At 39.6% G+C, this 130,203-nt stretch overlaps 3 protein-coding genes across 4 annotated transcripts; 2 read left to right on the forward strand and 1 right to left on the reverse strand.

Annotated features, from left to right (window-relative positions):
- Positions 1–56,809: 56,809 nt before the first annotated feature.
- On the reverse strand, positions 56,810–79,228 carry nol10 (nucleolar protein 10). 2 transcript variants are annotated; one of them, XM_048190317.1, is made up of 21 exons: positions 79,030–79,228; positions 77,473–77,518; positions 76,979–77,077; positions 76,822–76,899; positions 76,607–76,644; positions 75,140–75,276; positions 73,009–73,074; positions 72,598–72,658; positions 72,434–72,519; positions 71,071–71,149; positions 70,823–70,972; positions 70,663–70,729; positions 69,384–69,436; positions 68,326–68,452; positions 67,336–67,415; positions 67,139–67,237; positions 64,831–64,917; positions 64,561–64,728; positions 60,878–61,191; positions 59,023–59,125; positions 56,810–57,216 (listed from the first exon to the last, which is right to left on the reverse strand). In XM_048190317.1, the coding sequence occupies exons 1-21, from the start codon at positions 79,093–79,095 to the stop codon at positions 57,040–57,042; spliced, it is 2,181 nt and encodes a 726-aa protein (XP_048046274.1). In that variant the 5' UTR covers positions 79,096–79,228; the 3' UTR covers positions 56,810–57,039. The 2 variants fall into 2 exon arrangements, with proteins under 2 accessions (XP_048046274.1, XP_048046273.1); XM_048190316.1 differs by having other exon boundaries at positions 60,878–61,194.
- A 4,589-nt stretch (positions 79,229–83,817) lies between these two features.
- On the forward strand, positions 83,818–121,397 carry atp6v1c2 (ATPase H+ transporting V1 subunit C2). The gene is made up of 13 exons (XM_048190318.1): positions 83,818–83,963; positions 86,229–86,296; positions 103,560–103,645; positions 104,099–104,161; positions 109,771–109,865; positions 109,974–110,065; positions 110,827–110,925; positions 111,010–111,078; positions 111,332–111,424; positions 113,140–113,227; positions 119,260–119,357; positions 119,436–119,565; positions 121,178–121,397. Exons 1-13 carry the CDS (start codon positions 83,835–83,837, stop codon positions 121,271–121,273), a joined length of 1,206 nt encoding a protein of 401 aa, XP_048046275.1. The 5' UTR covers positions 83,818–83,834; the 3' UTR covers positions 121,274–121,397.
- Positions 121,398–124,162: 2,765 nt separating this feature from the next.
- Positions 124,163–129,106, forward strand: ccr6b (chemokine (C-C motif) receptor 6b). Its single transcript, XM_048190319.1, has 2 exons — positions 124,163–124,493; positions 125,843–129,106. The coding sequence occupies exons 1-2, from the start codon at positions 124,326–124,328 to the stop codon at positions 126,923–126,925; spliced, it is 1,251 nt and encodes a 416-aa protein (XP_048046276.1). The 5' UTR covers positions 124,163–124,325; the 3' UTR covers positions 126,926–129,106.
- Positions 129,107–130,203: the final 1,097 nt, after the last annotated feature.

Here is a 130,203-nt window from a genome sequence, read left to right on the forward strand (position 1 = left end):
CGAGGCTCGGGACTTTGCCTGCGGCAGGGTCCCCACGGGAGCCCCCGGGGACCCGAGTCTCGAGCCCCGAGTCGCCTCGGTTCCTGAGATACGGCCGGTTGAGTGCAAGGGTCTTTGAGAAAAAAGGGCCCGTATCTCGGGAACGGAAGGCCCCAGCGGCTCGTCCTTCGGGGTGTCAAGGGGTCCCTCGGGGGGCTCTCCCCAGCCGCGGTCCCGGGCCCCGGGGACGCTCGGTTCCGAAGCGCCCCCTTATCTGTGGAGGCCTCTAGCTCCGCCCCAGGGGGCGCTAGAGCCTCCGGCCCGGGCACGTTGGAAGGGGCCCCTCGAGATCTTACTCCGATCCGAATTTGGTGGGTCTAGGCCCCGGCGTCTCGGAGTTACGGCCGTTCTAAAATACCCGTGGGAGGCTGCGGAAAGGGGGACGGAAAAGCCGTACGTGGACAACCACTGGTCACCCTCCCACCTGTAACTTATTCTACAGGGCCCCCGTAGTCAGTCGGTGGACGCGCCCCCGATTACGCGCCCGGGCGGCGCGGCGCGGCCGTTCGGCGAGTCTTCCGTGGGTCCGTCCGCGGACTTACTACAGGGGTCGCGTCGGCTAAGTCACAGGTGGGAGGATGCGGAACAGGCCGAAAGGGGACGGATAGGATGTTCCTATCCAGTCCTCGTGGCAAATCTGATGTTAATTACATTCACGAGCTGTTTCTTTAATACCGCGTGGTTTATATGCATGTTGATGCTGACTTCGCGTTCGATGAAGCACATTGAAATGAAGCTTTCATGACGTTCTCGCGGGAGATTCGTGTGAAACTGAGAACTGCCGTCTCTGTTATTCTGTCTTGTTTGTTTCTCATTCTCATTATCTGTTATTCTGTGTATTTTGTTGTGAGCATTACTAAAAAAATAATAAAAAATAAAAAAAACTGACGGCATCCAACATCTGCGTGAGTTTCTCGGCATGCTTACGTCGCGCTTCAAGTTACGTCAAGCATGAACTCTCAACCCTCGCATGCACGCACAGGAGACAGCTGGTCGAAAGTTTTAAAAATATTCAAATATTTGGTATTTTTCTTACAAATACGTATCGTTTCACTTCAGAAGACATCGATTTATCCATTAGGGTCATATGGATTACTGTAGTTATTGCTGTTTGTGCTGTTTGATGCTTCGACTTTTAGGAACACGTGAGCTTGCATTATAAAGCGTTCCCAGATGATTTATTTTTTTCCTAAAATCCTTTTTGTGTTCATCTTAAGAAGGAAAGTCGTATACATCTCAGATGGCATGAGGGTAAAAGATGAGTAAACGGTGAGCACATTTCCCGGTGTTCTGTATTTTTTAAATACAGAATAGCAAATGGGATTCCCTCTTAAGTTTCATCAGTGGAAAGAAAGAAAAAGAGGAACAAGAGGAGGAAGCCAAGCAAGAGAAACAAATAAGAAGTGTTGCAACTTTAAATCTGTTTTGAAATAAGTTGTTTTTCAAATAAAGTTTTCCAAGTGATATGACTTTTTGCGTTTTTATTTATTTATTTATTTTTACTAATTACTTACCCTGTAACTACATGAAACAAGAGTGTAACAAGCTCCACTTTAATTTACGGCCCGTAATGTCATACTTACCCCTTAGTTATAAAATATTAAAAGTATGAATAATTTGTTATTTTTCCTGGTTGTTACCCCTTTATTCCCAATACTTTATATATTGTTCCCCTATACTTACACATACTTACTGTATAGTTACACTATAATTATTGAAAGTTATGCTGTAAATTTGTTGTAATTACGCAGTACTTTCCGGGCTGTAATCTAAAGTGTTACCAAACCTTCTTTATCCTTTTCTGCAAAACACACAATGCTCTCTGTATGAATAGAAACACGAGACAGTGATATTAGCTTCCCTGCAGCACTTTCACAAGGTTTTATTTTAATGCACTTTCCACAACAATTAAAATGTTAAAACTGAATCACAAGTGGTTAAATTGATCAGCTACAAAACTAAAAGTTACTAATGCAGGTTTTATTTAAAAATATTTATATGGAGAAGACAATTGGCAAAAGTATGAGGAATATTATTGTTATGTGGATAATCAGACATATATTCATACTACTGTGATTGTTCTGTCATTTCTTTAATTGCTTGCTCAGTTGGTAAATGATTTTAAGGAGACTTTATTAAATCCTAAAGTGAAGTGTTATTTTTTTCATACTATAAGGAAACATTCTCAATCTTTTTTCCCACAAAATGATGCATTTGTTACATACGCTCCCAGGAAGACGAAGACGAATAAAGAAATCCAACTGTCACGAATCCTGTCAGTTCCGGACTACATTTCCCATCATCCCCCCTGTCAATCACATGCACTCACTCCACCTATCACCTGTTGCCACATACACCCTAGCACACCACACTGATCACCACACCCAGCTGCAGCTCATTATCAGGACTATAAAGGACTCACACTCACACCACCAGTTTGCGAAGTCTTGATTACCCAGTGTGTCATTTCTGAGCGTTTCCTTGTTTCCTGTCTGCCTGTGTTTGATCTTGCCTGTTCCTGTTTATTGACCCGTTGCTGCCTGTCCTGACTCTTGCCTTGTATACTGTTCTGTGAATGATATCCGCCTGCTCGATCTACTGCTTGTACTCTGACTACGACTCTGCCTGTTCCTTGCTGTTCCTGTTTGCCCCTGATCGACCCAGCCTGTACGACCACGCTTACTTTTGTAATAAAAGCTTGCATATGGATCTTACCATGACTCCCGCCTCGTTACAGAAGACTTCGCCACCACTACGATCCAGCAGCTTCCCCGGAGAGCATCTGCATGGTATGGACATTATGCAATTGTTATTGTGGAGCTCGTAGGGCACACGCTCATTAGAGGAATATGTGAAGGAATACTTGGACATTGCTTACCTCTCTGATCTGCCTGACTGTGCACTGATTGACTTTTTTTGTGATGGCATCAACCAACCTCTCCAGACTAAATTAAGACGAGAGGGACCGCGTTCTTCACTTAGCAGCTTTATGGACTTTGCTTTGTTATCTGTTGGTTCTCTGTTTACTGTGGGGGTTGCGGAGGAATGCGACACCGTGGTAGAACACGTAATGGCCGCCGCGCCAAAGGACATACACAAAATGGTGGCTACCACCATAACAGCACCGAGCCATGTCACCGCTGATCGCCCAGAGTCAAGTCACGTCTTCGTTGATCGCCCAGAGTCAAGTTATGTCTCCGCTGATCACCCAGAGCATCGTCACGTCCCCGCTGAGCGCCCAGAATCACGGCACGCCTCTGGATCTGTCGGAGTATGGAGAGGATTGCTTTCCAGTGTGGCTGATTCACCGCTGATTTCAGCACGAGCGGCTGGCATTCCCAAGCATCCGCCGGCCGCTACGCTCTCAAGCCTGCCGGACGCTTCGCACGCAAGTTCGTCTGTTGCGACGCTCTCAAATTCCCTGTTTGCAACGCTCTCAAATTCTTCGGTTGCTACGCACTCAAAGTCGCCGATGGCGATGCACTCAAATGCACCAGTTGCAACGCACTCAAGCGCCCTGGACGCGATGGACAAGATGGCTGCTTTGCGAGTGCCTACGGGCAAGATGGCCGCCCCCTCGGTGCTCACGGAGGTAGGGGGCGTTCCTGCCATTGAGTCCGCTCCAGAACCTGCTTCAGCCAGAGAGTCTGCTCCTGAACCCGCTCCAACCGGTGAATCATCGCCTCACCCTCGGAAGAGGAGGAGGAGGAAGAAGGCGTCTTCCGTTCTTCTAGGCTCAGAAGCCTTTCAAGAGCCTGCTGTGGGTCCGGAAACCACTCCAGAGGTCTCTCCTACTCCACCCAAGCTTCCAGCCCTGCCAGCACCACCCAAGCTTCCAGCCCTGCCAGCGCCATCCAAGCTTCCAGCCCTGCCAGCGCCATCCAAGCTTCCAGCCCTGCCAGCGCCATCCAAGCTTCCAGCCCTGCCAGCGCCGCTCAAACTCCTTGCGCTGCCAGCGCCACTCAGGCGTCTTCACCTGCCGGCTTCACCCACACGCCAGGCCCTGCCGGCGCCACCCGAACTGCGAGTGGCTGCCTGAGCCACCTGACCTGCCGTGGTTGCCCAAGCCGCCTGACCTGCCGTGGCTGCCCAAGCCGCCTGACCCGCCGTGGCTGCCCGAGGCTCCTGACCCGCCGTGGCTGCCCGAGGCTCCTGACCCGCCATGGCTGCCCGTGGCACCTGACCCACCGTGGCTGCTTGAGTTCCTGGACCTGCCCTGGAGACCTCCATACCCGCCTGCACATCCAGTATCTCCTGCCTGTAGGTCTCCAGGGCACCCACCCCCCTCCCCAGTTGTGCCATCTACGGCGCAAGGACGCGCCTTCCGGGAGGGGGACATTCTGTCACGAATCCTGTCAGTTCCGGACTACATTTCCCATCATCCCCCCTGTCAATCACATGCACTCACTCCACCTATCACCTGTTGCCACATCCACCCTAGCACACCACACTGATCACCACACCCAGCTGCAGCTCGTTATCAGGACTATAATGGACTCACACTCACACCACCAGTTTGCGAAGTCTTGATTACCCAGTGTGTCATTTCTGAGCGTTTCCTTGTTTCCTGTCTGCCTGTGTTTGATCTTGCCTGTTCCTGTTTATTGACCCGTTGCTGCCTGTCCTGACTCTTGCCTTGTATACTGTTCTGTAAATGATATCCACCTGCCTCGATCTACTGCCTGTACTCTGACTACGACTCTGCCTGTTCCTTGCTGTTCCTGTTTGCCCCTGATCGACCCAGCCTGTACGACCACGCTTACTTTTGTAATAAAAGCCTGCATATGGATCTTACCATGACTCCCGCCTCGTTACACCAACAGGGTTTATTTACAGGACTTAAAGGTACTCCAAAAACGTAACAGTGTGCTTACAAAACAGGTTCACACAAACAATACCGGACAACCAAAGGGTGAAAAGGCAGGAACTTAAATACAAGGTTAATGAGGGAACTAATGATGAGCACCTGTGATGAATCAATGAATTACTATGACAACTAAAAGGTGGCGGGAAAACAGAACAAAGGAAGACGTGACATGAAAACAAAACTAGAAGTCCATGAAACTAAGCTAAACATAACAGAACTGTGACATTACGCCCCCTCTTGAAAAGGCGCGTCATCGCGCCGTAACAGAGGAGTAGAGGGAGTGATGGTGGGGGCTTGGCAGGGGGGCGAGGAGAAGGATCAGGGCTGGAGAGAGGAGCAGGCAGAGAGAAGGTTGAGGCAGATGGAATAAACCATGGAGGAGTAGATGGAGGCAACAGCCACAGAGGAGAAGTGTAGAGAGCCCAGATGGTGCAGACCCAGAGCCCGACCAGAATGACAGCCCACGGTGGAGTAGATGGAGGGTGAAGCCACTGTGTCAACATGGCCATAGAGATCCTGGTGGCGATCGACGGAACTTTCACCTTAGTTTGGCAAGCCCACGACGTAGCCGGAGAGCCGAGGGAGTGATGGGATGCTGAAACCCAGGGTGGCCATGACTGAGCCAAAGCGACGCCCCTCCAAGGAGAGGGTAGGGATCCGGAAGCAAGAGGTTGAACTGGGGTGACCGAGGGCGGAGATGATGCCTCAGGGAAGGTGGAGCTTGCCGGAGCCAAAGGGGTGGAGGGCCAGAGGGCAACTGATGGACCGTAAGTCCGACGTGGAGGTGTAGCGAGGTCTGACCTGGGTAGAGCCGACAATCCGAGGGAACCCCGTGAAGCCGAATGGCTGATGGTCACTGCCGGAAACGAGTGTGGAAGGAGCGTCGGCGTAGGAGTCAGGACAACCGGTTGAGGTGGACCAGCACGGTCAGAGGCTGTAGGCGGAGCCAAGGGTTCAACACACCCATGAGGAAGTGGTTCCTGGCAGGTCAGCTGAGTGTCCACGCCACTGAGAGGAGGTGATGGAGATGCAGTGGGACTGATAGGGAACACTGACGACTGGGTGGTAGGTGAGGCTGAAGACAGAGGGACAGACGGGAGAACAGAACAAAACCCAACAAAAAACAAAGCAGTTCTGATGGCTGTTTCAAGAGGTGGAGGGAGAGGGAGGCTGGGTGGGGTTAACAAAACTGATGATGATGAGATACATACAGGGTGAATCAAGGGAAACATAAACTGACTCTCACCACACTCGCCAAAATTGTCCAATAAGTCCAGCCGGTGCTCTCTCTCAGTGGCGGGAGAGTGCGTGGAACTCATATTCATGCCCTCATATTCCACGAGTACTCCCCAGGTACCGGAACATGACGTCGTCTCACACCCCTGATCAGACACTTTGATAAGCTTCGGCTCCGGGTTGATGGTGTGCGTTTTCCTCCTTTCCTGAGGTACTGGCTCACCTATCATGGCAGGCAGAAGCATACAGTCTGCGGGGGGCTCTGGCGTACAGTCCGTCGATTGGGGTGGGGACGGGTTGGGCTCTGGGTCGGGCTGCGAAACGTCTGCTGGGTAGGACTGGACGTTGATGTTACTGTCAACATCCGCTTCATCCACTGTGAATGTGGATCCATTCACCCACAGTGCTAAACGGATGTAGTCCTTTAGGGTCCAGCACGGATCTACATGGGGCATGACGAAGCGAATGTCGTCGTCCAGTCCACACCGGAAACCCTCCATCAAGCAGACGTCGTCGCAGCTGGCAAGGTGGCAAGTGTTGAGAAACTCCTCTATGTATTCCTCCAGGTTTCGGCCATTCTGAAAAATAAAAATCGTTGCTCCACTCAACATTATGTTGTCCCACATTGGGGCAACGTTTATAGACGCAATGTCCATAATCACTGTTTAGGTCCGGTATTCTGTTACATACGCTCCCAGGAAGACAAAGACGAATAAAGAAATCCAACAGGGTTTATTTACAGGACTTAAAGGTACTCCAAAAATGTAACAATGTGCTTACAAAACAGGTTCACACAAACAATACCGGACAACCAAAGGGTGAAAAGGCAGGAACTTAAATACAAGGTTAATGAGGGAACTAATGATGAGCACCTGTGATGAATCAATGAATTACTATGACAACTAAAAGGTGGCGGGAAAACAGAACAAAGGAAGACATGTGACATGAAAACAAAACGTCTCGGTTACGTATGTAACCCTCGTTCCCTGAAGGAGGGAACGGAGACGTATGTCAGTAGTGACCGACGAATTGGGATATCGCTTAGAGAGCCCTATCAGCTTCCTGTGAACTAAAACAAGCCAATGGAATTGGCGTGCGATATTTGCATAATGCGCACCGCCCCCGACAGGTGTATATAAATAGGAAGCGGATGCAATCGCACTCTGTTTTTCGCTGAGGAGACAACTGGAGTCCGCACTACAGCGAGGGTACAGAAACTGTGGCGACGGGACGTACGTCTCCGTTCCCTCCTTCAGGGAACGAGGGTTACATACGTAACCGAGACGTTCCCTTTCAGTCGGTCACGTTCGACGTACGTCAGTAGTGACCGACGAATTGGGATCCCAACTAAAGCGCCACAGTTACGAAACCCCTTCCAGTGCCCAGCGCAAGCTCGGCTGCCCATAGCACCAGCTGGAACGGTGAAGGGGCGAGCTTACGCCGAGAGAGTTTACTGCTGTCTTACCGAATACCCACTAAGTAAACTAGACTACACTGGGGAAGCGAACCCGTAAGGGACGCTGAGGAGGCCACTACCTACCCAATGGGGGAGGAGTTTACGTGGAGAATACACATATGGACTGGCCCGGGGGGCAGTACGCATATGGGGTCCCTGGGATGGCTTTACCTGGGTAGGGGGAGACTCATCTGACAGGTGACAGCAGAGCTGGCTCTGCTAAGGGAAAGACACGGGCTCGCCGTAGGGAGTTTAGACCCGTGGACAATTACACATATGGGACCGCTCACGTAGAGGAGTCACGACATATGGGCCCCAGCCAACAGACAGCGTCAGCGACGGATGTAGGCCTGGCATCAGACACTCCGCAATGTCCGAGCCGAAGGGGGAGGCGGAGGAACTCGACAGGGTTCACCAAGCGGGGAACACGACTGGAGTAATAAATATGCATGTATCTGGCCAGAGGGCGGGAATGGCATTGCAAGCCGACACTTAGAGTGGGTACAACACGTCTACCGAATAGTGGAAGCGAGTACACGTGAAGATACCGGCTCTACACGTAGGCTATAAAACCTAGCGAACGTGTTAGGTGTCGCCCAGCCCGCAGCTCTACAGATATCTGTCAGCGAGGCGCCATGAGCCAGCGCCCAGGAAGAGGCCACCCCTCTGGTGGAGTGGGCTCTCAACCCGAGCGGGCAAGGCACGCCCTGGGATTCGTACGCCAAGGCGATGGCATCCACTATCCAGTGGGCCATCCTCTGCTTGGAGACAGCCTTTCCCTTCTGCTGGCCTCCGTAACAGACAAAGAGCTGATCTGAGGTCCTGAAGCTTCGCGTTCTGTCCACGTACACACGCAGAGTGCGGACGGGACAGACCCAAGCTAGGGCTGGGTCTGCCTCCTCCGAGGGCAGCGCTTGCAGGTTCACTACCTGATCTCTGAAGGGAGTGGTAGGAACCTTGGGCACGTATCCAGGCCGGGGTCTCAGGATGACGTGAGAATCACCGGGCCCGAATTCTAGGCACGCTTCGTCGACCGAAAACGCATGCAGGTCCCCTTCCCTCTTCAGGGAAGCCAATGCGACCAGAAGGACAGTTTTTAGAGACATTACTTTCAGGTCGACTGATCGCAAGGGCTCAAAGGGATGACCCCGGAGAGCTGAGAGAACCAGGGTCAGATCCCAAGAGGGTACGGAGGAAGGGCGAGGAGGATTCAGTCTCCTCGCCCCCCTCAGGAACCTGACGGACCCTCAACTGCGTGGTGATGTGCAGCGATAGTGGCAACATACACCTTCAGGGTGGAGGGAGACAGCCTTCGCTCCAACCCTTCTTGCAGGAAGGAAAGCACAGATCTGACCGAGCATGATCGGGGGTCCTCTCGGCGAGAGGCGCACCATTCGACGAACAGGTTCCACTTCAGCGCGTAGAGGCTCCTAGTGGAAGGAGCTCTAGCGGAAGTGATGGTGTCTACGACCGCTTGCGGGAGATCACTCAGAACCTCCGCATCCCGTCCAGGGACCACACGTGGAGGTTCCACAGATCGGGACGCGGGTGCCACAGGGTGCCCCGTCTCTGAGTCAGGAGGTCCTTCCTCAGAGGGATCGGCCAGGGAGGGGCTGTCGCGAGGAAGATGAGGTCCGAGAACCAGGTCCGAGTGGGCCAGTACGGAGCCACTAACAGAACCTGCTCCCCGTCCTCCCTGACCTTGCACAGGAGTTGTGCGAGAAGGCTCACTGGGGGAAACGCATATTTGCACAGACCCTGGGGCCAGCTGTGTGCCAGGGCATCCGAGCCGAGCGTGCCGCCGGTCAGGGAATAGAACCACTGGCAGTGGGCAGTTTCCGGGGAGGCAAACAGGTCTACCTGGGCCTCGCCGAAATGCTGCCAAATCAGCTGAACCGCCTGGGGGTGGAGCCGCCACTCGCCTGCAAGTGGAGGCTGCCGTGACAGCTCGTCGGCTGCACGGTTGAGCACACCTGGGACATGAGTGGCCCGAAGGGACCTCAGATGCTTCTGACTCCACAACAAGAGATGGCGGGCGAGTTGCGACATGCGACGGGAGCGTAGACCACCTTGACGGTTGATGTACGCAACAGCCGCAGTGCTGTCCGAGCGGACCAGTACATGCTTGTCTGACAGCAGCTCCTTGAAGCGGGCCAGAGCAAGACGTACTGCTAGCAACTCAAGGCAATTGATATGCCAATGCAGCTGAGGCCCCGTCCAAAGGCCTGCCACTGCATGCCCGTTGTACGTGGCCCCCCCATCCCGTGGCAGAGGCATCTGTGGAGACCACAGCATGCCTGGACACTTGTTCGAGGGGTACTCCGGCCCGCAGGAACGAAGGGTCCGACCACCGGACAAGGGTGCGACGGCAGGTCGGTGTCACGGGGACACGGAGAGTGCCGCGCTGCCACGCCCATCTCGGGACCCGGCCGCGGAGCCAGTGTTGAAGCGGCCTCATATGGAGCAATCCGAGCGGCGTGACCGCGGCTGCAGATGCCATATGCCCCAGGAGCCTCTGAAAAACTTTCAGTGGGGCCGCTGTCCTGCGCTTGAGCGAGCTCAGGCAGTTCAACACCGACTGGACGCGCGCCTCGATGAGACGTGCAGTCCGTGCGACCGAGTCTAGCTTGAGACCGAGATAAGAGATCCTCTGCCCGGGGGCGAGTTTGCTCTTGTCCCAGTTGACCCGAAGACCCAACCGGCTGAGGTGAGCTAGAACCATGTCCCTGTGTTCGCACAACTGCTCTCGCGAGCTGGCCAGGATCAGCCAGTCGTCGAGATAGTTGAGAATACGAACGCCCTGTTCCTTGAGGGGAACAATGGCCGCCTCCGCAACCTTCGTAAAGACGCGGAGTGACAGGGCCAGCCCGAAGGGTAGGCCCTGTCAAAAAGGCCGACCGGGGACACGGGGGAATTCAGGAACCGCTGTTTGTCGGCTTCCCGCATGTCCGCCAGGGTCAGCCAGAGATGGCGTTGCTGGACTACGAGGGTAGACATCGCATGACCAAGAGCGCGTGCTGTCACCTTCGTCGCCCGGAGGGCAAGGTCAGTGGCAGCGCGCAACTCCCCAAGTAGTTCTTGGTCAGGCCCTTCCTGGGGCATCTCCGACAGCGCTTTTGCCTGATAGACCTGCAAAAGGGCCATCGCGTGCAGGGCGGAGGCAGCCTGCCCACAGGAACTGTAAGCTTTCTCAGTCAGACCGGCTGAGAACTTACAGGCCCGGGACGGGAGGCGCGGCTCACCACGCCAGCCAGTGGCCGTTGGACACAGCTGCATCGCAACGGACCGCTCGACTGGCGGGATCCTCGCGTACCCCCTGGCTTCCCCGCCGTCCAGGGAGGTGAAGGCGGACGAGGGACCGGGCCTCGCACGAACACTATACGGTGTTTGCCAAGACCTGGTCACCTCATCGTGCACTTCCGGGAAGAATGGCATTGGGGCGGGACGCTGGACCTGACCAGCGCGACCCCCCCCCCAAGTACCAATCATCCAACCGAGATGGGCCGGGACAGGGTGGAGGGTTCCACTCGAGCCCGACACACAAGGCGGCCCGGGAAAGCACAGCCGTCAACTCGGGATCTGACTCGGGCAACGCTACCGCCCCGGAGGGCGGGAGTGCGTCCGGATCTTCCTCCCCCGAGGACTCTGGCTCACCTTCCGATGCAGAGATCGACATCTGATCCGCCGCCGGCGCACCAAAGGTAACGGCTGGACAGTCCGTAGAGGGCCCAGCGGAAACCAACGGTGGCACGATGGGTTGCGGTGCTGATGAGGCGGCAGGGGCCCGCGGAGCGTTTCCGCTCGGCGGGGAAGCCCTGACCGTAATCCTCAGGTCGCCCATCCAATACACCGCCGAACCGTCATTCCGGCCCGGGCCGGAAAAAGCGGTCGAACGGGGCATAGGGGAGGGGACCCCCGCTTCCTGAGATTTCAGGAAGGAGAGTCTAGACCTCAGCACCGCGATAGTCATATTCCCGCAATGGGAACATGAACCATCCACAAAAGCTGCTTCAGCGTGCTGAACGCCCAAACACGAGATGCAGCGATTGTGCCCATCAGCAGGGACCAGGGAACGACCGCACCCAGTAACGCACAGACGAAATGACATACTGTCAGGGTTCGTCTGTAAAGCTCTTTTAGAAGGGGAATAGTCAGCTCACTCGTGCTGAAGCACACAGGGAGTGACGCGATGTGCTCAGGTACACCACTCCCTAAACACACCGAGGAACCGGCCCAAATCGCAACACACACAGACTTTAGGGTGTTGCTGTTAAAACAGCAGTTGAGAGCTTTATAGCTCGGCTCCTCGGAAGCTCGCGACCTCGCTGAAGTGCCTTAACTGCCAACACCAAACAGCTCGCTGTCAATCCTCTTCTGAGGCAGTTTTAGTTTTTTCTTTTGAAGAAAAGAGTCTTCTGAAGCAGGACACCAGTGTATGGCTCCGAAGCGAAAGACAGAGTGCGATTGCATCCGCTTCCTATTTATATACACCTGTCGGGGGCGGTGCGCATTATGCAAATATCGCACGCCAATTCCATTGGCTTGTTTTAGTTCACACGAAGCTGATAGGGCTCTCTAAGCGATATCCCAATTCGTCGGTCACTACTGACGTACGTCGAACGTGACCGACTGAAAGGGAACTAGAAGTCCATGAAACTAAGCTAAACATAACAGAACTGTGACAGCATTTCATTGACAAAACATTATAATGTGGAAAAAACATGAAAGACTGTGAATCAGGATTCAGTTTAACACAGTGTTGATATGAAACTATATATGAAACTAAATGATCAAACCTGCAGTATATTCACAATGAAATTTATTAGTTCTTGAATTAGCTGGTAAAATAATAGACCATGTAGTAATTTGATTATCTGTAATATCAAAGATGAAAGTAAATAATGAGAGTAGTTTCATTCTGAATAAAAAAGAGCAACTGATTCTGTGTTGAAATTTTATTCTCAAATGAGGAGAAGTCATGACATATTTAATTATCAAAAACACTTGTATTTAAACACACATTAACACACTTTACACAGGGTCTTGTGATCCCAGAAAGATGAAAGTTTGGTCTGATCATGTGATCCCAGTGATTCCAGCCTTTGCTACTGACACATTCAATCTGAAATATATCATAAAATGACATTAAAACAAACCGGTTTTATTAAAATTTTAATACACTTGTGTTCAAAACAAAGGGAAAAATAAAAGTGTCTGCTTTGTCTGGTGTACAGGGATATTTACTGGCAAAAGACTGAAAGAATATTGGCTATAGATATTTGGATAATAAATAAACTAAATTTAAAGTACATTAACATGTTTTCTTGCATGTGTGCAATTTTTGAAACACGACATAACACATTATAGCTTATATATAAAATCTTGTGCATCAATAACAGTTAGAATATAAGCTTGACTTCGTTTAACGCTGAAACATAGGCTAATTATCTTTAATGTAAGCCGAAAATCTCAGACACTGAATATTTCAGAACACCGGTGTTACAATATATTCAGTTTTTCTGAAATATTCTGTTCCACTGGGTGGCGCTTACGCGAATATTCATGAGATCCTCCTCTTGTGGGCGTGTCCTTGAGAGAACGCGCATGCGAATGGAACTGAAAATATTAGTAATAAAATATACGAAAAGGTAATAAAATATTCCTTTGGAATATAAACATTTGGAGCTTTGTTTTGATCACAGTCTTCATGCCAGCAGCTACTTAAAGAATGTTATTTTTGTTTAAAATATTATAATTATGATAGGAAATTATAATTCAGTTTCGTTTTATTTAAAGTTTGACAAGGCAGGATATTGCAGTACAAAACCCTGAAATGTGTCAAACATACTCAAACAACCTTATGTATCTGATTTAAAACAATTTCAAAAGCAGTCAAATAAAATAATTCTGGTAATAATATAATTTATTTCTGTGAGGTAATACAGCACTAATGCATTAAAAAAATAGACAGCTACTTTACAAGATGACGTTATATTTGTTTTTATCACCAATGTCATAATATGGTTCTGTTTTGCTCTTGTGATGTTTCCACATTATTCTCATCATCTTGTAAAGTCACTGTCTGTTTCAGACTGTATGTTAGAGCTGAAGTCTTGGATAGTTCTGGCAGTGTGTTATCGGGACATAATGAAGGCTGTTCCCGAGTGTCAAGACCCTGTTTTAATATTTACCTCACAACCTCACATTCAGGCATTGCTTCTTTTCACACATTGTTTTGAATTTTTATATGTCTTTTCAGTTTGAGATATATTTATAGATTAATTACGTCTGTACTTGTTATAACATTTAATCTAATTCATATTTACTTAGGCTACAAGTGGATTTGTTGTTTAAAAAAACACAAAAAAAAGAAAAGTCAATTTTCAGGATAATATTTTAAAGATAATTTTGTGCATTCCAAATAAGTTTTACAGGGTTTTAACAGTGTTTGTCATGTTTTTCAATTATTGCACATACAACTATATGTCAGTTACAATAACTTAGGACACTAAAGAGACCTTTCTACTGACTCAGAGAAACAGCAGAATAAAGATGCCCAGGGTCTCTGATCACCTGTGTGAATGTGCCTTAGTCCTGCTGCAGGAGACAAGAGGACTGCAGATGAGAACAGAGCAATAAACTGCAATGTCTGTAATGTAAGATGTCTGAGACAGTGCTACAGGGAGACAGAAGGACAGCTGATTGTCCTTCCAGTGCCAAACCACATGTAACCATAAGTCCCCCAGACATGTTTGAGAATGTGAAATGCCTTGATGGAAGAGTGGAGTAACATCTCACAGCAAGAGCTGCAAATCCGGTGCTGTCCATGAGGATGATAAGCTCTGTAAAGCTGCAGGTGCCACACCAGACTTTCAGATGTTCATCAAACGTCTGTGAAATTTGTTCAGTTTATGTCTCAGTTGTTGAATCTTTTTGTTTGTACAAATATTTACATGTTAAGAAATTTGCTGGAAAAACAGTTGAAAGTGAAAAACTCAATGTGCACCAATATTGATTGAATGATAATCAAGAAATTAAGGTTGACATCGAACATTCACACCAGTCTATAGCTTATTTTTATTAGGACACAGATACATTTGTAGAGGTTTATTTCCAGTTGTCAACACTATGCAGTAGCCTGTAGTCACAGAATGACAACGAAGGAAGCATGATCAAACTATTCAAAAACTTTCTAAATCCTCAAATAAAAATAAAAAAGCTAAACAAAAACACATCAGTGTAAAACAAGGTTATTGGCTCATGTTTGCTCTGCTGTATCCTTACGTTAACTGTTCATCTGAATGCCTGTACTCAATCAGGCAAAATAGCTCAGAAGATTTATCATATATTACACAAACTATGCATTGTTTTGAACATGTGAACTGTTGACTAACATTAAATATTTAATTACCTTTTCGAAATTTGAGGAGCGTGTACTAATATTTTCAGTTCCATTTGCTCGCCCGTTCTCTCAAGGACACGCCCACAAGAGAAGGATCTCATGAATATTCGCATAAACGCCACCCAGTGGAACAGAATATTTCAGAGAAACTGAATATATTGTAACACCGGTGTTCTGAAATATTCAGTGTCTGAGATTGATGGTGACATTGGGCGGAGCTTATATGTGTACAGATAACAGGAGAGCTTCAGTGAGCACGCGTTCATCTTCAAAGTGGATTTCTGAACCATATCCATCATAAAGATGCTTACTAAACGTTTATTTAACATCTGACAGGAACATCTTCAGTAATTTCATGAGCACATCACAACCTGAAACAGACATCAGAGTGATGTGTCTGTGCTGTTATGAAGAATTCAACACTGATTACATTACATGAATGTACAGTAATGTGAATAAATCTACAGTAACTACACACAAGTTATGTATCTTATTCGTCCATTAGTACTGTTGGTGAATGAAGGAGCATTTGTGTTGGATAAGAAGTGAGTTAACCCTCTGGTGGTCTTTGGGTCTTTTTTGACCCCAAATGACGTTTGCTTAAATAAAGAAAATGGCATGAAAAATTTGTACGGTGTTTAACACTACAAATAAATAAATAAACTGGAATGACATCTGTTTTTATGTTAGTGTGAAAAGAGAAGTAACACTCGTGACTTGAAATATAAACGCTCAAAGAATGCATTTAATATTGAACCGTCTATTAATATATTCATAATTCCTTACTAAAGGAGTCCAGAATTAGAAAAATGTACGTCTATACAATCGTTTTATATTTTAGATGAGGGAAATATGCATGCGTTACGGACGTGACAACATATTTTTTAAGAATTCTGTGAATTACACAGCGCAAACCAAACGTAATACTGCCCACCGAATGAAGAAGGGTTGGCTCTCCACAGACTAAACAAACAAAACAAATAAGCAAGTGTTAAAGTAACTAAGAAATGTTAACAGCAGCAGAAATGAACCAAAAAGATAAACTGCAAAGGTAAATGTTGGAGATACTCACAACAAACAAATCAAAAGTAGGATATTAAAGGGTGAGTTCACCCAAAAATGAATCTTCAGTCATTAATTACTCACCCTTGTGTTGTCCTGAACCCGTAAGACCTTCGTTTGTCCTCAGAACACAAATTAAGATATTTTTGATGAAATCCAAGGGTATCTGATCCACATGACACTGCATCTTTTGAGGTCACAGTGGTTCAACCTTAATGTTAGGAAGTGACAAGAATACTTTTTCAACAATATCGAGTGATGGCCAATTTCAAAACACTGCTTCATGAAGCTTTAGGAATCTCAAACCACTGAAATTTCAAAAGACTTATGACATAACGATGCCTCCTTCACTGAAATCATGTGACTTTGGCGCTCTGAAACACTATTGATGTGCGGATTGCATTCATACTCAACGAGATCAGTACCTACTCTTTTAGGCTCGTTAAGTAAGTACTTATTGAAATTAAAGGTGCGTTCATGCAGCCTCGTGATTCCTGTAGTTAAGAGATTCTAGCTCGTAAAAAGCGGGAGGCATCTGGCACATACAGATCAGAGGTCAAACACGAACACTATTCTTGACATAGCACATTGTGCGATGTTACTATTGCTCAATTGTAATTTCAGTGCTAAAATTATATATTGTGCAGCCCTAGATCCTATACTTGGATTTTCCTAATGCTTGTACTTAAAGCAAGAATAAAATATTTTGTGACTGTTTGGGCTCCATAATGCTCAAGTCTTAAATCTTTGTAATGTATAGTTTGTTAATAAAACTCATAACTTTGAACTGACATAAACAAAGAATGCTTCAGTGCAGCCTCCCTCCCAGGACAAACTTGTGTTGATCGTTTTGTACGTACAATAAGCATAATAATTGAAACAAGAAGGCAAAACCAAAAGTTTCAAAGCCTGAAGCTAGTGGTGTCAGAATGCCAGTCAAGCCTGAAGCAAGACATACCCTTAGCAATGATTTTTTTCAGTCCAAAACGGCAGATGAAAATAACCCACTTATAGGCAATCAGCTAGCTTTAATTACAGGGGTAATAATAAAACCAGCAGACAAACTTACTTGAAGTTGCAAAGCACACTTACTCCACAATGCATGGTAGCTGACATAAAGGATCAGGCTTATGAGAGCCAATACAGATCAGCTGAAAATATGCTTGATCGGCCTCAATACTGATCCTTCAGATTTGTTCAGGACATCCCTAGTTTGCCTATTTCCTTATTTATTGCCAAATATGTGGCTTATTTTCTAATATCTTAATGCTCATTTAGGATCTGGAGAGCGTTTGAGGTCATTCTCATATTCTGGACTGGGTGGGATGTGCGGTCATCAGACCTGGAAGTTGAATTTGTTGACTGTGCTTTGCCACATGTTTTTTCACTCTAAAGCTATCTAAAAACATGAAAACATATGAGGAATTTGAGCGTGACCTGATGGCAAGCATCACTTCATGCTACTCTGGTTTAGGCACATGCCAAAACAATTTTGATGTTTTGAGAGTTTACAGATAACATTTCATCTTGAGCCAATAGTTCTGATGGCTGAAGGCCATACTTAATACTTTATACTTCTTAAATACCATTGAATTATGGTCTTTGCTTATTTTATCAGTTTTATTTTGATAAACATGCCACAATATAACATCACGACTGCATGAAAACAGCTTTCACTGTCACAAAAATACATATATTTGTGAGCTTTGCCGGATCTGAAGCTGACAGACTGAACACAAAACACATGTTTTGAATCGGGCCAATGGTGAAATAGTTGTGTCGTCATCAGAGCTCTTGCAGTTCCTCTGAAGAAGCTGCGCTGGCTTCGCTCTCCGGCTGCTCTCGCGGTAGTACACAGTGATGTGGCGTCGGCGCCGTCTCATGTCAGACAAAATATCTAACTGGCATGCACTGCTTCAAGCCAGCCGCCACATTTTATATCATCTGGACTTGAGGCATATCCAAAAGAACTGAAATATTTAATATAGTTTGGATTTTATAAGTTTCGTCTCCTAGAATACATTGCCCTATTAAGGTATAAAGAAAAGGACAGATATTCTGAAAGGCAATATTTCCATTGATAGTATTTTTCTTACTATGGAAGTCATTGGTGGCCCAAAGAAGCCTGGTTACAAACCTTATGGTGTAGTTCCCAGTCGTTTACAGTGGAACAATTTTATGTAGCGCTCGACAGGGGTAGATGTGCGTGCCCTGAAGAGTATGGATGTCCCGACTAATGATAGTTTGGCATCACGGACCATGACTATGTAGCACACACCCCTCCCGGTAAATTCACACAATAGCATAAATATTTGGGTACTTCAGGAGTCAGAACCTGCACCTGGAAAACATTGTATAATATTCAGTGATCATTATGAACTTAAACTATTATGTGGATTTGTATGCTAACAAAGAATAAGACAAATAAAATACTTATTATATTACTTTTCAAATGCATTATATTATATACACTGTTGTTTTTTTAGAGTTGCTTTACAGCAGATTTAAAGTGTTTGCATCTGTGAATTCACTGTTTATTCTTGTAACGGTGCTTTGATCAGTATTGTATAAAGTGCTACATAATTAATCCACTTGAGTAGTTTCATGTTTTTTCTTTATTTAACCTTTAAATTTGTTTGTCATTTTGTAGGTGCACTGGATGAAGCCTTGGAACACACAGCAGAGCTGGAGGATCGGCTAAAGGGAATTTCACTGGAGACTCCAACGTCTTTTAGTAGGTTTAGTGTGTCTGATACACAATCCGCTACTACACCAGGCTTCCCTCACAAGAGGTTTTTCAGATCTTCTGGGAGTCTGTCATTCTGCCACAAACCTTCTGTACTGGACAAAAGCACAGAGGATGGGTCAAGAAGCTTCCCCAACACAGAAAATCCAGCTCCTGGATGAGCTCTTCATGCACTGCTGCCGTGGAGCTGCTGGCCTTAGGGAGAGAGGAATTGCTGACATCTTTAGTGTAAGCATGGCCACTGTAAGCAGGACAGTCATCAAAAAATGGACTGAAAACATGATGACTGCAGGGTTTTTTTAGTGCAATCAGCTTGATGAAATTAAAAATACATCTTTGTGTCTGTGACAGACGGTGTTTACGGAGCATGAAAAAGCAAAGTCACACCACTGCAGACCTGAACCTGCCAATAATATTTGTGTGTTTCTTTGAGTTTGGCTTGACCTTTAGGATTTTAATGAATGAAGCCTGACCTACACTTTCAGCAGAGGTGCTTTTCACTTCCTCCAGACTGAACACAAAACATTTATACTCATATACTCTCCCATCTGGACTGGCTCCCAGATGTGCCGCAAGGTAAAATGGAAACACTCTTTGTTTCAGAATATTTTTTCAAAATATCTGGCTCGAGTTCAAGTCCATGTTTCATAGCACTTGTCTGCCTTGTGCCTTTTAGTATGCGTGCTGCCAATGACTGGCTAGCAGATTCTCCAACCACATGACAAACTTCCCTGAACCTGCTTGCGGTGACTCTCTTACACAGAGAGAGAGAGAGAGAGAGACAGACACAGACACAGAGAGACACACAAACAAACAAACAAACAAACAAACAAACAAACAAACAAACACTCCAGGCCAATCACAGTATTTGTTTATAAAGCAATCACATTTCTCCTTGCCTGCTGCCACAGCTACTATAAGATCAAAGGATCAAATATTCTCCCCCAGTAACCACCAGGCCAATCAAAGAATTTGTTTTATAACACCAAAAACAGTGTTATAAAGTTCATTCTTCAGCAAAATAACAAGAAGATACACTGCTGGAGACCTTGGAGTACTTGCTTCAGTCAAGTGAAAATGAAGAAAGTAGAGAACCAGATGACACTTCTGATGCAGAGGAAGACTGTACAGAGGCTGGACCTTGTTTTGAAGTCACAGAGGAGCAGCATTCAGAGGAGGAAGATCCAGATTTACTCTCTAAAATTGGGGAGATACTTGTCTCCTCCACCACAAACACCAGGAAGAGCACGAGCAGAGGAGATCATCAGAAAGACACCTGCTCCCACAAGATATGCCTGTTCAAGAGCTGAAGGCATAAAATCAACATCTGAGTTGTATTTTCCAAGATAGATCCAGAACATTCTAGTTAGAATGACGTTCAGTGTTTGACTGACATTGACTGGATGACATTGAAGCTTTTATTGGTCTTCTCATCCTTGCCGGAGTTTTTAAATCCCATGATGAGGCAACACGAAGGCTTGGTGAAATGGGGAGAGCAATTTTTCGGGCTACCATGCCATTGAAAGATTGTCAGGTGTGGTCCGTTTTGATGACAAATCAACAAGAGCTGCAAGAAGAGAAACAGACAAGCTGGCACCCATCCGTGAACTGTGAGGAAAATGGGTAGAAAGTATGAATGTAACTGTAGATGAATGCTTGAATGGGTTGAGGGGCCGATGCCTGTTTAAACAGTATATGCCGAGCAAACTAGCCAAATACGGTCTCAAATCTGGGCAGCTGTGACGCCAAAAGCAGCTACCGCTACAATATGCAGGTGTACACTGGCAAACCCGCAGGAACACAACACGAGCGAAACCTGGGCAAACGCGTGGTGCTTGAAATGCTCCGTGATCTTGAGGCGCACAGTGTCACGTGTGACAGTTTTTCACAGGCACAGAGCTCTTACAGCGAAAACTAAGGACGATAGGAACTGTGCGAAAAAACAAGCCAAGTGCATTGGTGACGAGAACAAACAGGACTCGTTTTTCATCTTTGTTTACGTTCACCGAAACACACCATCGTGTCTTACTGCCCAAAAAGAGCAAGAACGTGATTCTTATGAGGCACTGTAATACTGTCTGTTGCATGTGCATCAATGTGTAAATAGTTATATTTATGTATGGTTATTTCAATTTGTATTCCTCTTTTTCTTAAATTTACAATTTGATAAATTTACAATTTGATACAATTATCAAGTGTTCCTGATATGTTGCATGTGCAGAAATGCATAAAATAATTATAGTTAGTATCTAGTTAAAATAGTTTATTATTAATGCATTTTTATTCCTCTTTTTTAAATCTACTGTTTGATAATGATTGTATTTGTTGTTGTTAGTTTATTATGTGTTTGCTGTTAAATCATATTTGCTGTTCCCTTCTGAAGTTTTATTAACATTTATTGAATTACATTGTGTTTTGAATTATTATTTTCCATTCCTTATTTTGTTAGATTTTTTAATTATAAAATACTGAATAACAAAAATGCTTTCAAAATGTGTGGAGTTACATCAGCTTCGGTCACTTTTGACCATAAAGAAGGCAAGTGCGACTCCTAAACGAAGAGGGCCAGGGGGTTAACCCTCTGGTGGTCTTCGGGTCTTTTTTGACCCCAAATGACGTTTGCTTAAATAAAAAAATGGCATGAAAAATTTGTCCTAATGGCATGCAACTTTGTGGTTAACAATTTCTAGATCTACAAATAAATAAATAAACTGGAATGATATCTGTTTTTATGTTAGTGTGAAAAAAGAAGTAACACTCGTGACTTGAAATATAAACGCTCAAAGAATGCATTTAATATTGAACCGTCTATTAATATATTCATAATCCCTTACTAAAGGAGTCCAGACATTAGAAAAATGTACGTCTATACAATCGTTTTATATTTTAGATGAGGGAAATATGCATACGTTACGGACGTGACAACATATTTTTTAAGAATTCTGTGAATTACACAGCGCAAACCAAACGTAATACTGCCCACCGAATGAAGAAGGGTTGGCTCTCCACAGACTAAACAAACAAAACAAATAAGCAAGTGTTAAAGTAACTAAGAAATGTTAACAGCTGCAGAAATGAACCAAAAAGATAAACTGCAAAGGTAAATGTTGGAGATAATCACAACAAACAAATCAAAATAATACAATACCAGCGTAGAATATTAAAGGGTGAGTTTCTTTCAAAAATGAATCTTCAGTCATTAATTACTCACCCTCGTGTTGTCCTGAACCCGTAAGACCTTCATTTGTCCTCAGAACACAAATTAAGATATTTTTTTGATGAAATCTGAGGGTATCTGATCCACATGACACTGCATCTTTTGAGGTCCAGAAGGGTATTAAAATACATTGTTAAAATAGTCGATGTGACTACAGTGGTTCAACCTTAATGTTAGGAAGTAGAAACGCAGATGTGTTCACGCAGCCTCGTGATTCCTGTAGTTACACTGCTTCATGAAGCATCGGAGCACAGATGAATCAGTGTGACGAATCATGATTCAGATCGTGTGTCAAACTGCCAACGGCTGAAAATCACGTGACTTTGGCGCTCCGAACAGCAGATTCGACACACTGATTCACTGTGCTCCAAAACTTCCTGAAGCAGTGTTTTGAAATCGGCCATCACTAAATAAGTCGTTATTTTGTTATTTTTGGCGAACCAAAAATATTCTCGTGGCTTTATAATATTAATATTGAACCACTGTACTCACATGAACTGATTTAAATATGTTTTTAGTACTTTTATGGATCTTGAGAGAGGAAGTGACATTGCTTCCTATGGAGGCCTCACTGAGCCATCGGATTTCAAGTAAAATATCTTAATTTGTGTTCTGAAGATGAACGAAGGTCTTAAGGGTGTGAAACGGCATGAGGGAGAGTAATAAATGACAGAATTTAAATTTTTGGGTGAACTAACCCTTTAACTGTAGTAAAATGTAGACTTTACTGTGTAAAATTGTCTTATTTAGTAGATTTCTGCTGAAGGAATGGATTTACTTTTATTGAAATTTGCAGGTGAAGCGTTCACGTAACCTGGATAACAGTAGAGGAAGATGGGACTGTTCTCAGTCACAAAAAGAACTGAATCAGTCAATTGCTGTTGAAATAACATGTGAATTAAAGTGCACCTAATTTTGGATTATTGAAAATGACCTTTCGTGTAGTGTGTAAAACAGCTCTGAATGAAAACATCCTGTAAAGTTTTAAATCTGAACAGTAGTGCACAGTATATGAAGTTATTGTCTTTCAAAGGTAAGAGTCATTCGTTTGTAAAACGAATCCCAAGCTGTTTCATTGTGACGTCAAAACAAAACATTAGCATACTGCCCATCCACTTATCATGTGCGCAGACACCAGGAAAAGTTGGACTCCCTCAAACACTGCAGCTGATTCCTGAGGATACTGGAGAGCATGTGAAGAATCAGAGGTTAAAGTTCATCTTTACACCGTGCTCCTGTCATTTTACTGACGACTGCTTCTTCAACCTAAATGCGTTCAAAGAGGGATTCACGAGCCGGTTGTTATTGAAGGATGGGTCAGTACCCAGTTTATAGACCTTTATCACAGCAGAATTGATTACAGGAAGTGTTCGTTGAAGCAGTGCATCGATTCTTCCTCTTATGTATATTTTCAATGTGATGTTAACGGCAAGTTGAATAAACGCCTCTTAAAATAAGTATCTGCTGGATAATTTCAAAATCCAGACAATTTCAGAGACAGGAGAAGAGATATTTTGATAAATAATGTGTACAGAATTTCTCTAAGAAAGCCGTGTGATTATTTCACCACAGTAACTAGTAACAGCAACACTGAAGTGTGTGAGACCTGATGAATGAGAAAACTGACACAAACACTTAAAGGAGTCATGGTGTTCATTTGTTTCTTTTAATGGCAGCAGTGAATATATTGCACACAGATACATCTGTGGTCTCATCAATCTCCAAGCCTATGGCTCGTGACTGAGAAATATCCCTCAATATTGGCTTTTCAATGACAGTTGCCAGAATTTCAAGCATTTCATCAATTATTCTATGTGATCTATAGTTGGTGCTTTTGCCAATCTAAAAAATTGAAAAGATGCTTGACAAGTAAATGCAGTATGAATTCTTTAACTAATTTTATGCAAGAAACTTCCAATTACTTGTCAATATAGGGATCACATAAGACAAATAAGAAATATGGTAAACATTTACAAGCCCAAAAGATTAGCTAGTTGCAGCAAGGCTGGGTAGTTGGTGTGTTGGGCTATTTCATGCTTTATTAGCCGGTACAAGCACTTGAACGCCCCCACCACAGGACAACTGTGGGCTCAAATGATGCAAGGACAGTGTTGCCTGAAATTACATGCATCTTTTGTAATAAAGAATCAAACATATTATTGGTCGAATCATAATAAAATAAAATGACCTGCTATCAAACTTGACTGGCGCTGACAGGCTGTTCTGTGATGCTCAGATGTCATATGTTTGTCAAGTTTGTCCTTTCTGTAGGACTAATAAAATAACAAATTCTAATCTGGCGCTATAAAGAAAATCAAATCAAATTTACTTGACCTTCAAAGGGGGCGGGGCAAGCCGTTAGGAGGGCGGGGCAAACCCCTTATATAATGGTAGGGGAAACCCTGGTCTTCTAAAATTGACATTTACAACTTTTTTTAAACAATTTTAAACCTTGAAATAAAAACAAGCTTCAAAAAAAAAAAAAAAAGCCTTTTTCTCTGCCACAACAGTGACTAGGTTGAACCTAAATATGAAATATCAAGCCATCAGAACACAGACTGGCTGATAATCTAAATATGTATTGCAATGTTTGGTCGATTTTACATGGATTAAAAATGGGTCAGATTAAACTGTGTGAGGGTTTGGAGTGTTTAAAAGATGAGACAACAACAGAAATAAAGTGAATAAATAATATGCATTTACATTATTCACAAGGAACTTAAAACAACACAATAAAACTAGAATAACTTAGGCTGCTGAAAGCATAGAGTACCTTTTTACCATAAAACAGTCCATAAGAATCCTAGTGCATTGAAAGTCCCAATATGAAAGTGTCCACCGGTGTATATACAAAGTCCTGAAAGTGACAAACCAACAGAAAAGTGATGTGGTTTGTTGGAAAAGTAAGTCTATAAAATGAAACTCCACAATCCAGCTTGTGGTCGTCTTGCTTAATGTACCTGTTTGTTTGCCATGAAAAAGCCTTTAATGTCACTCTTGATCAATTTAATGCATCCTTGCTGAATGAAAGTATTAATTTCCCTTAAAAAAAAAAAAAAAAAATCAACATTTTGAACAGTTGTGTATTTCAGTTTGTTTATTGTGAAATAACTTCCGATTGTTTTTCTGTGCTGATGATGCGCAGCCCTATTTGAACAAACACTGAGCGAACCGTCAGCCACGACGCTCTCTGTGATTAGTTCTGTCTTGTGTGTTCAGATGAGCAGAAGTACTTCTTTCCTACACAATTATTTGCTAAAATTAGTTTATTTTCCATTTAGAAGCTTACGCACTGAATTTCGTGCTAAATAAATAAAATTACTGGTTTAAAAACACCTTAGGATCGGGATTTGTTTTTTATGAGGATCGATCCTTTCGATAGAACATACGTATCGAAATTTCACCATCGATCTATATATATCATCATCAACGAGCAGAGGGGTTTATCTAACGTTACTTCACATCTACTAGAACTAGGGGTGCTCAGACTGACCACCGGGGGCGTGCGAGAGAATGTTTGTAATGGCGGAAAAATGGTCTCTTTGTTATTTTTACATATTTAACTTATGTAAAAGTTTAATTAAACATATATTTGCATTTCATTTTACAAGCGCATCTGCGTCAGATTAGCCCCGCCCTTTTCATGTTTGGTGCTAAATCATTCATTAATGTATTTTTACTATCTTACTACATTCATCAAATTGGACACCTGGTTAAAAACTGGCACTTTAAAGAAATCAAGGGACAGAGAGCCATCTACATTGATTCGGCATCATCTGTGAAGGTGTATATATACCTCCGGTGGTGAATATATGGAGAAACCTGATCGAACGGACTCAGAGGATAATGAAGATGCGGGAACAGAGAAACGTAACAGAGATGTACCTGTCAAGAGAAATAGGCCTACATTAGAGAGTGAGTAAGAAACGCAAATACTGTGACAGCTACATTGGTTTCGTGTTTACATGGATTGATGATGCAGAAAGTCCGAACCTGCAAAGTGTAGTCTGTGGAGAAGTTTTAGCTAATACAGGTTTCAAGCCCTCATATATGGTCCGGCACTTGCAAACAAGACATAGTCACTTACAAGACATGCCTGCAAGTTTTTTCCAAGGAAAATTGGAGGAACTGCAGAAGAAGAAGAAAACGATCCGCTCCCGTTCAGGCTTAGGTGCTTCCAAAAATGCACAGAAAGCTTCATATCTGGCGAGCCACCCCGTAGCTAAAAGAGGTATGAATGCCCCACACAATGGGAGAAAATCTGTGCTTACCTGTTGCCAAACACATGGTAAACTGTATGCTCGGAGAGAAAGCTGGACAAAATCCCTCTCTCCGACAATACTGTGGTCCGTCGCATTGATTCAATATCTACTGACATCCTCAGCCAGCTTATAAGCAGAATAAAAAAGTGAATTCTTCTCACAGCAAATCAATGAGTCTACTGACGTAGTGAATCTCTCTCATCTCCTCTCATTTCAAGAGCAAGAACAGCTTCTGGAGTTATCGTCTGATGGGAGACACAACATGCTTTTTAAAAATAAGTCACTGCTGGATTTCTGGAGGAATATCCAGATTGTCAAAACAAGCACTTAAAGTGTTGATGCCCTTTGCAATATGTGAGGCAGGATTTCTGCACTGACAATGTTGAAAACCAAACATCGACACAGGCTAGATGCCGAGAATGATTTTAGAGTAAAACTGTCATCCGTTACCCCACATTTTGATGATTTGTGCAAACATGCAGGCCCATCCATCTCACTAAAAAGGGTATGAACACTCAAAAAAATTAACTTTCACTGTTGTTAGATTCACTCAAACCACCCTTGTACTTAAAAGACTTGAACATGAACGTAATTTAACTGCTTTGTTTCTACTAAAAATGAGTATTGTCAGCTTTACGTGAGTGTTTGTTCAGTCAAATCAACATTGCTGAGTGAAACACACAAATGAATGTTGACATAGGTTTCAACATCTTCATCCTCACAAAGACACCCTTGAACAGGCCATGATCTTCAGCCCTTGAACATACAGATATTAATGTTTTAACGGTTTATAAAAGATGAATCACTGTCTGGCCATCTGGGATTTTGGTATGGAAGGTTATGATTATAATTTTTTGGTAGTATTACACCACATCGTGTGTGTATATTAGCACCATTTGTTGTTTTCTTGTGGTATGAGATAGAGCGTTTGGACCCAGAAGCGCTGCTGCGTGACGTCAGACTTAACAATCGAATAGTGTTTCTTAGGTTTTTCTTTTGCCTTAAAAAAAAAAAAAATGTTTTTGTGAATTTGTTTTAGATTGTTTTGTCAAATCTAGAGGGTTTCAATTTGCATTTGAGTTGATTGTAACTAGGTAATTAAGAGATTTTTAAAGAAAAATTATATACTAAATTATACTTATAAATGCTTCACTGAGGTGACCTGGATGAGATCTGTCTTCTTCAAGAAGCCTGCAAGAAAAAGAAGATGGGTGAGCTTCCTGATTATGAAGGAGATCCCCCAGAAGCAGGTGGAAGAGCTGGTTTGAGGCAGTGAAATACCATGCAGAGCATGTTCATCTCTACAAAGACCTCTTGTTGGCAGAGAATTCATCATCCCAGGCTGTCGCTAACATTCTCAACTTGCTGGAAACTGTAAAAAAGGCAACTGCTGGACATCAGTACTAACAGCACGTTTCACTGTTGATCCCACACCATCCACTGCACCTTTGCCGTAGCTTGTGGAAAAGAAGTGCTGCTGTACCCTTAAAGATGGAAACAGCTCCTTGAATGTGGTTGACAGGAAACACCAGAGGAACTTGATTTTAAACTGAGAGGCATCACTAAATATGTGCCTCACTCTCATTGCAGGATGTTTCTCTTGAATGTCCTCCACAATCTTATGAGGAACGCTGCCACAGACCTCTTGTGGTGTTCCAGGCTGTCACTCACTACGGCATACGACTCTGGATCTCCATCAGACACAGAACACAGGGAAACACTGTGACCTGTCTTTGTGCTGACTGGATCTGATCTTGGTAAGCAGCGGTGTCGTTTTCAGCAAAATCTACCTGCAGCACCACAGTTTCCTTGTCTGGTTTTGCTTGCAATATTTTGGCCTGGAAAAATGTGTTTTGTTTTCTCTTAACAAAACAGTGATGCAGAAATGTTGTAGCAGCTGCTGTTAGGAAGAGGTAGGAATGACTATGTTAACTGGTTGTAAGTTGCATTCACTACAGGACGTCAGTCACGACTCAAGGAGACAGAATCTGGTTGATGTAGATTTACTGGAGTAATTAGGATTAGCAATCAGCACGGTATGGCATACAGGGATTCCAAACTACACAATATGTGTTATCTCTATACAGGTGTGAAGGTGTGGTTCTAAATAAACAGAAAGAAGGAATAATTACTAACTGCAATATTATAACAAATAGTACAGCATTATGCTCACATGCTAGGGCATTAAACAATATTAAGATAATATAAAGATAATATAAATTAAAAGTAGGTCAACAATTCTCTGTATAAAGTAACCAGTTGTATTAATTAAATGATTACAGCATGAATAGTGCCTTAATAATCACATAGCGATCGACAAAATGTCATACAAATGACGTCTTTCACTAACAGTCATCATTAGCTTAGCTTAAGGATGAGTCATCACTTATTACGATACTATACGGTGAATAAAACGATCACAAAGTAACAATAATCACACTTATATGTCGTCATTGACGCACACCAACTAGAAACAGATGATAACAGTTCAAATCTGATCAAAGATACTAGCTATTTTCTCCTAACGTCACCGGAGTTCTGGCTGATGCAATACTTGCACTGAACTTGAGTTAAGGGTAGGCTGCCACCTATTGGACGTAATAGGTAATACTTTCCATTTAACTATATACATGCTTGACTGATTGAGGGCCTTTTGTACAGCTGCCTAGAGAAGACCAAGTACATCACCTAGTGTGCCACTCCTCTGGACCTTATTCGGCAGCCCTCCTGTTGCTTGCCATGTGTACCAGGTCACATTCATTTGTTTTTCTTCCTCTGGGATGTTACTGAGGACATGCGTTTCCAACAGCTTGCCGATTCCTGCATTCAGCACACTGACCTAACATACAGTGGGCACTGTCTGGATCAAACAAATACACACGCCTGTTCATCTCTCTCTCTCATTTGATAATCTTTCAGGTAATCATGCTAACATTATGGTGATATGTAAATTTTCATGATGTTTTCATTATTAATTTTATTTCTAAAATGTTATTAGAATAAATTGTAAATCATAATTAGCATATATTGACATATTTTGTTTCCAATGCTAACTTGACTGACAACAAATCCTAACATGTCAATCTGTCACCAGACTGTGGTGCGACAACAGAGACAGAGAAATGACTATTCTTCTGGTAGATTTTACCGTTAAACAGCTTAACATTTGCATTCATGATGATATCAACAAGTTAAATAAAAACTTACCCGTTGGTTCACCAATCAAGGTTCCGCCACCGCCAATGACATGGAAAATGGTGACTCCCGCGATTCCCGCCTGGATGTTGACGCATGCGCACTTTGCGGTGCCAAAGCTAATATTTAGGGGTAAATTTTACTTCATTTTTTAGTCTTGCAGTTAATAAAAAATAGATAGTGTAGGTAGAATGTACCCATTATTTTTTACTTGCTAATTTATATACTTAAGTAAATTATAACTGATTTTCATGGGTTGTATCCCTCGAGTAAATTTTTACAGTGTAGGTTCTGATCCACTATGAACAGGCATAGTCCTGCACTTTTTTCACTCCTCCCCTCACTGCAGCCGCTGCTCTCGGCTGAACTTCAGGCGATGCACATCTCAAACAAGCCTAAAAGCGCGCGGTCAAAGACTTTGGACGTGCGAAATTTATTCGGATGCTGTAACGGTCGTGATATGACGTCACGGTCTACAGCGTCTCTTTTATAAACATGAATTCAACACAACTTCAAGTAATACATTCAAAATGTAAAAAAGTGTGGTCGCACGTCTTCACGTAATGTGAACTCGCAGGTCAGAATTCACCAAACTTGAACATTGGAATGCAGCGAAATGCGAAATTTTTCGCACGAGCTTGCGTTTCTGGTCTTACGCATTCGCATTCATTTGAATGGAAGTCAATGGAACGAAAAGTGCAGTGTGAGCACACCTTAAGTGCTGAAGCGTAAATCACGTGAGCCGGCTCATTACACATGACGTCTGACAATGACACGCAATATATTTTTTAAAACAGAAACCATTATTTTTATATATTTCATCGTTAGACAGGTCATGTGAACACAATCTAGCTAACATTTATCATTTATTACTCCTTTTGGCTAAAATGTTGCACGTATGTAACAAGCAAAGTTTTATCATAATGTAATCATGTTCTTGCAAGTAATTGACCGTTCTCAAAGACCCGCCCCCCTTAGTTACTGTAGCTTTGTTCGACAAGCCCCGGTGCTGTCACGCCACACACAGTGAAAAATACAAAAAAGGACACTGAAAACACTTCGACAGACAAGACAGCAGGTTACTTATGATATTAAACAAAGTCCCAGCTTTCAAACTGTGTAGTTTTTTAAGAAATTCAAACAATAAAAGCGTTTTGTGGCTCTTTAATGTGTCGTGACGGATCGCTGTAGCTCCTCAGCTCAAACAGCTCGTGAACCGATCATCTCTTCCTACTAGTTCATTTGTAGCATCAAATAAACATGAATGAGCATCAGAAGGAATGTTGTTTCAAACGCGGAAGGACGTCATTTTTCAACTTCAAGTCCACCGAGGTTAATCTTCTAACTCCTGACTGCTTTGTCGGACAAAATGGCAGATTCGGCGTTATGATTGGTTAGATCGCTTGTCAATCAAACTCCAGGCGAAGAGTCAATACCAAGTAATGTCATAAAGATATCAGCTCTGCTGTGGTTCATAAATTCCAGTAGTGATGTTGTACAATGAGGACATTGTCATGTCGCCGGAAATGTGTCATGAGCCAGGACCCCTGCTGTCCTTACCAGTGCCTGAATTTGTACACGATGATTGACGAGTTTGGGAGCTGATTGAGACACACCCATTGACTTAGAGGGTATGCATTAAAAGAGAGTTAGTTACTTTGCTTCACAACTATGTGGTCCTTTGCAAGTGTCTGAAAGATGTTGCATCCTGTCACATGATATTTACCGCATGACTTCCCTTTATATAGAGGGTATGCATCGACATCACTTTCCCGCCGGAACATGCTCCCTCAGCTGGACTGAGTGGCAAAAGAACCTGCTGCGTGACTGGATTTAACAGGGGAAACTGCGAAAACGTGAGTAAAATTAACGAATTACACTAAAGGTTGGACTCGAAAGTGTTTCTTACAGCTTGTCTAATAAACCTAATCCATGGATATTGACATGCAGTCTGGAGTCGTGTTTCCTGACATTTATATGTGCCTGATTTGACGCCGGGGAAATATAAAGCAAATCTGCCTGTGAATATTTTACATAACTACAATATAGGTAGGTTTAAATCCGCGTAATCACTTACATCAATGTTATATATATCGTCATATCGTCCAGCCCTAAAACTTGTATATTTTTTGTCATTTTTTTATTTTAAAACACCCAATTGTGCAGAATTTAAATATTTAATTGATGAGTTGTCAACACAATGTATAACAATACAATATATACAGTATGATTTTACCTCAAAATCCAACAATTTGACACAAAATGATAACTGCAAATCCACGTTTCTCTGCCTGGAGTCGTTGCTTTCTGCAGTTTTTAAATATAAACCTCAGGTTTTGTGTCAAAGCTATTTGTACAGTCAATCTCAAAGCTCTTTCCCGTTTTGGATGTGTTTTGTGTGTTTTTCGCGACATTCACGCTGAAAACCAATGCTGCCGCTCAGTCTTTGTGCCACTCAGTGGGCGTGACCGCAGGCGTAATGGTCGATGGTGACGTCACGTGCATACCCTCTACTGGGGAGATGAGAGGGTCTGTATCTCTTACCAGAGCCGTTAAATATGAGAGTTGCGACACTCTTTGATCTCGCCGCCACGCTGTCACGTGGTTCATGTAGCTCTCAATAGTTACAAAGAAATCCACGCTGTCAACCAGTTTGAATGGTTTTAAGCGGGACAGACAGCTGTAGCTATATTTGCAGCAATTATCGGTAAATATTGACGCATAATATACATTGATTATTACGTTGACACTTTGCATTAGGCTAAATACATATAAAAGCATTTTTTTTTCCTGGGGAGTGGCGGAAACACGGCATTAATCAGTTTGTTTAATTTTGGAGGGAAGAGGGGCTGCTCCTATAAAATACATTTACAGCAACTACAGCATTCTTCGGCAAATATTAACGCACATTAACGTTGACTACTCTATGTTATATATATATATGAGTAGTCAAAAAAGTCAAATGGATCAAAAAAGTGAATCAAAGTTATCTTAAAACCTACTTCTTAGGAATTGGCCAGCCACTTCTGACCAGACTTCTCCAGACGGTAGATGGATGTACCAGGGTCCCACAGTTTTCTGCAGCTCTGAGCTGATGGTACTGCTGGACATCTTCCGATTGCAAGGCAAGTAAGCATGATGTGTCTTTCATCTGCTGCAGTAAGATTCTTTGGCTGACACTGCTGACCAGTCCTCAATTTCTTTGTGCTTCTTCAACAGAGCTTGGGCATCACATCTGAAGCAGCACATCTGCCTTGTGCGTCTTGCCGTGGTATATGTTTTTTCACAGTAAACTGTCTTCAGCAACCTTGTAAGCTGAGCTTGGCTGTTCCTCACCCAATTGTGTTAATGTTAATATTACTGTATATATATTGTGTAATGAAAATTGTATTTTGATGCTTTGGAAACGTTCTTATAACGTTTATGCCAATATAGCCCCTTGAATTGAATTAATTTTTGTGTGTGTTTAATTTTGGAGGGAAAAGGGGACTGCTCTGATATACCTTATAATACATTTACAGTATGTGCTGTATATATGTTTTTTCTTGTGCTTCTATGGTCATAATTACTAACATCCTAAAGTTATGTTTAGACTTATTCACATAAATATATACATGCACAACAAGTGAATATCAATGAATGCCAGAAGCTGCTCAGTTTTAAGTCAAGAAAGAATTTGTCAACAGTGAAAAATATACAAGGCAACCAATTGCATTCAACAAAACATTAAATTATACATTACATCCTGGGAGAGGGTAGGTAAATTTTCCTTGTATGTTCGGTCTTCAAAGAAACTTGCTTGACTTCCTACAGGGAAGCTGTCAGTAATGCTATAGTTACTTTAATTTTTGGGTGAGAGCAAACCATTGCCAGAAGCAAACCATGTTACAGGCCCCAGAAGAGACTGAGTCTGGAGTCAATCAAGCCCATTGCAGCTGGACAGAACTGGGAGTGGTAAAGAAAGAGGAAACAGTGTTAAGGTTAATATATTGAAGGACAGATTAAATAAACATTGAAAGCCTATGTTTCTCAAACATTTTCATGAGATTACTGTAATGACTGAGGCAAATCAGACACAATTATTGGTTAGTTAACCAATAGTTTTAAGCTCACTCTGGAGTCTGTCCCCATCCCCCGGGAAGTTTTCAGTTACAAGTTTATTGCGCTGAGGAATGTGGTTGCCGCATGGAGAACAGAGTAGAGACACAGAAAATCTGCATCTTCCCTGCATTTTCCACACAGAACACAGACTCTATGGCATTAATGTATAGACAGACTGTGCTATAAATGATTCCTTCTCAGGAAATGGTATCCATTATTACTGATGTTGTATTGTACTCATTGTATTTACATGTTTGATGATTGTTAAATGTTATGACCTGCACGGTAACTTCAATCATGCCATGTTTAGTGTCTATACGTTCGTAGCGGGAAGATTTAAATGCTTGTGTATGCGGTACATCCATACCTGTGCAACACATCAGTATTAAAAGAATATTTAATAGTTCTGATTCAAGAACTCAGCTTGTTAATCTTTCTGGGTTGTAAAAGCCCTGACAGGAGGGGTGTTGCCACCCGGAATTACAACATCTTCATTGGTCCGGTCAACAACTGAGAGGTGTGACTTTGACCAGAGGTTAAAAACCAGCGAACAGTGCCACTCCCTCTCTTTTTTCTCCTTGCTTCTGAACGACCGAATCGATCTCCTTGCGGCCGGCCTAGGCCAGGCCTGCAAGGCCTGTAGGCCTCGGCCTACAAACGAGCCATGTGCTCCTCATCCAACATGGAAAAACTGGCAATAACTTCGGACTGAATCACCCAAGATCTCTCCTCAGATGGCAGAGCCGATGCTCCTCAGCCTAAGGGCATCTTGCAAGTATCGTACATATTAACACTAAACAGCGAGTTAGTATTAATTTGTAAGACTTACCTTGCTATGGCTGAAGAAACTGATGATTCCTTTCCAAAATGCCTTTGACATTTCATGTAGCTCTAGTAACAGCATCTCTTCCGGTTCAACACTATCATTACTCATTCTGACTTGCGTGTGTGTGTGTGTGTGTGTGTGACCCTTTATGTATGTTATGTTATGTGTTTGTTAGTTTAGTTATGTGTTTGTGAGTTAGTTAATAAAGATTGTGCACAATACACGTTTGGTTCTGACTCCGTCTGCTAATGAATTGCCTCTTAAGTGATAGATCCGGACTACGTGGTCTGAGTAGTACAGTACAATAAGAAATATTATTTTTCCATAACTTGGAAATTGACATTTCTTAGAATTAATAAACAATCAACGCTGAGCGTTCACTGGACGAACAGGTTAACTGATTGTAATGTTAATTTTAATGTAGCTACGTCCAGTTAATCTGATTAACGGATTTGCATATTCATAATTAATCATAATTAATAATCATAATGAGTTATGAATAATTATTAATATTTCCCTTTGAGTTAATTTTCGCTACATATTTGGTGGAGAATGCGGGCATCATTTTAAGCAATTGTTTGCAGACGGACCAGTAATCAATCATGTGTTTTGGCATAATTTTTGTTAACATCTTATACATGCACAAACTGGGGCTTCAATGCACATTCTCTTGAATGGCAGAACGTTCCTCGATGCTATAATGCATGTTTAAATTGTATGAAGAAGCTAACCTGAAATTATCGAAGAAATCATAATTTCAGTTGCTAAATGAGCGTAAAACTTTTCTGACGACGGAATCACAGATTAGTAGCGCGTACAAAAGGGTATCGAAAGTAATTAACCTGAATTTGGGCGTAGAAACCCCCACTTTCAGCTTTAAATGCATAAGTCTTTCTGACGATGGAATCTCAGATTAGCAGCACGAACAAATAAACTAACCTGAATCTGGGCGAAGAAATCCCCACTTTCAGCTGTAAATGCATAAGCCTTTTTCTGATGACGGAATTCCAGATTAAGCAGCATAAATTTACCTGTGTGACGAAGAAATCTCACTACAGCGTTTGTAATGGTGTTCTGGGCGAGACTCCCCAGTCACCGATTAAAGGCCTTTTTACTGTTCGTTCTGTCACTGTATTCATATTCATGCGCGGGACCGCACATATGAAACACACGCAACGAACCTGTAGTGTAAATTCTAGCGTAGCTAACTAGCAATCACCACTGTCTGTGAAGTGATGTGCTGTTGTGATTTGTGAGTGATGCGTGACCACACTGGAGTTCTTAATGCGGGCTTGCAACGCGGTTAGAATTCTGCTCCATTCTGATCGTGTTGCGGGCTGGCATTGGTCTCCTGGCAACGCATGACAACAGAGCGTGTAGAGCAGACACCTCTAAAAGTCTGATAGCAGCACACCCACATCACAGACTGTTGTGCAAACAACGAATCACGCGTAGCCGAATCTAGCTCTATAGAAACCCTACGCGTACACCCTACGAGTTAAAACCCTTTACCTCGACTAAAAGCTGCTAGCACCCTGCTAGCACCTAGACATGTGCAAGCGTGAAGCATTCAAGCCAAAGACTTTATAGACTTTGGGATTCCCTTTAGGAGGTATTTTGATTTGAACCGCTGATGGGAACACAATGCGTTGTGAAGCTCCGAATCAAATGAATCAATTGCTTCACAAACGATTCACTGTTCGAACCGCTCAAAGCGCCCCTTTGCGAGCCAGAACAGTAAGCGTAGTGAATACTAGAGATATATGAATACGAGACATCTTTAATAAGCCATTCACAAATGGTTATTATTAAGTTGTTATCAATTAAATGTGATCAATGAATCATCTAATATCCTTAAACCTGAGGTTTCTGTCAAGACATGATATTTCAGTAAACTGTAGCGCTTATTGAAACACTCTGAAACTGCTAGGACGCATCACAAAGCCTCGTTTACTGAAATCACGTGACTGTGGCAGTTTGACACACGCTCCGAATCACTGATGCAACACAAACGATTCATTTGAGTTCCAAAGCTTCACAAGGCACGCCTCAAAAGGCACCCATCTCTGGTTTAAACCGTTTGTATGTGTGTGCGTGTGTGTGCGTATGTGGCGTCACTTACGTTGTCAAGTCTGAGTACCTCTATTCAGTCAAGTTGAATTTAAATTAAATTTAAAATTTAATTAAATCAATTTGTTTAGTTTCCTATCTCTACTTCATGCTAATACTTTGTTCACCTGACTATTCCTATGCAGCCAAGTTGAATTTGGTTAAATTTGAAAATTTAATTAAATCAATTTTGTCTGTTTAACTTTCCTTTTAGATTTCTAAATCTACTAGGAAATTCTAATTTTATTTTGTTCAACTTCATTCCTCCTCTACGTGTCATTTTATTTCCTTCACTTTCTTTCTATATCTCTGTTCGGTCAAGTTGGATTTAATCAAACTTAGCATTTAATTAAATCAACCTGGGTATTCACATTCCCTAGGTCTAAAGGGACCTTCTGTTTTTATTTTTATTTATTTTTTTATTTTTTTTTTGTGTTATTCTACTATCACCCTCTTCCCTTTTTCTATAGGATTACAGTAGTTCTAGAAACTGTTGTTTCCTTAATGAGGCATAATGAGTTATAGGTTATTACTACGCTAACACCTATCTCTCAGCTCCCCCTCCTCACTCCTTAGTGCTGAGTACATGAAGTACGGCCACCGTCCAGTAAACTTGGGGCTCCGGAAAGGACTAGAAACTCTTCCCGTTGTTTTTCTCCTTTCGACCTCAAGGCATCTGGTCTTTCTCTGTTAGTCTAGAGATTAGGTCATCACTTGAACCAGTGACACCTGCTTAACCATATCTCCTAGCAAGACTAAATGGGTAAAAAAACTCTTTCCTTCCTTTCCCTTTTCTTATTTCATTTTTTTCTCTCTCTCTCTCTACCAGTTTGTTCTATTCATTTACCTTATGGTGATAATTTCTGGAAAGGAATCATCTGTACTCTGAGTAATAGTTTAATGACGTGTACCAGCCCCGTCATCAGTCAACACAGCTTACAGCTGTCATCCAAGATAGTTAAACACCTTAGTCTCATGCTGGCTTCCCCCACTTCAGCTAGCCACTTCCTATATGGCCCACATAGCTGTACGAACTTGCATTTGCCTGTGCTATCCCTTTCTCTCATGTCCCCATAAGTGTGCCTGTCTGCCCAGTACATCCAGCCCTGCCATCCAGGACCCCCTGGAGACCCAGCGGAACAATGTGATGGTTGCCCTTCAGCTAAAGCAGTCAACAACCTGCAACAGCAGAGTAAGGGACAGCGAGATCGGCAGCACCAGCAGACACTTGACACCTGACCTGAGCCAAAAGGAGCTTCAATTTCTCCTTAGCCCATGCTCATACGGGCTTCCAACAGGAGGTAATTGAACGAACGCTGCAAGTCACTGAGTTCCACAGAGAACCAACCCACTCAGCATGAGAAGGCACAGGACAGATGCAAGAACCATGACAGAGCAGAGCAATTGAGGGAGGTCACCAGTCTTCAGGAGGCTCTGACAGCTGTTGAACTTCGCCAGTCAAAGAACGTAAAGAACTGTTTGTATTTAAAGAGACACTAAAGCGCATGCAGAGCTGAAACCCAAACACTGACTCGGCAATGCACCAGTGTGGGAGACAAACTTGTGGTGGTCCAAAAAGAACTGAAACAGTCCTACCAACTGCAAATGGACCACACCAAGCACCAGCTCCCCCAGCCTTATACAAAGGGGGGAGGGGCCAGAGCCTGCAGCTTAGGAGACCACAGCACCAATGCCAACACAATAGACATTCCCTTTTGTTCCAAAGTCCCTGACTGGTGTGATCCACTAAGACAGGCTTTCTGTTCCAGATCACACCCCACCAGATTCACTATGAGTTTTGACTTAACAGCCAGAAAAACTCCAATTAGACTATCAGCAGCTGAAGCCAGTCTGCATAAAGGATTTCTCAGACCCAGAAGCCTGAATGCAGATTGAGTGCTGCCCCCGACACCAAGCAGGGCAGATCTGAAAGTCCCAAGGTTACTGCCACCGACTCAGACAAACCTGGAATGAATGGAGGACACCAACAGGACCTTTGCCTCCTACAACAGCTAGTCAACCCTTTGGACAGCACCACCTGCCCTCACACAGTGCCACTCATGTGACCTGACACAGAAGGCCTGTAACACACAAGGCCCCTCAGCAGGGGGTTCTCAAGACCCCAATGACTTTGAACTGCCAACGCAGTGCTTTACCCATAGCTTCTACAAAGGTTCCTAGGCAGCATAGGGCATAAAGCTTTTAAAGTAGATGAAAATGTGTGTTCGCAGAAATGCAGGAGTCTGCAGTAGGAGTGGAAGGAAACCTTGTGTGAATGTGTAAATCTCAAATGCTCATGACTATCCACGACGAGCTATTTTGAAATATGACACTAGATTGAGCCGGTTAAGCCAGCATGGCCTAACGCCACTCGCTTAAACCATCGTCCAACTAAAAGTGTGTTTAATAATTGATAATTCCGACATGACGTTTGACAACGTTTGATTCACATGTAGATCGATGGTGCTGGCTTGTTAGATGCAGATAAAACTATAGCTTGAAGTGACACCTCTGCCGTAACAGAAAGAGTCTTAAGACATTTTAGCATATGTTCAAATGGTATCAGTGTAAAGTTAATCTGATTTTAGCGAAGAAATCCTAATCTCAGTATTAGAGCGTAAGCCTGTGTTGACGAAGGAATCTCAACTCAGCGGCATGTAAACTGTACCAGAATTGATTATTCTGCTTTGGTTGGAGAAATACCAATTGCAGTATTGCTTAACCTGTTTCTGATGAATGAATCTCAGTACAGCGTTATATAAATGTAGATTTGGGTAATGCTCCCCTTTTATAGTTAAGATTGATGTCATTCATCTAAACTTTGGCTGCATCTACAAGCATAGCTACCTCTTGACCAAAACTGTGTTTCACTCGCTGAAAGGAATATCAGTATACCTGCACAAGACGGACTTAACTATATATGCTTAAACAAGCTTGGACTTACAGCAAACTGTGTAATTACCCTTTAAACAAGTACAAGACGTTGTTTAAAGTAGAGAGAAGAGTTTACATGAGTAAATTTGCAAATGCCAAAACATATTTGCATTTTACTAAATGTAATATCAAGTTTTTGAAAAAATGAAAGTATAAGCGTCACATTTTAACTCTGTACGTAACTAGTTTGAAATGAGCAGACCGTCTTCATGAACTGTTTGAATTGCTGTGGTGTGCATTGGTTCCCATGACAACGACTTGTCACAGGAAGTGCTAACTCATCACCTTGTGATGCCATGGTGTAAACAAACCAGGCTAGGTGGCTAAGCTAACCCCACCTAGCAACCCTTCCGCTCAGGCTAAGCTAACTAATAGCTTCTACAGTTAGCGGTTAGCATCATTTATGTGAAGCCTTTAACTACAGCTTGTGTGTGTGCAGTGTGAACTGATCTAAACCCATTCTGCTGTTTTAGTCACTTCTTTAAATCTTTTTATTGATTTTAATTATAATAGCAGTCAGCTATTAATTTTTACTAGTATTATTTCTTTCATCTTTGTGATTTACTTACATCTTCCTTTTTTCTTGTGTGGTTTAATTTCCCAATATAACCACAAGCAACTAGACATACTCTCCTTCTTGATTTTGTTTATTTACAACAGTTGCTTCAATTTTATGAGCCAGCTACAAAGTAATCTGAACAATTACTAGGGCATAATTTTGAGCACCACTAATAAGCAGAATCTAATAGGAAAGCTCTCCTCTTCCTCTCCCTTTTTCTTTCCTATTTGTTCAGAGGTCAAGCCTGTCGTGAGCCATCAGTAAGAAATACTAAGAAATAATTTGACCACAAGAACCATCTTAAGTCATCTGTTAAACCTAGCTGTATTTTATACACCTGGCTGCTCACTGTGCCTTTAGCCCTAAATTCTGTTTGATCTTGCAGTAGTCTCTTACCCTTACTCTCACCACAAGCGTGCCTAAATGTTGCAGATGCTCAGCCTAACTGCCCAGATGGCAGACCGAAAGGACTGGCTAGGTGTGGTGAGGAACACCCTCCTAACCAGGGCTGCTGATCCCTTACAGCATCAGAGCCAAAAGCAACTGGACAAAGATGGAAGAGAAGTAAAGGCAGATGACTCAAACCAGGGGTATGATCACGATGATCTGACTGAAGTCAACTTCTTCCTGGCCCACAACCTCACTGGTTTGAAACAGGAGGTGAACACCCTCCAACTCCAGATCACAGAGACTCACAAGGAGCTAATGCATGCTAAAAGCCACATAGACCAGCTAGAGATGGAGGCTCAGGACAGACCCTGACAGAATAGAGGCACAGAAGAAAATCCACAAAACCTCAAAGGCTCTGACAACTGCTCAGCAACGAGAGCAAAGCCTTCTGCTTGACACCTTATCAGCTAATTTCCTGAAATCCTCTAAAGCTACAGAAGGAGAAGGATTAATTCAGACAGACCCAGGCACCAGACCTACCACAGGGAGAAGCCATGGATGGAAACATCCTCTTCCTGCAGACACCGCATGATCTCCAACAGCAGGTAGCACAAGGGCGACCGGACATGCCTGCATCGAACCTGAAGGAGCTTCTAACGCTAGTAAGGAGCCCCTTGAACAGTACTTACTTGAGAAGTACTCAGAAGCACAAGCTTCTGGCCACTCACACAAGACCACTCAGACCTGCTCAAGTCGGCGCTGCCACAAGAGCAGAGGGACACAGCAAACTTCAGACTCCTTCGGACTGAGAGCAGAGGTAACAAACGCTTCTGTCATCAACCCTGGGTCAGTCTGAAACACTCTTCACACTACAACTCCCATAACCTCTTCCTGCAACCACCTGCTTCACGGGTGTCCGAATGACAGATGACACTGTCATGGCACCTGCTACCTCGACACCTGCTGAGCAAGCTCAAAGAGCTGATCCTCGCCACCAGCAAACCTCTTGCCCCCACTAACTGACTTTAGAATGACAGGTGACACACTGTCAAGGCACTGGATGCTTTGATTCCTGCAGCACCAGCTCAGAGACCTGAGCTTACAGACTGTCTGCATCAACCGCCATCAACGACCACCACTCCAGGAGACACATACAACCAGGGCCCATCACAGCCTTCCAACCTTGTGTGTCAGTGATGTGTCTGATCTTTCTGCACCTTCAATGTCGCTCACTGTTGCCATAAGAGAGACAGCAACGAGCGAAAGGGGGGATTATGTAATGACTGAGGCAAATCAGACACAATTATTGGTTAGTTAACCAATAGTTTTAAGCTCACTCTGGAGTCTGTCCCCATCCCCCGGGAAGTTTTCAGTTACAAGTTTATTGCGCTGAGGAATGTGGTTGCCGCATGGAGAACAGAGTAGAGACACAGAAAATCTGCATCTTCCCTGCATTTTCCACACAGAACACAGACTCTATGGCATTAATGTATAGACAGACTGTGCTATAAATGATTCCTTCTCAGGAAATGGTATCCATTATTACTGATGTTGTATTGTACTCATTGTATTTACATGTTTGATGATTGTTAAATGTTATGACCTGCACGGTAACTTCAATCATGCCATGTTTAGTGTCTATACGTTCGTAGCGGGAAGATTTAAATGCTTGTGTATGCGGTATGTCCATACCTGTGCAACACATCAGTATTACAAGAATGTTTAATAGATCTGATTCAAGAACTCAGCTTGTTAATCTTTCTGGGTTGTAAAAGCCCTGACAGGAGGGGTGTTGCCACCCGGAATTACAACATCTTCATTGGTCCGGTCAACAACTGAGAGGTGTGACTTTGACCAGAGGTTAAAAACCAGCGAACAGTGCCACTCCCCCTCTTTTTTCTCCTTGCTTCTGAACGACCGAATCGATCTCCTTGCGGCCGGCCTAGGCCAGGCCTGCAAGGCCTGTAGGCCTCGGCCTACAAACGAGCCATGTGCTCCTCATCCAACATGGAAAAACTGGCAATAACTTCGGACTGAATCACCCAAGATCTCTCCTCAGATGGCAGAGCCGATGCTCCTCAGCCTAAGGGCATCTTGCAAGTATCGTACATATTAACACTAAACAGCGAGTTAGTATTAATTTGTAAGACTTACCTTGCTATGGCTGAAGAAACTGATGATTCCTTTCCAGATTGCCTTTGACATTTCATGTAGCTCTAGTAACAGCATCTCTTCCGGTTCAACACTATCATTACTCATTCTGACTTGCGTGTGTGTGTGTGTGTGTGTGTGTGTGTGTGACCCTTTATGTATGTTATGTTATGTGTTTGTTAGTTTAGTTATGTGTTTGTGAGTTAGTTAATAAAGATTGTGCACAATACACGTTTGGTTCTGACTCCGTCTGCTAATGAATTGCCTCTTAAGTGATAGATCCGGACTATGTGGTCTGAGTAGTACAGTACAATAAGAAATATTATTTTTCCATAACTTGGAAATTGACATTTCTTAGAATTAATAAACAATCAACGCTGAGCGTTCACTGGACGAACAGGTTAACTGATTGTAATGTTAATTTTAATGTAGCTACGTCCAGTTAATCTGATTAACGGATTTGCATATTCATAATTAATCATAATTAATAATCATAATGAGTTATGAATAATTATTAATATTTCCCCTTTTAGTTAATTTTCGCTACATTACAGAAGTGAGAGCACACACCTATAGTTATGTCCATACTCATTTGGATGTTTGTCCGAATTTCTGTACCCCAGTAAAGAATTTGAAATTAAATGAGAAAAAAAAAAAAAAAAAAAAAAAAAAAAAAATATATATATATATATATATATCTATATACAAACCACTATTGTTATTTACATTTGTATTCTTATACAATAACACAATGGAACAAGCATTTGCTCATCCAACAAATTATGCAAATAATGGAAAATATTTTTTGTAGCATTATGATACCATATATACAAAGCTCAGCCATAAATTCTGCTTTTATGTTTCTGTAATGTTTTTTTATGCTGTCATAGAGGTGTAAACTCAATTACATGTTTTAGCATTGAGGTCATAGTTTGGGGTGGACAAAAAAAAAAAAAAAAAAAAAACTCTGAATGTAGCGCAACATTACCATTAACTATGACATCAGTACAGGAGTCACAGGAGTCCAGAAAGAGACAACAGGGGAAAATGGAGGTGTAGGAACTACAGTATTGGAAGTGCAATAATTTGGGAGGAGAGAGGAGGTGGAGTTGGTTAGGAAGAGGTGGGAGGGTTTGATGGCACACCTTCCCTGGAAACTGATCACAACATCTAACTTTTATAGATTGATTTTCTTACCATGGTTGGCTGCACGGCATTTGGATGCACCATTCGGTCTGAGAAAGGGATCTGGATGTATGGTTTCCCAAAGGATGCTGATAGGAGAAAGAAATGGTTAGCCCAAGTCAGCAGAAGCAACCTGACCATAACGAAAGATTACAACAACCGAAAACTGTGCGCAGTAAGTTATGTTTGTAATGCACATTTGGACATTTCACTTGTGGATCAAGGTTCAGTGTGTCATATGTACAAGACTGCAGTGAAATTGTGATTTGACAATTATGATCTAATGTCTGGAAAGTGTGTGGAAAATAACCCCATAAGCAACTCATTTTCATGGCACATTTTGAGGGAGAGCAATTCTCAAGGACAAAAAAGGCCATCTGATATTGAAAACTGATGCTGTTCCAACCATATTTGTGCATCGCCCTGAGCCCAAGAGGCGGAAGGGTCCTGCTGTGAGAAGTACCACAGAACCTCCAGTTCATGCAGTGGCCAGTGACCACACGTATTGTCCTAAAATGAACTTCGGTATGAATAATGTGAAGTCAAACTTTAAATAATATTTCTTACTACAATGACTAGCCTATACACTCTCCATGTAACACTAACAATGCTATATCATCATTTCAGACTTTGAGGGAGGAAGTGAGGAAAGTGAATGTGGACATACCAGGAGCTAGTGAGCCAGTGAGCCAGTGAGCCAGGTGCCAGTGAGCCAGGAGCCAGTGAGCCAGTGAGCCAGGAGCCAGTGAGCCAGTGAGCCAGTGAGCCAGGAGCCAGTGAGCCAGGAGCCACTGTGCAGGGGTCAAGTGAACCAGGAGTCAGTGTGAAAGACTTGAGGGAGGAGTTGGAAAGACAAAGATAAGACAAGGAGGGCAGAGGGAGCTCTAAAACGACAGAGAAAAAAAAAAAAATTCTGTCCTATGGAAAAAATATGTAGTCATGGAAAAGAAATTTGCTACATTTTTTTCTAAAGATCAGATAAAAGCGATCTGTATGAAGAGTAAGAGGGGCATGAGATGGGGAAACACTACAGTCAAAAAGGCCATAAAACGGCATTTTGCCACCGGCTCAACAGGCTACAGACTGCTTCAAGACATGGAGATTCCTCTCCCTGATATCAGAACACTGCAAAGAAGACTGCAGCATATAAAGATTGAGCCAGGAGTGTTAGAGGATGTATTTGACATGCTAAAGCTGAAGGTTGACAGCCTGTCAGAGATGGAGAGGGAGTGTGTGCTGACACTTGATGAAATGGCAATTACACCGAGTGTGGAGCTGCACTTGGGAAGTGGGAAGCTTTATGGAGACGTGACATTACCTGGCCACACAGTGGTAACTCCACTAATGGGGCAACCTATAAGCCTATCGTCCTCAACATTGTTGACAAGGCAGCTTCCATAGGGCTTCACGTGGTTAACATCACCACTGACATGGGCAGCCCTAATCGAGCAATGTGGAAGGCATTTGGCGTGGATCACAACAAAACATCTGTCCCACATCCTGCAAGACCAGACAGGAGGCTATCCTTTATGCCAGACATCTTGTTAAGAACTTGAAGAGTGCCCTGGTTTGTGGGCAGACATTCACAATTCCTCCGGATACGGTAGAGACAGAGAAACTCTTCTTCAATGAAGTTTGTCCACTGAAAGATCTGGTGGATTTTCAAGAGAGGATGACATTGAAAATTGCTCCAAATCTATCAAGTAAAACTCTTCAACCCAGTCATTTTGAGAAGATGAAGGTGGGCCCTGTGTTACGTCAGAAGACGTATTGTTGTTTCTCCTTCTCCTTTTCCTTGTGTGTGGAGACGGGCGTGCGCGTTTTTTGTACCTCAAAGTACCCCATTGGTAGCAGCAACGTCAGTCACCGATCCACTAATTACGTTAAAACTAAAAGAATTGGAGCTAAAAGTAAAGATGGAAGAGAAAGAGACTAAGAAGCTCCGGCTGAGAGAACTAGAGTTGGAAATGGAAAAGGATGCGCGACTTCGTGGGGTTCGCGGTCGGCCTCAACCGACTGTAAGCTCACCGGGGGGTTCACCTGCTTTTCCCTCGTTCGCTCAGCTGCCTTCCGGCCCTGCGCCAGGTTCTCTTGGTCCCGCTCCAATTCCAGATGTGAGTAGTTCTCCCTTATTTGATGTGAGTAAGCATATTAATTTGGTACCCCCTTTTCGAGAAGCTGAGGTCGATTCGTACTTCACGGCTTTCATTTCATTTCATTTCATTTGTATAGCGCTTTTCACGATACATATCATTTCAAAGCAGCTTTACAGAGAATGTCAACGTTACAATTTAAAGAATGCAGTTATCAAATAATGTAATAATTTAGGCAATTAATTTACAATCACTGTTAGCAGTTTAACTGAACGTAGAAGCAATGAGCTCCTGGAAAAATGAATTACATTAACAATAATTAGGATATAGAAATTGTGCAATGTGCATGTTGATCCAGATGATTGCATCTTCTGAAGTCCTCTGTAGGAACTGTGGACGAACCAGACAAATGATTCATTCAGATGATTCTTTCAAAACATATTTCTAATTTAGAATCAAGGTTTCGGCTCCGGCTCGTCTACAGAGAGAACCAATGCTGATGGCTTTTATGACCCTATGCTTCCTGATAGCAGGAGAAGTGACATACCAAAGGGTCACCCGAGAAGATAGATCCTTTGATCTCTCAGCAAAGAAACAGAGAGACAATGCAGACCCCTTTTGTTTCCTTACTTCACAGGAAAGCCAAAGAGACTGTTCTACAAATAAAACTGCTTCAAAATTGTTCCAACAATTTTAATGGACTTATCAAACATCTTTTATCTACATACATTTTGCATTATGTGTCCACAAGTACTACCTGTAACCAGTTAGGCTTTAGAACACTCACAATTCATGTAAATATGTTAACTCTTGACTGAATGACTGGAAGTATGCCTTATTTGGACTCGATTTATTTCTTTTCATCTTTCTTAAATCATGGCTTGAATGAAATCTGTTTAAAATGTATCATATTCCAGTTAATAGAAATTATGTTAAAATGGCACTCTCTGCTGAAGCAGAAACAGGATGTAACACTTATGTTTTATTGGGGGCAGAGGAAGGCCCTCTTGAAACAGGACAATGTCTGATTGGCCAAGACTCCTCAGAGGTGTGACAAACAACTAAGTTTAAATGATCATATTGCAAGATAGTGAACTGGGAGTTGGTTAGTTCTGGGAAAAGAAGCGAAGACAAGTACCAAGAACAATGAAGTAACAAGAAGAACAGACAAGCCGCTCATTCAGGCCATCCAAGCTTCACTCACTTTTCTTTTCTTTTACTTAATTCTCGTTTACCGCTGAAAGTCTTGTGTCCTAAGTTTCGCCGCAAAGTTCAACCAACGACTTTTGCCGCTTCAACTCCAGCGACAAAGAGACTTCCTTTCATTGTTCCACACGGACCTGATCTGGACCAATCATCGACTTGGGAAACCCTTCTCTGCACGACGAGGGAAAGTCAATGCAAGCAAGTACCTCCAGATGAAAACTGAACTGGTGCATTTAAATTAACGATTCATGGTTCGTTCGGGTCTTTGAAATGCATTGATAGGAATTCTGTTAATCAGATCACTCTCTCTCTCTCCCTCTCTCTCAAAACTCTTTCTCTCTCATTTCCTTCTTACTGCAACGCGTATGAATGTATGTGTGTGTGTGTGTATGTGCGTGCCTTTGTGTTAGATTAGTTTGTGTTAGAATAAATAAAATCTCTTGTAGATTTTAAAAGAAAGTGTCTTGTATTATGTGCTTTATGATTTACTGTCTTAAACTGTGATCAAGCTACCTGCTTTAATCAGGGTTTTCACGATTGTTGGATATTTATATCCGTTACAAGAGCTTATTACGGCTCGAGCAAATGAACGCTGGACGAATCAATTGCTCGGTCGTAATCTAAACAACTCTTTATAATTCCCTATAAATATTTCATTTGAGCTAATTTTACTTCCTAGGGTGTTTTCCCTACACCTCGCAGGAGTTGGTGCCGTCTCTTCACAGGTGTTGGTCATCTGAGGTCTTAAGAGGCTGGATCCAAACTGACGGGCGTCCCGAGGCAAAACAGAAAAGCAAATGGAGAATAATTAGCGTAGCTGCTGTTCATAACATTAAGCAAAGATAGGCATGTGCAATTGATCTGATATGAGATGCATTATGTGAATGCTTGGCTAAAGAGATGCGTCTTTAATCTAGATTTAAACTGGGTGAGCGAGTCTGAGCCCCAGACATTATCAGGAAGGCTATTCCAGAGTTTCGGAGCCAAATGTGAAAACGCTCTCCCTCCTTTGGTGGACTTAGATATCCTAGGTACAACCAGAAGTCCAGAGTTTTGTGATTTTAAAGAGCGTGAAGGATTGTAGGGCGACAGAAGATTGGTTAAGTACACAGGAGCTAAACCATTTAGAGCCTTATAGGTCATTAGCAATACTTTATGGGTAACCAGTGTAGAGATGATAAGATTGGTGTTATATGATCATATTTTCTGACCTGGTAAGAACTCTAGCAGCTGCATTTTGTACTAATTGTAGCTTGTTTATTGAGGAAGCAGGACAACCAGCTAATAATGCATTACAGTAATCTAGTCGAGACGTCATGAAAGCATGAACTAACTTTTCTGCATCAGAAATAGATAACATATTCCGTATCTTAGCAATGTTTCTGAGGTGGAAGAAGGCTGTTTTTGTAACATATGAAATATGATTGTCAAAGGACAAGTTGCTGTCTAATATAACACCCAGGTCTTTAACTGTCGAGGATGGAGTAATAGTACATCCTTCTTTCGAGCGTGTCGCCGCTACATTGCAATGGCCTAAAGAGATGTGGGCTCTGCTATTGCAATGCAAGCTGGCTGGGAAAGCCCAAGAGGTATGTTCAGCATTACCGATAGAGAAAAGTCTGGACTATGATGTGATCAAGGCAACTGTTCTGCGTGCTTACGAGTTAGTGCCAGAAGCCTATAGACAAAGATTTAGGGCCTTAAAGAAAACTGACAGACAAACATTTATGGAGTTTGCAAGGGAAAAACAAACGCTTTTTGACAAATGGTCAGAGACAAATGTCTCTCTCAGCCGCCGCCGTACTTGCTGATGAGTTTGTTTTGACCCACCGAACTGTTTTTTCTTCAGTGGGGAGGTTTGACAAAGTGTCTGTCCATGGTGCTGAAATGCAGGGGAGGGGAGGACGAGATGTTAATGCCAGGTATAGCCGAGGTGGTGGGGCATATGGAGGGGGCAGATTTGCAAAAAGTCGACCTAGTGATGGGCGAGTCTGTTTCTACTGCCTGGATGGGGGTCATCTGATCGCTGATTGCGAAGCTTGGAAAAAGAAAAATCTGTCAAGCAAGCCTAAAACTGTAGGTTTTGTAAACTCTGTTGCACCCATTTCTCCCTCGTCTGGTTATGAACCATTTATGTTACATGGATGTGTAGCATCAAATAGTGAGGACGATGCTATACACATCTCTATGTCACGAGACACCGGAGCAGCCCAATCGCTCATTGTCAGCGATGTGCTAAAGCTGGCCCCAGAGACTTATACTGGTACTGACATTTTACTCCGCGGCGTGGGTGCTGAATGAATAAAAGTTCCTCTACACAGACTTTTTCTGAGGTCAGACTTGGTAACTGGGTATGTGAATGTTGCTGTGTGTACACAACTACCAGTGGATGGAGTTGAGTTTATTTTAGGGAATGACCTGGCTGGCGGTCAAGTGTTTTCCCAGCCGATTGTAGTGGAAAACCCAGGGGAAGTTAGTGATGTGCCTCATGAATTTAAGGATGTCTTTCCTGCGTGTGTGATAACGCGAGCACAAGCTTGTAAGTTTAATGATGTGGTGAACTTGTCAGATTCATTTATGGTTGCACCTGATGTGAGTGAATCGGTGTCTGAACCAGGAAAGTGTGCCTTTCTTCTTGAAATCCCTTTGCAGATTGGTCGCAAGCAGCTAGCAGCCGCGCAGAACGCTGATCCGATGCTATCTAGTTGTATTGCTGCTGCAACGGATAAACAAAGCTGTGACTCTAAGGTAACATACTTCTGGGACAAAGAAATTCTAATGCGTAAATGGGAAGCTGAGGATAGTGTGTGTCAAATCGTAGTTCCGAAGGGTTACTGTAGTCAGATAATGGAGCTGGCGCATGATAATGTTCTTTCAGGACATTTAGGAATCAGGAAAACGTATGAGCGAGTGTTACGACATTTTTTCTGGCCAGGTCTAAAATCTGACGTGTCTGACTTCTGCTGTTCTTGCCATGTTTGTCAGATGGTAGGGAAACCTAACCAGAAGATACCTCCTGCGCCACTGCATCCGATACCTGTAATAGGAGAACCGTTCAAACGTATCATTATCGACTGTGTAGGCCCATTGCCGAAATCCAAGTCTGGGCATCAATACATCCTAACCCTTATGTGTGCAGCTACGCGTTTTCCAGAGGCCATTCCTATGCGCAACATTAAAGCTAAAGCTGTGGTAAAGGAGTTGATAAAATTCTGCTCAGTTTTTGGTTTGCCAAAAATTATCCAAACAGACCAAGGTTCCAATTTTACGTCAACACTGTTCTCACAGGTTCTTAGGGAACTTGCAGTTAAGCATCAGTTGTCCAGTGCCTATCATCCTGAGACCCAGGGCGCTCTCGAGCGTTTCCACCAGACACTCAAAACCATGCTGTGCGCGTTTTGTGTGGAGACGGGTCGAGACTGGGATGAGGGTTTACCGATGCTTATGTTCGCCATTCGTGAGACTGTGCAGGAGTCGCTAGGTTTTTGTCCCGCTGACTTGGTGTTCGGTCATACTGTGCGTGGACCGCTAAAATTGTTAAAAGAGAAAATACTGGAAGAGAATTCATCTCCAGTACCCGTGCTCGAATATGTGAGTCAGGTTCGTGAGCGATTACATCGCGTGGGTGAAATCATTAAGAAAAATCTGACTGTAGCTCAAAGAAAAATGAAAAGTACTTATGACGCACGGAGTGCGTATAGAAGTTTTCAGCCTGGTGACTCTGTTCTTGTTCTGCTCCCAATCCCTGGTTCTCCGCTGCAGGCAAGATTTTCAGGACCATATGTAGTCGATGCTAAATTGAGTGAGACGAATTATGTTATTCGTACCCCAGAACGTAAGTGCAAGACTTGTGTCTGTCACGTAAATATGCTCAAGCCATATGTGAAAAGAGCAGAGATAAACACGGAGTCTGTACTTGTGGCTGCTGTGACAAAATTGCCTTCCATCACTTGTGAAGATGATAATTTAGGTGTTTGCGTCGAAATCATGTTATGTGCACGATTGTCAAATTCAGAACTTTTGCTGAACATTGAAAATCACTTGGATTATCTTTCTGAAGGACACCGCAAAAACATTGTATCACTGATTCATGAGTTTCCTTCATTATTCTCAGATAATCTCTCGCAAACCAATGTTCTCTTTCACGATATTGATGTTATGAATGCTACACCTATCAAGCAAAATCCATATCGCGCAAACCCATTGAAAAAAGAAATTATGAGAAAAGAGGTAAGTTACTTATTAGAACAGGGACTTGCGACACCCAGTTTAAGCCCTTGGAGTTCGCCTTGTCTCTTAGTGCCAAAATCGGACGGTACCTTCAGATTCTGCACTGACTACAGAAAGGTAAACAGTGTAACCAAACCCGACTCATTTTCTTTACCCCAGATAGAGGATTGTATAGGCCGCGTTGGTTCTGCATGTTTTGTTACCAAATTAGACCTGTTAAAAGGCTACTGGCAGGTGCCACTGACAGCTTGTGCATCAGAAATTTCTGCATTCGTCATGCCGGATAACTTTCTCCAATATTCCGTTATGGCTTTCGGAATGCGTAACGCTCCAGCCACCTTCCAGCGCCTGATGCAACGGGTATTGTCCAGTGTGAAAAATTGTGAAGCGTATTTAGACGATGTGGTGGTTTATTCCAGTTCTTGGGAGTCCCATTTACGATCGTTAAGGGAAGTGTTCCTTCGTCTGTCAAATGCTTCATTAACTATTAACTTGGCTAAATGTGAGTTTGGGAAAGCGACGGTCATATATCTGGGTAAACAAGTGGGCCAAGGTCACGTACGTCCCATCGATGCCAAGGTGACAGCAATTTTGGAGTTCCCTGTCCCTAAAACAAAGAGAGAACTGCATCGTTTTTTGGGAATGGTTGGCTATTATAGGGGATTCTGTAGGAATTTTGCTATGGTTGTTTCTTCACTTACAGACTTGCTGAGTTCATCCAGAGTTTTTCGCTGGAATGCAGATTGTGAGATAGCATTTAAGGCTGCCAAGGATCTTCTATGCAATGCCCCAGTCCTCTCCGCCCCTAATTTCACCCGTTCATTCAAATTGGAAGTGGACGCAAGTGCTTTAGGAGCAGGTGCTGTGTTGATTCAGGAGGGTGAAACAGGAATTGATCATCCAATCAGTTATTTCTCGAGAAAATTTTCTGGAGCACAACGCAACTACAGTACAATCGAGAAAGAAGCCCTCACATTACTCCTAGCCCTTCAACATTTTGAAGTTTATATTGGTGGAAGTTCTGTACCAGTGGTAGTATATACTGACCATAACCCCCTAGTCTTCCTTTTGCGAATGTCTAATTCAAATCAAAGGCTAATGAGGTGGGCACTAATGGTCCAAAATTTCAACCTTGAAATACGCCACAAGAAGGGTAGTGAGAATGTGTTGGCGGATGGTCTTTCCCTGGGTATAATCAAAGTTAATTTACTTGTATAAAATGTGTCAAAACCAAATAAATAATTCCTGTTTTGACTTTTGATGGGTGGGAGTGTTACGTCAGAAGACGTATTGTTGTTTCTCCTCCTCCTTTTCCTTGTGTGTGGAGACGGGCGTGTGCGTCTCTCGCTCTCGCTCTCGCTCTCAGGTAGCTCCGCCTTGATTGAACGTAGTTCGAGACGGATTGGTGGACTTGAGGGGAACGTTCCTTTGAAAAAGCGCCGGGATGTGGACGTGGCAGAGGGGAGATTGGTGATGGCGTTGGCTACTGGTGTCATTGACATAGTTGACTTGTGGGATCTAGATCTGTACATTGTTTTAAGTTGTCACCAATTCTGTTAATCTCTGTAAAGCTTTTTCATTTTGATTCTTGGCTACATTGTTTTTATTTGACTATAATTCTTTTCGTTTTTTTCTGTTTCTTTATTGTGGCAGTGTGTTGCCATTCTTTGTAAATATTGTACATATAACATTTTCTTTGATACTGAAGCGGTAGGGGTTGGGTGCCTTTTTCTTTTGATACATTCTTTTTCTCCTGTGTTGAATTAGCTAGGGAGCTAGGTAAGGACCACTGTATTTTTCTTTTCCTTTTTTTCAGGATTTAGTTAGGAATAATACGGGTTTAGTTAGTGGCCGTTTTTGTTTATTGTTTTGGCCTGGCCCAGCCCTGAATAAATGCTTCGTTTATTTTCTTAACTCTGTGAAACTTAAAAACAGAAACAGAAAAAAAAAAAAAAAGAAAAGAAAAGAAATTGTTTAAACTGATTTTTGCAGGACATTTTTATTTATGCTGCTTCCCTGACCTAGACCAGGGTCGTAACACCTGCGATGAATATCTTTAGCAAGGCAACCAGTTCAGGCTTGAAATACATGGTGGAGCAGGAACAAAGACAAAGACCACCCTCTTACCAGACCACAGCATGGTGTCTGGAGCAGGTGGACCACTGGTTTGACATCATGTACTCTCGCCAACCAGTAATGGCACTCAGCACACACAAGATCGAGGAGTACCAAAATCCCATCAAATTCCTTCAGGACACCATCCAACTCTTCCGTGGGTTGAAGATTGGACGAACGGGTAGCTGGAAGCCTGTGCAAACAGGAATTGTGATGGCAACATCTTCAATTCTATCAATACAGCAAGACATGCTGGCCCAGGGACACATGTTGACCAGCAGGTTTACCCAAGACTGTCTTGAAAACCAATTCAGCTGCATAAGACAGAGGAATCCAGTCCTAACTCCAGTAGAGTTTCAACAGGCACTGAAATCAGTATCAGTTGGGCAGTTTCTTGTGACTGTGAAAACACGAAGTTATCAGGATGACAACAGCCTTTTGGCCGACTTCCTGGACACAAAGCAGTCACTTCCCAGTCCTGGCCTCAGAAAGGAGCTGATGGTGCGCAGAGCTGCTCTCACGAATACTGAGATCAGTGCTCTCTACCACCTTACAGGCTACATCGTGCATAAAGTGATTAAATATTCCAAGATTTGTGAGGGTTGCCAAAGTGCAATTAAGCACAATGATGACAGTCCTGAAGGAAAGCACAGTGTTTTACTGAAGCTGAAAGAGTTCAAGCCAGGTGTACTTTGTCGGCCGTCACAAGAGGCCTTCGATTTAGTCTGGCAAATTGAGGAGCTGTTCCGAACTAGGACCAGTGGCTCCTTTATGGATCCAAATGCCATGGATATGCTGGAGAGAGAGGGTAGGCTCTTGGACAGCAGGCTTCCTTCATGCCATGATCTGCAAAAAAAAAAACAACAACCAACAGATACATCAGGCTGAGGTTAAGAATTTCAGCAAAGCAGATCTGTGCTAATAGAAAAAAAAAAAAGCTGTCTGATGATGGTCATCTTGGAAGCAAAAGCCAGACAAAAAGGGCAAAAAGGAACCAACAAGGCCAAGAAACATCCAAGCCTACAACAAGCAGGCCCCCACCAAACACCTTACTTGTTGCCATGGAGGAGTTTGGTCTGACCTTTGCTCCTACAAATGTCCCACCACCTAGCACGTCTTCAGCATCAATTGGTATGGAGGGTCTGTTTTGCCCGTTTTCTGGTCTCTTATGTTTATACAAGTTTCATTGATTATATATGTGTTATTCATATATTAGTCTAATATATCTGCTTAAGGAAATTTTGAGAAAGATATGACTTGTTTGTGGTAACTCTGGCACTTGACAATTTTCTGACACGCATTACTTCTGCATTCCAAAGTTCCAATGGCAGTCTATGGGAGTGTCGCAACTCTGTTTTTCAATGGCTCTGTCTCTTACCATTGGAGAAAGCATAACAGCTGACTTGGATCATGTGAGGGACTTCAGCCTATGGTGTAGTGGAAGTGACATCAGTGCCCACTGTTCAGTCGGAGTTTACATGAATCAGTTTCTCGTGGATTAGCGCGCTAGTCTTGTGAATAAATCTTCTGTATTTGGTGTTGTCACAGTAAATGTACAGTAGGACTGCATTGTTTGTGGAGTGTGCTTTACTATAAGAGCATGAATATCTATTAGCTGCAAATAAGGCACTGCAGGAAGCATAAAACATTTAAGATTACACTAACTTAATTGTGATTTAACACATATTTAATTCATTAATCATTTATGAAGTTAAATATATACATATAATTTTATGTCTAACCTAGCAGCGCCAAAGCGGTATGCATTTAAATGTAACGTGGGACGGCCCCGTACGGAGATGACAGTTTGTGGGATCTGACACACAGCCCCAAAGCGTGAAAGTCTAGGACCTTCCCAAAAAACGTGCCCCTCCCCCAGTCTGACATCATTCAAAGGCCTCTGTCTGTGTGTGAGTGAAAGAGCCATGAGGGAGAGAGCTGGTTTGGTGGCTGAAAATGTTTTCCTTCACACTAGAGCCCGGCGGTTTCAGTATGTCACTTGGGGCCCCCACAGGAGCCACGGTGTTACCATGCGTTTCGAGTCCATCTGAGTGTCTTTTCTGAAATCAAGTTTGACTTCAATGGCAGACATAGAGAGACGGATCAAAAATACTTTTTTAGGCCCTAGGCCCGCACCCTTTCAGCCTTTCCAGAAAAATCCCACTCGCCCATTATTTAAATGGTGTGCTATAGCGGTTTCATGGACAGTGCTTCGAAAGAGCCGATCGACTAGGGGGCGCCATTTTTCAACTCGTCACGGTCCCCCAGAGTGAGGGTCGAACTACGACCTAGTTCGGGGGTCAAAAGGTCAAAGGGACGAGCACATGTTTTTAATTTTCAGTGAACTGCCTTTTCTTTGCAAAGTCATTTCATTCAAATGACTTGAAAATTAGTGGAATGCATCCCGCTGAGTGCGCTGAGTATGGTAGAGGTGTTTTAATCCATAAAAATTTGTTATAAATGATATTTCACATTTAATATAGTGTCCTCTGACCCGTTATTTGGCGGCCACTAAATAAATGGTAAGTGGGATGAAATTCTCAGTCCCAATTCCCCATCCCTTTGAACTGAATTTGGACCCAAATGGCTATAAATGACTTCTGCCCTGACAACCTTTGTCATTCATTTACATTTTCTATACCATTTTGTTCATCTGCCCCCACACATCACCTAACCCATTCATTTGCATCCCGGTTCCTGACACGTTCCGCACTTTTGTTTTGCTCTCTTTTGTCAGACTTTCTGATTTTGCAAAATGGGATTGGTCGATTGCCCGCTGTGCCTCAGCCAGCGCCTGATGGTCACCCACGGAGTAAAGAACAAGGACGAAAGAAAGTTGCTTCTCGCCATTCGGTCCGCGAGGGCACCTGCCCTGTGCCCGCCTGCGGCAAGTTCACCTCCCGGATGGACCGCCTCCTGAGGGGAGCTGACGGCCGCAGCCCGGCGACAGACCGCAGCAAAAACCTGCTGTCTTTGATTTACATGTAGGATAGGCCAAAAAAACAAACACATATTACATTGTTCATTTTTCTCCATGAACAATGATGCGGGTTACTATGGCATTTCTCGATGCACCATGAAGGAACTTCATTGGCAGAATTTTTCACAATCATGACAGAAAATCAAAACGCTGCCCTAAACTCACTAGCAGAAAGGCAGCACGATCCTCCCACTACACAAAGCACTTACCCAGAACTCAAGGTGTGACGTCAGCTTCACATTCTCTATAAAAACACCACATCCCATCATGAAGTGCATATATTTAGTACACAGCAGAAGTACGTCTATCGGCACAGAGCCATGTTCAGTTTTGGTCTGTCGCTCTGTGATGAACTAGAGTATCAAAAGCTTTCCAGAAGTGTTCAGCAGTAAAAGTGAATTGACATAAATGTGTATAAATATAAGAGAAAAGAACAGGAAAGAGCAGATGTTGATAAAAATGTTTTATGGTTCTTCACAAAACAAGGTTCTGTTTAGACAGATGTTGTGGAAAATGAGAGGTGTGACACACAAACACAGACCGTATCCTAATGCGAGTCAGTGACGGCATCTGTCTCTCGATCACAACAGTAATTCCTGCAGATGTCTGATCAGACACATTAAGGCAGTATTAGAAGTCCTGTATGTCAACATCTAGTGACCACAATCAGTCCTGAGTTTAAAAGGGTCTCCTTCCTCTTCCTCTCCCACCTCCTCTTCCTCTCCCACCGCCTCTTCCTCCGCCTCTTCCTCTTCCTCCCCTGTGAGAATGCAAGTGTCCAGCCGCCCGTCTGATCTTCCTCCTCTCCTCGTGATGGTCCCGTTCAGCCTGCTGTTGGAATCGCTGCTTTTCCGTCTGTGCGAGAGTAAGACAGAGTTAGAGGCGAAGCCAAAATGGTCCACAAAAGGGATTTATTATAATTTGTTCCAAAAGGTTAAACTCTGATGAATCTGAGCAGCATTGGGTTGTGATGAACTAAAGCAACGACACAATAGACTTGGCTGCAATCAGATGCGTTTCTTTCTTAAGAGGCAATGGGTCGCTTATTAATTTTAGTGATTCATCAGCTTTCTTTAATCGTTCATTGTTTTCTTCAGACAGTTCATGGAAAGAAACAGTTCAAAGAAAGGTTCCTGTGTGGCATTTTACATTATAGTGAAATACAGTCTTTAAATAAGGGCTGCTGTCAATCAGTATATTTTTACTCTTTTCTAGTCTTCTAAGTTCAAGTTTAATGTGGTAAACCTAACTAAAACTGACAGAAAAACAACTACTGTTTAAACTCGTCAGAGGTGGAACTGGAGTCTAAACAAATCTGCCATCACAAGTGTTTTAACTCTCTTTTACTGTCATTTGGTTGAGATGGTCAAGAACAGATTATGTTTTAAACACTACCGTTCAAAAGTTTGTAAGATTTTTTTTAGTTTCTGAAAGAAGCTTCTTCTGCTCACCAGAGCTGCATTTATTTGATCAAAAATACAGTAAAACAGAGAAATATTATTCCAGTGTAAATCAGCTGTTTTCTATGTGAATATATAGTAAAGTGTAATTTATTCCTGTGATCAAAGCTGAATTTTCAGCATTATTACTCCAGTCTTCAGTGTCACATGATCCTTCAGAAATCATTCTGATATGATGATTTGTTGATCAAGAAACATTAATGATTATTATCAATGTTGAAAACAGTTGTACTGCATAATATTTGTGCAGAAACCATGATATATTTTTCTAAATATTCTTTGAAGAACAGGAAGTACAAAAGAAATCTTTTCTAAATACAGTGTTTCTCAACTGGTGGCGCTGCTTCAGGTCCATTTCGAGACAGAGATGGCAGAAAGGGCATCCTGACTGTTCTCATTTTTTTTTACAAAAGCATGTTTTACTTTTATTGTGATTTCACAGAAATAAAAGTGGACCCTTTACAGTTTTCATTACTCTTATCCTTAACCTGGTGAGTTAATCGCTGCAAATGTGTCTGTTTACAGAGTGATTTTGAAGCATGAGTATTGTAGCCAAGCACAGACATTGTTATTAATAATGGCCAATCAGACTCAATATCCCTCAAAACACTGAATAAGTTTAATTTTAGTGGCAGTGTAATAAGTCCTATGTTCACAAATCCTCTCGTAAAAAGCGTAGTAGAATCATTGTATTTTAAAGACTTATTTGAAAGACTTTCTGACTTTTCCTACTTTAGTTCATGAAGTGCTGAACTTGGAGAGTGGAAATGGCTAATATAAGCCACAAGTGCTTATCAATTAACAAGTGCTGCCATCTACTGGTTATAGTGGTATTTTTTGTGTTTTTTTTAATAATAAAAGTGTTTGTTTTCCATCAAATGTTGGATTTCCTACACCTTAAATCTTTCAGTTTTACAAATGGGGAGCATCCCTGAAGGATGAATAAATAATGATTTTTGTCATCATATTCAGAATAACATTTGAAGCGCTGGAATGTCCAATTACATTGTGTTTCTTTTTCAAATGTTCCCAATATCTTCAAGTCTGAATTGTAATCAATAAAACTGGTTCATTGGTAAATTAGGTAATTGTGACGACTGCATTCTAATATAAATGCTGCATTTACTTTGGTTTAGTGTCGATAAAGGGGCACTTGAGGCTAAAAAGGTTGGGAACCACTGGTTGCCATCATCATGCGTACCTTCTTGAGAGTGAAAGTGAGCTGTTTGCTTCCCACTGCCGTGTCACTGAGGTTCAGCATCCCTGACCTCTCCTCCCGCTGGAGCCGCTCCTCCAGAGACGTCCTGTGTGACGACAAACATGATGTTCAGTTTTCATCTAACGTGTCTAAATGCACAGTGATTGAGCAAAACACATGAAGATGACCAACAGATAAAGAATGACTCGCATAATAGGGCACAACAGGGCTAAAGGCACTCTGGGTAAGAGGCACATTTCATTTTGCTCTCCTCTAAACCACTAGATTGCACAAAAACTAACCACAGCACAACAACGCCAAGTTGATTCTGCACTAATAATGTTTTTTAATTTTATAGATGTAGCAGATATATTCTGAGCTCTTGTTAATGATTCAGTCGAGTTCAAGGTAATTAAATTGACAGTTTTTCAATAACTGAAGAATATGTGAAAGTAGGGCTGGGCGATATATCGCATGAGATTCTCACGCGCATTTCGTCAGTAAAGCCGGTTCCCTGATTACCGCTAAATCGCCATCACCTGCTTTCAAATGGAGCGGCATTTAATAGACAGAGCCGTAGATCACTGACAAGCCACGCAATATCACGTTCATATCGCAGATGAATCGCCTTCGATAATGAACGTGATATTGCGTAGCTTGTCAGTGAACTACGGTTCTGTCTATTAAATGCCGCTCCATTTATTAAACTAAAAACAACTGCATAACATCTTTGTTGGGATTGTGATAAAAATGCAGCACTTGCCACAAATATCAGAGAGCTACACATTTTTTTGTTTTTTGTGAAAAAATAAACAACAAATTCATTTGCTTAAAAAAAAATAAATAAAAATCTGCAACCAGTATCAGAATCAGCCAATTTGCTTCTAAAAAAAGTGGAATTGTCCATGATAAATTTAAATGGGTGCTAAAAATAAATAAATAAATAAAATATTATTTTAAAAATCGAATAGTCTTTTCACTTTAAAAACAAATGCAGTGTACTATACTATTTCTCTTGCAAATTTATTTGTTGTTTATATGGTTAATATTAATACAACTATTAGCGCACTAAGGTTTATATAAAAAAAAAAAATAATAATAATAATAAAAAAGCAATTGGTTCACTTTTTTTCCTGATACGGCCCTCAACCTAAAATGAGTTTTACACCTGTTTTAAAGTATTGTGACAGTATCGTATTGTGAGATGAAACATGACATTAGCGTACTGTTACACCTCTAATAAATAAAAGCGTTTCAAAATATTCAGAATCAATATTGCATCGAACAATTTTTGACATTTTTGTAGTCCCTTCAATATGAGCAATCCATCTTTAAAAGGGACATATTATATTATGCCCTTTCTCAAAGTCTTGATGTTGTTTTTGTGCTCTACTAGATTGAATGTTGATTATTTTCCTCATATTCTCCATTTTTCAGCTCCTCTCTTCCCAGTCTGTCAGTAACGCTCTGTTTACTTCCTGTCTCTGTCCTTCTGAAAAGCACAGTGTGCTCTGATTGGTTGGCTGGAGCAGTGTGTTGTGATTGGTGTTCGGGAAATGTCCCGCCCCTTACCATAACCGCCAGTTTCAACACACTACTAACTAACTCAACCAGGCCCCGCCCCTTTATTCTGTGCATGAATTATTTAAATGAGGAATATTGTGAAGAAACTCAAGATGGAGTTCAGAAACACTGACACTGATGTAGAGAAGAACTGGAACTTTGCAGAGATTTTTCAGGCTCAAACATCAACATGAACAAGGACAAAATCATACTAGGTCCACTTTAAGCACAAGGTGTACTTCATTTTCTGGTGCTATAAATGGTTTTAATGTACCCATGAACACGGGTAACTTACTTCTGCATCTTTTTCTTGTGGGAAACGTCGCTGAAGCTGCGGAACTCCTCTCCTGCTTTGATCTGGTAGAATTGGGGCTGGTTCTGATGCTCCTGCTGGAGGTTTCTGACGGGATCAGAACTCTGTAAGCTGGTGTCGCGGTCCTGTCGCCTCCTCTCTTTCCTCTGGTTAAAGCTGCGCTCTCGCTCCTCCATCCGTAAGAGACGACGCTGCTCCCTCACTTCCTCCACCCAACTCTTATCGTCATCATCAGAGCTCTCCTCTTCCTCTGAGCTGCCACGGCCTTCCACCTCCTCCTCCTCCTCCTCCCCATCCTGCTAGTGAGACAAAGTGAGTTTCAGAGAAATCTCAATGTGCAAATTAGATGTTGCACTACTCGTTATATTATTATTCATAACAAATCAGAATACTTCAGCTCTGTTCCTTGTGACCCAGTGACCTTTTCACGTACACCAGTGTTATTTCAGTGTCACGGAGATACTACTGTAGATTTTTATTATTTTTTGAATGTTTTATTTCATATTTTTGTTTTTCCTTTTTAATTTTAGTTTACATTTTTAGAACAACTTTTGTGTGTTTCTGGGTAATTATTGTTAACTAAATCAAAACTTTTGTAAATATTAAAAACATTTCTGTTAAATTAATTAAATTAATTACTGTTAATTTCGTTAAAAAAAAAAAAAACTGACGAAAAAAGTTTGTTGACAGGCGTTCTCATCAACCAAACAGTTGATGGCCCCATTGACTTCCATAGTATGGAGAAAAAAAATACCAGGAAGTCAATGGAGTCCATCATCTGTTTGGTTACTGACATTCTTCAAAATATCTTCTTTATGTTCAGCAGAAGAAAGAAATTCATACAGGTCTGGAACAACTTGAGGGTGAGTATGGCCCCGTTTACATCTGGGGTTTTAATCTGTCTCTTCTGTCCTGATTTCTCGAGGGGAGGGTTCATTATGGGTGGGTAAATGTATGGGTTTTCCAGGTTCCTACACATTTCCAATTTCAAAATCCTATACTTTTCCAGACTCAAATTTCAAAACCTCTCTGTAGATTTCTCTATTTAACATAAACGGTCCATTATACAGCATTGTATCTGGTATATAGTACAATCAACTAAATATTTTCTCAGGAATTGGTTTTCTCAAAGTGATAACGTTCTTACATGATGAGAAGAAACCTAAAACGCTTTATAACTTGGGCTGAAATGATAAGTTGACATTATTGACAATAAAAAGCTGTGGACAAATATTTTTGTTGACAAAAAGTCGTTTGAACTCATATGACCTATTTTTAGAGCCTGCAATAACGCAGTTTGACCTGATGTAACAATCGATCAAACAGACTGATTAATCAGTGAAATAATCGCAGATTATCGCCGATTTATCAAATTAATTTTTTTTTAAATAAAAGCTGTTCTTTTGAATCTATTTTTATTCAAAGAATCATAAAAAAAACATTAAGCAGTAAAAATAGTTTATTAGAAATCATCATATTATAATGATTTCTGAGGGATCATGTGACACTGAAGACTGGAGTGATCAAAGCTGAATTTTAGCATCATTACAGGAATAAATAAATTACACTTTAAGAGGAGAGAAGACTTCTTTGAAAAAACATTAATAATCACATTATATTATATGGAAAATAATCGTGCAGATCTACATCACTATGTACTAAATACTCATTTTGTGTGATTTATGAGGCGTCTGCAGATACTCGGCTCTATCAGTTTGCTTTTCGTCAAAGATTAAGCAAAATCAAGTGAACAAAAAAAGGTGAGAGAAGGTAAGTGTGTTATATTTGAGTGAATTTAACTTTTCATGAAAGCAACCATACTTTTCACCAGTAATTAACCCTCTGGAGTCTGAGGCTGATTTGGGGCTTGGAGAAGTTTTGACATGCCCTGACATTTGTGCTTTTTTCAGTTCTTCATAAACACATTAATGACAAAAGTGTCATTACACTGTATTCAGCACAAACTAGGCTATAATATATGAGGGACATGTATGTACATGTTTGTATTTTTGAAGGAATAATGTTTATGCGTGGTTATTGAAAAAACAAAAACTTAAGTCACTGAAATAAGGCCAAAAAAAGTATATTAAATCTGTGTTCACAAGACTTCTGGGTATTGGAGGTTGTAGACTAGAGTTTTTGCTTCAGAATTATGTAAAAATTATGCTGCCTGCTTGTTCATATAAAACAATATATTGATTTAGTTTTTGTAAGACACTTTTTGTCAAGAAACACAGTATGCGTGGAGGCGTGAATCACCACTGAATAATGCTGTGATTCACACCTGAGAAGACAAAAGAATTGAATAATAATGACCTGAAATGACTTGCATATTAATGAGGCCTTTCAGTCAGGTAGGCTGTGAAAAAAAACCCTCTGTAATAATGTCTCAGCTCATCATAAACAGTAATACTGTGAAATATTATTACAATTTAAAATAATGGTATTCTATTATATTCTTTAAAATATAATGTATTTCTGTGATGCAAAGTGTCTGAACAATTATGTTACCTCTATGGCATTTCATATAGGCTTTTAGCTTAAAAGAATGCACATTTGGAGAAATATTGATGGATTCTTATATATTTATGTCAGTTTTCTATACTGAGAAGTAATATTTATTGTCATCACTATGAGTGCTGGATACTGTGTTTTCAATTCATACTTGCAGCCGGAGGGCGCTCTCTGTACACCTTTAGTCCACAAATTCATAATATAAACAATAAAAGGAACTAGGAACTAACGGCATGTCTTCTAGAGATCGCTAACCATTGCTGTAACATCCAAATAAACACTTTTCAGGACAATAAACACACGATTGAGACGATGAATGCATGTATTGACTGAATTTGCGTCTGAATAGCGCTGGCTCCGTGGGTGTGGCCGCATTAGCGGATAATGAGCTGAATCTCGGACTTCTGACATGGCTCTCTTTTCATACAGATTACATAAACACAGAATGTTTGTTTTCGATTTGACTTGCACGATTTAAAACCTGACATTTCAACGTTTCTTTAGACGTAAGTGTCATTTTTTTGTCATTAGTATTCACTAAGTTACAGTTCATTTTCTGAGAACTATCAGATTGGACTTCGTTCAGAGGGAGACGAGAGATCACGCATCATGTTAGTTTTCTTTATTTTACAAAAAGCACAACATTGTGTTTTTACTCTGAGTGTACACAAATAAAAGAAGACATTCTATAGTTTCAATTGATATATTACTTATGTCTCGAAGACAAGAAATGACGGAGTATTTTAAGTCTGTTTTGCTGCAATGTGAAAAAAAAACCTGCAAAACGCGCCGGCGCGTTTTCAGACCTCAGGGAGTTAAGGGAAGGTCATTAAAGCATTTCAAAAGATGGATAATTGTTCATGGTTAGTTAGTATGTGCCTAATTCTCTGTTGATTAATATTTCAGATAATAACAATCAAAATAATAGTTAACTGCAGACTTTTCAGTATATAATTATGTTTGCCATCTTTTATTAAAATATTATTCATGTATTTTTCCCCACTGTGACGGTCTCCTCTATGCTGGATTCATGCGATACTGCCTGAGAATCTGGTGAACGTGATCTTGTATCAGGCAGCATTATGAGGACAGACACATTAAAGGGTCGTCAGGTTTGAGCAGCGCAGAGTTAAAGTGATGTTGTGGTGTACCTGTTCCTCTTTCTGAACAAGCTGGCTGAGTTTCTTCCTCCTCTGTTCGCCCACTTTAGACACGATGGGGTTCAGCAGCCGGAACTCCTCGCTCCGCTCATCCACCTGGTAATCTGGGTTCTCGAACATCACCTTGAAACGGTTGTCCATCAGGAGATTTTCTACGGCCTTGGAGAGACACAAAGAGTGTAGTGTGACAGAGAGAAAAGATTTAAAAGACTAGTCTGGAATATTTATATTGTGGAAATGGGTGAAAGAAACATTGCCCACATTGCCCTTTTTCTTCTTCTTCTTGTTTGGCAGCTCACTTTCCTCCATGAGTTTCATGGCCAGTTCCTTATTGACCTTGGGCAGCTTCTGTTTGGAGAAAACAAGACAGAGAAAGACAGTCAAAGCACTGACGATAACACGTTACATTCACTCAGAGGTGGACAGCTAACCAAGTGCTTTTACTTTGGGAAACTTTTACCATTTACTCCACTATATTTCAGAAAATCATGTTGTTCCTGGTTATTTTGAACTGCGGAAATCGTCACCAGCCCCGAGACGGATAGCAGAGTCTGATTCGTGAACGAACTGATTCTTTTCACTTAACCTGTTAAATTGGTTCACAAAATCGCACTGAACGATTCATTCGTGAACTGGAGCGGTCCGATTGGATCTGGCTCACTGATTCGGCTCACTGATTCAGCTGATCCGGTCAGAGCGAGTCTCCAGTTAACGATTCACTGAATTCAGTCTGACCGACTCAAAATGAGCCGAGAACGGGAGATCCTTAGTGCGACTGATGCCGTGAAAAGTAAGTTAGTAATGCTGAATTATAGGATTAACATTGTAAATGAAAATCATATTTAGGTCACAACTGTCAGTCGTTTGTAAACTAAATCTGCTGTAGAGAGCTAGATGAATGCTTGAATGTGGACATGTCCATATTTATGTATTATTGTCTGAACGGGGAAGGTTTTAGGTAAAAACTAAACATTTAGAGTTAAAATGACTCAAATTAATGCCCATTAATCTTCCACGCTGCCGTACAGATTTCAAATGATATAAATCCAGAATCTTTGCATAGTGTTCTTCTTAAAATCTTATATTGTATAAGTCGTCAACACATTTATACACATCTCGCTTTTCCTCATTTCTATATACTACATATGGTATATTTTGTTATTTTCACTTGTTTGCACACTTGATTTATCAGTAATTATCAGTAGGGTAGCTACCAGTGTATGACAAGTTTCGGTAATAAAATAAAAAATAAAAATGAATAATCTTATTGACTAGAGCTGGCTAATTAAATATTCATAATGATGTCATACTGGGCTGTATTTTCAGCTCTGTGTGTGTGTCTAATACAATAACACACACAAACACTCTGAGCAGCAGGATGGAGTATATGAAATTGCAAAATAAATCAACTTTCATCAATTAGTACTTTTTACTTTTAATACTTGAGTAAAAATACAAAAGTACTTAAGTAAAACTGAAAAGGAATACTCAATACTTTTACTTGAGTGCTTTCTGTTTTGGATGAATTAATATGAATTCTGCACGTCTCCATCTGAACGAGCAGTGCAGTTTCCTCTACTACATACTCAAGAACGTTAAAGGTATATCACACAAATTTAAAAAAACTATTTAAAAATCACTGAACCACATAAAAAGAAACGACAAGACGTTTCAGTGTTCATCCAAACACCATCTTTACTTGTACACAGGAAGCAACTCTGGCAAATATACACAAATAACATGATCCGCACACATGTAGAAGTCACATGACTACCAAGTTGTCCACATAGTATGCTGAAGATGGATGAACACCGAAACGTCATGTCGTTTCTTTTTATGTAGTTCAGTGAATTTTAAATAAAGAATTTGTTTGAAAATTTTATAACCTGAATGTTTTAGAAAGTCGTGAACCTTCAATTTAAAAGGAATCATAGCATTTTCATTAGAATAAAAAATTATTAAATCGATAGTTTTATGCCTCTGTTTGATTACCAGCTACTCAAACGCCTCAGCTAATAAATTTGTACTAAATCATAAATCCAGAAAAACAGACAATTCTGAAAACATAAATCATTTCATAGAGCCCGATTAATGTATAAAAACACATAAATAGATTGTATACGTTTCATGATTTCAATTAACCAGGCAAGCAAGAATTATGATTACTACAATTATTTTTAAACATTAAAATAGAATCCAGAAAAAAAAAAAACTACAGAAAAAAATAAAAAATAAAATGAAGTTTATAACTCCAGCTAACTAAACATTTTTAAAATCTGACTTGAAAATTTTTATTTTTCCCTAAAGAAAAGTGTTCAGTGATTCGATTAGGCCTACACTTATTTGAAGGTGTCCTTGTCACAGTGTAATTATACAGTACTGAGTCATATTAATTAACTTCATGTACTTTGGTACTTGGTTCTGGGTTAGTTATCGCTGTAGTAACTACGTGTAACAAGGACACTAAAATAAAGTGTTACCCTTTCTGTAACAAGATCTCGTTCTGTCATTCTTCATCTGCCATGTTTACTGATAGCCGAGATTAGAGCAGTCAAACATTCAGCGTTACCTTGAGCTGGACTCTCTGAGCTCTCGACTCCTCGATCTTCTGCCGGATTTTGTCCTTACGGTACTCTTCATAGGCAAATGGGTTCGCCATGGTCTTTACCTACAGAAACGCAATCAAAAATGTTTCATCATTTAATCATTTATAAGTCATCAAGCAGAGGTCCTTTACAGAACAAACACTCGGACACAAATCGGCACCTTGTGGTAGAGCCGGATGTCCATGAAGAAGCCGTGCATGTAGGCCCTGAGCAGAGGCGAGCCGATCAGATGCGTCACACCTTAGAGGAGAAACAAGCACAACGTCAGGAATGATGAATTACACGTATGGTAAAAGCTGAGCACAAATATCATAACCTGCTCAGTTGGTCCCAATCCACTAGATTTTTCTTGGTATGGACACTTAAGCCAGATTTAGTGCACTAAAAATCACCTTGACATCAGTTTATTAAAGTGAACTATTATGCTATTTTAAAGGTTCTTCATTTGTTTTGGAGGTTTCCTATAACATGCATCAAAGGTCAAAAACGCTTTCATTTTCTCACAATATACACTGAACATGACATTTTTCAAAGATTCTCGTCCAATCCCTTTACCAGAACTGATTCAGCTCGAGGCTTCCAGAGCCCAGCGTCTGGACACACTGTGAAGACCCTAACGAGAGTGTTGATTTTACCATATCAATCAGAGCGTGACCCCGATGATGAAACATTGGAAGAACTAGTTATTCATCATGAGATGTTGCAACTGTAATTCCTCTACATCAGCATTAACAAAAGTGTGTTCATCAACAAACCCATGTGTGTATCTCTCATTTACTGTGGTGCACATGTCTGAACTGTATCATTTCACTGTATCAATAACGTTAGTCGAGAACTAATGTGAATGACTGATGTAACAAAGTTTGATAAACAAATCATGCCTCATCCTTTATCATTACCGAGTTGTAAAAATGAAATCTGTATTAATGGACACAGTTTTAGGTAATAGTGAACCACAGCTGATTAGCAGAAGTCTTTCAGTAAGAGTGATAACGTGAGTTATCTGGAGACAACACAATATAAAACACAAAAAGCAGCACGTTTGCTCTTCCACAAGAACCAATGAGGTTCATTCTCATGTTACAATTATAAAATACAAAAGTATCTGATTGGTGATCTCAGGACCAGTTCTCCAGGTTCTCCAACTTACCCAGGTTCTCCAGGTCTTTGCGGGTGACAAACTTGTAGTCGTCATAGATGGTGCTCTCCGGGTTCTCCTCAAGCTCCTCGGTGAGGTTATCCAGGAAGGAGCACCAGCGTGGAGCCGGACCCAGAGCCTGAGAGACAGTGTAACACAGCAGAGAGAATGTGAGTGAATGGAAAATAAGGATCCTTTTGAGGAAGATCATGCATGGCTTCTCAACATGCTAGTTTACAGACATTATGAAGATGATCTTGAACAACTAAGGATCAATTTAACAAAAACAGTTGATTAACAGGTCAGATTTCACAGCAAAATCAAAAGAACCGAATAAAGGCCGAATGACCAAATAAAGGCTATTTTATGTGCCCGTTTGCATTAAATTTAATTGCCATGAAAAAAAAATCATATTTCCTTCCAGAATTCCCAGTGAAGCGGAAAAAGAACCTGCATTAAAAGAAATTACCAGATAAAATTGATTTCTCTTGAAAAATGTATGGCAGAATCCTATTACTACTGTGTAATAAAATACTTCTCAAAGTAATAATAACATCATTTGATGATGTTCTTAATAATAATAATAATCTATCAAGATAGTTTAAAGATGTTTTAATTCATACAGTATACAAGTTCTGTTGTGCAGCACCTTGATTGACAAAGTTACTTAAATTTTTAAAGTTTCATTAGCACTTGTAAATTAATTATTTTTATCTGATTACATTTTAAATAATTAAATTATTAATTTATTTCATTAATTTCATCATTCATAAAATGTAGTTCTTATTTCTGCAATTGTGTGTGTGTGTGTGTGTGTGTTTGCACTTAAGCACAGACAGAATAAACTCTCTCTTATTGCCAAACGCACAGATCTATATAATGTGCAGGTCTGGATCAGAAAGGTTTCGGTTGCCCTCAACTGCCACTGCCCAGTGAACACTAAACACTCTACACTCACTGTGAAGGCTTTTACTTAGAAAGACAAGAACAAGCTGTAATTGGCAGAGCAAGCCGTACACAGACATGCTCATTTTTACATTATACTTCATAACACGTCATCTGGTACTTACAGGAATGTAAAAGGTGCTCATTTTGGGAGCTTCATTGGCAGTGAAGAGCATTCCTGTAAATTGGGTCACAGAGAAGCAATTAGAAAACAACAACAGCACTCATGGGACATGAAACCCCTACACATGCCAGTCAACTTCAGCACATGTCAGCTGATGGTCTCAGACGTGACAATGTCAACCATCTTCCGACGTGTGTGTACAGGCCTAATCATTCCAGCTGTGTGATTATAATGCACTCCCAATGAACCGGTCACTGCCGTTCAAAAGTTTGGGATCACTGTAATTTTGGTCAGTAATACTTTTATGTGCACCATATTTTTGATCAAACGCATTGAAGAGTTAAAAACAGTAAAAAGAGTCAGATTGGGAAATCTTATTCAAATAAAAAACTTCTATTGAAATATATTTAGATATCTACTGCTATCTATTATCTATCGGCTCAGGTTTTATTTAGAAATTTCATTAATAGATGAACATTTTAGAATGAAATATTAAACTGAAAGATTTCATATAAGAGTTACTGTAATGTTGTTTAAATGTATATTGTTATATATATATATATATATATATATATTTTACATAACACAATTTTTCTGCAATAATTTGCATATTTTTCTGCAGTAAACCAAATTTATTCAGTCAAAAATACAGTAAAGATGCAATATTATTACAATTTAAATTATTTTAAAGTCCTCCTGTACTGTAGTCAATACTTGTATCCCTTAAAACTCATCTTTGATCACCAAAATTACATATTTAAATGTTTTTTTCCTGTGAACAAAATTTCAACATGCCCTAAAATAGCTAAAATCAATACTTCATATCCATATTCATCTGGCATTCCTGCTAAATAAATTCTTCAGGATAACAGACTCTTTTGTTCCAGATCAGCCTGTAGGGTTTATTTTGTGACAATGACTAGCTGACTATAATATTTCCTTTTAAAACTGGAAATTGAGATGGAATATATCAAAAGAACTTTATGAGTTTTTAATATCTAATATCCTTTCATTTAAGACATTTGATCTGCTTTCCAGTAAGGAAAATTAACTTTAAAAAAAAAATATATATATATATATATATATATATATATATATATATATATATAAAATTTCTTCAACAAGGTTTATGTTTTTAACCTCCAGCAGTGTAAAAATGACCTTGAAACTCACACACAAGGACGAAATGCCACAAAACTCCAATTCTGGTTTCATGGGGTCAGTTAGAAATAAACTACTCTTATTGTGGTAAAACTTCAGTTCTTTTCGTGTTAACTAACCAGAGCCGGGGTAGAGACACACATCATTGATGCCGGCCTGCGGTTCGATGGAGGAAAATACTCTTCCCTGAAATCAAGACACAAAAAAAGGTCATGCATTTGATGTTTTTCCAATGAAGGATCCATGCAGAATGTCTGTATTAAACAAAGCTGGCCTTACACTGTCTCTGTGCCACATCTTGATGATTTTGGAGTCGGCGGACAGCACCAGGTCCAGCGGGTCGTGGAAGTGAAGGGATTTGATGGGCAGACCATAGTAATGATCCTTCACTAGCAGAGGACGTGAAGAACGAAGATCATAGATGAGAATCTGAGAACGAGAACAGAATCTGAAGAGTTTACTGTTGCTCTCCATCATCTCAGTTCAGCAGGAAACACTTTAAATCAGAGGGTTCAGAGAGTAATGACCTGTCCGGTGCTGGTGCCCACCGCCACACCCAGAGAGCCGTTGAACCGGAGCGCGCTGATGGACGGCAGACCTTCCACCCTTCAAACACAGAACAGCAGATATAGCATATATCTATATATCATATATAGCGGATAACCACAAGGTTATTAAAGTCACTTGACTGATAACAGTATTAGACTGATGAAACATCAGCTCTGATCACAGGAATAAATTACATCTTAAATACTACAATAGAAAACACTTATTTTAAAGATCTCATAATATAACCTTTTTTTTACTGTATTTTGAACAAATAAATGCAGCCTTGGTGATCATAAACACTTGGTGAGCTCAAAATAAATAAATAAAAAATAGTAATTAATACAAAAATATAATGCAATGATTTAAGAGTTTATAATACTGATATTATAAGTGTGGATATTTCACAATAATTTATTCCACCACTGGTCAAAAGTTTGGAATATTGTTCACGCTTCTGAAGGAAGTCTCTCATGCTGACCCAGCCTGCAGTTACTGGAACACTTTACAACAAGGTTCATTAGTTAAACAATAGTTAATGTATAAACTAACATATAATAACCACGAGCAATACATTTGTTACTGTATTTGTTAGTCTTTGTTAATGAAAATACAGCTGTTCATGTTAGTTCACAGTGCATTAACTTTAACAAATATAACTCTTGATTTTAATAATGTATTAATAAATGTTTAAATTAACATTAACAAAGATTAATAACTGCTGTAGAAGTGCAGTTCATTATCAGTTCATGTTAACTAATGAAACCTTATTGTAAAGTGTTACCCATATTCGATCAAAATTAGAGTAAAAACAATTGAATTGTGAAATATTACTACAAATTTAAAATATGTTTTCTATGTACTCCAGTCTTCAGTGTCACATGATCCATCAAATCATCATATCAGAATGATTTCTGAAGGATCATGTGACACTGAAGACTGGAGTAATGATGCTGAAAATTCAGCTTTGATCACAGGAATAAATTACATCTTAAAATATACTGAAATCAGTTCTTTACATTGTAATATTGTAAAATATTACTGATTTTCTTGTATTTTTGATCAAATAAATGGTGAGCAGAAGAGACTCTTTCAGAAACTGTAATGTCCAGCAGTGTATATTTACTGCAATATCTTCTGAAGCATATGATAGCTTTGTGTGAGAATCAGACTGAAGCTTATTCACAGAAATCTTGTTTAACAGCTGTGGCCGCCACTCATTTTTCACTGAACACTTCTTACGAGTCGCCAGAAGAAAACAAGATGGCGAGTAAACAGATGACACATTATTCACTCTTGGGTGAACACTGAACTATGTTTCTGAGAGAGATGAAGGTAACCTACTCGGTGCCGTCAGTGATGCTGCTGAGAGCGCAGTCCAGAACTCCCACTCGACCCCTGACCCGAGGGTCCCAGCAGTCCACCCGGCCCTTCACAAACACACCGTCACTGATACACAGCACACTCACAGGAACATGAACATCAGTCCTTCTGACATAAACACATACCTCTAATGTCCCCGCGGCAAACAAGTGATGAACAGGGTTGATGTCACACACATTCATTTCTCTGCGAAAACACGAGATCTTTACAATTCATACACAACTAATGTGACGTGACACACCTTTGGCTGTTTATTGTGTATCCTGTAGTGAGAAATGCTGCATCTCAAACTTTCATGAACAGCATTTTCTATTCCTTTCTCATATCTCATTATAGCAGCTGCTCATTAATTGAGGGATTAATTTTAAATGTCACACAGATAGACTGCGCTAAACGGTAAAGGTGATTAAAAACGTCTAAAATCGTCTACTAAAAATATACATTCCTTACAGCATTAATTCATGAAAAACGCATCCTGAAGTTGTGATGTTTACATAGAAGAGTGGAACAGCGCCCTCTGGTGGCGAGGTACTTACGCAGCATCTGTCTGTATGGAGTTCAGGAATCTGCCTTGCTCGAGATTCAGTCTGAAGATCTCCGAGCTACACGTGCATTTCATTTAGAAAACACAAGAGAGGACACAAAGTTAGGAGTTAAAAGGGTCCCGTTTATGTATTTGGGCCATTCTACAGAACTGGTTCAATGTCAGAGTCGGAAACATCTTGAACATTTTTATTTTTGTATGTATGTATGCAAATTGTATAAAATCCCAGGTACACATTTCTAGTCATTGTGCAGTTAATTCTCATATTGTATTTTCAGAAAGTTTTGGAATATTTTTCCTCTCCTCAAATTTGTCACTACCAAAACACAATAATAAATAATTTAATAAGATAATTAAGATTGTGTTTACATCTACCTTGAAAATATATTTTTTGCAATTTTATTAAAAAGTTCTCTCAGTTAAATCAATAACGATTACAATTTTAACAATATTTTCAAGTGTAATTTATGAGATTTGTTGTGTTTCTCTGTAAAAGTCATAAAGTTTATCAAACTGATTTCACAGTGAAGGATTCATTAGTTTGAATAAACATTGAACCAAACACTGAACATGAGGGACACTTTTTTTTTTAACAAAGTTTCATGATTTACAAAGAAAATATAAAATAAATCAAAAAGATATTTCTTAAAAACAACAATGGAATAAATTGCAAAAATTATTTCAATATTTTCACAAGTGTAAATTTAGGGGTCAGGGTTCGGGACAGACTCCTCCCAACTGAAAGTACCCAATAAATGATGATTTTATATTAATCTTACTGATATTTTAAATATTATTGTGGGATTTAATATATAACTGAAGGATTAGAAAACATCTACAATTTAAATACTTCAATGCATTTAAAATGTATTTTTGTTGTTGGACAGCAGTTCAGATTAAAATAGAAAATATTACAATTTAAAATGATGGTTATTTCACAATATTATTGTTTTTTTCTGTATTAATTATTAAATAAATGCAGTCTTAATGAGCAGAAGAGACTTCAGCGCCAGTTCTGCAGAATGGCCCATACAGTTTGGATAATTCTGTAATGGATCCAAATAAAGGTCCTTTGATACCAAAACATGTATCAGATAAGAGGTCCATTCACAGCAAGAGTGAAGTGAAGAAGCACTGCAGGCGTTCACTGGTGTTCATGAATGATGGACAGACGGTGTGTGTTTCACAACAACAGACGTCACTCAGTCTAAAGCTAACCAGCATGCAACAGGGATTTCAACCATTTAATGCAAGTCATCTGATTATAAAGATGTCACTCTCTTTAATGCAGTTATTGACTGATAGCATCACAGCTTCAGCGTCACTGATGGCTTATTACACAGCCATGTCATTTAATGGATATGAAATATTACACTACTGGTCAAAAGTTTGGGGTCGTGAGATTTTATTTTTTTGAGAGAAGTCTCTTCTTCATTTACTTGATCAAAAATACAGTAAAAACAGTGAAATATTATTCCAGTGTAAATCAGCTGTTTTCTATGTGAATATATAGTAAAGTGTAATTTATTCCTGTGATCAAAGCTGAATTTTCAGCATCATTACTCCAGTCTTCAGTGTCACATGATCCTTCAGAAATCATTCTGATATGATGATTTGATGCTCAAGAAACATTTATGATTATTATCAATGTTGAAAACAGTTGTGCTGCTTCAGATTTTTGTGCAAACCATGATAAATATTTTTCAGGATTCTTTGATGAATAGAAAGTTCAAAAGAACAGCATTTATTTGAAATCTTTTGTAACATTATAAATGTCTTTACTGTCACTTTTGATCAATTTAATGCGTCCTTGCTAAATAAAAAGTATTATGTCTTTAAAAAAAATAAATCTTATTAATCCCATACTAACTTTTGAACAGCGGTGCACGCCGAAATATTTTTATAATGTGAAAAGAAAAAGTGTGCAGAAAGAAATGTAAATATAAAGTTGAAAGTAAAACTAGCACAGTTCAGTGATCGTTATACAAACACTCGCCTGCAGAACACCAACCGTAATTTCAAGACAACCAGAAATATATTCAGTACAATGACAACAAAATACTGCATTTGCTCTTGGTGTGAACAGACTCAGGTAAGACTCGGTTTTCGGTGTGTCCTCTCACCTGGCTCCCACAAAGTAGAGATCACAGGAAGGGTAGTGGTAGGAAAAATCTCGGCCAAACTTCGGGATGCGGGTCTTGTAGTAATGACCGTGCTGAGAGTGGAACTCCACATAGCGGTCTATATGCAGAAACACCAGCTAACAGACAACAAGAGACAAAATCACATTTCATCTGTTTTTCTATTCAATAAATCACAATTTGTAAATCAAAAATGAAGCGGAAATTGTGATGGTCTTTTCATCCCTCTTGTGTCGTATATCAGAGTGAAACGCTTCTGGAACAAGAACAAATGCAGGCGGGGCTCGATTTTAATTTGGTGGATCTCATGTGAGTGACAGGTTGCCCCGCCCTCATCATCAGAGAAGAGAAGTCGCTGAGAGAGGGAGGGGAAGTTATTCTGATTCAAGGATATGAAAAATATGAATTAAAAAAATAAATAATTATGTGCATGGATAAATCATTTATAATAAATACTGCAAAATTCCATACAAAATAGGAAATGTCAATCTTGACTTGATGGCAACTTTAAGAATTTTAAGAAAGAAAGAAAGATTTTACGCATAATGTGGGACGTTTAATAAGAAACAAGCCTGAAATGCAGCAGGACTCTTATTTTGAAATGTCTATGTTTAATTGCTCCCCCCTCATTGAAGAAGATGAGCTCAAATATGCCCTCTTCCAACATATCACAATATAACACTATAACATAAACACTGTCATAATTCATCAACCGTAGATGAGTTTAGCATGAATGTGGTTTTCATTGATTACATTTATGTAATATTTATAATTTATAATTAAGTTAATTTTAAGCAGCACATTACATCAAATCGTTTTTTTTTTTTGTTTTTTTTTTGAACGGACATATCTTTAAAAATATGTCAGTGTTTCGTCTCAAGATTCACACCAGTAATGTTTTTCTTTCTAAGGCACGTTTATAAAAGCTACTTCAGTGTCCTAATCCTGATTTAATCTAAACCCCGTCTGTGAAACCAGGTCTATATCTGAGCCCCAAAGTCACCAAGAAAATCAAAATCGACAATTCTTATGTATGGAATATTGTGGTATTTATATTAAATGATTTATCGCTGAACATCATCATTATTGTGTTAAATTCATGTTCCTCATAATCTTGAATCAGAATATCTTCCTCTTGCAGCATCTCTTCTCTTCTCTGATGATGAGGGCGGGGCAACCTGTCACTCACATGAGATCCACCAATAGCAAACCACAACCATCCAATCAATTCCCCACAGACAAAACCAAGCCCCGCCCTACATTTGTTCTTGTTCCTGAAGCGTTTCACTCGGATATACGGCACAATAGAGAAGAAAAGACCAGCGCGATGTTCGTTCATGCTGACTTTAAGATAATTAAAGACTTTTAAAGGATACGCTGGACGAGTAACATGAACAGCAGACAGACAGAAAGAGAAACAAAAGCATTTAAAGTCCATTTGGGTTTTACCTTAGAGTAGTCGTCTGATAGGATGTCAAACGCCACCACTGTGAGGAGAACAACACCAATGAAGCATCAAGCTTTACCCATCATCTGTTGTGTTATTTGTAATCAGTGCTCATTAATGAGAGCTCAGGTGGTTTGTGTGTGGACGGTCTCATTAAGCATCACAGCTATCAGTTATAATGACATCATATCCGCATTACAGTTATTATGACGCTCACCTTCGGAGTCCAGGCACCGCTCAAACTTCAGAGACAGCTGGTAAGTGTCGTAGCACCGCACTCGAGGTTTGTACGTGCCTGAAAGCATTGAAAACGACTGTAAAGAGACTGCATGAATCCGTTCACTCTATAAACAGCAGACGACGCAGACGCAGACCTGCAGCTAGAATGAACTGGCCGTCTCGTGACACCCTGATGGAGCTGCAGACGGTGGGCATCTCGAAGTCCTGGATGAGCTCGATCCTCCTCTGGATATCTGTGGAAGAAATAACCACATGTCTCTTAATGAATGAGAGAGAGAGAGAGAGAGAGAGAGAGAGAGAGAGAGAGAGAGTGGAGAGATGTGCCAATTCTCAGCAAGAGAAAGAACTGAGACAGAAGAATAACTACTGCATCAAATTATGATTCAGGACGTCTGTGAAATTACATGCTATACAGACCATAGAAATACAGTGTGTATAAAAAAACAATAATAAAAAAAGGTTATATGTCAATGGATAAACTGAATGACTGGGGAACGCACACACACACACACACACACACGTCACATTTCGTTTCATAAATTTAAATCAGCCTCAAACACATTTTTACACATAATACGAAGATGAATATTTATAACATTATTTCACATAAAATGATAAAGTATCTCACCAACATCCTTCTTCTGTAAATCTCGCTTCTTTCGATCAGACAACCACTGAAATAAACATACGCAATTAGAGCAGCAACTAATGATTATTTTGATAATTGATTCATTATATAAGACAGTGTGATTAAAAAGCCATATTATATATATATATACACACACACACACACACTACCAGTCAAAAGTTTGGAAATTTTTAATGTTTTTCAAAACGAAGTCTCTTATGCTCATTAAGACTGCATTTATTTCATAATAAATACAGAAAAAATAATAATATTGTGAAATATTATTCCAGTGTAAATCAGCTGTTTTCTATGTGAATATATAGTAAAGTGTAATTTATTCCTGTGATCAAAGCTGAATTTTCAACATCATTACTCCAGTCTTCAGTGTCACATGATCCTTCAGAAATCATTCTGATATGATGATTTATTATCAGTGTTGGAAACAGTTGTGCTGCTTAATATTATTTTATAACCTGTGATACTTTTTCAGGATTCACTGATGAATAAAAGTTTAAAAATATCAGCATTTATTTAAAATAGAAATCTTTTGTAACAATATACACTACTGTTCAAAAGTTTGTGGTCAGTAATTTTTTTTCTTTCTTTTTTTGGGGGAAGAAATTAATACTTTTATTCAGCAAGGATGTGTTAAATTGATAAAAAGTGATAGTAAAGATTTATATTGTTAGAAACGATTTCTATTTTGAATAAATGCTGTTCTTTTTAAACTTTTATTCATCAATGAATCCTGAAAAAGTATCACAGGTTATAAAATAATATTAAGCAGCACAACTGTTTCCAACACTGATAATAATCATAAATGTTTCTTGAGCATCAAATCATCATATCAGAATGATTTCTGAAGGATCATGTGACACTGAAGACTGGAGTAATGATGCTGAAAATTCAGCTTTGCATCACAGGAATAAATTACACTTTACTATATATTCACATAGAAAACAGCTGATTTACACTGGAATAATATTTCACAATATTATTGTTTTTTCTGTATTTATTATGAAATAAATGCAGCCTTAATGAGCATAAGAGACTTCATTCAAAAACATTAAAAATAGTAATGTTTCCAAACTTTTTATTCATATATATATATAATATGATCTGATATGATCTGACAGTTTAATTTAAACATGTATATTAGCTTCATCCTCACATCATCACAAAACCTGTTGAAGACATCACTGACAGTCTGAATCTATTTATATATATATACATTTCTGTACTACATAAATCCAAAGCATTAGTATTTGTACAAATATATACTGAAATGATCTGGAATGTAAACTCAGAGTAGCTGTGTACATTTAAATAAATATAATTATTTCACATGCACAAAAACAGGCTTATTTTGTTGATCATAAACACATTTGTTGTGGTATAATCTGAAGAGGAGTCATAAACTAACTGAAGGTGAGAGAATGAGTGAAACTACAGAGGGTTAGAGTCTCCAGCAGAGGAGAATGATACAGTTTTACACTACAGTGTTTACTGTCACTGTGTTTACCCTGCTATCACACACACACAGATGAAGAGCTTTACCTCCGGAAGAGATTTCCCGTGACTCAGATTGTAGATCTTCACGTTATTCACGCTGGACACCTGCATCTCTGGAGCGCGCACACACAGCTTTCAAACACAACACACACAACCATACAGAACTACTGTTAGCCGGCATGAGCATCAGCACGAGACCCACGTGGATACACAACAGGAAGTGAGGAGTAAGCGGATGACGTCCGTGTAGAAACACATCCCGAGACGATAGTTCCTAGCGTTCACCGATCGCATAGAGGCATTTTTATTTTCTAAATGTAGCATTTTATTGTTAAGATTAACATTAAAAAGGCCAAATTAGCCATTAATAATTATTAGATACTCTACTTTAAAATAAATGTACCTGTTATGTCAAAGTCCCAGTTTAAGGGTCCAGAAACATCAAGCACTGGAGAAAACTTGACCCGAATGGACTGCTGTCAGTCCTGAAAGACATTTGTTAAATTTCAATATATATTTGAATTGAAATCATAAAAATAATATCAGTAAAATATCAGTAAAATAAAAATCAATAAAAGTTGATGGTTGTGTGGTGGATCCGAAATGGTCAATATTTATATTCATGCACTTTTATTAATATTTATGTTAATCGTTTATAGCTTATGATTTATCAGTTTCACTTTTGATTTCCTACATTTATGTACTCATACTTTATATATATATTAATTCTTATCATATTTTCAAGTATTTACTTGTTATTGTACCCTTATGGTTATTCTTATGTTATATTTAAGAGTATGATTGTTATGTTCAGTTGTTCTTCAAGTGTTCTGGTGTGACGGGTCACGCTGACACGTTTGTGGTTAGACACTGACCGCCTGCCAAGTACTGCAGAAGTGATGTTTTTAACACAAGTACTGCAGAAGTGATGTTTTTCAGAGTTAACCATTTGAATTTGAAATCTATCTGATCAAAATATGTCTGATATTATTCCTGATGACATTTAAAAGGGTAAGATTTGCAAAATTCCCAAAGGGGGTCAAAACAACTTTTATATCTATTTCTGACACTGGGTAAAACCATTTAACCTTTTCTTTTAACAAAAACATCCGTTTGTGTGGGATGTAAATTTCCCTGTATGCTCATGGTATAAAGCTGTCCGGGTCATTGATAATTCAGCTTTTTCCCTCCTTTGCTCTCCTTGGCTTCTGCTTCTTGTCTCTTATCTGCAAATGTCTTAATTATTTGTCTTTTTGATCTTCATCTATTAGATACAATACTCTGGATTTTACAATACTCTAAATCAGTGGTTCTCAAACTTTTTTCCCAGTGGGCCGCACAATGATCCAAGTGCAAGTCTCACGGTCCGCATATTTACATATGACGTCACCAATGCAAACCAATCAGATTTAATGTTATGGTATTAGCAGATAATACTATTATTATACTTAGATGTTGCACACAATAAATAACAAATAAAAACTAACTTACTGACATTAGCTTTACAATAATAATCAGTAATGCTCAATGAACACACAAACTGTATATACAATCACTTTAAGTTGCTATTTAATTCTGTATGACTTTATGACTCTCTTCAACATCATCGCAATAGTCACCAAACAATCACATAAACGCCTTAATAAGCAAATATTACTCAGCTCTTTTTACAAACAACAATGAGTGCACTGTAGGCTAATTACAATCTCTGACGATATCAAGCTTTCTGTCATGTCGCAATCCCTGGCGAAGCATCGGATCCGCGAGCGCGCGCTGAGTTGGGCTCATCCAGCCGCGGGTGCGCTGATGCGGTTATTTTTACTGATTTAAAATACATCAGTCAAACACATCGAATTCACAGTTCATTCTTTTGAAATTGTAGGTTTTGCTTATCAAGTAGGCTACTTTACTACAGAGCAAACAAGAAGGCTGCCCATCTCGCTCATTAACAGAAAACTGATTGTTCCATTCTTCTTACCTTTGCTGCTGATGCTGCGACTCTTCTTGTTTGCTTGTGTTCCTTCATTTTATCTTCCACATTTAGTTTTTCTCCTTTAATAACAAATTTGACCATTTTGAGGCTTAAATTTACAAAATTAATGGCTACTGTTTGAACTCTTCCTAAGCGCGCACTTGTGTTTGTTTCGTTAACTGAGTGATTGCGTCATTAGCCTACATTGCCTGATGTCTGAAAATAATAAATGCTCACCAAAATTATTTTATATGACAAATAAAGCATTATAGCTCATTTATATTTTTTTAAATTCACTTTAATTTAAATTTTAAAACAAAAATAAATTGTATGCTAATTTTTTTTATTATTATTATTATTATTGTGGTCGGCATATCGCGGGCCGCATTTACATTTGTGACGGGCCGCAGGTTGAGAACCACTGCTCCACACCCATTCAAACGCTTACTGCGCGTGAAGTGTCGCGTCGCGCAACTCGTGCCCAATTACATCAAAAGTAGCCTATATGCTCACTGGATGTCATGGCAACTGAATCACGGAGGAAAACTTTAAATATCTCGCCATCTCCAAAAAGACATGAAACACTAAACAAATGATTATGACATGCGTTTATCAAAGTAGGAAATCCAGACTTTTAATCCCTTACACACAATTACTGCTGTTGAAATACGAAATGGAGGCGGGTCCGGATTGAATCCCCTCCGGGTCCGGATCCGGACCGGAGTCCGGACTTTGAGAAGTGCTGCTCTAAATTTTATTATTAACTATTGACTGCTTCTTTATGGTTGTTATTTTACCTTTTGGTTTTATTAAGTATTTTCATTATCTATTAAAGTTTGCGTGTGAGGCTAAATTTAATTGTAATTAATAAAAAATTTTTCATCAACTTTATCTACTGCCTGGATCTCATTTTCACAAGTTTTTGCATCATTGTGATGTTGTGCTGATGTAATTTTGGTTTTGATTTTCGGATTGTTATGTGTGTTGCACCAGTAGTGGAGTGTATGTGTGTGTGTGTGTGTGTGTGTGTGTGTGTGTGTGTGTGTGTGTGTGTGTGTGTGTGTGTGTAATAAAAGAGCTCAAATGACCTCTCTGTCAAATTGCATTCATAATGTCAGTTAATATGCCTAATGAAAATAGGTAATTGTAGATAAAATAATGTAGATAAAATGAACAATGAGAAGACACTTGTATTAGATGTACATCACAGAAGAAAATAACATTGTAATCTAGGGAAGCAGATGAGATGGCAGGCAAAGACACGGATCTGAATGCAAAGGATTCATTTATTGAATACAAAAGCAAAACAAGAACTGGGAAACAAGGAATGTGGGGAACAGGAACACAGACCATCTATTCAACCACTGTCAGAGGACAGAGAGAAAACACAAGGGCATATCCACACTGGGTAATACACTAACAAGACACACCTGGAGCAATGAAGAACATCAACGGTGAAAACTACAAAGACTGGCAAACGATGGAACCAGAAACAGGAACAGAACAACATAAGAGTCCTGGGAACATGTAACAAACATCACATGATGCTGGTCACATGGTGAGGAGTTGTAGGAAGGTCATTGGAAACTATTTGTTCGAAAATATTTTTAATTGAAGTTACAATGAAATCAAAATTGACTATTTTTATTTATTTATTGAATAATGCAGTATTTATTATAATGATTTATCGGTGCACATCATTATTGTGTTAAATTCATGTGTCCTCATAATCTTGAATCAGAATATCTTCCTCTTGCAGCATCTCTTCTCTTCTCTGATGATGAGGGCGGGGCAACCTGTCACTCACATGAGATCCACCAATAGCAAACCACAACCATCCAATCAATTCCCCACAGACAGAATCAAGCCCCGCCCTACATTTGTTCTTGTTCCTGAAGCGTTTCACTCGGATATACGGCACAATAGAGAAGAAAAGAATATTGCATCTTCTGTTAATTGCTGACTTAAAAAAAGAGAGAGAGAAATTAGGAGAAGCAGCAGATTTTCTAATATAAGCTCTAAAGTGGTGCAGTGACACACAGGTGAAGCTTGAGGGTTTGAGACTGACCCAGTATCGGCACAGAAGAGACGACGCCCTCTCACGGTGTTAAATTTAACTTCAAATTTTACATTTCTAAGCCCTAGATCTCCAGCCAGAAGAAAAAGAAAATAAGAATGATACAGTAACTGCCTACACATCCAAAATAAGCAGACAGTAATGCTTAAAGAAACAAACTGCATTATGCAATGTGAGAAGAGCGTGTGTGTTTCATTATGGTAATGTTTGCACTCAACACCTGTTCTCTCACAGCGATCACTTTACACAACAGTCACTGTCGGCCTTACCTCACTCGCCTCACACCACCTGAACTACATACACCTCATTCTTTCAATTCAATTCATATTTATCTTCATTCATTGTTTCATTTGACACCTGCCTGTGCAGAATACACAGGAAATAGGACAAACTAGGTAAGTGTCAGTCATGAATTGCTTATTATTTGTTCTAAAATTCAGGATGAACTTGTAGGCCTTGCGTAACAGTTTAATTAAATATTAATTAATTAAATATAAACAAACAAACTAATAAATAAATTCACAAACAACTGTAACAGGTGATATTAAATACCATTGTGTGTTCTGAAAGCTGAAGATGGATCTGACCGAGCATTTGATGAGGCATTACCTCACTTACTCTCATCATAAAACTTTAGTGTCTTCTGAACATGAGAATTGCGCTCGTCTGTCTGAGAAACCTAATCTGCTCAGACACTGTAGTCAGTGATACAGTCAGCGAGCGGTCAGTGCACTTCCACTGGAGTTCATCATCTGCCTCGTTCTGAGCCACAGACTCCTGTCACAGGTGAGAAGCACATCCATGATGGAGTTCTGGCTGATTTCGGTTCCTCTGGATAAAATCAGCTGTCAGTCTTTGGAGAAACTCAAACGGGTCGCAGCTAAATCAGGTCTGGCCACGAGCTCCAGACTCCACGTCCCAGAGCTCAAGGTAAGAAACCTCTTCTTCTTCTTCAACATCTGGGCTCTGGAGTTTCTCAGTCAGATGGGTCACTTTATGCCAGTTTGATGCTCACAGTTGCATCCCAGCAAATAATGTTTAGGAATATTAGTGAAGACCAGACAACTTTGAAGGCATGTTCTGTTAATGTTACTGGAAAAACGTTTGTTCATAACTTTGAGAGAAACTTGGCAGAACGTTAGCAAAGTTCCCTGTTAGCTGGGATCTTGTTGCTGAAGGTCAATGATCAACGGAGAATAAACAAACTTGTGCTTGACCAGTGGTGGAAGTTCTTAACAAAAAGTTTTAATGTCTTTTTCAATCAAGAGTCAGTAAAGGAGGTGCTTAAGCTTCATAAAATGTTCAAACTAAACATTTATTGAGTTATATTCATGAGGTCTTATTATGCTTTTTTACATGTTAGAAATGCCTCAGTTGTAGTCTTGAGTTTTGTTCCAGGAACGAACTGGACCATAAAACCAGTCATAAGGGTCATTTTTTCATCTGAAAGCTCAATAAATAAGATTTCCATTGATGTATGGTTTGTTAATAACTGATCGAGATACGACTATTTAGAACATCTGGAATCTGAGGGTGCAAAAATATCTAAATATTGAGAAAAGTTGCCTTTAAAATTGTCCAAATGAAGTCCCAACGCATATCCACTCACAAAAATAAATTGACAAAAAAAAAAAAAAAAAAAAAAAGAAATTTTACTTAATATTCTAATGATTTTTGGCAAAAAATAAAAATCGATCATTTTGACCCATACAATGTATTGTTGGCTATTGCTACAAATATACCCGTGTGACTTATGACTGGTTTTGTGGTCCAGGGTCACATGTGGTATTATATATGGTAAGGGGCGTTACATTTGCGACACATGCTCTAAGCGGTAGACCAATCACAACAGACTGGGGCCAGCTGACCAATCAGTGCAGACTTTCAGAATAAACCAAAACTAAGGCTGTGTCTCAAATCACATACTCTTTGGGTAGGTATTTATTTTGAATAAATTATTACTTCGCGACCGCTAAAAAATGTTGTTCTGTCTAGAATCAGCGTCAGTTGCATAACCTCACTGCCATTCACAAAGCCTCATGGGATAGTAAACTCTCCATCGTTTTGCCATTACTCTATGAGTACTGTGAAGTTGGACGTACTACTATTGTCACATACTCTTTTACGGCTACTATATAGTACGAAAGTATGTGATTTCGGATACAGCCTAAAACAGAGCGTTCAGACAGAAGGTGAAAACAGTTGCTGCAAGAATGTAAATTATAAGAAAAATAATGAGTTTTTGAACATTGAATGATATAAACGTGTTCTAATAGACCCCATAAACAAAATGATATAAGACCCCTGTGATTCTTAGATACAGGTAAGAAAAGTATAATTTCACCCCAAAATTAAAATTCTGTCATCATTTACTCACCTCGATGTCATCCCAAACCTCCATTCCAATGACTTCATTTCTTCTGTGGAACAGTTTTGGTGCCCAGTGACTGTTGTATGAACAAAAGCCTTCAAACGGCTCCAGCCGATGAATGAAGGGTCTACAGTCATTTTCAGAATGAAACATTATTATTATTTTTTTTTTTTGAAAATGACTGATTGTTTTGCTAGAGAAAACCCTTATTTGTTTGGTTGGGGTCATGTAGTGCCCTTTGAAGCTGCCTAAATATGGATTTCGGACCATCAATAAAGGACTACATCTGAAGAAAAAAAGTCCTATACATCCTGGATGGTCTGTGAGTAAATAATCAGGAAATTTTCACTTTTGGGTAAATTAATCCTTTAACAGAAGTTGATAGAAAATGATAATGGAATAAATGAGTTCTATTCACAAACAATGTGATTGCAACATGATTCTAGTTAGTGAACAGTTTGTTCCATATGAATTAATGGAAACAAAAAGAGCTGACCGGTGTGTCAGTCAGTGAATCATTACAGGTGTTAGATTGCCTGCTTCAGTGAAATGTCTCTTTCAGGAGCACGCTTCTCAAAATCAGAATGCTAATTTCAGCTTCAGATGGTAAAACCTTATATATGGGCTAAATGTTTGACCTCTCAAAGTTTTAAGTCATATACATTTCCGGGGACCGTGCAGTGAAATGGGCCCTCGGGCCCATTAAACTCCTGGAAAAACCTCAACATATGAGAGGCAGACAAACCAAATACTTTCTTATGTTTAATTTGTGTATAATGCCGTTGATGTAGGTTGTGTAACTCTTTGTTCTGATGATTATGAAGGTAGGAACACTGGATGTGCTGCTGGGGCTTTCTGATGACCTGTCCCGACTCGACTCCTATACAGAGGGGTAAGCACTCTTGCTTTAAAAATACATTTATATGTATGTCAATATCTTTACTGAATGTCTTTACTGAACTATCACTTCCTTCTTTATTATAATGCATTCCAATAATAATATTAATAATAATAATAGTAGGCCTACCTTTGACTCAGCTTATATAGGTTTCCAGTTTACAACTAGCAACTTACTGTAAATTTACAGTAATAATTAGTGAAGTTCACAAATGTAATTTCGGGAAGAGTGAACCCATCTAATCTTTCAATTACTGGCCAGAGCATATAAGCAGCTACTCACCTTGCGTTGGTTTCAATAACCCTCCACCTCCCCAACTCCACCAACATAATTTAGGCATCTCATTTATCATACTCTTCCAGGCACTAGTAGTCCCTCTGGGGGGAATATCCAAGCTCGAGTTGAAGCTGCTTCCTCGAGCTCTTCCACAGCGGACAGCAAGCCAAATACGCTTAATCTTATTATTATAATCTTATTATTAGCTTAAAGATTATATGGGAAAACTAACTCGTTAATTGATTCAAATAATGAAATATTTAATGTGTTTGAAATCACCAAATGTTATGATACCCTGTAAAGCCTGACATATGCAACTTTTCTTTTTTTATTTTCTTTTTTTTTTTTATGAAACAGTTTATTGAGCTTTTAGATAAAATCTAAAAGAAAATCTTTAAAAAATGCATATGTTTTTTAAGTATCATATTTGTATCAGGCATTTATGGTTCATCTAGAATCTGATATATAACCTCAAACTGAGCTAAAACATGCAATTTTGTGCAGTTGCTGATATTTAGTGAATGTGATATGGTATCCCATAACAATTTGTGATCTGCATTTCCCCCATCCAAGTGCACACACACAGCAGTGAGTATCGAACACACACACACACAAACACACACACACACACACACACACACCGTGAACAGTGAACACACCTGGAGCAGTGGGCAGCTGTTGTTGCTGCGGAGCGATTGGGGGTTAGGTAGCTTGCTCAAGGGCATCTCAGTTGTGGGTAATGAGAGTGGAAGAGAGCACTGTTCATTCATTACCCCCACCTAGTACATTTCCTGTCGGTACTAACACCTTCGGGTTACAAGTCTGACTGGCCATAAAGGCCATTATATGGCCAAAAATTCAAGTCAAGTCATTTTCATTTATATAACGCTTTTCACAATACATATTGTTTCAAAGGAGCTTCACAGTGATAATAGGAAAATTATTATCGAGCTGAAGTTGGTTTTTGATTGAATCACTTCTGTTGTACAAAAAAGTAAGATGAAATTCTGATTATGTAAAACAACCTAAAATGCATATAAATATCAGTTGACACTCTGTATCTGTTACAGTGCAGCTGAGGCAAGAGGTGGATCCAATCGCAGCACTCTTAAACATTTAATAAACAAACTAAAAACAAACATGGTGTTCCAAAACACAGAGTGGCAAAAACATAATGGCTGAACAAACAGCAAAGACAATACAGGACAGAGAGTAGAGCAAAACCGTGGGCTTAAAGGGATAGTTCACCCAAAAATGAAAAGTCTGTCATCATTTACTCACCCTCAGGTTGTTCCAAACCTGTATAAATTTCTTTGTTCTGATGAACATAAAGGAAGATATTTTGAAGTATGTGGGAAACTGAACAGTTCTGGGGCACCATTGACTTCTGTAGTATTTTTTTTTTCCTACTATGGAAGTCAATGGTGCCCCAAAGCAGCCTCGTTACAAACTTTATTCAAAATATCTTCCTTTATGTTCAGCAGAAGAATGAAACTCATACAGGTTTGGAACAACTTGAGGGAGAGTAAATGATGACAGAATTTTCATTTTTGGGTGAACTATCCCTTTAAATACACCGGCTAAAAGAGGAACCAAACAAGACACAGTTGAACATAAATCAATTAACCAATGATTAGCCATGGTAACAAAGGAAATAATCAGAAACCGAGGAAACAAAGTCACCAGGAACTAAACACGGGTACCAAAGAAAACACAACATAAGTCTACAAACAGAACATAGCCATTACAGTTCTCCCCCTTCACACTTGTGTTGTAACTAGTCCAACAGAGAAGGGAGGTTGGGGATTTAGGCCAGGGGTTCTCAAAGTCTACATTCAATGATCCAAATCTGAATTTTCATCAATGCCAAAGGTTCGAAATAATTGGTTATTACAAAACGTCTCGGGTTACTTGTGTAAACCTGGTTCCCTGAATAGGGAATGAGACGCCACGTCATATGACGTTATGGGAACCCTCTGTGTGATTGCATCATGAAGCAGTCTTGTATCTAACCAATGATGAGACGAGACGTCAGAGACGGGTGACGTCACGGACCAGGAAACTATAAAGCATACCCAGAACAAAGAACGCTAGCTTCTGGATTATGGCTGAAGCAAGACGCTCACAGGTATGCCGAGGATACGGCAACGTGACGTAGCATCTCGTATTCAGGGAACCAGGGTTACACAAGTAACCTGAGAAGTTCCCTTTCATGGGAACTGTCGACGTTACGTCATATGACGTTATGGGAACGCTGTCCCAACTACGCCGTAGAACCAAGTACCTGTCTGTTATCTTGTAGACAGAACTGAGGAGTGGCTCGGAGTGGAGCCTACGTCCAGGTTGTAAAACCTAATAAATGTGTGCTGGGATGACCATCCAGCTGAACCACATATGTCATTAACCCTCAGGGGTCTGAGGCTGATTTGGGGCCTGGAGAAGTTTTGACATGCCCTGACATTTGTGCTTTTTTCAGTTGTTCATAAACATATTAATGGCAAAAGTGTCATTACACTGTATTCAGCACAAACTAGGCTACCATAATATGTGAGGAACATGTATGTACATGTTTGTATTTTTGAAGGAATAACGTTTATGTGTGGTTATTGAAAAAACAAAAAACTTAAGTTACTGAAATAAAGCCAAAAAATATATATTAAATCTGTGTTCACAAGACTTCTGGGTATTGGAGATTGTAGACTAGAGTTTTTGCTTCAAAATTATGTAAAAATTATCATTCCTACTCCTTCATATAAAACAATAGAGAGATTTAAATTTTCTAAAACATCTTTGGTCAAGAAACACAGTATGCATGGAGGCGTGAATAATCTGTCACGGTTCACATGAAAACAAGATGAAGATCCATTTGCAGCAGAGACATTTATTGGGGAAATCCAGAATCGTTATCCACAGAACCGGCAAGGGTCAAAAACCATAAGACAGTCCAAACAAACAGGAACAAAATAACATAAAGAAAAACCAAACCAGACAACCGGGGAATCAGGAGACACATGACATCAAACACTCAAACTAAATAGACAGACACTAATGACCAAATACACAACAGCTGGGTGCAATGATGAGTGGTGATTAGTCCGGGAAGTGTGTATGGGGAATGTAGTCCATGAGACAAGTGGAAATGACAGTCCGGGACAGAGTGCCCTCTAAAGGCTGAAGGGAACACTCACAGGTGATCGTGACATAATCATGAATAATGGGTGATTCCCACCTGAGAAGACAAAAGAATCACATAAAAGAGCTCTAATGACCTGCATAAATAATGAGGCCTTTCAGTCAGATAGGCTGTGAAAAAACCCTCTGTGATCATGTCTCAAGCTCATCATAATGTAAATCAAACATACAGAAAAAACAGCAATACTGTGAAATACTATTACAATTTAAAATAATGGTATTCTATTATTAAAATATAATGTATTTCTATGATACAAAGTGTCTGAACAGTTATGTTACCTCTATGGCATTTCATATAGGCTTTTATCTTAAAAGCATGCACATTTGGAGAAATATTGATGGATTCTCATGTTTATGTCAATTTTCTATACAGAGGAGTATTTATTAATTATTTATTGTCGTCACTGTGAACGCTGGATACTGTGTTTACAATTCATACTTGCAGCCGGAGGGCGCTCTGTGCACTTTTAGTCCACAAATGCCAATGCTAAAGAAGAATAGGCAATCCAGGAAATAACTGAACTAACAGAGGCCAGAGATCGCTAACTATGGCTATTCAAAACACTTTTCAAGACAATAAATACACGATTGAGACGATGAATGCATGTATTGCCTCTGAATTTGCGTCTGAATAGTGCTGGCTCCGTGGGCGTGGCCGCATTAGCGGATAATGAGCTGAATCAAGGACTTCTGACATGGCTCTCTTTTCATACAGATTACATAAACACAGAAGGTTTGTTTTCGATTTGACTTACACGATTTAAAACCTGACATTTCAACGTTTTTTTAGACAGAAGTCTCATTTTTTTGTGATTAGTATTCACTAAATTACAGTTCATTTTCTGAGAACTATCAGATTGGACTTCGTTCAGAGGGAGACGAGAGATCACGCATCATGTTAGTTTTCTTTATTTTACAAAAAGCAAAACATTTTGTTTTTACTCTGAGTGTACACAAATAAAAGAAGAATTTCCACAGATTAAAATGGTGTATAGCTCTTAATTGTATGTGCAACATTGACGGAGTATTTTGAGTCTCTTTCATACTGGTTAGAAAAAAAACGCGGTGATCACGCCGGCGTGCCTGCCGACCCGAGGGAGTTAATGGATGCTCCTGACATTAAGACCTTTGAGGCCGCCATACCCCTAGTAGAGTGGACACAGACAGCTAATGGAGACGGCCACCTCATAAGCAAGTGAGATAGCCTCAACCACCCACTTGCTCATTCTCTGCTTAGATGCTGGGCCTCCTTTCTTAGGAGACCCGTAACACACAAACAATTGATCTGTCTTACGCCACAGGGCAGCTCTGTGGACATATGCATCTAAAGCCCTCACTGGGCAGAGAAGATTGAGTTTCTCCTGATCCGAAGTTGTAAATGTAGGAGGATAGAAGGCCCGAAGTACGATGGGACCCAGGATGTTGGTGGGGACCTTAGGCATATAGCCTGGTCTAGTGTGCAGGAATGCTTTGACCATTCCAGGAGCGAATTTCAAACACAAAGGAGCAACTGAAAGTGCTTGAAGATCTCATATTCTTTTAAGAGATGAAATAGCCAGTAGAAATATGGTCTTTAGGGTGAGGAGTTTCTCTGAAACTTCCTCTAGTGGTTCGAAGGGAGCCTCAGCTAACCCTTCTAATACCACGGCCAAGTCCCAGGCCGGAGTCCTTGTACGTACTGAAGGCCTCAGCCTCAGTACCACAGAGGAAGCGTATAAAAAGGGGGTCTCGACCTACCGAGGAATCCCCCAGAGAAGCATGACCGAAATGGCCGCAACATAAACCTTCAAGGTTGAAGGGGATAAAACCATCCGAGAACTTGTCTTGGAGAAATTGAAGCACAAGGCTAATAGAAGAGTAGACAGGGTCCACATTGCTTTGTCTACACCAAGTAGAGAACAGTTTTCATTTATACGCATACAACTTCCACGTGGAGGGAGCTCTGGAGTGGAGTATGGTCTCCACAACCTCAGCTGGGAGAGCAGCATCTATGAGCCTGGCCCCCTCAGAGGCCAGGCCCACAGTCTCCGTAGTTCTGGGCGTGGATGAATTATCATGCCGCCCGCTTGAGGTCCTGCCTGAGAGGAGGCTCCATCAGGGAGTCGTCTAGAAGTGACACTAGGTCTGAGAACCATATTCTGGTTGGCCAGTACGGGGCTATCAATATTAGACTGACCCCTTCCTGGCGTGCTTTCTCCAGAACTCCTGGGAGCAGAGCAAACGTGGAAATGCATACAGACGCAGCCTCGGCCACATCTGTACCATGGCATCCAGACCCAATGGTGCTGGATGAGATAGGGAGAACCACAGTGGACACTGGGTTGATTCCCCTGAAGCAAATAGGTCGACTTCCGCTCGACCGAAGTTTTCCAATGTGAGCTCCACCACCTCGGGGGTGGAGTCTCCATTCCCCGGGGCTCGGCCCCTGCCTCGACAGGGCGTCTGCTCCCACATTTTGATGCCCTAGGATGTAAGCTGCTCTCAGTGAGAGGAGCTTCCCATGGGCCCACAGGAGGATCCGACGTGCCAATCTGCATCTTTTACTGCAAGAAATACCGCCATCATTTCCAGCCGATTTATGTGCCAGGAACTCTGATGGTCCTCCCAGAGACCCTGAGCTGAGCGACCACTCATGATTGCCCCCCCAGCCCGTGAGGGAAGCGTCCGTCGTAAGCATTATGCGACGACAAGGAACCCCCAACACAGGTACTTAAGACAGGAGCCAAGGCTTTTTCCACACGACCAGAGCATGAAGGCATCGCCGCATGACTTTGATTGTGCGAAAAGGATTTCCCCTCGGAGAAAACCCCTTGGCCACCACTGCAAGGGTCTCAAGTGCAGCAGGCCAAATGGTATCCCGTTGGACGCAGCTGCCATCAGACCCAACAGTCTCTGAAACTGTTTGACAGTGAGTGACTGGCCTAGTTTCACCCCATTGATATAAGTCATTGATATAATTTAGCATGCAGATGCCCTGGAGTCTTAGCGGAGCCAGGGCTGCATCCACGCACTTCGAAAATGTGCGGGGTGATAAGGATAGGCTGAAAGGAAGAACTCTGTATTGGTAAGCTTCGCCCCCGAAAGCGAACCTGAGGAACTTCCTGTGCTGAGGATGGATGGACACATGAAAGTAAGCGTCTTTCAGGTCTATCGCCACAAATCAGTCCTCGGACCTGATCTGTGGGATAATCTGTTTCAGTGTTAGCATCTTGAACTTGAGCTTTTGTATGGATCGATTTAACACATGTAAATCTATAATAGGACGCAGTCCTCCATTCTTCTTTGGAACAATGAAGTATCGGTTGTAAAACCCTGACAGCTTGCTGAGAGGAGAACCCCTTCTATAGCTCCTTTTTGCAAGAGCGTCATAACCTCCTGTTCCATTACCAGAGACTGCTCGGGGGCCACCACCGTGGAAAGGACCCCATTGAACTGGAGTGGGCGAGACCCGAATTTGTAACCCTTTTCTATTGTGAGCAGCACCCATTTTGAGATATTTGGGAGAAGTTTCCATTCTGCCAGAAAATTTACTAAGGGAACCAGTCTCTCGAGACTGGCCTCTGGTGTTTTTTGAGCACTTGACTCGGTGCTCTGAAATGGCAAACCGGCAAGGAACAGTCAAATCAAGACCGCTGCGCCCTGAAGCACACTGGGTGGCAGAGTTAGCAGAACGGCCCCCTGAGGGCACCGAGGAGGGGCGGATACCATATGGTGTGGTAAAGAACCCTCTTCGGAAGGGGGCTACCCTCGAATGTCCCATGCCACTGGCGTCAGGACCTCTTTGAAGCCTTCTTGGTGATAATAACAGTGTGCAGATCTGTCTTACCTCACAAAGACTTCAGCTATGTCACCTGTCCCGGTCCCCAAGCTTTCTGCGGGGAAGCAAGGGTGGCGACACTTTTTTTTTTTTGGATGAACGGTCAGACCAGTGCCCTGAAACGGCGAGCCGGCAGGGAACAACTGAACTGACCACTCTATGACCCTCCTCTTCTTGGAGGATCACTGGAAACCGCTGCGCCCTGAAGCACACGAGGTGGCAGGGTTAGCATACCGGCCTCTTTTCTTTTAAATTCCTCAGAATTTAATGTATTCAATATTTCATTTAATCCTCAAATTAAATGCAGCCCAAAACAAACAGTCAAAAATGACAGGCTGAATATATTAGAATACAAAAAGAATTATAGCTTGTAATAGTTTGCAAGGTATTATAGGGAAAGAGAGAAAGGGAAACTCCCGTCTACTCAGTTCCCTCCAAATATATATAAACACATTATATACAATATATACTACGTGCATGTAATCTATGCGCAGCCTCTGCAAATGTGAGATCCGAGCTATATATTCTTTATTGCAGGCTTAATCCACGCGCTGCCTCGGCATACGCGAGATCCGAGTGTAACACAGTTCGTAAATGTGGGAAGAAGGAGGCGGGAACCGGCGAATGTTCAACAAAACTTTAATATAAAATAAACAAAGAACAAAACGAAAGTAATGCCGGCAGACCCTCGCGGACGTCTGCCGGTGACACAAACATAATAAAACATAAAATAAAGTTCAGGCCTGGTCCTCTCTCGTCCTTCACTGACGTCGCTCCTCCTTTTATGCCTCCGGAGCTCCTCCGTGAGAGACTCGAGGCCGGCACACCTCGCAGGTGATGCTCATTATCACTCGCGTCACCGGCCTCGCGCCGTTCCCTCACGGCTCTCGCCCGCCCTGTTCGTCACACCGAGCCTTGCGTTAGACTTTTATTCCCTCGAGAATAAAGCCAACAGGAGTGGAGCTAAAAACTTCCACTAGTGCATTTCTTTCTTTACACTTCGGGACATTTTTATGAATGTACCCTGTCAGCTGCTAACTTTATTTTTGAACTGACGTGCATGCTCCACTCCCTAAATTCAGAAAGATATTTGATTTAACTTCTCAATTAAATCGAGAAAATAATCAGACAAGTATATCTCTGTTACGATGTGCTGTGCTGAAGAGACGAGACTTGAACGGATATCCACAATACAGGGTTTTAATGAGTAACGCAGGAGATAATACACACTGTACACACATTAACCAACAACAAGATCGGACAGGGAGTGAAGGGAGTGAGTCCATTATATGGGGAGTGCTGATGAGGAAGTCCAGGTGCAGGTGATGAGTGCTGATGGGGAGAAGACGAGGGAAGTGAGTGCAGGTGTGGAGACAAGAGGATTGTGGGAAATGGAGTCCGGGAAACACGGGAACTGTGACAATCACGGTCTGAATATTTCAAATAAACAATAGTCATGGCTTTCAAACACAACTGAATCATTTTTGATGTTGGAATAATAAACGTGTGGTTTTGGAACACGATATGTGCGTGAGGTAGTGAGTCCTCAGATCGATATCACAATATCCACCTCCTCAGAGCTGGACATGTGAAATAACGGTGCCTCAACACGGGGGAAGAAACCGCAGAGCGTGCTTCCACCTGGGAAACGGCACTGAACCTGGAAGGTAAGGGCAGAGAAAGGGCAGCGCCCGTCTCTAATGCCTCTGTCAGATCCACTTTACACAGTGTCCTGAGAGTGAGTTTTTCACAGTGCACTGACTGCACAGTGCTCTCTCGAGAGCTGCCTGGGCATGCTCAACTCCCATTCAACTGCTGTTTTTCGCCATAATAGGTGTCTTTTTATATATAAGTATATGGATTGGTGAGATACTCTTGTCCATTTTCATTTTCCGCTGTGGGGCTGATAACGGCCGCCCCTTGGTAATGTAATACAAAAGCGTCTGTCATTGCCTTGTAACACAACGGTGTTGTGATATGAGATGTTAATAACGACCACATTATGGAGGATGATCAGATATTTCTTTTAATTTTATTATTAATTTGTGTTTACATCGCTCAAATAGAGCGCAGCCAGCTACAGAGAAAAACAACCATGCCAAGAATTCTGAGCCGAGAACGGTTTTTGTAATCGTGCCATCTGATCCAGGCTCAAGTGGAAATACCACTGGAACTGTTCCTCACCATTCTAAAAACAGTGCGACCCGATGGTGGAAAAGCAGCTAAAATGTCTGTTTTGTTTCATATTGGCGTTTGACATTTCCACTCTTCACAACTGAAACTGTCTCGTTGCAAACAGAACGGCTTTGTGCTGGATTGGGGGAAAATGAACGCATACCTCTCTGTCCAATCATCTTTGAAAACTCTATTTTCTTCATCAACTTTTATTTTCCTGGAAACTGACATCCTCACCCATCCAAACACTCACTGCGATGAAGTGTCGCCCGATTCTATCAAACATCATACATTCACTGGATGTCATGACAACAATGTCACAAAAAATTTACATATCTCGCCTTCGCTTTCATTTCGGACCATTTCCAAAAAGACATAAAAAACTACACAAATGATTTACAAGTTTAACATGTGTTTATCAAAGTAGGAAATCCACACTTTTAGTCCCTTACACACAAACAGTGTTCTTGAAATATGAAATGGAGGCGGGTCCGGATTGAATTCCCACCGGATCCGGACCGGAGTCCAGACTTTGAGAACTCCTGGTTTAGGCAATGGACAAGGAGTTGAAGACAGACAAGGCCCTGGAGGAGCTGGCAGAGGGTGAAGCTGATAGAGGGAAGAGCCAGGGAGGACAAAGGAGCCAGAGATCCACCCAAAGCAGAACCATTAAGATGAGGGCCCAAGGCGGAAACAATGGAGGGAAAGCCAGGGTGGAGCCAGGAGCCTGATGGAATGAGGTGGCGCTGGGAGAAGTGGAGACCAAGGCAAAGCAGAGGAGAAGAAGATCAAGTCAAGTCAAGTCATCTTCATTTACAGTATATAGTGCTTTTCTCCTCCCAGCAGCAACAACTGCAGTCATGTCGCAAAATGGGTAAAGACATGCTTTTTTTGAGCGTTAAATAATGGCGCAAATACCAGTAAACTGACTAGCGCAAATATTAGTAAATTGCATTGTGTGATTCATTTAAATACTCTCCTTCCATATATTTTGCGTCTGAAAGGGAAACTCTTTCAAATGCATATGCAATAAGTTCAGCAGCAAAAACAACTCAGTCCACGCCTTTTCAGCGCTAATTGTGCACTGCGTGTCTTTAGTAAATCCTGACAGTAGTTTTTTAATGCAAAAAGAAGGTTTGCGCTGGCGCAAGCTGTTAGTAAATTTGGCCCTTAGTCTTTTTTACAAAGTGACATTGCCAAATTACTTGTCTGGCCCACATAATACAGAAAAAATAAGTGATTTGATTGATTTTGATATTCTCGGCATTATGAGCTGGCCTGAATTCTGAGATTGCAATAGACGTGATGGACTATAATGCATTAAGAGCTCGCTCAGGTATGGTGGCTGGAGTCTCTATTGTCACGTTCCGTGTAATAGAATGGCCAATAACTAGGGCACTTTCAACAGGATTCTCAGTGTGTGCGTCACTGAGTGGGGAGAACCTGTTTGATGTTCTGATTGGAACAGAAGAGTGGTGTTTTGCCCCATGACTAGAAAATATGGTATGCACGGATGACCAGTTAACAGGCTAGTGAAATGCACTGTGATACCGATTTAGATTAAAATAATTAAAAGCTAGCGACATCAGATTAATGTGATCGGCAAACTTAATATCAGGTATATGGTGATGATAACATAAACAATAAGCAATGATAATAATGATTCAAAACAAAGCAGGGTGACATCTATAGACTGGAGGGCCAAGATGGAGCCGCAGGCTCTCGGGGGAATGAGGACAGAGGAGAACAAACATGGTGTGGTTTAATTCCAGGCTGCATCACAAGTAAGAGCTGCAGACTGAAATCATTCAGAATATTTCATCTAGTTCATCCTGCTTGAAGATCAGGGTCCATCACACCGGCATATGGAGTGAGGAGGAGTTGAAGCTGGCCATAGGGTCTGTGCAGAGGACTTGTCTCATTCTCATGGCCATAATAGTTTACTATATTAAAAAAACAAAAAACAAAAAAAAAACACTTGTGTGGCATCATGTAGGTAGGAGAACTTGCCCAACTCACAGAACCAGGCCAAGTATTTCATCAAAGGAAAACCTTTTCGGGCAAAATCAATGAAGGCTGTTGCCAGAACCATGTTAGTGGTCCTGTATTCTGTTACTCTGCAGGTGAGGCAAGGAAGGAGAGGTGAGAGCGGTGGATTATATATTAAACCAGCTTTGCAGATGTGGATGACGTACTGCCCCAAATCAGGAAAAACACTGAGCAATGTATCACTCCCAATAACTTATTAACTTGTGGTTTTCCGTCTATGTGCTACACTGCATTTGGTCCAGAGACAGAGTATTAACGGTGATGACATGTGCTTATTGATAACTTGCTCAATTGAGTCCCAAGTGGATCGAATCTTCACACACGCACACCCTTGAAGCTATAAAGAAAATAAAGTACAAAAAAATTAATGTAGCCTACATCAATTAAAATTTGATTTTTATGTTTTTTAATGTTCTGTTTTTAAATTCTGTAATTAAATATTAAATTCTACACATTCTGGTATTAAAGAATATTTAATCAATATAACCAAAACCTCTAATATAAAACCACCAAATGTCAGCTAATACAGCATGACATCTAAATATTATCAAATTGTTCATACTCTGAATATGAAGACCTTGTGATTGAAGATGACCTATGTATAATCCTGTACCCAGCATTTGGGTCAATTCTTTGTATTTCAGCCACAATGTTGTCCAATACATCATCATTGACATTGGAGTACAAATCTTCCCCGCTTTAGGGAAAAAGAGATTTATTAAGGGTTAAGATATTTGAACTAGCAGCATATATTTTTGTATAAGGCAATAATAAAAGCATAAATACCTAACACGATCAAAGCAAACCTTTAAAAACAACCCTTACAAAAAATACCTAGTGTATTTTTCTGGTGTATTGATTACCATTTGTATAACCACACAAATACCTTTGTTAAATTATGGTTTTCAACTGCGAGTGACGTCACTTCACATACAAACACGCCCCATAGTATAGTCCCACCTCTTACGCTGACTGACAGGTAGGGCATTGGAAATTCAAATGCTAAATGAATTGCGATTGCAATTGAGTTTTGGCAGGCTACATACGCGACACAAAGAAAGTGAAAAAGCAGATGTGGTAATTGAGATTGCTATTTAAATATGACAGGGTCATAACTCATAAGACGTAGGAAATACAGTTGCAAATGGACTTTGCTTTTCCATTTGAAAAAAAGTTTTTTTTTTTGTAATACATATTTTGTTGAATTTGAGAGATTTCATGTGTAAGAAAATCTGCATGTTCCCACCACAAATCATCTCAGGTTATGCATGTAACCATGGTTCCCTGAGAATAGGGAACAGACACTGCGTTCCCTAGGGGTCGCTTTGGGAATGCCTCCGGCATATCCGGTGTCTGAATTCATAAAGTTATTTCTTTTTCAAAAGTCATTAAGCTTTCATTTGACTGGATATAGCATATTAAAAAAAATACATAGCAATAAATTGTATCATTTAAAAATAAATGATGTGTCTCGTTTGCCACCGCAACTGAAGAATGCCCCATCAAAAAACAAACAAACAAGGGAACCAAGCAAACAGGAACTAAACCCAAGAAGGGAAGGCAGGAACCAAAGGAAACACAACATATTGCAAATGTCCACAAACAGAACATAACCATTACAATATCTCCCATTAATAAATCAAATGATATTTAAATGCTTAGTTTCATGATCAAAGCTCTGTAGTTTTAAAACATACAGTTTAATGCAAAGCAATATAATGATGATCGAGAGATAAATAAATGTTCTTAATAAGCCTGATAGATCATATTTGATACTCACATTTTAACATTGTTTTCCCCTAAAAAATTATGTATTGATAATCAAGTTCACCCAAAGTTGCTTCAGTTCAGTAAATGTCCATCTTGAGATATTACTAACAATATAAAAGTTATTCTTACTTTTACTTTATAAAAATCAGTAAAAATTCACAGCAAAAAGACACATGAACCACAAGCTGAAGGAGGACATTTGTACAAGTCCTATAAAGAAAGTCTAAACTATCAATCAGATGACAGAAATCATGTAGTAATCTTTTTATTAGAATATAGGCCTAGATGTTTTGTTAGTTTGTGGGTCCTTCATCACATTATCATCTTGTTCCTACATCACCAATAAAGACTAGCTTCCCAGATCGGACTGGTGTCCTATGGCACGTGTACCTCTGAGTGATTGTGCATGGGGAAATACTCGAGCTGCTGTAATACAATTATCACTGAGTCACTCAATACAGTCGAGTCCAGTTTCAGGTGCCAGCTGACATGAATCTTCCTGTCTCAGCTGCAATGTTTATGTGTTGTGGAAACTGCCCTCTCTTTTTCTCCTTTCTCTCTTTCAGTCTACGATATCCATTCATATGACTTCCAGACAAGGTTACACTGGGTTCAGGTGCTGTTTTGAACTTAGGGGTCATAGCTTGTGAATAGTTGCATGATTTTAATGCTTCGTTATCTGAATGAAAGATATTTGCCACTGCAAGATGAATGGAAATTCAATGCTAAAGATTTCAAACAGTATTGTTACATGCTCATTATCTTGATATACAGTGGTGATCAGAATTATTGGCACCCTTGGTAAATATGATCAAAGATGACTATAAAAATAAATCTGCATTGTTTATCCTTTTGATCTTTAATTAATAAAATTAGCAAAAATCTAATCTTTCATTGAAGGAAAAGAATTGAAAGTGGGGGGAAAATCACATTATGAAATAAATGTTTTTCTCCAAAACACGTTGGCCACAATTATTGGCACCCCTAGAATTTTTTGAGTAAAATATCTCTGAAGTATATTCCCAGTCATATTTACATTTATTTTTAGCTCACCAGGGTGATCATGAACATGAAATTGTCCAGCCATGACTTCCTGTTCCACAGGAGAATAAACATGAGGAAACACAAAGGCCAAATTCCCTTAATCATTCATCACAATGAGTAAAACCAAAGAATATAGTTCTGATGTGCAGCAAAAGATTGTTGAGCTTCACAAAATAGAAAGTGGCTGTAAGAAAATAGCTAAAGCATTGAAAATCCCCATTTCCACTATCAGGGCAACAATTAAGAAGTTCCAATCAACTAAAGATGTTAAAAATCTGCCTGGAAGAGGACGTGTGTCTAAATCATCCTAATGCACAGTGAGGAGGAGAGTTTGAGTGGCCAAAGACTCTCCAAGGATCACAGCTGGAGAATTGCAGAGATTAGTTGAGTCTTGAGTCTCAGAAAGCCTAAAAAAATTATCAAACAGCACCTACATCCCCACAAGATGTTCAGGAAGGTTTCAAGAAAAATCTTCTGCTCTCATCCAGAAACAATCTTCCAGTATATTCAGTTGTCAGACAAGACTGGAACTTCAAACGGGACCGGCTTCTATGGTCAGATGAAACTAAAAAAGAGCTTTTTGGCAGCAAACCCACCAGATGGGTTTGGTGCACACATGGATAAAAAGTACCCCATGCCCACGGTTAAATATCCTGCTGGATCTTTAATGTTGTGGACCTATTTTTCTGCTGGAGGTCCTGGACATCTTGTTCAGATACATCATATCATGGATTCTATCAAATACCAACAGATAAAAAATCAAAACCTGACGACTTCTGCTAGAAATCTTATAATGGGCTGTGGTTGGATCTTCCATCAGGACAATGATCCAAAACAAACATCAAATCCAACACAAAAATGTGTCACTGAGCACAAAATGAAGCTTCTGCCATGACCGTCCCAGTTCCCTGACCTGAACCCTAAAGAAAATTGAGTGGAGTGAACTGAAGAGAAGAAGCACCAACATGGAGCTGGAATCTGAAGGATCTGGAGAGATTCTGTATGAAGGAATGATCTCTGATCTCTGTCAGGTGTTCTCCAAACTCATCAGGCGTTATAGGTGAAGACTCAGAGCTGTTCTCTTGGCAAAAGGAGGTTGCAAAAAGTACTGAAAAAAAGAGTGCCAATAATTGTGGTCAACGTGTTTTGGAGAAAAACATTTATTTCATAATGTGAAGTAATAAATTACAAATATTTATGTAGTTTTTTTCGTAACACTACAATAAGGTTCATTAGTTAAACATTAGTTAATGTATTAACTAACATGAACTAACCATGAGCAATACATTTGTTACTGTATTTACTAATCTTCATTAACATTAGTATACAGTATACATTAGTATACAGTTGTTCGTTGTTTGTTCATGTTAGTTCACAGTGCATTAACTAATGTTAACAAGATTTTAATAATGTATTAGTAAATGCTGAAATTAACATTATAAATGCAGTATAAGTGCAGTTCATTATTAGTTCATGTTAACCAACGTAGTTAACTAATGTTAACTAATGAACCTTATTGTAAAGTATTACCGTTTTTATTTTATTTATTTTTTTCTTTCAGAAATTGTACTTTTACTATATACTGTTTAAGTCATTTATATAGATCAGTGGTGGATGCTGCTGATAGAGCAGCTCATTCGCCACAAAGAGACATGCATTTGTGTGTATTTTCATCTTTCTTTTGAAAAAGTTTTCCTGGAAATACTTCCCTGTTTATTGCAATTTTTCCCCCCTTACAAATTATTTTATCAGCATAACAATTTGAGTAAATGTATGCAGCTGTGTAATACGATGGCCTCCTTTTATGTGCATTTACATTTAAATTATAACATATTCAATGGAATGAAATTATGTATTTTGTGTTGGCTCACTATCTTAAACTATTTCAGTACATTAGGTGAGGTAACCTGTTTGATAATATTAGTTTTTCTCATTTATTTATCACAAAACACTAAAACTGGCACTCTTTTGGAGAGAAATTGGTTCTTTTTAATCTCTCTTTTTAACCCATCTCATGGTGCATGATGCTGAACTCTTATACGAGTTTCTAAAGGATTTTGTATTGTTTGCGCAGTTCTGAGCATTGATATTTTGTGTGCAACAATAGCATGCTCAGGCTCAGTGGCCTTACAGCTGATTTAAATCTATTTTTTTCATACATTATGATTTAAATGGTGATGAGTGTACTGAGAATAACTCTTTCATCTTTTCATCTCTGTAATTTTCTTTCTGTGTTGTTTTGATGAATTTTAAAGTCCAAATTTAAACGGTTGAATGATAGATATTCTTTATTCTTTCCGACAAACAAAAAAAAGATAATGTGAATTACAGTATGTACACTGTTATCAGAATTTTTTTTAAAAATATAAGTTTAAGATCTGAAGTACACTATATATAATATAATATAATATAATATAATATAATATATATATATAATATAATATAATATATTTATTTATATATTTATATTATTTATTTTATATATTATATATTTTATATAATATATAATATAATATATAATTATAATATATATAATTAAGCACACTTATTTATTAAATTAACAATAACAAATTAATAAATGCAGTAAAACATGTTATTTTATGACACCTTGTGCCTTAACTAATGTTAATGTCTATAATATAATATAATATAATATAATATAATATAATATAATATATATTATATTATTTATATTTATATATTTATTTTATTTTTATATATTATATATTTTATATAATATATAATATAATATATAATTATAATACATATAATTAAGCACACTTATTTATTAAATTAACAATAACAAATCGATAAATGCGGATAAAACATGTTATTTTATGACACCTTGTGCCTTAACTAATGTTAATGTCTAGACCCTTATTACAAAGTGTAACCAACATTTCACTCTTAATTTGTCTTGCACCACTATAACAGTGTGATGCGTCAGACGTCTCAGTGTTTGGGTGAGGTGATGGAAGAGTTCAGTGGAAAACTCCTGGAGAGCATGCTGGCCAATGGAGGTGAGTGAATGTGGGGAACATGGGTGCTGTAATGGATAAACCAGCTGCATAAGAAAGCAGAGAAGAGCTCATTAGCACAAGGCCACCCCCTCTGAGCCAGGCCAGTAGATCAAGTGACATAACATAAACATGGCCTGATGGAAGGCTTTCGTATCTTTCAAAGTACTGTTGTCTTGCAATATTATTTCTTTTTCTTTTTTTGACTGTTAATTAAAATTCTCAGAGTAAAAAAAAAAGAAGTATATTTTGTTTTTGTTTTGTTTTTTGCATGGGATTTTTTCTTTTTTTTATCTTTTTTTTTTTAGTTTTACTTACTTCCCAAAAGTTGAGATAACCTTTTTTTTTTCAATTCAAAAACATTGTACAAATCACTTAGGTAAACAAGGTAAATTAAGTTTAGTTTACTAAAATCAAAAATGATTTTTACAGTGTTTTGTTTTATATTCTCACCAGAGTACAAGACCAACCAGAAAGGTCGACAGTCACCTCTGAAATCATACTTCCAGACCGTACAAGGTATACTAACATATGCGAGTTAACCTTCTGAGCTAATACTGACCTTGTCTGTGTAAAGTAATAAGCATATCTTTCAGCCCTTGTGAAAACGATGTTTGCTTAAAATTATAGTTTAAAAAAAAACTGTACTTAACAGATAATATAATATTAATGAAATAAAAGGCCACTTAGATGTATTTAAAGAGAGAGCACTTTCATGACTGTTTCCTAACACACTTATGTACACTTTTAAAAAGTGCCCTTTGTAATAATGTCAAATTAAAATGCTTTACTTTAAAGTGCATTTTAAACCAATTATGTTTTAATAATCTTTTGCTGTGTGTTAAAGAAGTACACTTATTTTGTTGTGATGACTAACATACTAAAGCACATGTATTTGATTATAATTTCAATTGCATTGTTTTACGATGTTACATTTACAGGTAAAGTTAATGTTTTAAATGTACCAGATTGCTACTTCATCATTACAAATGTCATTAAAACAATGCAAATTACTTTTCCTGTGTTTAGTTCCTGTTTCTATAGTTACCCTTGTTATAGTCTCCATGGTTACTAGTCTACACCTGTCCCTCATTGCCCTCTTGTTACTCTGTGTATTTATACCCCGTTGTTTTGTTGTTGGTCGATGCCTTTACACACTTGTTGTAAAGCTGTTGCTCTTCACGTATGGATTATTACCATTGGCTTCTTGTTTGGATCATCCTTGTGTTTGTATGTTCATGGAATAAAGACTGCTTGCTAAAAGATCCTCACCTCTCCTCATCCCTGCTACACCCGTGACAGAATGTCCAACCAAAGAAGCATGGCTCTAGCAGCAGTACACTGGACTTAGACAGCCACTCGCTTTAGATCCAGCCATCATGACTGCCATGCCAGAGTCTCGTCACGTCATGGCCACCATGCAATCACCATCTTGTCAAGTCATTGGAGTTTCCCCATGTCTGAAATCCCAAAGAATATGTTGGAGGTGGAGGTATTCATCACAAGCTTCAGGGGTCCCGGTGTGTGCACCACCGCTACATGAACTTCCAAGGCGATTGGTACCGGCATTAAAGGTTGTTGGACTCGCCAATGAAATCGGTATGAGCTGCGCTCTTATGTCTGGTGGTTTCAGAGCCTTGCAAGCTCGTTGGTCTCAGGACTTCCAAGCCCAGTGGTCCAAAGTCAGGTGGTCTGAGTGCTTCCTGGTGTTACCAGAGGTCCTACCGCCATTGGCTGCGCTTTCAGTGATGGCTATCACCATATTGTGAGTTTGGGCTGCACACACTTCCCCAGCAGCAACGTCCACAGCAGCTCCTCCTGTCACGGCCAGTGAGGCCATTCCTAACACCCTCATATCAGCCAAAGACGCCATTCCTGGACTCTCTACCTGTCCTGTATTGGCCGAGGAGCCCATTCCTGTCTTTGAACCCTTTGTCTGCCCTGCCATGGCCAAGGAGGTTGATTATGAACTCTCTGTGCTTTCTTCACAGCCGTGGTGACCGATCCTGAGCTCCCAGTTAAGGCCATTGAGACGACAATAAACTGTCTGTGCTCTCTATTTCAGTTCCACCGTGGATCTCAGCTCCACCTTAGTGGTCCTGTCTGCTCTGCAGTGTTGGTCTTCTGCTCCACAATGGTGGTCTTCAGTCCCATCTGCTTCACTGTGGTGGTCTTCAGCTCCGCATGCTCCTCCTTGGGGACTTATTGCGATATCTTGCTGGCTCACTGCCCTGCTGGCTTCATTTTGGCTCTCTGAACTATGGTTTCTACCCTGGCCAACTGCCTGCTTGCTTCACCATGGTCCTCTGCTCTGCTGGCTCCGCCATGGATCTATTCTCTGCCGGCTCGGCCATGACTCTCTGCTCTTCCAGCTCCGCCCTGGCTACCTGTTATGGTGTCCCACTTCCTCCTCATAGACCTGGCCCTCCATTGGTGGTTCTGCCTTCACTAATATTACCCCAACTAAATGTACGTTTAAAATTTGAGGTACACTACAAGTGCACTTGTTTTTCAGAAGGGAAAGCAGTGCATATTTATTATTATCAGGTTCCATCATTCACAGTGACCATGTAAACGGCGCAGTGCTGTGTAGACGAAATGCAGGTGCAAGTAGAGATTTGGCACTGGGAATATTTTGTCGCACATAGCAGAGTGAACTACAGAACACTGCACAATAAAGCAATTTATCAACATGATCTTTTGCAACATAGGCTTTTATGAAGTATTATAAAATAACTGAGTGAAACATATTCTAATCCTATGGCTCAGGTTAACACCAACCTCTGACCTGGTTATCGAACCTCTTGCTGTGGCTGTGAGATCTAACCCAACATTCATGGTGTTAGAATACTAGGCATTATTCAAGGAACATTGTATATCCCTTTATATCTCAAAGGATAAAAGATTGATTTGGGCAAATCTCAGGCTTTGTATATGCATGTCCCCTCTGAAGCCATTTCATTTCAAAATGCCCCCTTTATTTAGCACTATCTGGATTTCAGTATTTGGGAATTAATGTCACGCCTAAATTAGATTATCTTTTTAAAGCCAAAAATTCATCAGAATCTGTTAGACTGGTCGAATTTACAAACGCTTTTTTTGGCAGGATCAATGTATATATATATATATATATATATATATATATATATATATATATATATATATATATATATATATATATATATATATATATATATATATATATATTAGGAATGTTGAGACCCTCCATTGAAACTCATTGAATTTTGTACAGTATTATAAAAATTATTATAAAAATCCATTTGAATGTCTGCTGAGGAAAGTGATCTTGTATTTGTCCTTTTCTACAGTTAAGGGAATTTTCCATAACATCCATAACACCACAGCGCTAAACGACGTCATTTACAAAGTTCCTTTCAATTTAAAAGTCTCTTGTGACGGACTCATTCTCCTGTAAAGTCTTGCTGCCATCTAATGGCGTATTAATGTAACTTTCACTCAATCCATATTACACACTAATAGACCCTTTCTCAATACCAAATACAACATATTTATATAAAATAATATTTATTGAACAACAAATAAACACAATTGCACAGTTCAGTCAAATGTAAGCACTAGTGTGCCCGTGATGGTTGTCAAGTGTGCCGTGGATAATTACCAAATGCCAAAAAATAAATAAAATAAAATAAATGCTACATAAATGTCAGGCGGAAAACTTGTATCTCTATATTTCCTAATTTTTACTTTATTTTATTTTTTAAAAACGGATGTTTCTTTACTCAAAAACACAATGTCTATAAAGGGTAATGTTTTACGTATTTGTAGAGCGGAGAAGAGTCTTCGACTAGAGGATGGAAGTTAAATATAGCCTTAACATTAAAAGATCAAATTTAACATAGCACAATTCGACTTGCTCTGGAACAAATAATATATTAATAAGACCAAAGATTGCCAGTTTTATGTACTCAAATTGAATTATGTCTCATGTTTAACCACTATAAGAACCAGCGATAAATCCTTGAAGCACTGGCCGAGATGAAGCTGTTCTCAGCGGGTACACGAGCACTGAACGGCCGCTGACGCCCTGAGCTCACATCTCCGACAACGTCTAAACAAATTGTAAAATAGGAGCTATGATTAAATATGAGTCACATAATTCAGGTCTAAACAACTACATTCTCATCTAAAAAACTCTTAAAACTACAGTTCGTGGTACAACAAATGTAGTATTAACGGTGGATTTGCTCGTCCGCCAACGGTCATCAAGCGGAGTGTAAAACGGTGAAAAGTAGAGTGCTGTTATCACTGAAATATGACGGCTTAGCCAATCAGATTCGAGAACCAGACAGAGTATATATCACATAATTCAGTAAACTTTCTGTCTAAACAACTACATTCTCATCTAAAAAACTCTGGTTAAGGATTAATCCTTGAATGCTTTCCTAGACTGTTATGTTCCAGCATGTAACATTACTTAATTACATTAGTTAACATGAACTAATAATGAACTGTACTTCTACAGCATTTATTAATCTTTGTTAATGTTAATTTCAACAACAAATTAAAATCAAGAGTTGTATTAGTTAACATTAGTTAATGCACTGTGAACTAACATGAACAGCTTATTTTTATTAACTAACGGTAACAAAGATTAACAAATACAGTAACTAATGTATTGCTCATGGTTAGTTCATTTTAGTTAATACATTAACTAAGGGTTGTTAATACATAACTAATTAACAAATAAACATTATTGTAAAGTGTTACCCTTTTATTAATAATAAAACGTCTCTTTAATCTCCCATCGCACTTAATCCTGATCTTCCTCCAACTAACAGAACAGCTGAGCTGGTCATTTATTTGATAATGGTCTATTGACATCATTCCGGTTTTTAAGTCATGAGTTCAACCTTCCCAGGAATGATTTTTTTTAAATGTCTTTAATTACGGCACAATTAAAAGAAAGCAGTTTACATTCGATTTCACTGATGTGGAAAAACAGCTTTTTTCTTTGTTTACTCTAAATAAGAAGATCTCTTCATTATACACGTTGCTGACTAATGTTGGTTTTTCAGCTTTTGACTCTCTGCGGTCAGTTTGGGAAGAGATTCAGGATTAAGTTTCAGTGGTGATGAGTGGCTATCTGTTTGTACATGTGTTTTCTCCAAGGGTGCTTCAATTTCAGTTTTTTAACCACAGCCCGCCTTCATAAAATTTTCCCAAATTCCTCTCAGTTTTGTTTTAAATGTAAAGCTGACATTGGTATGGTGATGCATGTGTTTGGGATTGTGATAAAATCAAAATCTACCGGAAAGAGATTCACAAAATTACTCAAACATTTATTGGAAAATCTTTTGTTCCATTTCCAAAAGCATATCTTTTGAAGTGTATCGCTGATCTGTGTATTTTGATCTGTGAACTTTTCTATATTCTTGGCAAAAAAAAAAAAAAAACATTTTATTATGTTCATCTTCAGTCAAGATGTGGTTGAGTCAGGCCTCCACTCTTTTACCATGGGAAAGACAAACTTTGGACCTCCATAAATGTTCAGATGCTTTCTGGCACACTTGTTCCTCTCTTTGGAACTTTCTTTAAGATGTTTAGTGACTGCTATATCTCTATCTCAGTTTATATATTGCCCTTGACAGTTATTTTCTTTTCAGATATGCCCTGTTGTAATCTTTCCCCCCCTTTCTTTTCATTGTTTTCTTTGTGTTTTATGTATAAGTATGCACATATGTCTAAAGATTATAAGCTCATTTTTAGTTGTACCTGTCGCTGTGAGATACCACTACCACTGTTGGTTGTTTAATAATAATAATAATAATCGAATAAATAATATTAATAACTGCTCAGAGACAGGCAGTTTCTATTCAGTAAATCTGACTGAATCCTGATGATTTAAGCAGTTAATATCTACACTTAGTGGACTGTAGCTACACTGTGTACATGTCACTCCACAAAACTGATTAAAGGACGTGTTCAGTATAGTGAGTCAACAATCACTCTGTCCACCGGCTGTTGTAATTATGCTGCTGATTTGCTTACAGAGTGTGTTGTGTGAAACAGGCCATTTAACCGAGAATATTCCTTTAATGTATTTTGTGGTTTACTGCTTTCTGATTCAGTGTGTCCTGATGTTTCAGTGGACTTGGCAGCATATGTGAGCAGATTTCAATGGGACAGAGCCAAATACCCCACAGCACAGCCTCTAAAGACCCTCACGGACATCATCTCCAAAGTATACACCTTATATCAAGCATGTTTTAAACAACAGCAACTCTTTGTTTCTATATTTATGTCCTATCGGATAAATGTTTGTCTGTGTGGGTGGTTGTGTGTGTGTTAGCAAGTTTCTCAGGTGGACACCGAGCTGAAATCACGCAGGGCTGCTTACAGTCACGTGAAGGCCAGCATTCAAAGCTTTGAGCGGAAAAATGAGTACGTTTTCATATCTAAAAATAAGGCATTTTATAAAGGGACATACATAATAATCCATTATGAAGTCTATTTGTATAACCATTTTTTTTGCTTTGTTTTCATGATTTATTAAGTTTATTTGAACCAAGCCCATAAAAGGACATGGTGACAGAAAAATGTGATTGGAGGAAAATGTCTCAGGTTACAGATGTTGTACAGATGTACAGATGCACGAGTCACAGAGGCTTATTGATTTCACTTTTGGTTTGAACGGGCCTTTACATTTGCCCAGTGGGACTGACGCTAGGAGAACGCTTTCACCCATGCTGAGATGTCCATCAAGCAGTCTGAGGATCTACCAGCCGCCAGCTCCTGGACACGGCGAGAGATTAATCCTTGAACGCTGCCGACTGAAGTTTCGCCTCCTGATGCCTGTTGACGACAGTATTTACTGCATTGCCGAACAGGCCAGAGGGCGAGATTGGGGTGTCAAGGAGAAATGCCTTGTCTTTTTCTTTTATTCCCGTAAGACTGAGACACAGATGCCACTCTCGCTCACAAAACATAATGTTTCTCGGGTGAAAAATGCAAAAAATAAAATTAAATTTTCCTCTCATCTCATACTTTTTTCCATCCCCATGTCCTTTTTCGGGGTTTTGTACAGTTCCCCCCTAAATGTCAAAATGTAAAATAAGGTTCTTAGTTTTTAAATGTGACCTATACATGTTTATGTGCGATTCAAAGAAAGTTGAATAACCATCAGTACTGCTGCACCTCACCAGGGGAAGCTTGCAGACCCGTGCATTGACCAATATTGTGAAGAAGGAGGACGTGGTCCTGAATTCAGACTACCTCACAACACTGCTAGTCGTGGTGCCCAGGTCAGTGTGAGCTCTGAGCGCAGATAGTTCACGTATTACTCATCAAGAGTTTTCCTGAATGTGTTTGAACATGTATTTCTATAGGATGGCATATGCTCTCTGGGAGAAGACATATGAGTCGATGTCAAAGTTTGTGGTTCCTCGTTCCAGCCGGTTGGTCCCCACGCATGTTTGTGAAGAACTTTGTATTTCAGGGTTCATGGTCATGTGAAACCTGAAAATATAAATGTCAATTGTTTAAATATATTAATTGCAATGATTAATATATGACATATTGAGATCTGCCCCAGTAATATATAACATGTTATTTAAAAGTCTGTATCTAGTAATAATGAATGATTGGAAAGGTTGTTGAGAGGTCATGGAAATTCAGTGCTCAAAGCTGGTAACCCTGTTGTTTTGACAGGAAGTTGGTTGAGGATGCAGAAGCAGGGATTTTCACAGTAACACTGTTTAAGAGTGTCACCAGTGAATTCAAAGCCAAAGCCAAAAATCACAAGTAAGCATACACTCCCTGGTGAAAAAGAAGCACAAAACAAGCATACTTTTTTTAAAGAGTGCTTATTACAGAAATTTCATACCTTTAAAAAATAATTTAAATCGTTAGCCTCATAGCATGATTGCCTAAGTCATTTTTTGGCCAAATTGTGATATCTGCCTTTGAAATATGATCTGGGAAATTATGCTATGAGGCTAACGAAATGCAAACTGAATGCAGTGTTTTCAGCACTTAACTGCATATATTAAAATGTATTATAGTTTAAAGGTAACGTTATTTTACAGTGTCCTTGTTACACGTCACATGTGGTTAATTACTAATATTGCATAATTACATGCATCTAACCCTAAACCACACCCTAATCCTAACCCCAACCCTACAGTAAGAACATTCATTATTACTTACTTCTTAATTACACTGTAACACAGGCACCTTAAATTAAAGTGTAACTGGTTTAAATTTATATTAAATACAATTAAGGTTTACTTTAAAGTAGGAAAAAACATCATTAAAACATAATGATTAAAAATGTATTTTAAAGTAAAACTTTTAATTTGGCATTTGTAACAAAGTGCACTTTTTAAAAGTTAAGAATCAGTCATGAAAGTGCACTCTCTTTAACTTGTATTTTATTACAGTTTTTTTCAGTTGCTAACAAGTATTGTTCAATACTGAAACCACATTTTCAAAACTCTTCACACAGTCAGCGAAACAGAAGTCAATGCAGACCAAACTGTGAACCATTTTTCATTGCTTTCAGACAAAATGCATTCAGTGAGCACACTTTTCAACATTCAGGAACTCTTTTCCCATTCGTACTCCACAACATGCAAAATACTGTGTACTTTCAGCACATTTTTCTAATGCTAACACACTGCATTCAACATGACTAAAAACACATTCAAAACAGAATGATGGCAATCCAAGCATTTATGCAGTCATTATTTTAAAATATTCTCAATTTTATAGCCAAAAATTAAAAAAAAGAATAATTACAAGCTAATTGCAATTTTAGCTGAAATCCCACCCACTCCAAAGCGAGAGAGAGAAAGAGCAGACTAGAACCATCACTGTAATTCACTGTAATGAACAACTACACATGTTGTTACAGTAATGTGTAGAATGTATTTTATTTATTCTTTTTTTATTATCATTGCAGCCCTGGAGTTTTTCCCTCTCTTTTCACCTTTTGGTTATAATTTTCAAGTACTATATTCATATAAAAAAATGAAATTTTGATTAATTTCTGATTCATTCGTGTTACAAATGCTTTCAATAAAGTGAAACTGTGTTACAGTATTCTATATGAAGAACTGATTCATGTGGAAAATCATTGAAACTTTCAATTCAGTTCATCAATTATGTAATGCTTCCTGTTGTTAGTGTGTTTTAGGTCAGTGTGTTGTGAATGAAATGTGTGTTTTCTGAATGAGTGTCATGTTGGTCTGAGTGAGTTTTGTAGGTGAGATGAACTGTTTGGCCAACATTCATGCTGCTAATGCTGACTGTGTGAAGAGTTTTGAAAATGTGGTTTCGGTATTGAACAATGCTTGTTAGCAACTGAAAAAAACTGTAATATATTATCTAAAATAAGTTTTTAAAAAATATACTTTTAAGATTTTAACTTACATTTTAACACTTCTTTTTAATAAGGGCTGACATGCCTCTGTATTTGATTTAGGCTTGATCATTATTGTTATCGTGTTGGCCAACAGGTTTACAGTGCGGGAATACAACCCGGATGAGGCCGAGAAGCAGAAGCAGGAGATGGGCCGTCTCGCTGTGGATAAGAAAGAACTGCATGTAAGTAAATCCTAATATCTGAGAGCCTTACTTTTCATAAACACAAAACTATCTATATTTAATAGTTCTTTATTAAACTCGGCATGATACAGAAGCTGTGACAGTCTTTTCCTCCCTATTGTGCCGTATATCCGAGTGAAACGCTTCTGGAACAAGAACAAATGTAGGGCGGGGCTTGATTTTGTCTGTGGGGAATTGATTGGATGGTTGTGGTTTGCTATTGGTGGATCTCATGTGAGTGACAGGTTGCCCCGCCCTCATCATCAGAGAAGAGAAGAGATGCTGCAAGAGGAAGATATTCTGATTCAAGATTACAAGTCATATGAATTAAAAAAATGATATGTATGATAATGCATAATGCAATATTCCATAAAAAAAAGATTCACACTTTAATCACTCATTATTAAGACAAAACTGACCACTGCATCAGTGATCTTGTTCACCTGTGTTTGGCAACCTCTTTCTTCCATTTTCTTTCCTGACAACATCAGATTCAACACTGCCATATAGAGTAGTTTTATGCTGTAAGTATTTCGCACATCTATCAGTCAGCTGTAATTAAGATTGAAGTGAGATTACAAGATGTGTTCAAAATGATCTTCATCTATTGATTTGTCAGAACACAAAATCTTACATTGTTGACAAAATTACCATATTTTCCATTTTACACATTTTAAGTAAATGCAGGAGCTTTTTCTTCTTCTTCTGGCAGTACAAATATCAAACTAATATCAGGTGAAATATAGAAAAATGACCTTTAGGGTGAAGACTGAGTTTGATATTGGTTGATTTTTAATCATTTTAATGTATTTCCATATATAACAGTGTTGGCAAAAATGTAGGGACAAAGCTGTGAAACCTTATAAAAATGTAATTTTTTTTAAGTTAAACTTTTCATTCTCACAGGACATAGCAGTAAATGTACATATGTATATATATATATTTGGGTCACACTTTAGATTAGGTCCAATTCTCACTATTAGCTAACTATTAACTACAACTTTTGCCTCAATAAACTCCAAATATATATAAAATGATCTACATGAGATATATTGATACCTACACTACAGGCAGAGATGGGCATAAATACATGGAAATGTATTTAAAATACAAATACAAAATACTGTGTGGAAAAATGTATTTAAATACAAATACAAAATACTGTGTGGGAAAATGTATTTAAATACAAATACAGTATTTTGTATTTTGAAAATACACAAAATACATGTGAAATTGAAGATTCAGTGCAGGTATCCCTATTAGGCTGAAATCTATCTGGGCCTATTCTGAACGCCAAAAAGCATTTAGATGTGTGCAACTACTTAGAAACTTTCGTTTTAATTTTATATACCTCTTCCCTTCCCCTGCCCTGTAGGAAATAAAAAACTCCAAAAAAAACCCCAAAAAACTAATTTTTAACTTTTATTATGTTTTATCACCATCATTAAAAGCCAATGTGACAATGTGTAATTTGTTAAGCTAATTATAAATAGTCACAGTGAATTAAGAAACTACATAGGCCTACTGACTTTTAATTCCTTACCTCATTTCTGCACTCTCTGTCATTCTCTCTCTCTCTCTTTCTTAAGTGCTTGCTTCCTTGCTGGTAATTACAAATAAACTTATGTAGTGCAAAATAGCAGCCATTTATATACTTACTTCTGACAAGGTTACAATGTAGTCTATTACTTATGGTAAACACTATTAAAAAAAACTGTAAAACTGTGGGAACCTTTTCTGCTATATAGCAAAGAATAGGGATGGGTGATATGACAATATATGGCATGGTTTCACAAGTATCAATATCAGTTTTGATACCACAGCAAAAACTGAATTTCAAACTCTTTTGATGCTTTTTTTTACACAAGTAGTATAGTAACTTTTATATTTATTTAATGTAAAGTTTATTTGTTTCTATATACATAATTAGAAAATATAAAGTTTATCTAAAATAAAAAAAATTTAATTCGAAATCATTTGGCACTTTTTTTGGTGAACAATAAAACTAAAAGTGTAGTGTATCTTTCATCATTGTCATCACAAATGCACACAATTCACTACACTAAACTGATGGAGACAGACAATGATTAACCTAATTATTTCGTCTCTACATAAACAAACATTTGCATAGATGGGTAAACACAATCACAATTTGGAAATGTGTCCAGTTACATTTTCATAAAGCACCATGTTTGTAAAATTTAAAATGATTACATTTACAAAATGAGCCTGCATAGCAGAAATAATCAATAAAGTAATGGTCGGTGTTTAATACAATCGTTAATTGAAATAAAATAATTTATAACACAGTATTGTTCAATTTAGTGTTATACATATGTTATCATATTAATATGTTTTGTTCTAATGTCTCAAGTCACAATTTCAAGTTTACTGGGTTTAACTTGATTATTTGGGTAGGTTTTAAGAAGTGTACTAAAAAACTTTTTCACATGTGTCGTCAAAATGACCTACAACCTAATCAGTTTACATGTGAAGAAATCCATTTATTCACAAACTTCTCACGAGACGAGTGTTTGACGAGTGTTTGACAAATTATTCGGCAAACTACTTCCTCTCATTGCTGCTTTTTGGAGGTTTGGAGAACAATTACTCAGAGTCGCCCTCTGTCGTTTTTCACAGAATTATACAATGGAGAGCACGTCAAGCATAAAAGCCTAACGCTGCATTCACACGGGGCGTCAGCGTCAACGCTTGACGGAGGGCGTGTCTGAAGCTTGTGCTGACACGACCGTTATAGTGATTACAGCCAATCACATTACTTTCCGGTGTTGCACGAACGCAGTTGGCTGCGACTGCTCTAGGGTATTTGCATAGGGCGATCTGATTGGATGATGCCTGCGTTGGCGCTTGAAAAGTTGAGAAATCTTCAACTTCTGCCGCTTGCAAGCGAGTGAAGCGACGCGACGGAACCCACAATTCAGTTCGGCAACGCATGACGTCACCCATTCAAAGTAAACGAGAAGCGTTAACGCCGGCGCCCCGTGTGAATGCAGCATAACTGTGTGTTCACACCGCCGGCGGCAAGAGCATCAAAGTGACGCTAGTCATTCATTTTCAATGAGAGCCGGCGGCGAGCTCCGGCGAGAGCGGCGCGGCGCGTCTTGGACGGTGAGAGCGTCGAGGAGAGTTGAAATCAGGTTAACTTTATGGTAATGAGCTATGACGCTGTTCGGAGGCAACCAATTGGAATGTAGAGGTCCTCGCTTGAGAGGCTTCCGATTGGTTGACGCGACTTGTCATTTACTTTGACCCTCCCGTCGGCGGCGGTTTGAACGAACAGTACAGCGTTGTTGGCAGGGCGGCCAAGGCGATTGTTGACGCTCTCGCCGGCGGCGGTGTGAACGCACGGTAATAGGTTTACTGAGGAGCGCGCGCAGTAAGCAGGAAACAGGTTCATGGCGTAGAGCGAAATTGCGAAAGTATAAACAAGGCTTCAACTGCACAAAGCTAAAGAGAAAGCGGAAAGTCCTATCTAAACATTGTAATGTTTATGTGTACGAAGCCATGCTTGCTGATATTGTGGTCTATAACTCCTCCCCGAACTCACGTGAACGAGCAGCGATTTGCCTGTGATTTCGGGCATTTGTCTGCGATTTCTCAAAACCTGTCGGCGAGCCAAAATCGGGGCTAAAATCGTGCAGTCTGAACTCGGCTTAACATGCAGTAACGTTAAAGGGATAGTTCACCCAAAAATGAAATTTTGATGTTTATCTGCTTGCCCCCAGCGCATCCAAGATGTAGGTGACATTGTTCTTCAGTAAAACACAAATTAGGATTTTTAACTCCAACCGCTGCTGTCTGTCAGCCAAATAATGGGAGTAGATGGGGACTTCGGCTAAAAGAGTAAATAAAACTTGCTCAGACAAATCCAAATTAAACCCTGCGGCTCGTGACGACACATTGATGTCCTAAGACACGAAACGATTGGTTTGTGATGTCTGATCGCGCTCTGACAGCGGCAGTGATGTCTGACACTCATTAAGTATATGCGCGAGACATCACTTCCGTTGTCAGAGCGCGATCAGACATCACAAACCGATGCTGAACGGAGTTGGACATAGTCGTGTATTAGAGGTAAAAAATGATATAAATACTGTTCGGTTTCTCACACAAACCGATCGTTTCGTGTCTTAGGACATCAAGTGTGTCGTCACGAGCCGCAGGGTTTAATTTGGATTTGTCTGAGCAAGCTTTATTTACTCTTTTAGCCGAAGTCCCCATCTACTCCCAGTATTTGGCTGACAGGAGGGGGGGGGGATTCGGGGGGGGGTGGGGGTGTTGGGGTTGTCTGGTCTGAACCTGGTCTGAACCTGGTCTGAACCTGGTCTGAACCTGGTCTGAACTAGTTGATGCATGAAAACAACACCCTGATAAAGAGGTTGACTGTCTCAAAGTATTTTGAGTATTTTGAAAATACAAAAATACTCATCTTAAATGTATTTAAATACAAATTACATTTGATTTTTTCCAAAGGCTTTAAAATGCAAAATACAAAATAGTATTTTGTATTTCAAATACGTATTTTAAATACATGTATCTGAAATACTGCCCATCCCTGACTACAGGGCTGTTGAATGCTCAAATCTGATTGGTTGATTTCAGTAATTTCAATAGGTCCTACAGCCTACAACCGCAAAAAAAGAAAAAAAAGAAAAAAGAAACACAAATTGCTGACCAAGCAAATAAATATAGTAAACAATAGAATTAAAATGACAAATTATTGACACGTTTTTTGCCACAAAATATGTCTCTCTCTCTCTCTCTCTCTCTCTCAAACCTACACAGCACACATCAGCGCTGCTCTGACTAATTAATCAGTAAAATAGTTTAGCAACTTGAAAGATACATGACATTTCTCAACAGCAAGGTAGAAACTGTGCGGTTCTTGTGGTAAATAAACTTATAGTTTCGCTATTAGTAGAGAAGCTTGTAGGTTAATTTACACATGCTTATTCTCTCTCTCTCTCTCTCTCTCTCTGTGTGTGTGTGTGTGTGTGTGTGTGTGTGAGCGTATTACTGATTAGTCGAATCCCTCTTTTTGTGACAGCTCAGTGTATCTTGCTGCTAGTAGAATACAGTCTTCTTTTTCGCCTAATAAATGTTGAATTTGTGTATTATTGTTTAATTTTATGAAGTTAGGGCAAAGTATTTCAAATTATTGGCTCAAATGTCTGATTTGCTCATAGTTGAGGGCAGCTGGTGAGGAAGTGTTGCTCTGTGTCCAGTAGGGGCAGATGCGTCTCTCTCTGGATCTGCCCGTCTCTACGGTCAGCGTGTGATCGCTCAGTCTGTACCTCGTCATTCTTCATTTACAGTCTTTCACTGTACTCAGATATTCTGCTGTGCTGTAGTCTCTATTTAGGGCCAAATAACATTCAAGTTTACTTTGTTTTTCTGTTGTTTCAGTCCAATAGGTCAGGTCATAGTTTCAGTTTTGTCACCCCAGGTGAAAAAAAGTACACTTCTATAATGTACTTAAAGTGCTCTATTTTCACAGACTAATTTTGTACTTTAATATGCTAAAGGTTCTTCTTTAGTACTTCTTAAGATCATCTTCAGAGCATCTAAGTGTACTCAACTGTGCTATTCTAAGACAGCATGAAATATGAACTAAAATGTGCTTTAAAATACTATCTCTGTATTAAAAAAATGTATTTAGTTACCGGTCGTCTATGGGTTCAAGTGTACTACAAGTACTCTTGAAATACAACATCAGAACAGTGTCTTGAGGTGTGGTAATGGAATAATTGACTAATAATGCACACCTGCTTCGTGTCATGTCCGGATTACCACCTCGGGTGTGCATTATTTTCTAAGAATTCAACAGCCCGGAGTCAATTATTACTTACATATTGAAATGAGGACGGTGGTTTTGGGACAGTGAGACATTTGATTCGATAAAATGCAGATAAGAGAAAAATCAACTGAATTGCTGTGATTATTTTCAAAACTAATGGCAGGTAAAAGTTTGATCAGTGCAGCAATAACAGGGTGCTTATTTGTCCCAACAGAGAACATTTGTGTGCTGGCTGAAGGTGAACTTCAGTGAGATCTTTGTGGCCTGGATTCACGTCAAGGTCCTTCGGACATTTGTCGAGTCAGTTCTCAGGTAAAAGGATCTCTTGAAGCAATGAATCACAGATATGAACGGTCACACACACATTACAGCTGCTCTGCTGTCGGTCAGGTACGGTCTGCCGGTCAGTTTCCAGGCTGTCCTGCTCCAGCCCAGTAAGAAGAGTATGAAGCAGCTCAGGCAGCAACTCAACTCTGTGTTCAAACACCTCGAGCCAGCGGCTGTGACCGCTAAACCAGACGTAAGATTTTTTCTCTCTTGTCCTGAATTCCCATTTCCATAACCACTCACAATTAAAAGATTAGATAAATCATTAGTTAAATTAGATCAAAAGATTAGTTAGATTAGTGTTTATTGCATTTCGCCTGCGCGCTCTAAGGTGCAATTCATTTAAAGAAATTCACAGGCTTTTTAAAACTTATTTTATTAGCGATACTTTGCACCAGTTTTTGTTCTCTTGAACGCATCACGTGGAAACTGTGCTTTATTCACAAGTGTTTTAATGCAGTTCGTAACTTCGGATGAAAACATAGCTAGTGTTTACAGTTTTTCTTGATTGTTTACACACATTTTCTGAAAGCATGCCTCATACTCTCAGAACTCTACACACAAATCAAAAAACAAACACAAAATGGGCAAAACCCCTCAATTCTCCTGCAAAATGAAACTTTACATTCAAAACAATGTTCTTTCTTCTCAAAATGGTATTTTGTTTTCAAATGACACACACAAACCATCATATGAATAGACATTTATAAGAACCAGTTGATGTGCTCTATGTAAAACACTATGATGAATGGAAAACACTTCTCCATTCATCATAATGACTTTGGTCTTTATTTGGTTCAGTGTTACACTTACTACAGACAGTACATACATAAGTGTGTTGTAAAATATTTGTAGTATATATATATTTATATATACACATATATACATATATATATGTATGTATGTGTGTGTGTGTGTGTGTGTGTGTGTATATATATATACACATACATATACATACATATACATATATACATACATATATATATATATATATACATATACATATATACATACATATACATATATATATATACACATACATATATATATATATATATATATATATATATATATATATATACATATATATATGTATATATATATATATATATATATATATATATATATATATATATATATACATATACATATATACATACATATATATTATTTGTTATATGTATGTATATATAGTCAGAACACACAAATACACGGTAACAAATATATTTTATTTTTCCAACAAAAACAATGTACAGTGCACATCCCAACCAATGCAAAGTTGCACATACCGTACAAAACAACAGAAGAATTTACTGTATACAGTTACAGTAAAAAAAAACTATGCTGCTCTGCCTCTGTTTCCATTGTTGGCATCCATTGCTCCAAAACAGAAGAGCTCACCTGTTGCCCTTTTATGCTAAAGCTCTGTTTGCTAATTGTAAAAATGTGTGACAGGTGTTTGCCCATGTGATGAGTCAGTGTGCATATTTGAATGGCAGTGTGTTCCTTGTGAAAACAAGAGATTTTTCTGCCCGAAAATTGTGCCAAATGCAGAGAATTGTGTGTAGTGTTTTGAAAAAAGTGTGTTTTAGAACTGCAATGTGAGTGTAAAGCAGGAATTGTGCTTGTAGTTTAGCAGAATTGGTTCAGGGGGTTGGTGCATGAGTTACATGCTGTGGTCATTGTGTCTCAAGTACCAATATTTGTGTGTAAACAATTGAGAAAAACTGTAATTAAACGAGGACTTTATCAGAATGAACCCTGCTCTGCTCCTGTTGTGATGGTTCTGCTGTCACTCTTCTTAGGTGGGGCTTGAAATCCCAGACGGAAGCACCGGACAGCAGGAATATTACTCCTACATTTGTTATCCGATCAAAATTAATTTGGTGGATCCAAGTTAGTGCTAAATCATGAATGAACTCAGGAATTTTTGAAGTTATTTGGCACTCATGTTTCTGTTTTGCATCTTACATATTAAAATAAACTGTGACAAACAAATGAAATCCATGGTTACTGAGTGTGTACTTTTCCCCCGGTTTCACAGACAAGGAAAAGAAAAGAGTCAGAAGAAGACCTCTGCTGCTAACAAACCTACAAAGCAGCCATCCATTATGGGATTTTTCCAGAAGAAATTATTGTTGTTGTTGTTTCCTTTCATGGACTTTCAAAGTCTAGTCCTAGACTAAAATGCATGTTTGAGCTGTTTTAACTGAAAGTTGACATTTCTTAAAATATGTCAGAGCCATTGTTTTGTCTCCAGATGCAAACCAATAATGTTTTCTTCTAGTGAACGTTTATAAAAGCGAACTAAATATCCTAATTAAACTAAGGCCTGATCCTGGCTTAGTCTAAGCCCTGTCTGTGAAACCAGGCCTTTAAGTTTTGAAATGAATTCAAGGTACCTTTAACCAACTACAAGGTTCCATGTTATCCCTTAAGTGTGTAGCATGCTCAGGATTGGTGCATGTGTGAGAGATGAGCATGTGACCTCACTCCCTTGACCTCCAGAGGTCATAAATACAGCCAGCTGCTTCATTACAGCATGAATTAATGACTCACTCATTAAGACAGTGACTTGCCGCCACCTGCTGGAGGATTTAGTTCAATATTTAAAAGTATCACCTTGTTTATTACCATCATTTTATATTTCTTTATATATTTATATTTAAAACATTACCTCATAGCATTATTTATGCCATTGTAAATGCATTCATGGCAGCATTAAACAGTGTGTAAATACATCTAGATGCAGCTTGTGCTACCGCAGTGCAAAGATGGCTTTTGTTGATACTGATTTCGTTTGATTGAAATTGTTGGTTTAGTTTAAGTTATTGCTTTATTTATTATATTAATAATTCAGTAATGGAATTTTAGGAATTTGACAAAAAAAGGACACATACAATTAATAGGGTTAGAAAAACTTTAATTTCAATTTAAAGGATCAATTTAAGGGATCAAATATTGTCCATTAATGGAAAAGGTGTGGCTGCAGTGGAAGAGAGGGGTACGCAGGAGGATGTTAAACGCCTAACGGGGGTACGTCACTCTAGAAAGTTTGGGAACCACTGCTGTAGGGTTTAGTGTAGGGTGCATGTAGTTTTCAAACACTACAGCGCATTAACCTTTAGCGCCACTCACTGGACATTTCATTTCAGAACTGCCTCTGTACTGCGTTCCAAATTATTATGCAAGTGACGTATCAGTAAGATTTCAGTACAATACACATTCAGATTTTAGTTTTTCTAAGAAAATGTTTGTTTGTTTATTTCTCCATGTCTTTTTAGATAACTGGTATCAATCTCAGACAAAATAATTTGCCAGATCTATGGAAACCCTACTTAGAGGCTGTTCCACATTATTAAGCAAGTCACAGTTTTCATGCAATATGGGGAGGAAGAAAGATCTTTCTGAAGATGAAAATACCTGTTTGCTGCTCAACACTGGCTTTTTTATAGCTGCCCTTTTAATACAATTAATTTTTTTGACAGAAACTTTCCTTAATAAGCCTTTATCTGACTTTGTTCTGCTGTGCTCTAAATCACTCACAAATCTTATGATAATTTGATAATCTCCATTCAGTTTCACACAATATTAGTTGTTTTCATGCCTTTTGCACAACATTGCATCATTTCATGCTTTTCATCTTTTCTTCCTCCCCATATTGCATGAAAACTGTGACTTGCCTAATAATGTAGAACAACCTCTAAGTAGGGTTTCCATTTACCTAAGTAGATCTGGCAAATTATTTTGTCTGAGATTGATACAGTTATCTAAAAATACATGAATAAACAAACAAACAAACATTTTCTTAGAAAAACTAAAATCTGAATGTTTATTGTACTGATATGTCACTTGCATAATAATTTGGAACACGGTGTATATGTTCAACAACCAGACTCACATTCATCTGTTTCAGGTAAAACCGAACGTGCTTTTAGCGCCACTCACTGGACATTTCAGTTTGAAAGTGTCGCAAAATGTTCAAAAAGCATCACAATTGTCACATGTCTGTTTTTGCACCTTGTTCTGTTAGTCACATGTTCTCTTTGTTCAGTTTCCTGCCACTTGTTTGTATCCATGGTTACCCTCATTAGTTGATTTGTACCAGCTGTGTCTTGTTAATTAGTCTTAATTGCTCCAGTTTCCTTTTGTAGATAAGCGCTCAGTTTCAGTTCAGTCTTTGTCCTGTATTGATTATGTTATATGGTGTCTGTAGGTGTTATTTCCTGGTGGTTTAATTGTTCCTAATACTCCATTAAATGTTTTGGAAGATATCTCCTTTGTCATGCATTGAATACTACAACACCCACTGTGACAATAGGCTTGTTTGAGATCTGCGCAGAACTGATCACCGTGAGTTGCAGTTAACTGATACTAAAACTAAAACCATCTAAAAAACACAACAAAATGACTAAAACTTTAATTAAAATTAAAGGGATAGTTCACCCAAAAAATGAAAACTCTGTCATCATTTACTCACTCATGATGTTCCAAACCTGTATGAGTTTCTCTGTCGTGAAGGATGTCAGTAATCAAACGGCCATTGACTTCCATAGTAGGGAAAAACAAATACTATGGAAGTCAATGGCTACTGTCGACTGTTAGATTACTGACATCCTTCAAAATCTTTCAGTTCAACACAAGAAAAACTCATACAGGTTTGGAACAACGTGAGTAAATGATGACAGAGTTTTTAATGAAAGTTTTAAAATAAATTATAATAATAAAAAAAAAAAATGAATTCAAAATATTAATAAAAACTATAGTAATATCAATATCAATGACATAAAACAATGCTGGTCTTGTCTCCGTACAGAGATTAGAGGTTTAATTAGACCTACATATTTAGAGATCAAAGCTCTCCACGTGGGTGCTCAAGCTTTCTCACTGGTGTAGGTGGAAGAAAAGGACATCAAAAGAGAAACTTTATCAGATAGCAGAAGAGGGAAACAAATGAGAAATTTTTTTATCAGTGCAGTCTGTGTTTGTGACAGTTCACCACATGATCTCACATGCACTAACATAAAGGAAGAACTCCACACTGAAGCAGGAGCTTCACAGGTGAAATATTCCTCTCTTCTCAGCTCCGTCAGAAGATCTTTGAAGATGAGCCGCTTTGAGGTACAGTATTTTAAACACAGATATTAATTTGATGAAAGTACATTTGTTCACAGTCGATTATACAAAAATGTGCTATTAGAACTGCGTGCTTTTATTCAAGTCAAAGTTTAGACATAATGAGTGAATATTAGATTAGTGTCATCTCATTTATTTATATAATGGTTTATTCAATACAGATCGTTTCAAAGCAGCTTCGCATTAATAAATAATAAAGAACAGTGTTAATGTTGTACAATTCATTGCATATGAAACAAATTCAATTTCAGTAGTCATTATTCAGCTCAAGTCAATAACAGTGTCAATGTTGCAAATTAATGTCATTCCCATCTGTGTCTTAAATCAATAATATTAGTGAATGTTTATTGTGTATTAAACCACAATTTCTGTCTATGCTTTATACTGTTTTAATGAACGTGTTGGAGTGAGTAATATTTAAAACGTAAAATGTTTTACTTAAAAAGAGAAGTAGATGCGTTCAGAATGTGCAGAAATATCCCTGCAGTCTGTGTAAGTCTGGTAAACAAGGGTAAACAAGACGCACATTTTAAACCAGGACACAAACGCCTTTCATTTATGGTAAATATGACCGTGCTATCATTATCTTATCTGATATCTGTACAGAAGCAACCATGATGCAGAAATATTTGCATAGCTTCCCTCTCACACATGCAATTAGGCAAAACTTGCATTCCCTCGTGAAACAGTAAACCTTAACATACTTTTAGCGTACTTATTGTGGACGTATTATAAAAGAATATAGTGTCAACTCCATGTTAAGTTTAAATTAAATGAAAGCTGTATTATAGTTTATATTTATATAATTAAATGCAATTAGTTGAACTTTAGAGAGTTTTTTTTTTCTTCATATGTAATTCCATAATTACTTCTATTGTCTTTTAAATCTGGTTAAAGTGCAGTTCTGAATCTACTGACAAGCATTTATAGTAAACTAAAATATACTTTAATGTCATTTCCGTTATGTATGTTAGTAAACACAGAAATGCACTTCTTTAAAGCACTAAAAAAGATTAAAATAGTGATTTAAAATGTACTTCAAAGTAAAACTTAATTTGACATTACTGTAAAGTACACCATGTGTAAAGTACTCGAGTGTAAGAAACATAATCGTGAAAGTGTTATCTTTTATTTCGTTAATATTATCTGCAATTACAGTAAAGATTTAAAATACACTTCAAGTGCCCATTCAATACAATCAAGTGCTCTTCTTTTTCACAAGGCAGGAGCTTCTGTCTGATATACAAATGTTTTCATAAAAACCCTGTGAGTACTGTCTGGTTTCTATTGCTCTTTATAATTTCTCTCCATCCGTCTGTCTCTTTCCTCTCAAGGTCACTCATACAGCTATGAGTCCCGGCGTGATCCCCGACTATGAATATAACTACAGTGATGATGAAGATATACAGCCTTGTAACCTGACAGGTTACCACGAGCATGAACTGCCAATCCAAACGTACATCTACTCTCTGATTTGTGCGCTCGGCCTGGTGGGAAACGTTTTGGTCCTCCTAACGTACTGCTTCTACAGGAAAGCAAAATCCATGACCGATATCTTCCTGGTTAACGTGGCGTTGGCGGATCTCCTGTTCGTCGTCGCGCTGCCGCTGATCATTTACAACGAGCAGCACAGTTGGAGCATGGGCACGTGGGCTTGTAAGTGTCTGCGAGCCGCCTACAGCATCAACGTGTACAGCAGCACGCTCCTGCTCGCCTGCATCAGCGGCGACCGCTACGTCGCCATCGTCCAAGCCAGGCGATCGGTCCGGATTCGATCGCAAGCTCGGGCGTACAGCCGGCTCGTCTGCTCGGTCATATGGCTGCTTGCGTTTATTTTGTCTTTGCCTACGTTCATATATTACCAGGTGAAAGAGAAGGAATGCTTGAACATCTTTGAGGAGGACGAAACCGCCATGCTGATGAAGATCCTGATTCCCAGCCTGCAGATGGTCGTGGGGTTCTTGGTGCCGTTGATGGTCATGACGTTCTGCTACTCGTGCATCATGGCGACGCTGCTCAAAGCCAAGAACTTCCAGAAGCACAAGGCGGTCCGAGTGGTTCTGGCCGTGGTCCTTGTTTTTGTCCTTTGCCATCTGCCTTACAACGTGACGCTCCTGGTCTACGTCAGTAAACTGTTCAGTGAGAGAAAGTGCAAGGGAGAACAGCTGACTCTGATGACGCTGTCCATCAGCAGGAGCGTGGCCTACCTTCACTGCTGCCTGAATCCCATCCTCTACGCCTTCATTGGGGTTCGATTCAGGAGCCACTTCCTTCAGATCCTACAGGACTTGCGGTGCCTGGGGAAAAAGTACATTTACTCGGGACGCTCCTCTCAGCAGACCTCTGAGCTGTACGTATGGGCGAACAAAACCGTCGCCGGACACAATCATGACAACCAGTCGTCATTTTCAATGTGACAACGTAAAACGTCTGACAGATCGCTGTGTGGTTGTTCTCAAGAAAGCAGAAACTAATTTACCAAAATGAAACTCAAGTTCTGTTATGAAAAATATACTGTGTATTTTGGTAACACTGTAGAATAATGTCCCATGAGTCAATGCATTACCCAACAACGAGCAATACATTTGTTTACATCCAAGAAGACGTGTAATATTCTATGTTAATGATAGTTAATAAAAACATAACTATTCGTTGTTGGTTCATATCAGCTCAGGTCCATTAAATAATATTAACATACAACTGGTGATTTTAAATAATGCATTAGAAAATTAACATTAACTAAGCTTAATCAATTCTTTAGAAGTGTTTTGTCATTGTTAAACATTATTGGAAAGTGTTACCAAACTTTCTTTTGAAATTACTGATATGAAAGATAATATTTTTGAATGTAAGCTAAATTTTGTGATGTTTTCTTTGTCTTATTCAGATACTTTTGTACAGTAACTTTACTGTGGTCCGACTACTATAACTCACGCCTGATTTGCAAGGCAAATGCTTTTCAGCCTTGTCAACAATGTGGTATTAAACCATATGAGTCTAGAAATGTGTGAAGGTAAAAATATATTAGGCTTGTAAATGGCTCAATATATATAGCAATATTCAAAACAAGCTTTGAGAAGAAAACAAAAACATTTAAACATTATTACTAAAGCCTACTGTATCATACTCTATACGCAAATCAACATGATCAAAACGTTGCTGATAAACCTGTCACACACAATCTCCTCCAGTCCTTCTGTCGTCTGATTGATACTTCAGACATTTTTTTATCAAATAAAAGGTCTTTTAGTATAATTGTACAAACGTCCTCCTTCAGCTCGTGCTTCACGTGTCTTTCTGCTCTGAAATATATGCTGATATTCATAAAGTAAATTTAAGAACAGCTTTCATATTGTTAGTAATATTTCAAGTTGAAATACTGGACTGATTCAATTTCAGTTTGATTATCCAGACATCATATATATGTGATTATCAAATATGATCATCATCTTTTGAGGAAGGTGTATTTGTTCATCTCTCAATCATCATTGCATTGCATTGCATTATATGTTTTAAAACTACAGAGATTTGATCATAATCTAAATATCATCTTACTAAGACATATTGGCAGATATTGATATTTATATGCATTTTATGTCAGTATCTGCTATGCTGTTATAAAGATCTGATTGATTTACAAGAATCAGAATTTCATCTTACTTTTTGTCCATATAAATATCAGCATATGTGCCGAATTTAATATTTCTGCTCAGTTTGTGCCTCTGAATAAAATTAAAACCCTCTATGGTATGGTGTTTCCTCCAAGCATCATGGTCTATTTTAGTTTGTCCTTAATAAAATAAGGCACCATTTGATTGATCAACATATCTCAGGACAGAATAACTCAAATAATCAATAAAAGTGCAAAAAAAGACCAAAACATGACCAAAGGAGGTCCATTTTGTGTCCTGTTTCAGCACATGGGCACGTCACATGACTCCATATTTTTGCAAATGAAAAGTGCTTTTTTCACGTGTTTGTATCCATTTAATCACCCACAGAAAAATACAAGTCACCTTCACTGGCAAGTAAAGAAGTATTTTCAAGAACTTTACATTATATATCATCAAATGTGTGTGTTATATATCACAAAAACTGTGTCTCGCCTCAAGGCAACATTGTATCTTAATGGAATCACATAAGGCCATACAGGCATAACAGGTTTGAATACAAATGTATTATATTTGTATTCAATATATGTTTGCATTTTCACATGAATTTGTAATGCACTTATAAGAATAGTAATTCACATACTATATCTGCATATATTATGATCTGCACATTTTCTAAAGCACTTCATAAAGCTATAAAACACAGGTAGCACTGGCAGCTGATGAGGGTGATGATGAGGAGTCACACTGTGATGAGGAAGATGAAATCATAGTGACAGTCCATCAGGGAGAGGGAAGATGGAGATAAGGATGAAGATGAATATGATAACTTGATATAATAACATAAAGATATGACGGTTTGGTAATATTTGTGTTCCACTATGATACAATGTTGCCTGAGAGTAACAGCTGGATATAAAGTGTTACTTTTTATTAAATATGAAACTTTTAATACATTAAAAACTGGATAAATTTGTTTGTTCAAGTGTCTAGTTAAAGAAATTGATGTTTTCAATAAATATATTTCTTTTTTCTACATGAAAAAGCCAAATATTTCCATTTTTTCATTATGGTACAATGTTGCCTCAATAAAAAACGTATAAAAAAAAAATTAATTAAAAATTTATGAAAATGTTTATTGATATTGTTAAAGTGTCACAACACAAATCATTTTTTCCTCATTGATATCATATTGCTTGAGCTCCATATTCTCATTATATCATACTATATGAGCCATTAAAGCCTGCTGTATGACATGTGATACTCAAAAGACATGCATTTTTAATATATATTTTGTCTAAGTTTTAATAAACTGCTCAATTTATAAAATAATTATATATATATATATATATATATATATATATATATATATATATATATATACAGGTCCTTCTCAAAAAATTTGCATATTGTGATAAAAGTTCATTATTTTCCATAATGCAATGATAAAAATTAAACTTTCATATATTTTAGATTCATTGCACACCAACTGAACTATTTCAGGTCTTTTATTGTTTTAATACTGATGATTTTGGCATACAGCTCATGAAAACCCAAAATTCCTATCTCAAAAAATTAGCATATCATGAAAAGGTTCTCTAAACGAGCTATTAACCTAATCATCTGAATCAACTAATTAACTCTAAACACCTGCAAAAGATTCCTGAGGCTTTTAAAAACTCCCAGCCTGGTTCATTACTCAAAACCGCAATCATGGGTAAGACTGCCGACCAGAAGGCCATCATTGACACCCTCAAGCGAGAGGGTAAGACACAGAAAGAAATTTCTGAACGAATAGGCTGTTCCCAGAGTGCTGTATCAAGGCACCTCAGTGGGAAGTCTGTGGGAAGGAAAAAGTGTGGCAAAAAACGCTGCACAACGAGAAGAGGTGACCGGACCCTGAGGAAGATTGTGGAGAAGGACCGATTCCAGACCTTGGGGGACCTGCGGAAGCAGTGGACTGAGTCTGGAGTAGAAACATCCAGAGCCACCGTGCACAGGCGTGTGCAGGAAATGGGCTACAGGTGCCGCATTCCCCAGGTCAAGCCACTTTTGAACCAGAAACAGCGGCAGAAGCGCCTGAC

The sequence above is a fragment of the Megalobrama amblycephala genome, linkage group LG5, assembly GCF_018812025.1.
Source record: "Megalobrama amblycephala isolate DHTTF-2021 linkage group LG5, ASM1881202v1, whole genome shotgun sequence".
NCBI classification, from domain to species: domain Eukaryota; kingdom Metazoa; phylum Chordata; class Actinopteri; order Cypriniformes; family Xenocyprididae; genus Megalobrama; species Megalobrama amblycephala.

Coding starts and splice junctions, on each gene's coding strand:
- nol10 (XM_048190316.1), bottom strand. CDS start 79,095: ATGCAGGTGTCCAGCGTGAATAACGTGAAGATCTACAATCTGAGTCAC. Junction 72,520..72,597: donor TTGCCGCGGGGACATTAGAG/GTATGTGTTTAT, acceptor GTGTTTGTGAAG/GGCCGGGTGGACTGCTGGGA. Junction 70,973..71,070: donor TGGGCACCAGCACCGGACAG/GTCATTACTCTC, acceptor TCTCGTTCTCAG/ATTCTCATCTATGATCTTCG.
- atp6v1c2 (XM_048190318.1), top strand. CDS start 83,835: ATGATGGAGTTCTGGCTGATTTCGGTTCCTCTGGATAAAATCAGCTGT. Junction 111,425..113,139: donor GCCAAAGCCAAAAATCACAA/GTAAGCATACAC, acceptor GTTGGCCAACAG/GTTTACAGTGCGGGAATACA. Junction 119,566..121,177: donor CTGTGACCGCTAAACCAGAC/GTAAGATTTTTT, acceptor CACTCTTCTTAG/GTGGGGCTTGAAATCCCAGA.
- ccr6b (XM_048190319.1), top strand. CDS start 124,326: ATGAGAAATTTTTTTATCAGTGCAGTCTGTGTTTGTGACAGTTCACCA. Junction 124,494..125,842: donor TGAAGATGAGCCGCTTTGAG/GTACAGTATTTT, acceptor TTTCCTCTCAAG/GTCACTCATACAGCTATGAG.